This window comes from Amphibalanus amphitrite, unplaced genomic scaffold (assembly GCF_019059575.1).
Source record: "Amphibalanus amphitrite isolate SeventyFive unplaced genomic scaffold, NRLGWU_Aamphi_draft 000742F_arrow, whole genome shotgun sequence".
NCBI lineage: Eukaryota > Metazoa > Arthropoda > Thecostraca > Balanomorpha > Balanidae > Amphibalanus > Amphibalanus amphitrite.
Window position 1 is genome coordinate 199595 of NW_024882236.1, and position 144179 is coordinate 343773.

The following is a 144179-nucleotide window of genomic DNA, read 5'->3' on the forward strand; positions in this document are numbered from 1 at the left end:
CCATTTCTCGCGCTGGCTCCAGTCGACTGTCGTGGGGCGGACGTTAAGATGCGGCACCGTGAACGCCTCCGCCACCGTCACGATCTCAGTCTCGCCGCCTGGGGACAGTGGAGACAACTGCAGACTCACCTTCAAGGACGGTTTGCTCGGACCTGAACTTTCAACATTGCTGAGTCGCAGCCGTTCGGCCGAGCCGGTAATGGACAGATCCCGGACTACTTGTTCCGTGCAGAGGGACGTGTCTGCGCCAGGATCTAACAAGGCGTGGGTGTCACGGTACGATCCTCCATCTCCATGAATTCTCACAGGAACAACTTGCAGGAGTGTTGCATTCGTTCTGGTAGGCAACTGACCAGCCGCGGTGGATAGCACGCGCCTCGGATTGTCTGCCTCCGCGCCAGTTGATGGTCTCACACATATCTGAGTCGGTGCCGTGATGTGAAGCAGGTGATGGTGCTTGCCCTTACATCCATTTTGCCCACACACTGTCTTTCTAGGACACTTCCTAGCCCAGTGAGCATCACTGAGGCAGCGGAAACACCGCCGGCAGTCCCGTACCAGCCGGAGGCGCTCCTCAGGCGGCGCTGCTAGCAGAGTCGGACAGGCACTCAGCTCGTGCCACTCCGCCTTGCACACACTGCACTGCTCGGTCCCGGTCGCTGTAGCCAACGTAGTGCGCCACGACCCAGCCGGTGGCTTCTGACGCTGCTGCACCCGGGATGGTGACGACCTTCTGTTGCCTCTTGACTGCGTTACCGGAGCTGTTCCAGTCTCATGTTGGACCAGACCTGGCAGGGCGCGGCGACCAGCCAACACAATTCCCTTCAGCCACTGGTCTAGGTCGGCCAGCGTCGGAAAACGCGGCAACAGCTCTACCTCTCTCTGACCCCACTGCCAAGCGAGAGAGGCTGGTAGTTTTGAAACAACTTGTCTGAGGTTCGTCGTGGCGGTCAGATCACCCTGGAAGTGAAGTGAAGAGAGGACGCTCACGGCAGCGTGTAACGCTCGTGATAAGCTTGTCAGAGCGCTCAAGTCATTTTGTTTCACAGCTGGGTGCTGAAGAACACTCGACAGGGTGCTGCCGACTACGCTGGAAGGGTCTCCAAATTGTAGTTCCAGCTCGTTCATGGCCTCTTGGTAGAGGCTGCCGTCACATAGCAGCCCTCGCACTGCTTCACGAGCATCGCCAGTCAAACACGACTGCAAATGAACCATTCGCTCGGTGTCCGTCAGCGACCGGCTCTCGTGCACGAGTGTTCGGAACATAGCGCTCCATCTTGGCCATTCTAATGGCGCCCCGCTGAATTTCTCCAGCGTCACCTTCGGTAGCGCCGAGCACTCTCGTGTAATGCCACTGCCGGCGCCGTCGGACGGTAAGTTTTGAACCCATCCTCTCGTCCGTCTCTGAGGGTCTTCTTCGCCTGTATTCAGCTCTGGCTGCCCACACTGGTGCCTCACCGCATGTCTGGCCTCCGCTCCAAGTCGGGATTCGCGCCTGCTCGCTATACTGCCAGCTCGGTCTTCAATTTCCTCATCTTCTTCAAGTAGTTTTAGCTCGAGTGCGTCCACCTCGGCCTGGTCGGCTGCTCGCTGAGCTTCTTCTCTGGCCTCTTCCATTTGGGCCTCAGCATTCCTCTGGGCCCGCTTTATCGCCGCGTCTGCAGCCTTTTGGGCCTGCTCAGCCCGCAGCTTCGAGAGCTGAGCTCGTCTCCAGGCTCCACTTCTCTTGGAGGAGGTTGTTTTCTCTGACGATGCCTCGCTCCTTGTTTTGAGCGATTCGGCTCCATCAGGCCCACGCATAGTCCCACTTAAATCAATTGCAATTCATAAAACAATCGTTTACAACGACCGCTACAATAATTAAAGCTTTTACGGATAATCCCGTTACAAGTATCCGGCCCGGAGGACCATTAAATGTTGATGTCAATCAACACTTCTACTGTTTTGCCGGCCTTAACGAGAAAATCAAGCTTTACACATTAAAAGGTCGTTGTATTTCGTGATAATAAATTATAGGCCAAAATTAAAACAAAGTTAGTTTTAGAATTCCCTCAGATCAATCACACATTCAGTAAAAACAAAAATCGATTCTCGCGCATTTCTTAACGCGCTGACAGCCAGGCAACACTTCTGATGTGCCAAGCAAATACATCATGGACGCCTCATCCATAAATATTCAATTTGTTGTTTTGGAAACAACAGTATGTATGATAAGTAATCAGAGTTTTCATGTTCAAGGAGTATGCAGATGTGGAAGTATGTGCATAAGTGGTGATTTTTGTCACCCCAATAAGTTTTGTAGAATGCGCCTACATTGCAGTATAAGAACTCAGGCGGGCAGCGACGTCCGTACACTAAGTCAGCCGTGATTCGCCTGCCTATGCGTGCTCCTTCTTTTCAACGTTGTTTACAGCGTGCCGACTCTGAAAATCGCACCACTTTACTCATTTAACGCAAGTCTGAATCCGTAAACCTTCCACCTCTCGGCATCACAATTTTTACGGCCCTTCTCAGCTTTCAATCAGTTTTTTAATCCACCCACTTTGCATTTCATCTTACGGTAAACGCGCTCGCTGTCGGCTTTCACCCTTCTCAGCGCGTAAAAGGCGCGTAAAAACGACGTCCGCGGGGCGCGAATGCGAATTTGGCGCGCCGCGATCGTCGACAACACGACGCCGGAGCGTTTGTGTATGCTGGGAAACATAATAAAACTGACGTGCCCGGAGCTCGGCGGCGCGCCGGGGGCTGATTGCGACGCCGGCACGCGTCAGGCCGTGATGATTGCCACCGCCGCGCTGCACCGTGTCAGGGGTAAAATTAAAGAAGCGCGTGCCGGGATTAGGTGATGACGAGCCGCCGGCAGCAGCCCGGCCGGCGGCGTCACGGTGAGCTGACGACACTGAAACCGTGAGTGATGGTGTCTCTCTGTGAGATGGAGTGAGGAGATCGGTTAAATTCTAGAATCAGCAGGGGAGTCATCTTTTTTAGCCGAAATAATATCGGGTGACTTCGGTTAGACTGGTTGTCGAACACTCAGAAGTTGGTACCTACTTAGGTAATAAATGTTGAGCGCTTAACAAAAACATTGAAAATGTTTCAAATAAATGTTCAACAAAGTCAATATACCAATGAAAAACTAGTGCTGTACATATGTGTGTGCTCCGATATGAAGTCTTCTAAGCCTTTCAGCATTGTTCACCATCTCAAATATCCCTTCCGAATCCCCGGCGCGACTCAGCCGGGACCAAACCAGATGACCATGCCATCCGGCAAAAACATCGGCAGCTCCTAATGGCAGCCGCTCGTGACAGGGTAAATTGAATCAAACGAGATGAGGTCACACCGCTGACCCCGGCGCACCCGGGGCCTTTCCGGCGCACTAGCCGCGCCACTTTGGCCGCTAATCAGCGCCGCGCCGCATGTGACCCATAAACATACTGTGGCATTGCGAGACCCGGTGGGGATTGAAGGGGGAGGGATGGGTGACCTGGGTTCATGCGGTGATCATTTGAAGGGGCACCTGGCTGAATTTGGACAGAAGGGAATCACAAAATGGACCTTAGATAAATGTCATGAACCGTTGGTCCCAGCATATTGCTACCACTGTGAAGAGAAGTATATCCTTTCAATCAATAATTGAATTTCCTTAAAGGAATAAATAGATAATTTTACTCTGAGAAACTTCAGCTTCCATACACATCATTTATGAACCATGTTATTCGATTACACATTGTCAGTCGCTTTTGTTTTCTATGTGTTTCAGTAGATGAAACGCTGATCTCTGTTTAATGGCTGGTTGGCGTGTCAGCATACGTGGGAGCCGACTCTTGCTCGTGAGTAATTCTACAGTTAGGCTAGATATCAAGGGATGCTTCAGTCAGAAACTTATCTGTGCTATGTGCGGCGGTCCTTTGTATACGTCAGAGCGCCATCTAGGAAGATAGCAAGTAAGCCTGTGTTATTTCAGTACATCGTTCTTCCTACGCTTATTGTTTGCATGCCTATATCATTTTTTGCATGCATGGTATGTACATAATTTTATTTGCATTTACATGCATCGTATTTATATCAAAACTTGTTAGAAACTGTCGGAACTGAGCATCTGAAAGAAAAGAAGAGAGGTGAAAAATTAAACTCTGATGACAATGACTCAAGAAATTAACGACCAATAAGGTGCGATATTTTCACTTAAAACACATCTGAGCAACATTCATATTTCATAAGAACAACATTAACGAAAAAAGTGGGTAAGAAGCGCCACGCGGCGCCGGGGACCCCAGCGGACAAGAGTCCAAGCCGAGCGGCGTCTGTCCGGGCGGCGTCCGGCGGTGTCTGTTCTGATTACCGGTCCGCAGCCCTCGGCCGTACAATTTGCCAAACAACCGGACAAATTGTGGACGACCGAGCCTGGACACTGTCACAGACGGGCTAATATTCAATTTGCGTGGGAGCCGGGCCGCCGCCGGGGCTGGGCGGTGTCTGCTCCGGTCCAGCGGGCCGCAGAGCCTGCCCCCAGGCGCTGCGGGTCAGCAGAGGTCAGCGATAGAGGGCAGCACGGCATGGGGTGATTTTCCGATCACTACCGGCTGATAGTCGCGCACGATGAGCATCACTGTTTTTAGTCGAGCTTCTAGGAATTCGCACACAAATAGGTCTGAGGAAATGAGCCACTGGAATTTATTGTAACAAAGTCTATCTTGGAATATGTTATTTGATGAGACAATTTTTGATAGAATGAAGCGAACGACTATACCTATATATTGTTTTATTCTCATTGTTATTTGAAATAATTCAACATGGAAACGGAATATTGATAGTGACCGCGGACCTGTCATCCAATTTTGCTAAGCGATTGACAACGAGTATCTAAGTGTGCCTAGCCGTCAGGGCACTGATAGTTTGTCGAGAAAAGTGGCGGAAGGAAGTGCAGAGAAAATTCACCAGCCACAGGACATTTCAGGTCGCGCAAGTGCCAGAGAATGTCAACTGAGACCATCTAAATGTGTAGTGGGCAGCAAACGTAGTAACTTTGCCGGGGGCACTCAAACAATAAAGGTAAGTGTTGGGACCGGTGGACTTTGTGGAGGCTGGCGTTTCTAGTTTTGGTCCTTTGAGAGTGCAATTCTCTGACCACCGAGCTTACTACCGAGGCCCGAGGATCAATACGCTACGGTGGAGCACGTAGTCGCATTTGTACACATACTGGTATTTGTTTTGTGCTGTTGGTAGCATAAGGCATGTTGCATCGTGATCAGCATCTTGCAAGTTGCAACTCACTCCTTTTGCTTCTCATATGCTCATTACTCATCAATCATCATCCTATTTTTCACATGCGATGTGAAAGACCAATAGTGTTCTAGTTTTTCTTGTCGTTACCTTGTGTCTTTGTCTTCCAGTCTACCTTTCTCTTCCTTCAACCGTTTTTCATATATTCTTGTCTCTCTCAACCTATCTCTCTGCCTGTCTGCCTGTCTGCCTGTCTGCCTGTCTGTCTGCCTGTCTGCCTGCCTGTCTGCCTGTCTGCCTGTCTGCCTGTCTGCCTGCCTGACTGCCTGCCTCTGTCTCTGTCTCTGTCTCTGTCTCTCTCTCTCCCTTCTCTTGCTCCCTCCCCTCTCTCCCTCTCGCTCATGACCCCGCAGCACCCACCGCGCCCGCTCCGCCCCATCCTCACACGCAGTCGAGCTGCTCGTTCATTAGCGTCACGTTATAGAGATACGACCATGCATCAGAGCGCTGGGGCGCGGCGCCAGAGATGCCCTCCTGATAGTGGCCATAAAGAAAGGAAGTTTATTGTAAACCGGCATCGATTTATTTCCAGCCGGCCGGATGTTCGTGAGCTCGGTGGACTGTCGGACCGTGTGACGATCTGTGGATGGAGGTGCCGGCCGTGAATTGAGGTAAACATGGGTGGACATGGGTGGACAAGGGGAACAGTGGAATGCATGTATGGACAGTGAGGATAAGTGAATGGTGTTGAACATGGACGATGGAGGTCGGTGATGAGCATGGATAGTAAAGATAGACAATGGTATTTGACGTCGAATTGGCAACAGCGGGCTACTGCATCATGCATCCTTTCTGACCCACTAAATGTCAAGAACCCACAATGTCCATTACTGACGAACCCATAATGACTCACGCACCATGAGCCCACGCAACTCACGGCACCGCCCAATAGTTGGGTACCGTGAGTCGATGGTAGTTAGACCCCGCCGGCCGATGGCGCAGATAGCTTTGTCTATGGACGAGCGTCGGTGCGTCGGCCACAGCGCCGCACCGGGTCGTTGTCGGTTTTTTACCGGTGATTTATTGTTGAAGGGTCATTGTGCGTCGTTCATTAGTCGGTTGTGGCCGAGTCGAACATCACAACGCGGCAGTCGCGACGAGGGAAACAAAGGGTAGGTACAAAAAACTGGCTATTTTAGCAACATCAGAACGTTTGGAACTGTTATATTTTAACCCTATTCCTGGCGGGCTCCGCCGGGACAAGAAACTGGCGGGGGGGCCGATTCGGCCCCCCCTTCAGATTTCAAAAACTACACATCGCAGCGACAAACGGTAAACGGCATCGGATACGCACGGTCAAGATCTACAATTTTTACTAAGGTCATTTTCAGGTCAGGTCAAGGATGACGTCACAGGGGTCGAAAAAGTCAAAATGGCGGCGCTAGATATGGAGAGTTTTTCTCGAATAACTTTCGAATTAGTCAAGATAGGAACAAACTAAGGGCATCATCGTGATCCTCTCGTCAATCAGCATCGAATGATATATATGTTGACCTCGAAAGGTCAAGGTCAAAGGTTGACCTCAGGTCACGTGACCTCGAGGTCATCATGTATATCATTCGATGCGTCTTGACGAGCTGAACACAATGAGACCATCCACGCCTCTGTATCTTGTTCCTGTACGGAGTTATTGGCCAAAAACCTTTGGTGACCTTTGATGACGTCACATGACCTCACAGCTGCCCAACAGCAAAACAGACCTCAAGGTAGTGAAGGTTGATCGTATATGAAGTCATGTATGGTATATGGGGCCATTCCGACCCGTTTTAGTGGTAAAAACAGGGAGTTGATTTTTCCCCCATTGACTTATAATGGGGAGGTCGCGAAACTGCAGAGGTCGAAAAAACAGTTAGACTTTCTCCAACCGACCTAAAATTTGCTCCACAAGAAAAATGATTTGTTGCACAGCCTAAAGCACGGGTCAAGAACTTGAATCCCTCTCGCGTTTCCATGGACACTGAGCACCAATACAGTTAGCGTCAGACAGCTTCAATGCGCTGAAACAAAGGCGTGCACGGTGCAAGAGTTTATGCCGTGCCCGTGCTTCTAAGTTCTTACTGTTCGGCGCGTAGATGTCGCTGGATATCGCGGCCTGACCGCAGCGACATCTATTCCACGGACTGCACGCTCTAAAAAACTGCCACCTTCTACAACTGCTGTAAGAGCGAAATTCCGTTCGCGATAACAGGAAAAGCAGCCTTTTTGACACCGACTTGCTTCAGGAAGATGGAAGCAACTGGGAGCAAGTCAGCCAGGCCGTGGGTCGGTTAGAAGGTACTCACAGTGGATCATTGGCTGAAGCTTGAAATTGCACATGGATGCAAGGAATGGCCATGCAGGTTAAATATTCTGTGTTTTATCATTGGTGATCGATCATTTTCCGTTTGCATTGATATTCGGTCAATTATTTGCTCCAACACCGGTTGGAGGGATGGGCAGTTTTTCGACCTCTGCGAAACTGACCTGACCTTAGGTCACCGATATCAAAATTCCGAGATATAAAAATTGCACATACTGGTACCCTAACTAACGCCTGAAGAGAAGAAATTGATCGGTCAAAAACTCTAGCTCTGGCGTGATTGCAAACTTTTCTGAGGTAGGGTCACCAAACCGCCTCTGGTGACCTGACCTGAGGTCAGATCAACTCAAAATGTTCAGACATGTTGCGTAGAAGCCTTTTAGGAAAAGTCAGAAAATTTGAGCTTCCTAGCTCAACGCATTTGGGAGTAATAACCAAAAAACCTCAGGGGGGGGGGGCTCCTGAGGCCCCCCCCCCCCGCCAGGAATAGGGTTAAAGGTAACATCAACACATCGAGAACCTAATGTTCGTACAAAGCAACAGAAGTCTCAGCACTAAATTGCGATTCGTGAAGTAGCCGGCTTTGCAGGTTGCGGTTCCCTCACAACGCTGATTACCTGAAAAGCAGACTCAGTATCAAAGCATTCTAGCAAACTCTGACACACTTCTGCATTTTCAGAAACCATTCCCAGAAACTCCTGTTAGTCCGTTTCGAATCGAATCTACACACTCTCTGAATGTGGAAACCTCCATTTGGCTCGATTCATCCATCCATATGGGTGATTTCTGGACAGACCATTTTGACGGGTCTATGAATACCAACCTCATGAGGATCGGACCAGATCTGAGCACATTTTCAGTCTGCTGTCGACATTGGGACCGACGGAGCTCAGCGTTACTCGGGGTGCCGGGGCTATTCACGAGGCTGTGAGCATCGAGTGAGAACACTGTGAGAGCCGAGAGGTTCGTGGCACGTAAGGAGAGGCGGAGAGAGAGAGAGAGAGAGAGAGAGAGAGAGAGAGAGAGAGAGAGAGAGAGAGAGAGAGAGAGAGAGAGAGAGAGAGAGAGAGAGAGAGAGAGAGAGAGAGAGAGAGAGAGAGAGAGAGAGAGAGAGAGAGAGAGAGAGAGGAACGGAAGAAATACTGCTGCACCTTCCTTGGAAGCCTACTAAAAATAAAATGTTAAGTGATTTTTTGAAGGGCACATGATCCCTGCAGAAGGAAAACAGGCTTCTCATCGCTGATATTTTACATAAATCTGATTATTTACCACATAATTCTGGCCACCAGCTTCAGACTTATCGTCAAGTGAAACAGTGTCGACACGGCAAGCTGCCAGCTCCATATGATATTCCGATGAGCGATCATATGCTCAATGCTATAGTCACCTGGCCAAACATTCATTCAGTTCTGCATTCATTCACTGGGTGGGGCAACAGGGACTCACATCCCACATACCAACCGTGAGAACCTGGGCGTGCCGCACGAGTGAAAAATGCCACACCGTACAAAACGTGTCTTATCCCGCTGTCTTGTCTTGTTTATCATTTCGAGTGAAAACAGTGCAATCTGACTTGCTAATTTAATTTGAGCGCCTGATATTGGCAGCCGGTTGACATATGTTAATTTGCCGACGCAACTCCTGGCAGCGACGTGGCGGCGGCACATCGATTTTCTGTTGGGTCTGGTTAGGGTGCGTGTCGGTCTGACGTCTCGACATTGCTTGTTATCTCTAGAGGCGTCAACTGCCGGGGCGGGGGGCGGCGGGGGTCTGCCGGAGCGACTCTGGGACAGACAGCAGCGCCTGTGGTGGGGACGCGTCACCCAGACTGGGGCGCCCGGCGCCGCCCCGACAGCTCCGCATTGTTGGTGCGTCTGTCGGTGGGCCCTCGGGACGGCGCTAAAAAGAGCAGTAATGGAGATCGGTGTTTGCAGACTATCGATGCCTCGGGGAGGGCTGGCTGTCGCTCAGGGGTGCTGTCGGCGGCACGGCAGAGGCCAATTACCGCTGCAGAGGGTGCGCCGGCTCACTGTCTACCGCCCAGATCTCAGCACGCGCCGGCGCACCCCTGAAGTGCTTTCTGGAACCCCCTCAGACGCAGATTACCGGCCATGCGACCCAGATGAGTGATAGGTCTGACTAATAAAGGCATGCTGATTAGCACGAGCTGTCAAAAGCACCATTGATCACATAACCATCTGTTCGACTCATCACATCACTAAAAAGGCTGGCCATATTTGTGCCGGGTATGTGAAACTGGATCATCATTTAGCTGAAAGGGCTTTGTCATTTGCTCCCACCCATCCCGCCAGCAGAGGAGACAAAGGCCGTTTTAAATTTACCGACAATAACCCCGACGCAGTCTGTGCACCGTCGAATATAGCCCACACCTGGCTCCTAAGATATCACCTTAATCGGGCTCGACCCGAGCCATCACTCTTGGCCGCCTCAAAGGCACCTCGGAGTCACCGGGCCCGACGCGGCGTACCTTTGTAACCCAACTGTAAACACCACACAGACCCGGCGCCTCCCCATGCCGCGCCGGCGCTACTCTCGCCGGCTATTTGCATTATTCTGTCATATCAATAATCCGTGCTGTGTTTATCAGCCGCCCCACCTGGCGGCAGAGGGGAGGATTACGCCGCGGGGGGCGGCACCTCCCGGGCCGCGCGCTGCCGTTCACCGCCGCCCGATGAATACACTGGTGACATCTGTGAGCCGACTGAATAACTAGCGCCGGGGCCGCCCGCTGTGTAGCGCCGACCGTGTCGCGCTGAGGTTCAACATACCGTCACACCGTGTGCCGGTGCCGTATTGACAAATGACACCAGCTCTATGGCGATGTTGAATGCGTCTCGCCGGATAGTCGCACCTCAATGGACGGCGAGCTGGTGAAAGAGCGCTGCCGGGCTGTAAAAAGGTCTACGTTCACAATTAGCCACCCAGAAGGCGAGTCTGGCCGGGGCGGACGGCAGAGGCAGAGGCAGAGATAGTGGAAGAGACAGCGGGTGGCGGTGGAGGCGCCGTGGTGGGCAGGTGAACGATGTGACATCCTCCGTCATCCTGGCAGCCACAGCGAGACTGTTCCGCTTCTCGCCTCCCGCATGAATGGAGTTCAGTCCAGTGATGGCTCACTCAGACCAGGCCCTGGTCTAAGCCCCTGTAAGGGCTCGAAAAGAAGCGCCCTGAGATTCAAAACCCACAGAGGAGTCTTGAAGTCGTAAAACAACACAAAGCGTCGCCAGCAGGATGAATAGTTCGTGCATCTATTCAGATCGATCGTGCGACTTTCTTTAACAAAAGATTAGCGGACTCAGTCAGTTGGTGGAGGTCTCACGCCTTAGACTTCATTATACGCCATCGAACTATACCTATATTTATACCAATCTCAAATGTTTAAAGCCTCTCTCTCTCTACAAAAAAAAAAAAAAAACAGGGAGCGTAACGAACGTCGAGACACCACAGTCTAAGGCTAAGCATTAAGCCAATGGGTTTAAATTTCATTTTTCAATCTACTTGACACCAATCTTGAGGTCGCATGATTTATGCATCTGTGCAGGTCTTCGTGTTCATGTTGCATATCCATATTTCCAAGCACATAGCCAGGATTTTGCTCAGGGAGGGGCCACAGGTCGCGGCCTAGTGTCGTACCACGTCAAAAAGGAAAACTCCTCTGATTTGGCCCACTATTTTTGGGGGTGAGGTGTAGCTGTTTTTATTCATTTATATTTACATTTTATTTCATTCTATTTTTCGCCTTCAGGGGGCATGGCCCCAATGACCCCCCCCCCCCTTGGTTACGTCCCTGCATATTTCACTGACATTGCATATAGCATAGGTATAGCTAGCATACGGCGCGAAGTGGCCGAACATTCAACGCCATGCACTTTACCACCTCCTAGATGCTGCAGGCAGCAGTCCTACCACAGAATTACACCGTCTAGCCCTCATACCCTCGCTGGATTGGATCGGCGAACCACCCCATAGCAGAACCCACTGCACCAGCCACTGACTCCCACGCTCCTCACGAACGTCGTGGGCGGCGGCTGTGGCGCTGTTGACGCGTCACAATCGGCGCCGCGGCTCCGCCCGTGCGCCACATTCGTCTTGTCACGCGCGGCGCCGTGCTGGACGGCCGGTTCGCGCGGCTCAGCCACTGGCGATGACCGATCGGCGCGCGCCCAGACATGCGGCGAATGTGGCGCGCCACCGGGCGTGGTGACATATCGCGACGCACTCTGCGCCGCATTGACCGGCGCCGCGCCGCCATTCGCCGCCGCCGCTGGTCATCGCTCGTGTGCCGTGTCGACATGGTCGATCACGCCGTGCATCGCGGCCGCATTCTCGTCTCTATTACCACCCGCGGCCCATTCAGCACGGGATTTGGCGGATAAGCATATGAAAAATCGTCAATCATTCTCGCGATCGCCGCTACAAAGGGGATTTTCTCTCCAAACACTCGAGCGCTGGCGTGGTCCATATTTTCAGAGACCAGCCGGGAACAGAATGGATACTGGAGCATTTCTCTAGAGCGCGCGCTGTGGTGCCACAAAGGAAGTTCGTCTCTGTTCACTAAACCGGGATTAAATTCGGTGGGCACGTCTGCAGCGTTACTGTGATAAACTGGGAACGAAGAGCTGTGGACCGGTCACCACTCACTGTCGCAGCTCTTAGCTCCGGGACGATTGTCACCTGCATGTCACCTGCATTGTCACGGTATTTGGTTCAGTTTTCTGACCCAGTGTGTGTAAAGAGAAATGACGATCTACTTGAAATCGACACAGTAAAGAATCATAAAAGGCTGGGCCGTAGAGTAGTTGTGTTATTCCAATTATTCCTTTTCTTCACATAGAGATACGTTTGATTGCACCATTGTCGGCAGTGTTTGCCTAAAATTTCATGATCGTAGAATCTCGATTCGCAATGGAAGCGAGAATGTGTTGGCGTGGAGGAGATTTGGTGACTAATGTAGGGGAGAGTGGGGCAAAGCGGCCACCCGGGGCAAAGCGGCCACCCATCGTTTTAGCCCTTCGTAGCTGGCGTCAGTTCCAATTTATGGTTTCCAATTATACTTCTCTTCACGGTCGTTCAAATGAGCTAGACCGGGGTTTCAGGCCCATCACCATTGTTCTGTGAAACACGGAAAAGCATTTCTTGCCATGTTACCAACTATGTTTACAATTTTCAAATGTTATGTTATTCCATAACCGTTTGGAATTTTTCATAAGCGTTCTTGTCCATGTATTGCATTATTATCGTACATGCATTCTACCAATTTTAATGTTTTTTACCCCACTAAAAGCTAAGCTGGAATATTTTTGTCTCGGACGGTATGCGCGGGGCAAAGTGGCCGGGGCAAAGTGGCCAAATTGGCCATAAGTTGTTTCCATCTGGATAAAAAACATTATTTATATTCAAATGTGTCGTCATGCATTCATCTTGGCCACTTTTCAGTTGCATGAGTTACCAAATAATGCAATTAAATGTTTTTTCATGAAAATCCTTTCTTTGTTTACCTACAGGTGGAAGATAATAACGTAAACATCCATCCTCGCTTAAACCTTGTCACCATCAAATACCCTAGTCGTACATGAGGCAACTATGTTGTTTCTCATATCGGGACTTGAGAAGATGCCGGTGGCCGCTTTGCCCCAGGGTATGGGGCAAAGTGGCCAATATGCATAGGTTTAAAGTTTTGTCGATATCTTTTATATGTGAACGCCTTTGGAAATAAAACGCAGTTGAAATGAAAGGCAACTTAATAGGGATCACATTGGTTCTATGAGAAAAACACTTTTAAATGGCCTCCTTACAATGAAATACCGAAAGATGAAATAATGAAATAATTATTGATGATTTCGACCACAGGTCATTATCAAAATAAGCCAGACAGAACTTTTGTCAGACACAACGGGAAGCTCACAATATCGGCAGAAAAATTCACATTTTCAAACATTTCACGTGTTCACGTGAAATGTTTGAAAATGTGAATTTTTCTGCCGATATTGTGAGCTTCCCGTTGTGTCTGACAAAAGTTCTGTCTGGCTTATTTTGATAATGACCTGTGGTCGAAATCATCAATAATTATTTCATTATTTCATCTTTCGGTATTTCATTGTAAGGAGGCCATTTAAAAGTGTTTTTCTCATAGAACTTATACCTATGCCTTACATACAGGGTGGGGCAGCATAATCGGGAATAAATATCAAACGGGATTATTTGGTCATGAATTTAAAAATACAGCTCCAAGCACTATTTTAGCAACATCCCATCAATTGGTCACCTTTTACCTATCTCTCATCCTATGTGACCGCCCTCGGCGTCGATGACCTTCTCAAGGCGGGTCCAAAAGCACGCGCATGCACGTGCAACCTCCTGCTTGTCCATGATCGCCCATCAGCATCGTACCTTGCACTGAAGACCGTCTTTACTGATGATAAGTTGTTCATTAACCTTCTACCAAAAAACGCTCCATGTTAAGAATTTGGTCGGATTTAAATCGGCGGAGTTGAAGGACCAGAAGTTTTTGGTTCATCTCAGGTGGAGGTGCCCTACACAATAACATGTCGTCCTCACTGCAGTACCAGCACAGACAGAGTCCTCGTAAGACGTGATCTGGACCGTCAGTGATCCTCTGTTCCGACGGCTCCACATATGAGTCTGCCACAGTGCGGATGTATTTACCAGAGGTGCTCATTTTATCTGGGCTCGATGAAGTAGGGTGCACCACGTGCACCTCCCTTGAAGACCACCCATAGGTCCATCACCCCAACAGGATGTTTACTTTGCATGACCGCTGGAATATTCTCGATACAATCCCCTATATGGCTTGCCATTCTTTTTTGTCGTATTCCAGTCGGTGGTGAGATTTTTGGTCGCTGAAGTTTTGAGCATTGTTTCTTTTTAATATGCTCAATAGCGTCTTCCTTATATTCAAGTGAGTCATCTGTATGTCCTCTGCTAAGAGTTATTTTACGACGATTACGTTAACCTTTTGTCCTAAGTATTCCCACACAATCCTTATTGTCCGTGATAACACGTTGACCTGTCCAGCAACCTTTACGTGGAATTGCAGGGGTTTCAACAAAATGTTCTTGTTTTACTCGTTTAACATTAGTGTCTATGGGCGCGCGCAAAGCACTTGGAGCACCGTCGAACTATTTTGCTGCTCTTTTCCAGGAGGTTGCATGCTCATGGATGTAGTCATGTTAGATGATGCACAACTTTTGGGCGTTTCATTGCCATGCTATAATTTATCAAAATAATGTCATGCCTACTCATGATTAGAGCCCAAAAAGCATTCCCGATTATGCTGCCCCACCCTGTACAGCAAGTGGTTCAACAAGGGATCACATTGGTATAGAAAGAATCTTTCCAAGCTTAAAAATCAAGCGTTGGCATCGTGAGAAGCGTTAGGGTGGCCGCTTTGCCCCACTCTCCCCTAGGTATTATCCCTTCCCTTCATCCTCAAGTATCCTCAAAATAGCGATGAAGTATGCTCTGTTGGGCGCAAAATGACCTCGCAGTCGGCGCGCTCCTAACCCCCAACAAACAAACAAGAAGTATGTTCTGTAGAAAGCAGTTTTAACGCATTGTTTTACTTTCTTTTTCCTCCATCCAGCATCCATCACATACCATTTCTATAAACGAAGTTAAAACTGGAGCTAAAATGTTCGATAAAACCTAGCATGTTTCGCAACATACGCAACTGCATTCCCCGTTTGAGCACGCCACCCACGTGAAACTGTTGTGACATTCGCCAGCTCATCGTCAATTTATCCAACATTGACATGATAGACACCCGAAAGGGCACACTCTTGGGTGGCATGACACGCTCAACCACAGGCGACAGGCCAGTATTTTCGCTGACAGTTGGCAGCATCGATTCAGCCTTGCACCCACTTAAGAGCTGACAGGCAATGATCTTAAAGAGTGGCTGTGGTATCAAATAGATCGTCAGATGAAACCGTAAATCTGTCGCCACGTTGCGTATAGACATGGACGACTTTAGTTTGTAGGACTACATGGTGTAAGAATTCGTTATTTGGGGGAACATGTTGTGCTTTATTTAGTGCATCTTGTTGTTTGTTATGTGCATATTCGCTATCGATTGAGCTTTGAGCGGCTGTATGAGTGAATCTCGACCTTATATACCGATATACCACAGTATAAATAGTATTTTTGGAACGGTAATGCTGCGACAGTGCAACAATTACGACAATCGATACTGTACGGATTGCCAAAGCATATTTTCGGCAGTAGCATTGTGGTTATAAAGGCCCAGCATGTGTCTTTTCCTTCCCCCGTTGCCGCTAAGGTATTGCGGTACAGCCTACATTCAGGCGTTTCATACTAACGCCATCTAGGGACGAAAATATCGCAGACCCAGCAATCCACTATTCCTGACCTTCAAGTAGCAGCCAAGCAGGCATTAGGGGATCAAAATGAGTGCGCTACTAGCCGCAGCAGTCCAGTGGCATTGTTATAACCTACATTGAAGTGCGTTCAACGTCAGCAAATAAGTAGGCACTCAAAGATATCGGCCGGCTTCATCTTACCATTGAAAATGTGTGTTTATTCACAGTCGCTGTCAGAAGAAATCCGTTCACATTTTCACATCCCTCCTTCGACTACCGTAATCCACTCCAACCATTAGTTTACCTCTCGGAGCACATCTATCTCCCTGTAGCGCTATTTCCAGCCGCATTATTATTTAACACATTCCGGCAGTCAAATATCAATCAACAATGGGCCCGCCGCCGATCACCGCCAGCGCCAGCGGCTCCCGGCTGAGCTCCATTGAAATCCCGCGGGTGTCGACGCTCGTGACCGCCGCTCGTTTCCTGCGCCGCCCAGACCATCAACAGGGCCGCCCCCGCCCCCGCCGCCGCCGCCGTCCGGCCGCCCCTCCCGCCGCGCTCACCATTCCTCTAAATATAAATTCCTGGGATGCTTGGCTGCCCGTTATACCGACTTAATCTTCAATATTTCTCAATCGTCGCTGAAATACGACGGCGTGAGGCCCCGAGCGGCTCGGCAAAAAGTGCCCGAGAGCCGGCCGACGGCGGCGCGCGCACGAGCTGCCCAGTTGGGACGGAGCACAGCTGCTGTGGCGAGAGCTGTCAGCGGCCCGGGTCGGCTGGACGGCACACCCCGCGCACGCAGCTCTGTTTGGGTGGGGTGCGGTCTGCACGGCGGCCCGCTGAGGGTGATGATGGGTGACCGCAGCTCAGACGAGACGACGGAGGTTTGTGTCAAATAAATTAGCTGTTTGAGAGAAAGTGTCAATATGGATGGTGGTAAACCGGAGGTTTGATTAAGGTATCATTTACCGTCGTCCAATTTGGCACATTGCGGCAGGTCTGGCGCGTCGCCAGCTGACGGCGCGACAGTCGTGGCGCATTCACTGCGGCGATCTCTGCGCTTCCCGCGGGGCGTCTGTGCCACAAAGGCTCGCCATCATATCTGTCGCTTGTATCAACAGATCATCCAATAGAGCGCGCTCATCTGGCTGGCTGTTTTCATCCGATCGGCGGGAAATATGAGGCGGGCACGGCGGGTGTCGGCCCCATTTATCTGGCGCGCTTTGAGCGGCGCGCTGCGAGCGCCGCCAGGCCGCCGGTGGTCCCCGAATCACACACACTCGCTCATTTTGTTTACACACGTCTAATCAATTCTGACGAGATCTCGTTCATTCACATGCAAATCTGGCGCATTGAGCCGCCGGCCGCGCTGGGAGCGAGCACTGCTCCCGGGAGCGGCGCCACCGCGCAGCCGCCGCGCCAAATCCCGAAACAATAGCCGGAGGCGATGCGCGATGACCTCGTCCTCTCTGTCCGCCGTCGCGGCCGATACTAAGACCGATGGCCGGTGGGTAATACGAATTTACGGCCCAAACCGAGGAGGGTCCAATGAGACAATGTCGGAGCGAGAACGGATTAGGCTATGTATGGCACGGCGGTGGCGGTGACAAACGACTTTCGGCCGGCGGCCACCCGCGTGGCGCGAGCGCGCCACAATGGCCACAGAGCGCCGGAAAAGGCGCGAGACAGTGCGGCCGTCGGGGCCGTCGGGCGTCCCCTGCGCGTCCGCGGCCCGTTACGTGGCTTTGGGGTGCCGGGCGAGTGTCCAACTTTATTACCGGGGCGTCGGCGCGGCCGTAGCCGGCGCGCGCCCGGTGATCTCCCGATTTATGGCGCGAACTCTCTTATCGCCGGGGATTTATTGAAAAGGACGCTTTGTGGGGGATCGCGATATTAGTAGACGAGGGCAAACAGCTGACTGGCGCGAACGGCGCCGGATTCCCGGGTTCAAAGTCGTTGGCTCCGGCGGGGAGCGCGTCGCGGGCTGGTATGTATGGTGATCCAGCGTTTTTGTGCGCGGATTATGATTCAAAATGAGCAAGAATGTTGACTTAGCGGGTATATTTTAGTAATATAGTGAATGTGATGATACAACCGACGTGCAAGCCGCATGGTGAACGGTGATACAGCGGACGAATATGATAACTATGGTCTGGCGGGGTCAATGGTCCTTGTCCTCTAGTCGAAGTAATTGCCGTCTGTGACACCACACAGCCCCAGGGTAACAGCGCGTTCTGTGGTTATTCGGGGTGAACCAGGAGACGACTCCCAGTTGTCCATCAGCGGCGCGTGCCTGCTCGTCTCTAGGCTGTCAGCAATGTAACCCTATCCGACTGGTACGACCCTCCCGCCGCCGCCACCCCTGCCCCTGCCCCCGGCCTGATGACCGCGGTATTTGGGGTCGGTGGTGAGAAGGGTGGAACGACAGGATGGCGGTACTGTGCTTAGTTAGCCGTATCGGCTTACTGAAATATCGCTCTGGAATGCCACTGAATGACAAGTTGGACAAGCGCAGAATCCAGGCTGGTGAACTTGATGATAATTACAGCCAACGAGTTCAATGCTACCTTTTCAGATCTCGTATACGATTTCCTAATCCATTGCATGAGCTTGGCTTAACCCGCGCACCGACGGGGGGGCGGATATCCGCCCCCCCCCCCTGAGGTTTTTCGCAAATAGCGGGAAAACCGCGGCGCGTAGCGCCGCGAAATTTGGTATGACTATTCCCTTATCAATTTTACACATGGTGTGCAAGTTTGAACCTCCTACCTTTCAAGGTCAGGTCACCAGGTCACTTTGAATGACCCAACCTCAAGTCACTTTTTTGCAACTTTGTCACCGTGCCAGAGCTACAGTAGATGTCGGAGGCCTTTGAAAGTCGCAGGATGTTATTAGGTCATTAGTAACTACAATTTGTATATCTCGGAATTTTGATATCGGTGACCTAAGGTCAGGTCAATTTCGCGACCTCCCCATTATAAGTCAATGGGGGAAAAATCAACTCCCTGTTTTTACCACTAAAACGGGTCGGAATGGCCCCATATACCATACATGACTTCATATACGATCAACCTTCACTACCTTGAGGTCTGTTTTGCTGTTGGGCAGCTGTGAGGTCATGTGACGTCATCAAAGGTCACCAAAGGTTTTTGGCCAATAACTCCGTACAGGAACAAGATACAGACGCGTGGATGGTCTCATTGTGTTCAGCTCGTCAAGACGCATCGAATGATATACATGATGACCTCGAGGTCACGTGACCTGAGGTCAACCTTTGACCTTGACCTTTCGAGGTCAACATATATATCATTCGATGCGGATTGACGAGAGGATCACGATGATGCCCTTAGTTTGTTCCTATCTTGACTAATTCGAAAGTTATTCGAGAAAAACTCTCTCCATATTCAGCGCCGCCATTTTGACTTTTTCGACCCCTGTGACGTCATCTTTGACCTGACCTGAAAATGACCTTAGTAAAAATTGTAGATCTTGACCGTGCGTATCCGATGCCGTTTACCGCTTGTCGCTATCTTGCTTCGTTCTCGAGATCTCAGGGGGGGCGGTCATCCGCCCCCCCCCCGTCGGTACTAAGTTGGCGCAGACCCCCGTCGGTGCGCGGGTTAAGTTATGCTCTTGCATACGCATAGCTTGTTACATTTTGAAGGCAGAATTTAACGTTTTTATGTTTATGTTAGTGCGGGATCTTTGGTAGATCTTTGGTGCGGAAGTAGCAGAGTAGCCGGTAGGAAATAAAACGTGCTTTCCAGCCAAACAGAAACCAAACTGTTTTTTTTTTTCCTAGCTTCATCAATCCAGCCACCCCTTCAACCATCCACCCACCCAGCCCGCGGCCTTTTGGGTGGTCCCTGGGCTGGATTGTCTGTCGGGCTGTCTATTGCTCGTTGGACTGAGTGTCCAATGAGCTCTGGCTCAGACTGTCCAATGTCCAACAAGGTTTGATTGTCCTCTTGCTGTCCGTCTGGCAGTCCTTGGCTGGTCAGTGTCCGTCTGACAATCTGCTATATTGTCCCCGGGACAGTCTTTGGTTGTACGAGGGACATTCTTTAGGCTATCGCCTGTCCAGTGTGCACTTGTCCACTACTTTGTCCTCGGGGTAGATCTTTGGTTGTCCATTTGGCTGTCCAGTTGTCCAGTATGTTGTCCTCGGGGCAGCCCTTTGGCTCTCTGTCACTGCCGACGTCGCCTCTCTCCGATCTCTGGCTGTCGTCCATCTGCCCATCTCTGCCGCTGCCGCAGTCCAGAGACATCTGTCCATCGGGTCCGGCCGGCCGGCCGGCCCGACCAATCAGTCGACGGGGCCGCCGCCGCCGCCGCACCCCTTTCATCTCCAATCGGGCGTAAAATGCTTTTTTGATTTTGTTGCCGACGCCGGTGAGCGGGCGCGGGTAAAAAGACAACACGGCGCCGGCCCGGCGCACCGGTACGCGGACGGAATGTGGACACAGACCCAGCGGAGGGCCATCGGAGGGTCAGTCAGAGACACCGTCAGAGGAGACGGGAGGAGACAGAAAATGAGAGGAAGCATGACGGAGAAGAGAAACGAGGAGAAAATACTAGCAGGAAGGATATACCTACATATGTGAGCCATGTATGTGAGACATGTATCCAATGTATGTCGAGACATGGGAATAGGCAGGAGACACGATGAACAAGACGACATGATAGACATGAGGGACAAGAGGAGACATCGGAGATGGGAGGCAGTGTGGCAGACATGATAAACCAGAGGAGACCGGGAGGATGCCACCGATGTCACGATGCCACGGTACCACGCCATGCCAGATAGGAAGGCGGTGTGATCTTTATGGAATGCATGAGAAAAGAATGGGGATTACATAAAAGACGACAGGAGACATGAGTGGCGTACGAAGACATTTAAGACATGAAAACGGCCGTGGACTAATGAAAAACGTTCGAGGAGACCTGCGGAATAAAAAGAAACTTGTAAAAAAAAGAAGACAAAAAGACGACAGTTGGGGGCGGAGGAATGGTATGCTGAATTAGAAAACTGTAACTATGACCCATATCGTTGAGAAAAAATTAGCGCTTGCTGAGCAAGTAATGCTCCCTTTGTGGTTGAATTCAGGGTATGGCAGTCTTCATCTGTCAGCTGCGACACATTTAAAATCAGATGATTGTTTAAAAAAAACTTAGCATTTGTCAAGCGGGTTGCTTTCTGTATTGTTGCATGAAGGATATGGCGGTCTTTATAGGTCAGTTGCACACAACTGGCAGGAAATGTGAACCATGCATGTTCACAGATGTAAGCAGAGTAGTGAATAGATGCGTGATATTTCCCCAGACGTGAAAAAAATATTTCGAGTTATTGGATTTGCTTTCAAAACCACAGCGTCCAGTAAATAAAGCTTGACGTCCCGTCTCCATCTCTCCCCCAGCATTCCATCAGAGGTTCAGTGTTTCTCCACGAGTCCCGCCGCCTCCTGTCAGGGCCTGAGCCGCGCCGCAGACTCGACATGGCTGACATCGCCTGACAGCCGCCAGGCCTTGTCCGGGCACAGGAACTTCACTTCACCCACACGGCACCGGCACCGACGCCTGTGAAATCGCTCAGAAACGTCATGTTTCAGATTTCCACTCTGTGGCGTCGGCCAGGCCATCACGGCTACAATGCAGCCGCACCGACCCGAAAAGGTGCACTCACCGGGAAAATAAAGTCAGCTGAGCATATCTAATTGCGATTATGTTATGTCAGTGATCCAGGCATGTGTCGCTGCTAATCGGACACAAAACGGCGTGGCCGAACAAGCGACGCATAGGCGGCGGACATAACATGCCTCTGTGTTGGAAGTCATGGGTGCCGTGACGGGTCAGCACGACCGAGTAATTGTGAGTGATGGGGGAGGATGCCGGACTCGCTACCTCTCCTGCCGCTGCCCGACGTCCCGCAGAATTCCGTCCGATCGGCTCACAATGCTGTTTTTTTATGATTCCCTGACAGACCGCCTTTACCGGTCCGATATGAAAAAATCGATTGTGCGTGTGTCGCTCGCATTGCGACGGACGAAGACGGGTTCGGTCGAATGGTGTTCTGTGGTAGAATCAAGTAAGCCGACTGAAAGAAAACGGTCAGGTCAGGCAAACACCCCTCTCTGTACCCAGCATAATACCGCTGACTCGCCGCAGCACACTGCTCGATCCCGGCGCGGCGGCGACAGAACCGGCGCTACTGGCGCACCGGTTACAAACGCGGCGCAGCGGATACACCCCCGGTGCGCCAGATACAGGAACAGCGCAGTGAAGACAAACGCAGCGCGGTAGGACTTCACATCGCCAGTGACCGCCACCAAAGCGGACCGAAGCGTGGTCCAAACACAGCAGTGTCGAGCGAGCTTCTCAGTAGCGCCCAACAGGTGGCGGCCCAGCTGCGGGCGGTCAGCACCCAGGTCACTGTCTGGGAGGTACAGCGCCACAAAAACGGCCAAAACGGGCCACCCCGGGTCAAGGGGCAGCCGCAGAGGCCACAAACAGGCTTATTTTGACGGCCCACCGTCGGCCGGCTGCCCGCGGGCGTCGAGTACCGGAGACGAACAAACAAGAAATGTTTTCAAATGGGTTTTTGTATTGTTGGATGCATGACTTTTGTAAACATAAGAGGTTGGCTTTGTTGATGTGAGGAAGTGCATGACTGGTGATAACAGAAGTGTGACACAGACAGCTATAAATATGTGATACAAAACTCGCTAAGAAAATAGATAAAATAAGCGCATGCAGATGAAAAAGGCATCGCAAGCAAAAAGCAATTATGTTCTATGTGAATCAGTTCAATTGGTGTTGTTGGTAGTTACTGCGATCATTCAGGATTCACGAAATAATTTCAAATTTATACACCAATTTTAAGAAGGAACTCACATAAAATAATCACTACAACTCATAACCGCCGGCCGGCTAGCTTTGAAAAATCGCCACCAACCACACAACTCATGTCACCAACACCACCGAAAGGTAAGACATCATCGGCCACCTCCAATGACGTCAGCATATGACGTCACTGGTGAGGCTCCCCGTCGAACTTCGTGATCGAGCGCCGACCCGAATCAATTGATGGGGTCGAGGTGATTTGTGTCAACACGATGGTCATCACTCGTCCAACGAGGGCAGCTTCGGTAAACCGATGCCGCTCCGACCACTTGCCGGTCACAGTGAGATACGAACTATTCATCTTGCTAATAAACTACCCCACTTTCAAGGAAATCAACATCTTGATAACCTTTGACTCGATAAACAGGTCTTTACGACCCGGCGCTCCCAAGCTAATCTGGCGTGACGTGAAAGCTATTCATCAAGCGCCCGGTCGGCGTTCGTGCTTTCTGTTTGTTTCCCTGCGTTACGCCGCTATTTTTCTTTCTCTTTTTCTGAATTGGGGATTAAAAGGCATTAGGACTCATATTGGCTCTCAGGAGCGGGGCGCGTCAGCTGCATAGGCGGATAATTCTCCTTTATTGATCACATGCTTGGGTGCAATAAACGAGAAAATACAGCAGCGAGAGACGGCAAGTGCGAACGAAATATTGGATTGTTTTTAAACAGGCCCTCATCATCTCCATTTCGATGTCCCTGTTTCGACTGGTGTCCAACTTTGTATAACAGTGTACAGCTGTCTTCGGAATGTATCGGCTTCCTGGAGATAAGCGGCCCTCAATTAATTGAATTTCGACACGAAACTGTTTAATTGTGGCAGAGAATGTTCGGAATTTTTACTACAGCCTAACCGCGCCCCGAACAACGCCAGGTCATAAATTAGGGAACGAATCCTCTTTGGGGCGACCACAAACAGTGGCACATAAATAGAACGGTCGTCAGAGCAGCAGTTGTGCATCATTTGTGGTTGCCATGGGTCTTGTTACTTTTGCCACAATGCTGGGGCCGGCATGCTCTGTGCAATTAAAGGGGACAGGAAAATGTGCACATGCTGCAACATTGAACAGAAGCCGTTTATTGCTATGTTTGATTGTGTCTGGTTGTTAGACGTTGTCTGAAATCCAAGAATCGTGATTTACCAATGCATTCTTCAGCAGGACTACCGACAAAACAAAACAAATGCTGAATGATGTCATACTGGCAGGCATTCAATGTCAGTATCATTATCATCGTAAAAAATCGCAAAATACGATTCCAACCATCACGAAACGAAATAATCACGGAACCTGAGCCACTTTCAATCACTGATGAACGTTCGTTTGAGCGAACAGAATTGGTAAACCCTTGCACTGATACGCGTTATACGCATTTCGCAAGATTAGAAAACTAGCCCAAAATGGCGTCTTCAATGGTGCCTCAAACGCGGCTGACCACTCGGATCTTTGCGCAACAAGTACATGATCCATTATCGGCTGATCGTGATCGGACTACAGTGTGTCCACTCTGATCATACGGACCGCTGGACATCGCTGTGACAAGTTTATCCGTTGGAACCCATAACGTGGCCTTCCGTACCAGTCTGACATAATTCTAACGCTGCCAGCAATGTGGCGACAACTTTTTATCGACATGCCTCTGACATTGGTAGACTAATCGCACCCGCGACATCAATAACGTAGTCTAAATGCCGGTTTCGTGGGTGAACTTTACCCTTTGTCGCCATGCTAAGAGCATGGATAGGAAAAAAACTGGTAGGAGACCGAAGACTGCAGGCAAGCATCAAAAAGTCCCTCATCGACCACAAAAAGCCGATTGCGACTTCTTGCCGGTCAAATTCAATTTGGTGGTGTGTTCTCAAATGGCGTGCGACGATCCTGGGCACAACTCATCCAGAAATGTCTCCTTTACTGACGACATCTGTGGCGCAACTGCCTTTGTGGCACTGGAGACAGCCATTTCATTTTAGGGCAAGGTCGCAGGGAAAATGGTTGAAGCAGTGGCACACTAGCTCGAAGATTGTTTATTCAAATGAAGCAAGCACCGACGCCGAGTTTCTAAGAAACTCTGAGCCGGAATCGGGCGGTGAAAGTGCACTGTACTTATTCTACGACATCGTGAAAGCTGGTGTGCAGTTCATGTTTTGTGGTCGGAGGAGGACTTCAGAGGGGCACCCGAACATTGCGATACGACCCTGGATCACAGACTACCCCCTGGGGGCTGTTTGTAACCCGTGTACATACCGCCGAGCTGTGTCGAATGTCCTCCGATGTCTGCTCCGATCTGACTCCGCTGACGGATGAGCAGCCACGCGCACCACCACCACCTGAAAACAACGGGCCACTAATTAAACGCAAACAAATTATCTTAATTACAAACGACCGCGGTAGATTCGATATCACAGGTTCAGCATTCTTCACTAGGGACCCTTCGTACGCCCGATTCGTCGACAGGATGGTTTCAATTAGCTACCTCTTATCAATATTAATACAGTGTGTGCGTGGCCCCGGAAGGCTCCATAATGGTTTCTGATGGCAGGCTTTTGGGTTTGAGTGGAAATACCGCCGCCAGCTAGGGACATCTCTCTGACGTCCCATTAACAATAGGAGACAAATTTGGAGCATACTAGAGCCACTAATGGCTCGATGGAATCCATCGGTAAACAAGCCGAGGCAGCCGACAGGAGCGAGCGAGGCGAATATTTGGGCTGCAGCTCGGGAATGTCCAAAACAGGTTCATCGTAGACATCGATGATTCCAATTTTGTGGAGGAATTCTAATATGGTCGGTCCATCTCAAGTTAAGCATTTGTAAGCCAGTTTTTCGTGTACGACGTATAGCGGTAGGCTAGCGACAGCTCAATACATTTAATTATTAGTCGTAGGTGACGTAGGAAACTATGGAAAATTGACCAGTTTTCCGTAGCATATTGCGTTGGATATTCGGCCCGTTCTCTATGGCTTATCGTGAATCTCGGTATTGTCACAGCATACAACTCGTTCACTGCAGTGCCCAGCAGTGCATTTCCAGCTTCCTGCAGAAGCCCTCTCGTCTCCCCGACCCTCTGACCCGGTCAGGTCACCAGGGGACACCCCCGTCCCTGGAGACACCGGTCCGACCCGGTCACGACTCGGTCACGACTCGGGGCGCCCATCTGCCGGGCCCCAGGCGTTTATCAGCGGTGCTGTACCATAAAGCTGCGGCCCAATATCCGTACATCAGGCGCCTCCGAGGCTGTCACAGCTAGCGGCGGACCGGCGGCGACGGAGGTCAACGGCGACGACGGCGACGCGTCGAAAGCGACGGCGTTGGGGCCGGTGAAGGCGCGGCGGACATGCCGTCTGTGATTGTGGAGGTGTGCTGGATTGAAACTGGGTGCTTAGAATTGCAGGGTGTGACATAACGGATGCAATGTCTGTGTCTAAAACATCAAGTCGTACCTATATCACTTGATATAACAAACCAACCATAACCAGCATCGCCATTAGTATTGACACTTTAATTGAACATTTTCTTACGCTTGCAAATTTTGGAGGCGATTAGGTATAAGATCTACATCCGTGAAATCCAACTCGGACTATTCAACGGAACTGATTTTATTGTCCAATGTTCATGGTTGTGCTTATAAATTATTTTTTCTTTTAAGTAACTTACATGCAGCGAAGTACGATAAAGATTACCAATGAAACTAAGAAGCCCACACCACTGTGGAGAAATGGTCTTATGTCGAAAACTAGCTGTCAGTGTTGTCATTAACTCGTTGATCAGCCTGGTGCCAAATCGATCCAATCTCACCTCAACTAGATGTCGAACCAACCCAGCCCCCTCCCGACCCCTCCTGCGATCCCCGAGAACACAAATAAACACATAGATAACCCGTTCGAAGACACGTTAGGCGGCACGGGTGGACATCGATAGCAGCGCCTCTATCGGTCACTAGGGAAAGCTGGGCTGTAGGCGACGAAATACCGGCTGAGTTGTCACACGTTGAATAGGTTTATAGACATCCGTCTTGTGAAAAAGTTGAACTTTGGCCTTCAATATTTCTACAGGCAATTTTAGAAGTGATCTTCACATCTTGCAAGGCCGTTTAGATTATTGTATTCACTTCAAGCCTTCCTTATTGTTCTTGACGATGGTGCTGGAACTATTTATAATTAGTGTTTCTTGCTTAGTAAAAGCATATATTGTGCAAACGATGGAAAAACATAAAAGGAAGATTTTAAATGCAATTTTATATAATAGTTAATGGTAGATTCTTTACACATAAAGGAAAAGTTGCATGCTAACTGATAATTTAAAGCTCTTGGGGCCAGATGTTTTCTTCTTTTCTTACGTCGCCCCAATGGCCGCGAATACACTTGTGATAACGCCTATCGAGGGCGTCGACGATTCGTCAGCTACACAAACCAACTACTCGTCATCACCTTCCCCCGTCATCACTGCAGGGCAGGTCAATAGACCACGTGACCCGCTGAACGATCACGTGACACCCATCAGCGGTAGCAGAAAGGCCCAACTATCCATTTCGATGACCGTAACCGTCGTTTTCCTGAGCCCCCTTGCAATTGGAGCTTCGGTGAGATCTGAGGCGGGCAGTGGAGGTCGGGCAGTGGAGTATCAGAAGACGAGTTTGGCAACCAATGACTTCCGGTTGAAGACCGATATGACTGGTATTGGCAGCGGATTGAAGGTTTAAAAACAGGTGTAGAAATACCCTTCAAAGGACATATATGGACCAATATGAGACCAAAGTGTGTCACATTCAACATTTTGCAGGCCCCTCAAAACAAGTGGACATGACCTCTGGAGCAATGCTTAGTAATTGATGCTTGCAATGAACAGCTGGTAACCATCAACAATCACAAGTATGATGATGTAACTCAAACTGGAAACTAGCAAATTTTTGTGTTGGTTTGCTTGTATTACGCGGAACTGTACCTACATTTATCCTTATCTTTTGACTTTGGTATGCCTATCTATAATTGCCTTTATTTTTATAATATCTCACACCGCACCAAACCATTAGTTGCAAGGAAACATTGAAACACACTCATGCAAAGCATGGTACACTTATACACATGATAAATTTAGCAGCTAGAAATCCATCTCAGTAACTGAGTGACATTAATTCCGTAGCCCGGAGCCCCGAACTGCCACCCAATGCGACACTATCAGTGTTAAATCGAACCTTCCGACGGCGTCGGGCGGCCGGCTCCATTTTTAACCCGATGCTGGATATGATTTTATTGGCTCGCTCCACTGCCGCCGAAGATTGCCATCGTAAATTGGTGCTCGCCGGTCGGCGGCGCTATGAGATCCCGATCGGGAGCGTCTTCAGACAGCCACCCCGCCACCGTCAGCTAACGAGAATGACTGAGCCGTTCTGACGGCTATCGAGCGGAATGGTGCTTGACGCGACCCGCTGTGTGATTAGAGCTGAGCTCGTTCGGTCAATGTGGTCTGGTATAGGCGGAAATGCCTCAGGCTGGTAAATGACATGGATTTAAGGGATTCTGAGGCTAAGTAGTGCAGTCAATAGAAGACTATTGTGGTTTATATAAATACTGGATTCCATACCAGGATACACAAACGACAGATACTCTGATCGCACTTGTGCGAACCAGCTTTCAACACCTTCAAAACGAGCAGTGTTTTCTGGCACTCGGTAACGAGCAAAACGTTTAAGTTGATACATTCGATGACCAACAAATATGGTTTCTCTTCAGCACATCCGGTACGTTTTCGTTTGGTTTTATTAAGTTTTTACTGTTAGTATTGTATTTTGTAGTGTCTTTATTTTTACGTGATTGTATCTGTGTTGTGTTGCGTTTTCCAAGCTTGATTATTTAAAAAGACAGCACGCAAACAAGCAGAGCGTGTGCACCAGACAGTCGGGCCTTGTGATCGTGACCGGCCCGTCCCCACCTAATGACACCTCCCCTCTCCATCACTCTCCCGGCCCCGTGTAGGTATCTCTGTCGGCACTGCTGCCTTCAAAGGAGTCGTGGCTGGCAATCGCGCTCACTCTCCGAATTACGATAAATTAGATATTTACAGCTGGCATCCCGGCCCGGCGTCGTGTGATCCTCCGGCGCCGACGCTGATTGGTCCGTTGCCGGGGTCACGGGCCGCGCGCGCGGTCGGTCACGTGACTGGGGTAGGGAGTGATCTGATGGGTTGGAGCGGAGGCGCCGCGCGAGGACTGGTATCGCAGAGATCGGCGGGGAGGAGAGATTACCGACACGGAGAGGGTTGGACAATGGTAAGTGAGAAATGAGGTGGGACGGGAGTGTCCTGTTGACTGTGGCCAAAGCACCTGCAGAACGGGGGCTACGAAATGCTGAAACATTTGAATGCATTGGCATTTGGCATATCATCATTATCTGGGTGACATTTATTTCGTATGGTCGGCGATATGCCATGAGTTACAGAGTTTTGTCTATGTAGAAAGTAATTGGTTTACACCTGAAGCAAATAAAATTTGATCGACGATGATGATATTTTTCGGCATGTACATATGCATATGTTATCACAAGGCGGTGAACACATCTCCCACGTGGTACTCATGTCTTGTCTGTCACCATTACCACCTCATCCACCCGTCAGCGGCAGCTGTTTAACCCACTCACTGTCCAACAACCACCGAGCACCCGTTCCTCTTCTTCTTCTTCTTCGTGGATTAGGGCGCGTAGCCGTCAGGCTCAAGCGTCCAACACCCGTTCCTCGTCCCCCACAGTTCAGTTGTCATCACCTCCACGGAGACACTGATCCACACACCGTGCCCTCTCTGTGTCAGACACCTCCCCCTCGTAACCACCGCGTGCCTGCTTCTCATGTGTCCATGGCACCCCTCGCCCGCGCCCTCCCCCGCCCCGTCGACACTCGCGCCTCGTCAGCGGACCTTCTGGGTTGCGTCGAGACCGACAGCAGAAGCGGCTCAGACGGTGGCTCCGTCGTGGTCGACGGACCGACGCGTGACGCCAGAAGCCGCTACAGGGTATCATGTGGAGGATGTGTTACATGTCTTTTGTCTGTGTAGTGTAACGTTTTCTCCTCTCATGCAGTGGAACAAGGGCTTATGCGCATCGTTGTCGCCGAAAGAGATAGGAAGGTGCTTGGTAGATGTCGAGCAGCAGGAAAGTTTATCAGCACAGGTAACGATATCGCTTTCTTTTGTCAAGCAGCCAAGTTGTGTATTCTCAAAAGTTTAATGTGAGCAAATGTCGTGAAATAACAGAGGCCGAATGATCGAACCGATGAGACAATACTGTGATCCTATTTTGATGACTCACTAATTTAGTACTTACCTAACTACCAGTAACTTTCCAGTAGCTAACGAAAGCTCAGCTTAAAATACCAGCGTTCCCTGAGAGTCAGATAAGACCGCGAGTAGCATAACCCGACGGGATCTTATCAACCAATTCCAATTTCGTGAAATGTCACACCTTGTAAAATGACCTCGGGCTGGTGTCCGAGGTGAAAGGAACAAGTTAAGACAGTGTTTCTAATAACGCTTACCAGCTAAATCCAATAGATCAATGACATCGACACCCCAATTAGGCTAGAAACCATTGGACTTCTGAAAAGGACAGGGTTGACCCCAAGAAAGGCTTATAATGCCAGGAATTTCGGCTATAGGCAATCAGATTATTATTAATAATTCATTAGAGTTGGAACATGAAACGTAATGCATTTAAAGTATGTACGCTGTAGACTAATGAGTTTGATAAAAGAAAAATGAATAAGTTCATGCGATTCACATGGCAAGCCGGAACGTTGCAATGAACACAAGAACATAGATATGTAAATGTCCCCTACCTAGCAGACAATTTGAGCACCTCCGTCCACACAAAATTTGTCAAAACAAACTGATGGATCATGAATGCTTGCTTTAAAAATACTGAAGAACTACATACATTTTTTAAATGAAGTAGGCAAGACCTACGAAAGGACACAAATAATTACGTTCCCCTGGCACAATACCCAAACCAGCAAAACAGCTTACGAGGCTGTCGGCCCGGCGCAGTAACCCTCTACAGTACCACGGCGTCCGACATTTAGTGGTGCCGACGGCTCGTTAACTCTCTGGAAAAGCGATCACCCAAAGTGTCCACACGACCCCTTCGAGGCGGTGTCGGCTTACCCCTACCCTGCCCGGCCGCGTGCCACCAGTCAGCTGGCTCTTGTCAAGGTCACGCCTGACTGCCTTGGGGTCAGACAGAGGTCAGCAGGTTCAGAGGAGACGAGACAAGACGAGGGGAGGGTTGGAACAGTTATGAAGATGGAAAAAGGCACGGTGACTATGAAAAAGAATGCCATGTGTATCCCAAATTGCCTTTGAACATATAGCCTACATAAGCCTGAATTCACCGAGTCCCTTGTAATTCTTTAAAAACACTTGCGATAACTGCTGAAACAGAAATAGCCTCAGGAGCCATTTTATGATCAGTTGGCCGTGCAGGCAATCAAATGCCTGAATACCCACTCGATAGACATTTCCGTAAATCTGCACCCATATGCCGGCTGATCTACCACCTAACGATCTGCATATAGCTGAAGTAACAGTCCGGAAAACGAACTCTATTCCTGGCATCAATTGCTCCTTTATGCAAACTCATTCTTCCTCTTGTCTGGACTCGAACAGTAATTTCCGCGTTCCCCGGCGCCTTAGCTCAGGCTCAATCCTATCTCGGTTGCATATGTCAACTTGCCAGCTACTCCAATTTCTTCTGCACTTTTGTATTCTTGGCGTCAATTGGACAGTAAAATAACGCTTCTCACACCTCAACAAAAGAATCCAATAACCAGCCTTTATGTTCCAACAGAAACGGCTGAATTGCCACTTTTCCAAATAAACGAGGTAATTTGACAGTGTTAAATTGATTCCGATTATCGGGCCTTTGTTTTATCGGTCTATTAACTTAATTCCTGAAGGGTTAAATGGATGTGTGATCGTCACGATAGGCTGGCCGGCCGGGGTTTCTGGAGGGGTTTGCCCACTTGATGGGAGGGGAGGGGAGGGTCGAGGGAGAGGCGTGGATTGGAGGTCATCTTGGGGTGAAACAAGACCGGGTGAGGGAGTGGAGCAAGAAAGTGAGAAAGAATGTGATATCTGGGGAAATATTTATGTCAAAACAAATATGTATCTTAAATAATTAAGATACTAAACAGCTGGTTCAGTTTACTCAAAACTCAAACGAAAGATAATAGTCCTGCTCACTCGCTGTCCAGCCCAGTCCCAATCTCAACCACTAGTAAAAGCCCCTGCCCATCCCATCCCATCTTCGACCACCAGTTTCCAAACTCTCCGACAGGGAATCCTTCATGGCGTGAAACCCGTAAAACTTCGGCGTCTGGAGAAATAGCCCTCTTTATTCCGGCCGAACTTTGGTGGCACGCTATCTTTCTAGCAGTGACCTCGGCGGCCATTTAGTTGTATCGCGCCGCTCTGGCCTGTCGGCAGCCTCTACACTGACTAATGCGCCGGTGTTAGCAGTGCTGCACGATCCAGATAGGACCCGTATCTCCCGCTGGCATTCGTCCCAACGACACCCCAATGCAAATACTCGCTGAAAGCCCGTTTCCGGAACGATAGAACTAAGGAGGCGCTCTTTAAAACACCGCTGTCACGACGCCGGCATTCAATTGAAAGAATTAACGAGATTCAATTTCAATAGAATGTTTACATAGAGCGCATTACAGGCCATTGGCGGGCCGGCGCTGGGGATGACTGTGTGGAAACTGGGGAGCGAAGTTGTATGGGGAGAGATGCAGGATGTCACGAGAGGATCCTCCCGGCGAGCAGGGGAAAGAAGCAAAGGAGAGAGAGAGAGAGAGAGCGAGAGAGAGAGAGAGCGAGAGAGAGAGAGAGACAGAGAGAGAGAGAGAAGAGAGAGAGAGAAGAGAGAGAGAGAGAGAAGAGAGAGAGAAGAGAGAGAGAGAGAGAGAGAGAGAGAGAGAGAGAGAGAGAGAGGAGAGAGAGAGTGAGAAGGTGAATCAGTCAAAAGGGTATGAAAACCCTTTAATACGGGGTCCCATTCTTATTCATTATGGGCATAACTCAAAATGATGAGAAGAAAGATAAAAGACTCGACTGCGAATTGCGATAAAGATGAAACAAAAGAAAAGATCTTAAATTGATCGCCAGTTCACTCAACAGTCACATCACCCCGAATACACAATGATCCAACCGCAGACTATCCAACGTATCTGATTTATTACAAATGAACACTTCACACCTGAATATCTCTCCTTGTACTTTGGTAATTTATCTCTAACAAATGACTGTGTGTTGCACTGAGCTCTCTGCTTTTACAGTTGGCTGACAGCGAAAAACAAACGTTGCCAGTCGGCGGGACAGCTCCGGTCCGGTGACCCTGATTAGAGTGTCATTAATTCGGTAGCGATGAGGTGCTACCAAAACAAACGCCCGCCTGATGAGCTGATGGTTTATCAGCCGCACCAAAGAACGACCGCGTGAAAAATAACGCCGCCGAAACTAATTCCGGAGCACTGTCTCACCTACAAAAATGATGGTATTTTTAATTTACACTTCGCAACACGGATAAACAGTTCTTTGAAAAGTTAGTGTTGACATCTCTCGCCCGAAGAGTGTCACCAGCTGACTTTATTACCATAAAAACACTCCAAAGGTATCAACATCGGGAAGCTCCAACGCTGAAAAACAAAGCGGTTAAAGGATATGAAATTTATCTACATGGCTGTTTGGGTTCCAGGGTGTGTAATAATGGAAAACGTAGGTGTAGACTTATGTGTTTATTCAGGTTTAAAGTAAGGTGTCAGTTTTTTATCAGCCACTGGTGCTACATTTTTAGGAGTTCACATTTGTTGTCAGTGTCGTCAAGACATTCCACTCGACGAATAACGGAGTTGCATTGCTAAATATGATATTGATTCATTACTGAAGTTAACGTTTAGTATAACAAAATAGGTCACTGGCTACAACACTCTCCACGAGTCCCAGCATCGTCAACAAAGCCCGTACAGAGCCGGCCTCTGCCCGCCCTCAGTCCCCTATGGACGTCCAGAGTAGCACCACCGCCGCCGCGCTGCCGCCGCTGCCGCCGCCACCGCCGCGACCGCCCACCAGCACAGATACCAACTGCATGTCTCATAAATAACGTATGCTCCCAATAAAGTCTTGTCCAAACAGGCGCAGTGCTGCCGTGCGCTAAACCAACAGAGCCCGCGCCGCCGCGCACTGTGGGGTTTTTATCGATCCTAGCACGAATTTATTTATATCGCATCCTCCGCTACCTTAACTAATTTTATTTCACCTTCAAATGGTTAGGCTTAGGGTGTATGATCCCTGACAACATGGTTGGCTCTCCTGCTTGACCCTATCCCTCCCCCGCCCCCTCCCCACGGACTTAGCACTGAAGTGTTTTCGGCTAGCAATGCATCGTGGGCGTGGAAGCGTTAAAAAAGTAGAACGAAACTACAATCGTTTTAGAAGTAGATATTTGTTCATGTCTAGCCCTATCACCAAAAGGCATTTCGGGCTTAACCTTTGCACTTTGTTAGTCCTTGCACTTAAAGGGGGAGGGGGTCGCACAGACTTCTGTCCTCGACTTTTCGCATACTAACTCAAGCAAAACGTGGCGGATCACGACGAAACTTTCTATACCTTCGATTCGATCAATGTTGCTCACACACTTAAAATTTCATGACCTTGACCTTAATAAAAATTTGACCTGTGACCTGTTTCACCAGACCATGTCAGGCTGGTATCGATTTGGCGCTTATCAGCGCACATTATCGGCGCGTTTTCAGTCTTGTTGTGGTTGTTAACTCTCCAAGGTATGAAATGCTGTTTGTTCTTTGCATTTTAAGGTCACGTTAAGGTCAAATCAAGGTCATTTACCTTAGTTGACCTTAGTTGACTTTTTCAAGATATACGATTTTTCTAGATAAGTGCTTGGAGCTTATTTCGAACTTAACACCCATTTGAAGATTTAAGTAGTTTTGGTGCCTAACGGAACATGCTACGAAGCCGTCAAAGGTAATCGACGCCTACCTTCTATGGATAGCCGGCAAGACACCTACTGGTCGGGCCTGACCTGACCCGGCCTAGCATGAAAACATCATCCTTGATCAAAACTAGCTTGAAATTCGTGATTAGCACCCCAAAAACCTCCAACCTCACTTCACAAAGTTACAGCATTTTTCGATTTACCTATATCAAAGCTCTGTACTGAAGTTCAATAAGGTGAACATTGGCGGCGATAGCCAATAAAATGGACGCAGCGTTGCAAGGGTGTTGTTGTTTTGTTCAAAAAGAACATTTGGCGATAGAAAAATAATGTCAACATGGTATCACCCCCTTCCTCCCTCCTCCCAACTCCTATACTGACCGGAAACCCCCAGGCGGTGTGCTGCGGTCGGGTAACCCGCCGCGGCGCGGCCCGGCGGGGCGTAAGAAACCACGCGGCACCGTCTGCTTTGACGTCTCATAGTGACTGGTTTAGGCAAATTTCGGCAAAAAATGAGAGCTGCCCCCGATGCAGAAATTATTGGAGAACATCTTGATATACATTTCCACGCGTAACACCGCGTATCAAACTTTGTAAGGCAATAGTTTGCTTGTCAACTCTCTGAATCAAGAAGCATTTTAACATTTTTAGCATTTCGGTCAAAAATTATACATTTGGATGCATTTTGGAAATTTTCGTGCATACCATCATCTTCCTTATAAGTCAAAGATAATGAAAACAAGTCGCAACTATAACCTGCTGTTCAGGGAAACGAGTGAGAGGGCGTTTTATTATAGTGTGCTTTTTCGCTGTATGCAGGTAGCACGACGCTGGTCAGGACGAAGCTACACTTTGAGAGTTTTTTTGAGGCATAAACAATCATTTTACAGACGACTTAAGGTGTGATTCGGATGCGCTGGACAATTCTACGTGGAATGAATAACAAAAAAGTGGAAATCGAAATACTTTAACTTGCCACTTAATGCGTGCTAGGATGGCATAAGTCCCCACGGTGCGCCGGCCGGCGGCTGACCGGCGGCGCGCTTTGCCCGACGCGCGGTCGGTTTGTCAACACCATCCGGCCACCGGCCAGCCTTAATAAGCTCCATGTTTAACGAGAGAGCGAAAATTAACCGGCACTGTTTGTCCAGCTCTCGAGCGTGTTTCATTTGTCGTTGATATTGGCCGGTGAAGAGGCGCCACGCGCGCGACGAGTGGTGGCTACAAGCCGGCGGCGCGCCGACCGACAGCCCGACGGCACCGACGGACGTCGAGGTCGACGAGCCGTCTGTCGGCGCCGATGGCGTCCGCGAGAGCCGAGTGGAAGCGGGGCTGTTCAGGCTGAATCGGCGATACGACCCGTGCTGACGCAGCGCGCGGAACGATGTTTTGACTACGCTAAGAAAAACCATGATTTGATATTGATTAAAATTATTGGAAAACAAGCCATCACATTCATACCGTTGCATTATTGTTGATTGATGACAGATAGGTGTACAAACTGACAGATAACAGAATGCCCTAAGGAAAATATTGACTTTTTGTCCAAATAGGTAGGCTGATATTTCACTCGAACAGATTTCTAGTCAAGCTACAGGTTAAAAAAAGATAACAGAGTCCCGTAAGAGAATCAGATGTTGAGAATCACGTTTTGTACAACTTTGATCGACGCTACATGCAAGACAATATTCACGTGTATAGTCAGACACCCGGAAAGAGCAAGGACGGAAACAGACACCGAGTTTGTTCGTTTCAGGAACGCATGAAATTGGTTATGCCACCGTAATAATTTACCACCCTCGTCTCAACACGTCCAGTAGCCGTGGGCCTCCACCCCGTCTCCCCAGCGTGCCACGCCCAGCCCACTGCACCCCACCCGCACGGTGCACGGAGGGACGCCTCTGCAGGCACGCGCAAAAAGCACCATTCTCGCGCCGTTCTCGCGCGACGGTCGTTCGCTCTCACGTCTCAATTATGCGTCGACAAGGCCTCAATATACGAGAGCCGCGTGAAGCGCCGGTGCGACCTGTCCCCGCCCGCGATGTGCTCGACGATAGAGGCGCAAACAAGGCCCCAACTCATTTCTGAACGGCGCGGAGACGGCGCGCGGTGGACGTTTACATTCAAATGAGCGGCGGTGCGACGGTGTGCGTCTAGGGGGAAGGGGATGAGATACGGCACTGTGAGAGGCAGGCGGGGGGGGGGGGAGGTACTATCGAGTAGTGTAAAATGGTGACGTTTTTGAGCGATCCAGACACAGTCGGCAATAGTGATTTGAATAAATATGTAAATTGCAATTGAGCGTCGTCTTGGAAGTAAAACGGTTAAAATATGTGCTTATGGATTATTAACCCCTCAAAATTTTACCTTCTTACATGAATGTCCATTGCTCATTGATCAATGATCATGGTAAATCCGTGTTTGTCCTGCCCACATACATTCTAGTCAGCAGAATATCGCATTTCGCCGCTCCAGATCTGTCCTCGCTGATAGCGTATCACCCCAAACGGGGCCCGTGTCTCGGCCTGACACGACCCGGGTCACGACGTCTCGCTGTGCTCTGTCAGTCCTCCGTCTCCGAGCTGTCAATTTGGTTCGGGATATCCCAAGGAGATTCTGACTGCTTGTCAAACCTCGGTGACAACGGTGTCAGAGCTGAAATATGCGGCTCGAGAGGAGGGCGTCACTTATTCAGACAAGCTGAGCTCTGTTGGCAGGTGTCATGAAACATTCCTGGCATAGTTGTGTCAAACGGCGCTTGATGTCGAAGCCACACAGATAAGGTTTTTTATCGTCACGCCTCTAAAAATTCAGCTGAATGTTTAATTAGGGTCTCAAATGTGGGCCCTATCAAATGGACTGATATGCTATCATTACGTTGGATTGATGAGCTGTCGCTGATTTTCATCCCATATTTTCAAGTTCATCGCATTTTCACTCATGTGCAAAACGGATAAAAATACTTAAATGCGGGAAAAACGCATGCATCTGCCAGATATGTATCAGAAAGTATTCGTGCAAAACACATACTCATCCTCGCAACGCAAAACTCATTAGCAAAAGTGCCTCGGAATTCAAACTGGAAACTGGGTCTGAAACCCAAACAAACTGACACATTTTTCTTCACCCCCCGTGCCGTGACCTCACTCTAATTAGCGCGCCGTCGGGACAGACCGCAGCGGCGTCATTGCGACACGAGACAGTTCAATCATCTCGGTCACAGCTGCCGCCCGGCGCGCGCTAACCGGCCGCGCGCGCGCGCCAGCTGCCCGCGCTCTCGGGGCTCGCGCGCGCGCGCGCCGACTCCCGCGGGGCGCCGGCGGGGGTAAACACGGCCAACCGATGACAGACACACCACGTGACCGGCTGTCAGGTGCCAGTGGACAGCTGTCACCCGGGGCTGGCCAGGGGTCGGCGGCAGACGGCGACTTTTATGGAAAAACAGCACCGGCTGATGGACGGCGCGGCGGCTGCGGGTGGCCGGTCCGTGGGAGGTCCCCTGATGAGGATGTGTCACGTGGGTGTCACGTGGATGTCAGGGCGTGATGACGTCACTGGGAAGTGGTGACAGCAGAGTCCCCGGGGCGGCAGATCGACCCAGCAGCAGGACAGGGGGAGACGATGAAAGTAGGGCGACAAAAAAGGAGGGATCAGTGTGGGACGGTGAAGGTCCATTTGTGACGGCTTTGTAATCAATGACCTTTGTTCATCGATGGCTTTTGTCCATTCTGCTTCCACTCATGAAAAATGAGCTAGAATAAGTCCATAGTGCAACACAGTGGCTTGCTGGTGAACTGCTAAATATCCCATGCATTGGCCATTGACAAAATTTGGAAGTTTAGATTCACCCATCGGCCATTACCTTCAGTATTATCCGTGGTTTTATCTACCGCAGTGCCACTTCCTCCTCCTGTCAGTGTCAGTTTCGTTCCCCTCCTGACGTTTCTGCCCCTCCTCCTATACCCCCCCCCTGACCTGTTTGTCGGCGCCGGCGTTGGTCACACCAACATGGCCGACGCCGCGTCCGACAGCTGTCGACACGGCCCCGTCGAGCGACCTGTCGGCGGCGTGTTGACAGCTCGCCCGTCGGTCTGTGACCTGTCGGCTACCGACGCGACGGTGGGCAGCCGGTGACCTGACGTGCCCTCAGGCAGTGGTCTGGGGAGTGCTCACTGCTCGCTGTTGGATTTGGGCTTTCAGAGACTGTGACTGGTCACTAGTGTGCGATCATTCCAATCAGGAATCAATGGCTGGGCTGTTAACTGTATTCTTCTATTCTAGAAATCCAGCCGCCAGTTCATCATCACTTTCCGTCCAAATCCGTTGAATTTATCAATATGTGTGATAACATCGCCTGTCTCTTCCAGCCTCGACTTCTCCCAGCTCAGGTGTTAACATATGATCTGATATCATCTCCCTATACTGAGGCGTCAGAGTACAGTACTCACTGAACCAGTCTGATCGGCTTCAGAACCTGGGAGGGTTTAGAGAGTCACACTGATCAGTGATCACTGGGTGAGACCAGATCTCATTCCAGGTGTCAGCTGGACCGTCAAGAATGTGATCCAGATGGCAATGTAGATGTGGGGCGCTGGAAATTCATTGGTCATATTCTCAGTGCAGGTGAGATATGTTGTAGATCGGCATGTGATAATTTTGGATCATGTCACAGTGACAGCGAACTACTGTGCACTCCGCACTCGTTGATTATGATTACATGAAGGCAATGTCACAGCACCATATGATCGTTTATCGATCCACTAGCGATATAAGCTGGTCAAGGCTTCATTTTTCCTGCTAGTTAAGTCAGTCGACGCTAGAAATTCGTAGTTCAGGCTTAATCAATCACACATTGATTACAACCTATATAGAAATCAAGCGCATCAAGCCAAAATTAAACGACATCAACGACTTCATAAGTTGCGCTAACTGGCCCATTTCCGACGCACAATGCCCATCCACATTCCCACTTCCTCTGAGCGAGCTTCACAGCGAGCTTGTCCGACCATTTCGCTGCACTGCCTCGCTCCCCTTCCTGCAGCGTGGCGGTCGTTTGTGTCCGGGCCTCATCAGACGACGGAAGGGCACAACCGCCGCGCTCTAAAAGTTAATGCCATTAAATTCATCTGGTTAGACAAATGTTCGCCACTTTATCTTCATGGTCCCGCCCTGATGTTCGGACCCTAACCGGGCGGCTGCAGTGGTTGGAAGAAAGAGAGTGGTAAATTGCTCGGCAATTCTGCGGCGGACGCTGCGGCAAATCAGTGGGGGTTGGGGTTAACGCCTGTGTGGAATGATTTTTGCTGAATGTCCTGGGTTAAAGGCGAGTCATTCAAGAGGTTATGATAACAAGGTTGCGTAGTATGCTGCTCCAATATGATATCCAACAATTTACAGCGGACTTTCAAGCAGTGCCAGCGCATCAACCCACTGCAGCAGGGGTTTGAGGGCGTCGTCTTCGCGACGCGTCGTCGAGCACCGGGAAACGGCGGCCGGGTCGGTGGCCGGCAGACGATCGGCGCGTCGTTCTCCGTGATGACGTCGTCAGCAGCGATCGTCGATCAGCGACGGCCGTCGACGCCGATGTTTGCCGAGATGGCCGACCGGGTCGTCAGCGCGTGCCGAAAAGAATGGGACAAAAAAGAGTGGGGAGGGGTCGAGGGTGGAACCTTAACTTGGGCCTATAGTATGCACAGATGCATGTATTGAAGATTGAATTGAATGAATTGAATTGAATAAAAGTCTTATTGATAATCTGACGAAATATATCGTCAAAAGGTGCAAGCCTTCACTTCTTGTCTTTTTATTCAGCGACCTTCCCCTTTTAATTCCTCTACAAGCTTTCCAGTATCCCTCCATCCTATCACCCTGTTCATCAGCATGTTTTGCATCAGTACCAATGCACGTCTGCTCGCTCGCGCCACTCCCTCTGCACTAGCGCACCTGTTTCGAACACGGGCTTCATGACTGCTGACGCACGGTGGCTGTAACCTCTGCAGCCGTCTGTTCATTTTCATGTAAATCGCGGCGCAGGTAATGTTTGGCGTGTACAACTGACATGTAGCGTGTCAAGAGCGGCTGGGATAATGCATCCTGCACATGCCCAAAGCTGATCGGTATCTAGATATGCAAAGCTGGCCATGTCTCGGACTATGTATGACTTGTGCAGGGGGCGGAGTCGACCTCCCACCGAGATGCAACTTAGAGCGCCGCCATTCGTCGCTCCTGCGGCGGTTATCGGCGCGGCGCTGCGCGGGGCGAGACAGCGAGTCCAGCTGCCTGCTCTGATCAGTTGATTTATCTCAATTGGGGTGGTAGCATCGTTCGTCGTGTGACCCACAGCCAAACGGTGTCGCCGAGCGCGACGACAGTCAAGGAATGAACGTGATAGAGAGAGAGGTAGAGAGAGAGAGAGAGAGAGAGAGAGAGAGAGAGAGAGAGAGAGAGAGAGAGAGAGAGAGAGAGAGAGAGAGAGAGAGAGAGAGAGAGAGAGACCGACGAGACGAGACGATAGACGGGATGAGAGACGAGAAGAATTGAACTACCGGCGGCCAGAGGCGGGATATAAAAACGGTGACCGAGCTAGCGTTGATATACGATGTTCATGTCAGATGCAATCTGGGATTAAGTGATATGACCTACGATGACCCAGGATGATTTGAGTCGAACGAGGGCAAACTAACATGACCTGCGAGTTGAGACCTATGAAAACAAAATTAAATCTGAAATGACTGAAGCTTGTCTGTTCTTTTTTCACTCACCATTGCTATTCAGTATTCACTTACATATTTCCTTATCAAATTCATCTCTGAGCACAAAACGATCATGCCGAAGCACCGCCAAGCTCTGACAATGGCTTTGCCACTTCTGGCATACCCTCCTCTCCTGCACGTCCGCCGGGACACACGCACTAAAATCCCGTCTCCCCCTCTGCTGCGGAAACTCCGGTGGTCCCTGCTTTACTTTATCCACCCACCGGTCCATCTATCTCCGGTCAGCGCCTACCCTGGGGTCCCTGAGCTCCTGACAGTCTCTGTCCTATGGGTGCCCTATACTCTGACCAGCGACTGTCCTGGGGATCCCTCCACTCTGGACGGTGCCTGTCGCCGAAACCCCCGGACACAGCGCGACCCGGCCGACCTCTCCGTGTCGTTTGTCACGAGGTCATTGTCGTTTGTCACGGTGTCACGGCGCGTGGAAGGTGGGTGTCGCGGAGAGCAGCTGGTCCTCTGTGTGCAGGCACTGTAGGGTCGCTCCCATTAGGTCAGCGGCCTCCATAAATGTCACGAGATGGCACCGGTGGGCATACGTTACAGTTAGCTCCACAAAAAGGAACGGTGCTTTATCAGATTTTTTTTCCAACAAGCTATTGAATAATGCCTAGGAATAAACGCGTGCTGAGCTTAGTTGTGTGACTTTTTCATCAACTAATCGTTATTTTTGCTATTAAATTGCACATCATTCTACACAATGTGATGCGCTGGTTTACGGTTATCCCACCACCCTTTCTCATCCTCTTAGCAGCACCATTCTCCAATCATGGCAGGATTAAGAAATTCTCCAATCAGCAGCACAATTATCCACAACTCATCACCATTCCCCACTGCACTGCCCCTCCCCACCCCTCCCCCCGTGTCCCAGCTGCGCCACACCACGCCCCAGCCGCGCCATAGCACGCCGTGCGACGTCCTCCAGCCACGGCACCACCCGGGTTCAGCGTTCTCGCCGCCCCCGAAATAATTAAATTGGAGAGCTCTCCATTTGAATCCAACCCCTTGTCTCCCGTGTTTAACATTCATAAACAACTAGGATAAGCTTAGTTAATTAAGCTGGCGGTTCGCTGGCCGCCGCGGGAGCTCAGAGCCGTCGGCGTCGACGACTCTGCGTCGGTGGCGACGAGCAGCCCGCGGAGCTGTCCGCATTGCCACTGCCACATATGACGACAAAGACTAACGTCCGTCACATTCTCTATGCTGTCATGGATGATGTGAAAAAGAGACAGGCACGCGAGACGTTCATCTATCAATCTTTTCCTCCTATCTTTTAATTACTACTCCCAAAATATTGCGTTTTTCTCCCGTCGAATGATAAGTTAAAAATTCATGTAATTTTGACCACCACAGGTCGCAGATGAAGACATCAACAGGCGAACCAAAGTGTGGGAGAGCTTCCAATTTGGACATTGCTTGTTAAGTGTTTGTGGTATTCATTCGTAGCAACACACGGCAAGCGACAAGCAAAGCATTTTAGAAACCATGACCTCATTTTGGAAGCCGGACAGCGATGCGATTTTCGCTCTATTCCGGGAAAGTTTCGCAGAAGTGTTTCGTGGATGTGTCAGACACAGCGCTCTTGTCGGACGAGACGAAGTTTCCCAGAACCGGCGGACAAGTTGGACGCCGTGGAGGACCAGGCGTGTCATGTTCGTCGGCAATATTTGATGTCGGCTGACACTGCGTTTGATGAATTCCCGGAGCTGCTCGCCAGAGTAAGCTGCACTCCCCCCGGGAATTGCTTTCGGGAAGAGACTTTATCAGTTCCGGCATATTTATTAAAATGGCGTCGCAGAGCAGTTGCTGCAAACTCGACCGGATATACACAGACGCTACGAAATGATATTCAATCCAGTGTGACAAAATAGGGCGCTTATTTTCAACAATACATAAAACAGTAACGGATTGGTGGCGAAATGTGTAGCAATGGATGTAGTCTGTAGCTTTGAGTACAGCCTCCTCAGGAAATGCACCCCTTCGAGACACAAAACATCATCGTGACAATTTGTATGATGTGCATTGCAGCATCTTTTGACACCCTTTACAATCGCGTGCTGTGAGGTCTGGTCTGCTCTCTTCGTCTGACACTGCCCTGACCCGAACATCACAGGCCTGTCTTCCTCTAACTCTCCCCCTGCTCCGTGGAATGTCGGGCGCAATACTCATTACCCACTACGGCCGAAATCGGACACCATTCGCCACGCGCGGCCCGTCGCCCGCCTGTCAAACCATCAGCGGGCCGCCGCCGCCGCGGGGCGCTGCTGTATTGCGGCACAACATACCCCCTCAGGCGGCGCCGGCCGCGACCGGACAACGCCCGAGGCGTGGCGGCGCGGCGGTAGCATAAATAAGGCGCGGTGTTGTGACGCCCCTGACGTATGCTATCATTGCCGCTTCAGTCAGCGGTGAGGAGTAATGGCTGCGGTCTGTGGGGTGTGTGGGGCCCCGGGTGAGGCTGAAATAAGGTGGCTCGGCAGTAAATCGGTAACCATCTTGATTCCCAGGGGTGACGAGCGACAGGTGAGGGGATTTAATAATGGTGTTTTAAGCGGATCAGATTTCAAAGGTGTAAATTAAACCCTTTGCGTGCTAGGCTTCTGCAAGCAAGTAGGTAAATTGTAGCAAACACCTTACGAAAGGATGATGATTGTTGAATGTAATTAAAACTTCATTAAGGGTAAGGTGATACTTCGTAGCTGCTTTGTTCACAATATCTCAGCGCCATCTTTCATGCATTCGAAGTAAACAGAAAGATCGCCGCCTGGCACAATAGCCGCACTGTACACCGCATGAGCCCAACTCACTACTGGTGCTGTTGCGTGACATTATCCCAACCCTATTTCGTCGTCCGATAATATTGACACAGGCCCGCATCCGGTGGCGGCTTGTTGACAGCCGGTCAGCCGCTGTGTCATTATCTCACGTGCCGCGCTAGTTAACCTAAGCCCCATCTCCCTTAGCTACCCGACCCGTCCCCTCCCCTCCCCTGCGCTTCTCACCCGACCGGCCCGCGGCACCCGTTTGACTTTGTGAACAGAAGTTAATTAGATAGGTGAAGTCGGCGGGGCACTTAGACACGCGCGCGCCCTGCCTGCTGCTCCTGGGGGACAGCCGGAGGAGGGGCACCAATCATGGCCGCCCATCTATCAGGCGCCGGTGATAGGCGTTTGTTTTGAAGTGGCTTTCAGCGGGCAGCAACTGGGCCGATAAGAACTGGCCGCCGTAATGACGCCGCTGCTGCCGCCGGTTGCACCCGAGAGCTGTTTGTTTGGCCGCCGCGCGGGCGGTGACGCGCCGCCCCCGCCCCCGCCCCCGCCGCTCCCGCCGCCGCTGTGAGGCGTCACGTCTGCCTGTCCCAGGGGACGGGAGACGGCGTCTGTTTTTCCGAGCCGGGCGCATGATCGGCCTGATTAACACTCGGACCGACTTGATTAGCGCTAATGAGCGCGCTGATAATTTAAGGGTATTTACTTAGGTTAAACGCCTTGTCACCGACACCAGGTAAAAACCGTGTTTGTTCTAAGGCGGCGACCCAAGAGGCGGCAGAAGGGCAGGCGAGTGCTGACAGCAGCGGCCCGACCTGACACCTAATAGAAACATAATCCAGTTCTTGCAGCCCGCTGTCGGCTCCACCGCGAGCAGGAGATGAACTGAATCGGACGGGTGCCAGTTGCCACTGTGCAGAAGCAGAGGTAGAGAAGGGGCGTCAGCAGGAGAGAGGGTGAGGAAGTAGCGGTAGGAATAAATAGAGCACGGAGAGCAGGAGAAGCAAGAAGAGCATGAGGGAAAGAATTGAGAGAAGATGGCTTGCCGGTGGGCAGGAGGATAACAGAACAGAGAGGCGTGAAACTTAATGACGAATTACCTTGTTATTTACTTGACATTTCAATGGACCAAATACCATTTTGCTATTTGAAAACGGAATTCAATTTCAAGGTAGGTCACATATCATGAACGAGCGACTGCGAATAACGGTAAGTTACTAAAGATTCATGCCTAGATGCCTTCTGTTCTGCCTCGGATATGTGAATCCAGTTTGAGTCACTTCCTTCTTTCCATCCTCCCCTCCCTTCCTCCCTCCGTCTCCCTCCCTGCCGTCAGATGGGCGCCGGAGTATCTGGCGCGCGGCGCGCGAGCAGCGAGGAGCGCCGCCCCCCGGGAGCCGCCGTCAGCCGCGAGGAACGAGCGCACACCGCCAGAAGTGGCGGCAGTTTGTCTTGCCGATGCCGCTGACAAGTTCATTAAATTATTTCGGCAGCCCTGCGGCGGCGGCGGCAGAGGCGAGGCTCGAACACGTGCTGCACGCTGTCGCCGAGGTGTCGCTGGTGTGTCGCCAGGGTGTCGCTGGTGTGTTGCCCTGTGTCGCCACAGTGTCGGAGTGTCGGGCGTTTGTGTCTCTGCGGTGCACACTGGTGTTCCAGCTGTCGCTCCTTTGCTCAAAGGGGTTGTCGCCGAGCGGAAGACATGGAAAGCGTTCAGAACCGCTGTCTCTGCTTGTCTTCTGTCATGGGGCAAAACGAGACTGCCTGTAACCAAAGAGAAGCACTGCTAACGGCTTACGTGGTTTGTTTTCCTTTTCTTTCTAATTTGAATATTTTACCGCAGATGAATGGTGTTCTCTTTTGCAAATGTTTGAGTTTGCAGTCGGCGAAGACTATCAGCTTTACACACTGAGTGATTCATCAGGGCATTAGGGCTCGGAGAAAGAGCAACGGTTCCTAATCGGCACTCGAAATGCGGACGTGAAGAGGACGCAACGAAGAGAGAGAGAGAGAGAGAGAGAGAGAGAGAGAGAGAGAGAGAGAGAGAGAGAGAGAGAGAGAGTCTGTGAGGAGGCGGCAGCTGCAGCTCCGATAATCTCCGGCGTGTCTGCCCACTCAGCAGTCTGTATACCCACGGCCGGCCGGCAGCGCACCATTCAGAGCGTCCCATCCATCACCAACACTCAACAGACGCCGGCCCTCGCCGTCCCTGAAGGCTCTCCGGCTGGCCCACAGACGCCCCAGAAGGCCCCGGCTCCCGGCGGGAGCCAGCAGGAGCCAGCGGGAGCCAGCGGGAGCTCCCAGCACCGACCGGGCAGCTCCCACCTGGCGCGTATTGAAATAAAACGACCGCCTGCCAACTAACTCAATATTAATGCCACTGTTGATGCTGCTGAAGAAATACGACTCCTTGTGCTGCCGGCAACGAGCACGGCTCGCGTTAACAATGAATGGCCACCAGAAGTGCTTGCGTTAACAATGAGCTCCAAGCTTGGAGCTTTGTTGGCGATCGAGATGCGTACTGTGTCGCCTCGTGGTGTGGCGGTGGCTGTCGTCACCGGCGCGCCACCTGTTGTCACCACTGCGCCGCCTGTCGCCTCACTGCGTTGCCACTCGTCTCGAGGCGTCACTACTCGTCTTGTGGTGATTGGGAGGCGTTAGAGTGTGACAGTGACGTAAGCTGAGCTGTAATCACCATGTGTCAGCCTTGTGTGTAATCTTGGACCAGGACTGGTACTGCTCAATCATTGACCTTTATAATAAAAATGATTTAAATATAGGTACCATTAGTTTATCAGCCTGAGTAAAAGTATATAAGATGACTTTAAAGTCCCACTTAATAGAAATAATGTCACAACATGTGCCAAATATTAAATAATTTTCGGCTTTTTAAATCATCAGTTCGTTAGCATTCATAGCTGAAAAAAATTCAAACAATAACGACGACTTCTATCAAATGTCGGGGGGAGAGGATACTTAGAAGTGATTTTATCAACGTTCAGTGCCTAAAGACTCATAAGCAAACTTTTTAAGTAAGCAATTTCTGCGTGCCTAGCCACATGCGATGGTATAGCGGAACAAATCAGACCAATAGGAAATCAAAAGCAGCAAACCATACAAATACAAATGTAATAGCTGGAAATAGTATAAGAAACTAACACACTATGGTTTGGCGGACCAGCATGTAACGAATAACCATCTTATCATCCGGGTGAGAAATTACATAACTTTGCTGCGATCATCGCTACTTTATGACGTCATTAAAGCTTTTCGCCTACCATGACGTCATGTCAAAACTCTGCCGCCGCTGGAGGGTCTGCGTCCCATCGCGACACAACCCACACCTTGTCTTTGCTGTGTAAGACGGCGGTAGACTGCAAACTTGAGGTCAAAGCGAGACTTGTTCAGCAAGATCGCAGCCCACATGCGTCGTTCGTTTGACCGTGCCGCTAAGCAGTGGGTCATTTGCCGCCAGCGAGGTTTGGAACTCATAAACACTCATTTAATAACCTAAAGCAGTCGCATATGTCAGTGAATCATTTCATGTGACGGCAGTCCCAGTCTTCCTCGTTGAATGGGCCGTCATTTGACACATACAACCGTCTAGATATACTGAAAGCCATGGAAACATCACTCATAGCAATAACATGATCTCATGTCGGTGGCATGTCCTTAACAAGCCTCCTTACCGCAAATGATATCATCACTTTCAACGAGTGTCCGAATGTTGAAAGTGGACCACCTATCGGTAATTATTTAATTAACTAATAAGGAAATACGTAACAATCCACTGTAAGCAATGCATGCAAGCTCTCCGGATACTGATGCTAAGGGCACGGATCTGCGAAAGTAAAACCTTGTTTTGATTATAGCATTTCAGAGAGTATTGTTCGTATATTATTCGTTGCATGCTAGTCATAGGCAAAACGCTACATGTACCAACGGACTATACTATCCCACTCGATACACTTGTTAATGTGTGAGTCATCACACTAAATATGAATAGCCATGCATGAATCCGGTCATGCGATCGGCGATGGCTAAAAGCTGCGGAAACCACATATAGAAAATGAAAATACGTGAGGCGGATCTTATACGTACAGTCGTGTACAGGTTGATGGTCCTCTACTCTTTATCCACCGGGTTCCTATGGCTCAGCATTGGCAGCAGCCGCCTGGTACCGGTAGGCTGTGCCGCATGACCCGAGAGTGAAGCGGCACAGTCTACCCACGCCGTTTGACATCGGCTCGGGTCGCCGGGTGGAGCGCTTTGTAGACCAGCTGTTGCGTCAGACCAGCGCGGGGGGAGGGGCTCGTCTCGGTGGTTGGCGTGGGCTGGCGAGTGGTGTGGGGCGTGTTGGTGGACCATGGGAGCTGGGCGGGTGTGTGTGGTCACTTGCTGCATTGCACATTTTGCGTCGCTTAACAATTGCATTCCTGTTTTTGCTAAGCACAATGCACGGAAGACCCAGTGAATATAATTGACTTTACTTGTGCATTGTGCAAAACGTGATTTGGCACGGTACCGAGGAAACCGAGGTCTTGTGCCACATATATGCATGATATTTAGGCAATACGTTTATGAAAATGGTAGATTGATCCTGGATGTCAATTCGTATGCTAAATGTCGACATGTATTAAATGAACGAATGAATGAATCAATCAATCAATCGACAATCGACATGTAGGTATAAAACCGTATAAATGGCTCGCAACCACTAAAATCAAACCAGATCCTAACCCGGAAAAGTAACCCGGAGCCCCGATGAGGCTCGAACCGGGACTCCACGTTGGAAGTTTTGCCAATGATCCATTATCATTCCACCAATCTAGAGCGACCGGCACCCAAAACCACAAAAACATTCATTGAATTTGCTACCGACCGCCCGGCCCCGCCGCCCGCCCGGCCGGACTTTGCCCCGGCCCAATCCGCTATCAGGTGTAGCTCAGCGTAGGAGTGCTAGACTGTCAAACTGACCGGTAGTGAGAGGCCCGGTTCGAGACGCTTCGAGTGCTGGATGTTTATTGCTGTGTGGGAGTCTTTGCGGTTAGTCCACTTTTCAGAAAGATTATTTGGTGACTGACCTGTTTTCTTTCTTTGCTGCAATTCATGAGGAGACCATATGGACCCTTACCTGTCCTTCCGCACCCCACTTGGGAGATGGGTGTTTGAACCCCCTGGGTTTTGTGAATATCTCTAAAGCGAATTTTTGGAGGGTGGATTACGATCGGTTCTATGCGACAAGTGACCACACACACCCAGCCCCAGGTCCGCTCACTCCCTCCCCACATCACCCCCGCCCCACACCACACTCCAGCCCGCCTCATCCACTGAGCCGAGCCAAATCGACAGGCCTGACCCTTACCCCCACCCCCACCCCCTCCCCCCAGCCGGTGTAACGCAGCGTCCGGTCAAATCGCTCTACCAGGCGACCCGAGCCGGTGTCATACAGTGTGGGTAGGCTGTGCCGCTTCACTCTCGGGTCATGCGGCACAGCCTACCGGTACCAGGCGGCTGCTGCCAATGCTGAGCCATAGGAACCCGGTGGATAAAGAGTAGAGGATCATCAACCTGTACACGACTGTACGCCGACCACCATAAGCATAGTGAAGTATGAAGTCAGCAATCGCAAAAATAATGAGCTGGGAACGGTTAGCACATTAGTCTTCTGGCCTACCTCATGGCACGTCTATTCAACCTGGTTTTGTGTCAGCTGCGAGTATGCACAGCTCGTGATTTCCGTTTGCCTTTCACGACCACAAATCGCGGCTGTCTTTGACGTGTAACACAATCGGGCCACTTCTTTCAAACCACCAGTCATCAACCAAAACGTTTTCAGCATTCCACCGCCGCCTCTGCCACCGCGCTTCTGTTATCGCCCCAATCCTCCCCCTCCCGCCGCCCCCGCGCTGCTGCCTTCACTGCTTCAACGCGTTCAGCGCTCAATAGAAGCCGCAGCGGTCTCCCCACCAGTCCAACTCCTGTGTCATCGCGCTCAGTGCCGCGTCATGCATACACTGCTCACTGTGAGAGCATGAGCAGCGGCGGTCCGGCTTTGATTGGAGGCGTTTGTCATGCAGCGCAGAGCCACTCTCTATGCGACAGACGGGAAGCCGGACACGGTTTTTCTCCTTGCCGGGATGTCGAACCTGTTGCAGACGGCTTCTGGAATTGCCGTTCGCTGAGGCCCGAGGAGATGAGAGAAAACTGCAGGAGGGAAACGTGCTGAGAGGAAACCGGAATGAAAGGAACCGAAGTGAAGAGAGCACTAGAGGTAACGGAACCAGCGCTGGGAGAAAACTAGTGGGAACGAAAACAAGCTGTGAGAAAACTATAGAGAATGCAATGAAGAACAATGTACAACGCAATGTAGAGCGAATGCAATAAATCAAAGGATTCGGTGGAGTCATGTTAGCCTACCAACTTTATACATGAACTTCTGTGAAGCTTATGGCGCTCATTCACCTTATATCAGCATCACATAACTAGTTTTATTTCCCTACGACCGTTGACGAATGTTTATGTCGTTAGCTCCAACCCAAATGAGGATTACTTAGTTAGAATTAGTACTTAGGACGGAATATCGTCATAGTGGTAAGCAGAATCAGCAGTGTCTGATTGGCGGTTAAACGGAATATGAAGCCTTTTCGCGCCCCTTTCACTCTCTCACCAGATAGAGCGTCATCCAGCATTTAGTGGGCCGAAGTTTGGAACGTAAACTGGTTGACGGGCGCTGAGGTTAGTTGTAAATGTACTTTTATATGCCACACCAGCGACAACTTTCCGCTACAAAATTTTATGTCGCGATTTCACGGCTTCCACGGATTTATATGTGGCATTCAAGGCATGATTGCCTCATCTACGCATAGTTGAAGTACCCATTACTCTGAGATGTTTAAGCATATGTATGAAAGTATGAAGTTATATTGACCATCATCTTTTAGGGAACAGGGAGGTAGGTGGCTAGAAAACTATTTTTACGAAACGCCTTGGTTTAGAAACTGACGTCTTTCTCACAAGAAATTAATACGCATATAACCTGATGTCTAAGCAGACGTTTTTGTAAAGAAAAATGTGCTCAGAAATCAGATTTAGACATCACGACTCATGGCCTCACAGCATCAACTGACATTCTGGAAGAAATGAATAGTTTGAAGCCTAAGTGAGACTTGCGGGCTCACCGTCAACTAGCACTACGGTTGTGGTCATGGTCCCAGCGCGGAATGCTCGCACTGGACACATCAGCCACCACTACTAGGCGTGGGCATGTTACCAAGAGCTCCAATAGCCTAACCTGTCAGCCACCACCACCACCACCGCCCCAGGGCATGTTATCTGACCACTTGACTGAGCCTTTGTGTGGCTCCCAGCGCTCCTTGACTGTTATGTGGTTGAAGCCAACTGCGAGATTGAGCTCTACGTAGTTTCCACCATTCCATCGTCAGCCACCACCGCCCCTGGTCATATTATTAGCTGACTGCTGCGCTGAGCTTTGTGTACGTCCTAGCCTCGTCAGCCACCACCATCCCTGTCCTATACTATCTTGATCTGACTACCGGGGTGAGCTCTACACAGCTCCCACCGTCCCACCATCAACCACCACCGCCCCAGGCCATGTTATCTCCCCGTAGCCAGGCTGAGCTTTGTGTTACAGTAAGCCCCCCAATCTGTGTACACAGTGCTATGACGGCTCTCCCCGTCCCTCCCCCTATCCCCACCGCGACAGACAATATCCCTCCCAGTGGCCCCCTCGGCTCCCCACCCTCCACAGAGCACATGTCAGGGATTTTTGTCTTTTAGCTTCCTTTTCCCCTGTTACCGGGTGCATTTTGAATCAGAGTTCAGCGGTCAGGGGTCACCGGTCGCCGGTCACCCGCCCCGGGGGTGGCAGGTCAACCGACCGAGGCCACATCCGCTCTGTCCGACCGTGTCGTCCATGTTTTCCGCCCATCAGCCACCGGCCAACAAATGGGACCGGCCCGGTCCGGGTGGCACGCACCCGGCGCGCGGCGCGCTCGATACTGGGGCGGGGCCTCGGCTGCGCCAATCAGCGGCCGGGTGGGCGGAGCGACGGCCGAGCGCGCGTTGGCCCCGCCCCCGGTCGGCGGCGGGTCGCCAGAGTCGACAGAGAGCACAGCGACGACCAGGACCGGCGGCGCTCGGCGGCACGCGGCAGGAAGGGAGTGTTCGGCGCGGTCTGCAGTGTTCACAAGCGGTGTCGTGGTGTGGGGACGGCAAAGTGGACAAACAGTGACGCACAGTGGACCGGGAGGACACCTGTGAGGATCCAGAGGACACAGAGGACAGTTGTGAGGACACGGAGGAGCGTGACCTGTGGCCGGACCGTGAAATCCCGCGAGATTTTCCGCTCCGTGGATCCATCTGTGGACACAGGAGCTGGTGTGGTCCCAGGGAGTGCTGATATTGCTGGGTGGCCATTCATCACTCATCACTCCGTCACCCGTCACGAGCGGACCGTCACGCGGCGTAGCGCCCCTGCGGACCGCGCGGGCCAAGCGGACGCATCATGTCCGTGTACCCGGGGCTCGGTTCAGCACCACAGGTGTGTAGATATGGACGGCTTCGGCTTCTACCGTCAGCATTTGTTGATTCTATCCCACACAAATGATTTATGGCATCAGAGCAACAGAACCTGATTGATGTCTCATATCAATCTAACCCTATTAAGCGCAATATGTAAGCTAGCTAAATCTTTCTTAATGTGTTTCAATTTCTACACATACTGGAGATGAAAAACCTATCCTTACACTGTCCTTATTCATTCAACCAGCTGATATTGCCGGAGATCCGGGTGCTCTCAGAGTAGACCTCCTAACCCTGTCCTCACCAGTCCGTCGTTAACCGCCGCTCCTTCACCTCTACCCAATCCCCACCGCCGCCGCCGCCGCTCGCGAACTCGTTGATCACACCCCCCTCGCCGCTCGCGGATCGTCCGTCTTCTAGCACTCTCTCCATCGTCCCCGTTAGCGCCGGCTCGCCCCATCAATTCCCTCGCCCTCGCCCTCGCCCTCGCCGGCTCGCTGCTGAGCGCGTGCCACCCGACCGACCGTCCGCCGCTGGCGCCGGCCGTATTACCCGCTGTCCCGCTGTGTCACTATGCCGCTGTACCGCTGTTGCCGCTGTCCCGCTGAGCTGCGGTGCTGTGGTTTCCGCTTACCGCTGAAAGTCATGGCGAAGATTGCTCTTTGCTAGTTCTATGCCTAAAGTCATGGTATTGCTTGATCTAAGTTAGGTAATGCAGAGCGCTAAGCAGCGCATTCCGCTGATATATAGCACTGCGAGTCCCTAAATAATGAACTGGGTGAAAAGCGGCACAAGAGGGACCTCGCAGCTCGCTGCTGCATTGATTTAGATCACCCTGTCTGGCTTTCGGGCTACATTGCACACTGTCTGTACAGGTCTGATGTTTGCATCATCCGTACCTACAGCACATATACGCCTGGGTGCGTCTGTGCAATGTTTAGTAGACCAGCTTCCGCTATCAGAAACACAAAGCATCTCATGTTTTGAACACTGCAAAATGCTTGGTGTGCGCAGTACATTACCAGATACATATCGGTGCCATGGGCCAACATACCTGCTGAGTGCCCGCTGCAACATGGGTGTTCGCTGTATGCTCTACATCGTACGATGTTCGTTGTGTTCTGTGAGCTGTGCGTGAAAGGTTTAGAATAATTCTGAACTGTATGGACTGTGTGGACATGAAACACGAAAAGACTTTGACAATATTTATTTTGAGATAAGTAAACTGAATGTTTTGTCCCAAATCTAATGTTAATTTCATAATGCACATATGTTGAACGATTTGAGTCGTTTCCGTGTCTCCTGCTCCATACTCAGGAGCTTGTTATTGAAGTCCTGCTTTGAGCCATTGGTTGTCGGGATGAGTCCAGCTCATAAATGCAAGTCTTCAGCCCTCAGGCAATTTTAGGTGTCAATGCATTTACAAGCATTATAGCTCAAAGTATTGGATATCTTTTCCAACATCTGTAAATCCACTATCCAGCGATCAAATACTCATAAAATGATTATAATTTTTGCTATCGACATAAACTCAACAGTTCAATATTCTAATGAAAATCTCAGTCGGCTTCCCCACTCGTCTGGTTTTGTGGCCTTTGAACAGGGGATGAGTCAGGGGCCACTCCAGCGAAGCCGACTGTATTCGCGGGCTTACCCGCTAAGCCAGCCTGAGGGGAGAGGGTGACCCGACCGGAGGACCGAGAGATACCGAGGGACACCATGGGGAGAGAGGGCAGGAGCCAGGGGCTCCGCCACAGGGGGGTACGCGGGGGTCCGGACCCCCTCAATAATTTACCTGGGGGGTACAGTACCCCCCAATATTCTGAATACCTATAAGCGTGTTTTCGCGTAAGAATGACTCAATCATTCACAGAATGTGTTGAATAATTCAGAATGTGCAGTGTTGACAGTCGCAAAGCTAAGGAATTTAAGATATAGAAATGTAGAGATCCCTAAAAATGTGACACACGAAGCGCTCAACTTTCGCCGACCTATATGTAGGTATGAGAGTGTCATTATTCTGCCATTTTGTTATTAAAATGAATGCGTTTAAGGTTGCTATAGGATTAGCCCAGCATGCTAGAATTCGGCTATAATTTCGTGAGAGAGGTCCAGCTTGCAGGACACCTAGACACAATACCCGCCCCAAAAGAGCTTCAAAGCGATCTGATAATCCTTTTTCCATGTGAGGTCAACCGATAGTGTTGGGGGAAGGGGGTTAAGCCGGTCTTTCAAGCACCGTACTAGTCTAAGCAGCCTCACACCGTTCTGAGGTAATCTGCAATAATCTGCACAGGACTCTGAATGCCGGTCGGTAGAGATACGTCGGTCTACAAATCATAACTCTTACAGGATTCCCTGCATAACCTGACCTTTGATTCAATTGCAGCATTTTGATATCCATTTTCAGGTCGAGGTAGGTCACTCTTTGATCACAGAGACTGAATGTCAGTCTCTAAGGACTCCATACTGCTATATGTATGAGGGCAGGGCTTTCAAATCCCTTCAACGACTCCTAAAGCCCTGCGCTTTCCTTCAACTACGGCCTTGGAGGACCCGGCACTGGCCTAAGAGCCTAACATAGATATCTGAGCGCCTATGAAGGTCCCTGAGTTCCCAAGCGCATGCCAGTCACTGAGAGCCTAATGCGCTGTCTGATGGCTAACACCGCCCTTGGAGCGCGCAACAGCGGCCTCCATTGCTCAAAAACGTTGATTTGAGAGGCCGCCATGTCGGTGTCAATGGGCTCCTCTTCTCGGTTTTCGATTTCTTGTGCAAACTGAGCCTTAGTTTTTCGGCTCAAACCAAAATTATCCCGATAGAATTATTAAGTTTTCTTTGAGCTCTAGAAAAAGCGGCAATTTTTCATCATCTTCGGGAGCTGCAGGGGAGGGGGGTGAATTCGCCCAAAATGCCCACCCCGGATCCGCCAGCGAGGTTTTGTGTTTTCGGTCGGACCCCCCCAATCCCAAAACCGTGGCGGAGCCCCTGGCAGGAGCCGGTTCGTGTCACTAGGGAGCATGGGAGCCAGCGGGACTCGAATGGTAGCTGCAGGGGCTGCATCATGTATGGACGATGTTTTAGAAGTTTTATGGAGTGGACTATGCAATGATGCTCCAATACATTGTTCAGTTGTAGTGCTCACAACTCACAAGTCAGCTAACATGCATTAAAATAGGTCCCATTTTAAAGAAAAACTAATATCTTCGTTACTACTGTTATACGACGCGTCGCTGGTGTCTCACTATTCTGCAAATGTTGCGGTTTCATGCTGATCTCTTTCGAATATCTGGTGCAAAGTCGTTTGAATAGTTAAAGAGCACAATGTTCGGTGCAGGTTGTCTTCCATGCAGCTCGAACAGTCACCTGATGCTGGGAGATTCAATATTAATCTGTATTTCGTTCCATGTAAGGTCCTGTTAACATAGGTCATGGAAAAGTTCATCATTTGTACCTTTTGACAAAGGAGCATCAAATATAACATATTACCACGAAACTAGTGATGTCAATTACGGAAAATCGGAATACCGATACCAAACCAAATACCAACCAAAACCGTGGGGAAATACCGAAACCAAACCAATTTGGAATCATGATGAAAATACCAACTTTTTACCATTTTTTTAGCCTTTTATACATTAGTGAGGGCTCATGATACCAACAGAATACCGATTACACTAGGATTGAAATACCAAATACCAATTTGGTATCGGTTTGGTATCGGTATACCAAAAAGTTGGTATCCGATTGACATATCTACACGAAACATTCAGCATCCTTGTTTGAAAACATTACATCTTTGTTTTACTCTGTTTACAAATTAACAGCATGCATCACGATAATTTGGTAAATAACCCAAGCTACCGCACTATATGGTTCCCTGTTTATAGTCCCTCTTCAGCACACGCATTTCTGCGTGAGGATTTTGTCCCTTGTTGTCTCCCCTCTCTTTCCCAGCTCAGAATGAGAAATGGTAGTCATTAATTCGCTGAATGAGCCCCGGCAGCTCCCCGCCCTCAGCACGTGGAGATAAGTCACATTTATTGAAGTTAATAGGCTACCAAGGCTCGCTGCTGGCGACACGAAAACCTACATCCAACGGCTCGATCTACGCTGGTGATACACATAAGAAGTAGAGCGAAAATGGTGTTATCGATAACTAAGCCGAAATGTTAATGCAAGTGTATGCGAAAGTGTATTATCATGATAGCATGATATCATGATTGTTATGGATTTTTGCGAGATTTAGATTTATGATTTTAAAATTTTGCACCTTTTAACCCGCGCCCAGATGGGGTCTGCCGAGCAACGCGGTCTGATGGGGGGGGGGGCCATTTTGGCCCCCCCCCCCTCAGATCTCGAGAACCACGCAACATAGCGACAAGCGGTAAACGGTGTTGGATAGCCCCAACAAGGAACTACCTTGTGACCCAATTTCATTGACCTCGGTCAAACCGATGACGTCACAGGTCAGGTCAAAGGTCGAATTTTCACCGTTTACAGGCATTTCAAGAAATGCGTTGTAAAATCGTGTAAAATGCATTTCATTGAAAATCATCGATGGGGAAATGTTCTTCAAACACATATTTTGCTATTTGAGGTCACTGATACCAGGTCAGGTCACAGAGGTCAGGTCACTGGGGGGTCACAATATGAAAGTGTCGTGTGATACATGTTTTATGGTCCATTTTACATGACAAATGCGATTATGTGGGTCAGACAGACTTTAGGGCCAGCTTAGGTCACGTTTTGGTCAAGGTCAGGTCAAGGTCAGGTCAAGGTCAGGTCAAATTAGGTCAAATTTCAAAGTTGATATTTTTGCATAAAATGGGTATCGATTCGATGCAGCTCGTCACGGGGAGTTCAATGGTGGTCACCGTTTTGCGCTACGAGGTCTAGAATTGCTAAAAATTGAGTTCAAAAATTTGACGTCATCAATTTTTAACAGTCTTTTCGCTATAACTTGGCCAAAAAAAGAGGTATCGATCTAAAATTTGGTATGTATATCGAAGAGCGCAGGGACTATCACATATATTCCGGTTTTTTCGAAATTCGAAAAAATTTTGGAAATTTTTTGAGTTTTTCTAAAAAAATCAATTTTTTTGATTTTTGGGGGTCAAAATCCAAAAATTTCAAAAATCCGAGATAGCAGTTTTGTAGCGCCGTCTTTTCTCTACACAACCACATAAAGAACTTTAAAATTGCTTGTGAACTGTAGAATTGGTGAGCGTTTCAAGATGTCATGTTTTTTGCTCATTTTTACTCGAACATGACCTCAGTTTGACCTCAATAACTCCTGACCTGAGGTGACCTGTGACTTGAAATTTTGTGTGAAGGTGTCAAATTGATGTCCGGTAAGGTACTCAAAATTTGGCGGCGCTGCGCGCCGCCGTTTTCTCGCTATTTAAGAAAAACCACAGGGGGGGCCAAAATGGCCCCCCCCCATCAGGGCGCGGGTTAACGTTTACACTTTACACTTCTGCTGCCACAAATTTGAGGTTGATGACGACAAAAATACACTCCTTGTCTAATGTCTATACAGCAATATTCGATATTTCTTTTTTTATCAGTGCAGTTGCCTCTGTGTACTGTGCAGGTCAAAACTGTCATACAGAATGCAGGTGATCCATTACATTTGATAACTTCACTGATGAATTTGGATGCAGCTACGAGTGACCATTGGCAGCAGAACTCTCAGCAGTCGTAGCTATCCAAGGTAGCGTTATCACCATATAGACCATTTTTCCTCATCGTGGCCACTGGCCAGCACCAAGAATCTGTCGGAATGATATCAGACATTGTCCTTTTTCCTGTCGTATCCGGTATGCATGTCCGCAAAGGTGATTAGCACCAACATCATTACTCTTTATTAACACGCGCAGTGGAAGGGTTGCGAGTACTACGCCCAGTGGAAGGGGGGGGGGCGGATGTCGCCCCCCCCCCTAAGATCTCAGCTCCCACTGGAGCTAGAAAGACGAAATTTGGAGGGTAGGTGGGGGCCATGGGGAACTCTGCTGTGTGTGAATTTCATGACCCTAGGTCAATATCTTCAAGGTCAAATGAGGTCAAATGTGGTCAAATCTGCCATATTAGCGACTTTTTTGCGTTTACACGCCGATAACTCAAAAAATTACCGGCCGATTTTCTTTTTTCTTTCACTATACGAAAGAACAAACAATTGTGAGTATGTATGGTGAATTTCTAGATAATCCAACAATAAATATGGCAGTTAGAAGCCTGCTAAGTGTAAGATGTCGCCGGCTGAAGCGGGATCGGCCGACGCGGGAAACGCGGAAATCACAATTTTGTGTTTACACACTCATAACTCAAATTATTACCGGCCGATTTTCAAAATTCTTTGACCATATGATTGCCTGTACATTTCTCAGTCTTCTCACCGAATTTGACGCGAATCTAATGTAATCAGCGGTAAGGAGCGCGATGTAAAGAAGGAACCGTCCCGCCCCGGCACAGTCTACAATTCAGGCGGCGCGTAACGGCTAGCGCCGGCCGCCGCGCCGCCGCGCCGCCGCGGCGGCAGGATGTTTGACTTTAGACCGCTATTACTAGAAAAGTTGTGAACCGATTTTCTTATTTCTTGCACGAGAAGATCCGCAATTCAATTCTGGGCAGGTAGCCGAAATTTCACATTAATATTATGTTTGCGACGCGAGTTATTGGCGAAAAACAGGAGGGGTGGGCGAAATCCGCCCCCCCCCTTCCACTGCGCGTGTTAAAATATCAACGTTTTTTAACACATTTCAATAAAGATCAATGACGGAAGGTAAAAGATAGCGTTATAAAACAGTTAAGATGTTTAATTAGCTTAGATATCAAATCATTGCACTACATGCTGCTATGAAACACACCCACAAAAATACATCTCCAACCAGTCTTGGAACAATATGTACCACACTACGTTCAAAGAGTCCAAACTGTTATAAATAGGCAAAGATGCTCACGGAAACTCGTTCAAGCCATCGAAACGATTTCAGTTAATTGTTCAAACCTAGGAAACATGACAGGAAAACAAGAGCTTACCTGTTTCCTGGAGTGCAAGACGCTTACGTGATTGTACAAGGTTACAATGGTGTCATGGCACGCATTAGCACCGGTTTTTACATGCGATAGGTACAATTACCATTAATCACTGATTATACTAAATTTTGATTTCCATTAGCCAATTGCTGCAGCTTCAACTGAGGTTCTGATCATAAAAGAAGTCAGGTAATTCAATTGTTTGTAAGATCGCAAGCTAGCGATTTTACTTGACTGATAATATACCTGCACCTACATATATACCTGTATTAGCTCGTGTAAAACATGTCGCATCATCACTGAGCTTTGTCATCAGGTAACAAGATATCCTAAGTGGAATTCGTATAGCTTTTCCTAGCTTATCAATCCTTATGATGACCTGACCTTTGTGCTGCTTTCAGGCCGTGACTTGACCTCTTTGATTTCCGGCTTAACCTTTATGTTGTGATGATCGGATCATAAACTGATTTATATGATATGATCGGATCATGACGTGATATATGTGACCTCAAACTTGACCTCTGTGCTGTGACCGGACCATGGCCTGACCTCTGTGCTGTGATCAGGTCATGACCCGCCCCCAGTGTTGTGATCAGATAGTGATCTGACCTCTGCATGCTGTGACCTTTATTCTGTGATGATCGGATCATAACCTGACCTCTGTGAGCTGTGACCTCTGACCTGACCTCTGTGCCCTCAGGCGCTGTCGGCGACTCCCCCCACGACCAGCAGTTCGCCGAGCTCTCCATGCTGCAGTACGGGCCGGCCGATCCTGGCTGACCCCATATCGGGTCACACTGTGTGCTCGTGTCAGCTGGACCCGGCTAGGATGCTCAGCTACCCCCGTCTCAGCACCGCCGGCTACCCGTTCTCCGACCAGGGCTACGTGGGCCTGCCGGACCCGGCCGCCGCGACGGCCGCGCTCTACGCTAACCTGGTGAGGAGCGCGGGAGACTTGGGGGGGGGGGGATCAGGAGAATTTGGAGTTCGATGGGAAGCATGTGGTGATCAAGAAGACGGGGAGAAGGCTAGGAGGGCGAGGAAGGTAGTGCAGTAATAAGGGAACGGTGTGCACGTAAGGTGACAATGAGACGCCCATAAGCTGGTCAAATCAGGTGCTCAAAAGGATAGGTTTTAGGTAAGCAAGGATGTGCTTTTGTCAAGTGACGGTGAGAAAATCAGGAGACAGTTGAACGTTTAGGATACATTTAGAGACGATATACATTTAGAGACGATAGCGTGATCAGGACTTAAGATATTGCATTTGAGACATTGAAGAGTGGAGCTGGAAAGTACGCTCCGCAGACCGAGTTTAGGACGCCTCGGTAGCCGACCTGTTTGATTTGTGGGTTCTAGTGCATCAGCAGACTCACTTGATGCTCACACATGTGCATATTTGCACGGATTTGGGCAACAGTTCATGTTTGTGTAATGGTGAATCTTGCATTTGGTGGATACGGTCATGTTCTCGTGTCATGGCTCATGAATAATAGGCGAGCATGTAGATGCATTTTTAAAACGTGTTCGCGTTCATGGTAACGTGTAACCACGGACAATCGTGTACGATCTATTGACGGTTTTAATATTTATCCACTGGTTGCTCATTTGTTACAGAGCTTATTATGAAAATTCCACCAGCACTTCACTAAAGTATTAATGGCTAACGTCTGGAAAAGGTCCTGTGCCACAGTTGGTGTGTATTCAGTGCACCTAAGCCAGAAATCACACGTGCAATCAACCTCTAAAATGTCTTATCATTTGTCACCTTGCAATGATAACGAGGGAAAATTAATAACACCTTCTAAATCCAGCATGCATATTAGCTATAGTGTATGCGTTACTACTTAGACAGCTAATGCCTCTGTAAACCTGAAGTCATTTTGTAATCTCTGGAAATATGGTGTTGCTCGGTAAAGCTTTTGTCACGTCACACTGAGGTAACGTGACCCCACGCAAAGTGTTGCACCTCCAAGGTGACAAGCAATATGCCTTGTTTATCCAACATTCATCCTTCCGGATTTCATAGACACATGAATGAAAAGGCTCACTCACAGGACACTATAAGGATTCTATTGTGTTCATCGGATCCTTGTCATTTGGCAGGCCAGTTCACACCACATTTATCGATTCTGTGAAGTTCAGACGTCCGAAAAAAGAAATCCAACCACCAATGTCGGTTCCCTTCCAGTCGTCGTCCCAAACTTCCCCAAACCCTACTACGCACAGCCCTCACCGCTCTTTCTATTCCTCTCTTCCTCACCCAGCAACCTCTCTCTCCGTCTCTCAGCACTTTCGCAGCTGCAGCAGCTCGCGCGTGCAGCTGTTCCGCTCCGCAGAGTCCATCTCACACTGCTGTGTGACAAACTGACCTCGGAAACACACAGAGAGGCAGGCCTCTGAGCTCAGGCTCTGACCCGGGCGATGGACAACACTCGCCTGCAGGGCATGAGGGTAGTGGACGGGGATGGTGGATGGTGGACGGTGGACAGTTGGTAGACGATAGACGGTGGACGGTGGACGTTGGACAGTGGATAGTGGAAGGTGGACGGTGGACAGTAGACAGTGGAAGGTGGACGGTGGACAGTAGACAGTAGTCAATTGACGGAGGATATTGGACATTAAATAAGTAGACATTGGTCACTGACCAATGTCTATGACCAATGGTCAGGCCAGGATAGGCGGGTCGAGACCACCAGAGTCCTGCAGGACCACCCACGGCGTCCCCCACCCCCCCCCCCCCTTCCCTCCACCAGTGGCTGCAGGTCGCCAGGCCGGTGGCGGGGGGGGGGGCGGAGTTGCGTGACCACTGCATGACGGCTTGCACTGGGACTTGGTCCGTCAGTCCAGTGGCCGATGGCCGAGCCATCGGAGGGTTCCTGGTCCCGTGTCACTGCTGTCAGTTCTTGTGTCAGTTCCGTGTCAATCCTGTGTCAGTCTGCAAACTGGAAATACAGCCAACCGAACGACGAACAATACTGGCTGCTTTGTTGGATTATTTCCAACGAACGTTCTGAATATGGTTGGGCAGTCCAGTGCTCCAAGCACCAAATAGTCGATCTATGTTACCCTGACTCCTGTCTTCGTGTGCAGTGTGCACCCAGTCAGTCTGCCTTCCCAATGACCGCACATGTCCACCCCTTCCCTCTCCTCTCCAACCAAATCAGGAAGTCCATGGGTTACGGGTCACACCTGCACTCCCCCCCCCCCGCTTCCCCCCACCCCCCGCTACGGGCACCACCGTCAGCGTAGCGCAGTACGTCCTTGTGACGTCAAGCCAGGTGAGGATGAAATCGGCTTCTAGGTCGCTTAGTCCTACTCTCGCCCGTACTGTCCAACCAGCCCTCAACCTCGCTCGCTGACCAGTTAGCCGACTCTCGACCTTCCCAGTCAGCCAGCTCTACCCTCGCCGGCCAGCCAGCTCTGCCCTGACCACTCGCTCAGCCGGGTCCCATCCCGGCGTCGCTATCTCGTCGTGTGAGACAACTGCGGCGCATGTCGCGCCGTGTTAGATAGCGCTCCGCCGAGCTGGGACCGTGTCCGAAAATGGCGTCCGAGCTGCGCTGTCCGGCCCTGTCGGACACGACGGCCGCGGGCGGAACCTGGACACGCTATCGGCCGCTCCCCGGTCCCGAACAGCGACTGGGTCATTATCATGGATGTTCCGTACGTCTCACCGATGTTCCCTAGACGACCGAAGAGATGCTGAGATTTGGAGAGCCGAGACGGTAGATTTGATGTTAGTGAACATCGGTCTCTAGGAGTTATCGTTGGTTGATGTGTAGCATTGATTAACATCAGTCTTTATAAGCTCGAACGTTGATTGGTGGCTTGGGGAATGTCTTATGATCTATATCAAATTTAAGCTAGATGGCCTCGTTCATCGACGAAGCCAACAAGATTAGCGGCCATCTTTGCTGGAGATAGCAGTCCCCTTGTCAGACATATTTCCACAGGGAATCTGGTATGCTTATATTCGCTCAGTAGCGATCATTTATTCTCTGAGCCAAACTAGCATATTTTCGCGCATGCAGTTTAACACGGTTCGTCGGTTCACGCCGGCCACCCATGATCTCTGATCGTGCGATCTCACTGCAAGCGAGACACGGACACACCCGCATTATGTCTTGTAGCGACGCTGATGACTTCATCCAGCGTTGCCCAGCGTGGCGAGACATTCTAATGATTCACTGCTCATGAGCCCACCCCCACCCAGGCCCCCCACCCCACCCCAGTGTCCCGTTCCAGCACGGCTCTGCAGGCAGGGGAGGGGCGGGGATGTCGCGCGGTGGGTGGGCCGTCCCAGCGCGTGGCACGGGAGTCAGCAGGGTGTTAACTGGTTGATGATCAGTAGTGACTGGTGGGTGACACATCCGGTGACGAATCTGTGTCATCAGACAGATGTCAAGGAAGTCCTGATTACCTACAAAGGGTGAATAGGGAGTGGGTACATGGTGTTGCACGGATGGCTGGTGCAGTGGACGTCCAACGGTTAAATGTCCTAAGCACTCAGCAGAATACATGGTGTGGAAATGGCCATTCAGTTGACACATCATATGCAGATATACAGTGTGGATGCCGACTTCCACATGGCAATCAGAAGGCGCAATGCAGTCTGTGCATGAATCAGGTGAAAAAGATCTAACAGAACAGGCAACAGCACCGACAGTTAGGAGAGAGGATCAATAGAACGGCTCTGTCAGAGGTTCAGAGCGTCCCCACGGGGTGATCCCGAAAACTCGACTCAGACTCACTCGATCTCTCGAGATCGCCTCAATCGTCTCGGTCGCTTCGTTCATCTCGCCCATCTCACTCAGTAACGAGGCCGATGCTACCAACAATCACCCTCATCAGACACTGACTCATGGTGCTTCTGATGGGCCACTCAGAGGACCACCGCTAACCGCTGTTTACAGCCTGGGTGTGGCGCTAGTTGTGGATCAGTTACCAGAGTCGCCAGCACAAGTAACAAATGGGAAGAGTCGATCAGACTTGACTCATTTGTTCAGCGGAGCCTAGCGCACTTACTGCTTGCAAATATTTCTAAATTATGTTATTTCAATTATCTCTGCATCATGCGATAATTTATGGCCGTTATGCGAGCGCGGGAAGTGTCCTAAGACGTGGCCAATGAGCTGTGGGCAGAGCAGCTACGGCATGCCTGCAGTCGCTGCCGTCGTGTCTGACAACGTCCGACGTCCGAAAACGTCCACCGACGTCCTACATCCGACGTCTGACGCCCAATGTTGACAGCCTCAACATCCACTGCGGCAGCGGTGGCGGTGGTGGTGGTTACGACACCAATCTGGCTGATTGGTGCAGCAGCAGGCGGATGTTGGGCGATGTTGGTGTCACGAGTCGACTGGTGTCGAGACACCATGGTCGAGTTTGACCTTCTGCCCAGAGTCGACCATCAATCAGCCTATCCAGCACACGAGGAAGATAGGACAGGGCCAGAGATACATGAACTGTTGTAAGAAGTGCAAGTGAAGAAGTGCTTTCTTGCGCTTCTTCGTGAAGTGCAAGAAACTGAGCGGCAAGCACGAACACTATTCCCATAAGAAGAAAATTTCATTTCGCTGAACTGACTGCAGTTGAAATGTGGAGGCTGCATAATATCTCAACATATCAGCTTTTCCGGAGATGAAATTCCTCACTCGGGTCGGGTCGTTTGTTCTGAACATCCAGTGACGATATGAGGCGGTAGCGCCACCAGGCCAGCTTCTGTGCTGGCGTCTCGGCTGTCTCTCGGCCCCATTAGCTGGTGGTCGCCATCAATCAGCTATTCAAATCAGGGCTCTGCCTGCCGGGAGTCCTTCATTCACCTGTCTGGCCCAGTTCTGCTGTTGTTTTTCTTCCAACAGTCCATCGCGAGATTTGTCAATTATCCCGAAGGCAAAACAGATCTTACGGCACTGCGGGGCGACTCTGATTCGCACTACGAAGTGTCAGTCTGTCTCGATAGCCGTCAACATTAGCAGGAAGTTGTTGATGCGCCATATCCGCCGCAGATGTGTCCGTGTCGTTAAAGTGGCGCAGGTGCAACATTCGGTCGCACCTCTCCGTCGAGTCCGGCCGCAGTGACACATGTAATTATTGGGGCGTACATTTCTCGCCGTCGGGCCTGATTTGAATTTGAGATCGCCGCGCGTGCGCCGACATTCGTCTCTCGGGCGCGGGCGGCGATTGATGGCGCGCCGATTTCGCTGTCGGCTGTGAGACGAATTCCGGCGCGGGCCGTTGTCAAATGAAGGTGATTGGTGTTGGTGCGACCATCGATCAGCCTGTGGCACCGGCCTCTGACGGCGCGCCCGGACCGTGTTCCGCAAACGGTGGAGCGGGGCCGGTGACTTGGGGACGGAGGTGGGGGCTTCCGACAAACCGAGCGCAAAGTGCGAAATCACTTTTACCTACATTGTTTCCTTCGACAGAACACAATGTATAAAAGCAATAGTCAACGTTTTATAATTAACTTCAGTTCCAGTAAATCAAAATATTTTATGAGACAAGAAAATCGCCTCAGGCAAGGATAAGCTCTATGCAAGAATCTGTTCTAGGTAACATTGCTAAAATTGTACACATTTCATGCAAGTCTACCACTGTTAATGCTTCTAGAAATGCATGCCACAAGCAATAAGAAAGGCTTTCCATTCGTGACATTGTACTTACCATTATCCATACGCTAGCTCGCAGAGTAATAACGCAATGATGTTTGACTCTCTTGACTGCTAATCAGTGAGATTTTGAGCCGATATAATAGCCTGATCGGGCACTACTGTGCGCACCGCTTCACTACACACAATCCTGCTTCGCTGGCCGATGATCGTCCAAGCAATGCCTCCTATGCGAGTACTAATGCATCGTCCACCCACACGGAATAAATATTCTGCGGCGAAGTTGTATCCGCACTGCGTGTATGTACAAAACACCACTCAGCAAGGAATGTCGAGTGAAGTTCTCTTACCGACTGAGCCGCGCTGCAACGCTATATGTAGCTCTGCGCTGCATATACAGCTACTCGGATCGTACGATTGTGTGTGCATTTACAGTCAAGACATTTACAAACGGAATATATCGAGCGGCCGTTGCTCGCATGCATTTGTCGGCAGATGTATGTGTTTGGTGGCTGTGGTATTTGTTTCCGTCAGTGATAGAGCTGTGTGGGTTTTGTCCCTGGCCCGGAGTCCGCGCTCACTGGGCCGCTGTTTCACATCAGCCGCTGAGCCCAGCGGGGACCCCATTCATCCTCCGAGCTGGGTCCTTTCAGGGCCACCCCTCCCTCGCCTCTCGGCGGCCGCTCCCCATCCCCTCCGCTCGGCACCAGGATTAATAAGATGTGAATTTCATGCCGCAGTGCTACCCTCGCCGACATTAAACCAACACAGCGGCACTGGGCGGCGGCGGCCGGCTTCCATTTTTTTCCACTGGATTTGTGCGTCAAAACTGATTTTCATTTGATTCAGTCTGCGCGCGGCGGCCCAGCCGTTCGGAAAATTGCCAGGGGCGTCGGCGGACCGGCGTTATCTAGCGATCGGTCGCCGGAGCGCCGGCGGGGCCATCAGGTCGCCCATCCGAGCGGGGTTAACTTTTATAAGCGCACGTTATTGGTTCGTTCGAGGCGATGGAGCTAGAAATGGCGCGCCGCTGCGTATTCACAGACGGATGGATGAAGTGTTACCGGAATGGTATTGATGGAGATGGTATTAGGCGGTGAATGGTGGAAAGAGTGAACTCGACGGTGTGTGCTAACAATATAAATAGAACTGTAATGAGTTGTTAAGTTTCGCAAAAAAGAAGACGATTCCTTATTATTCATAGAAGTAGTCATATAACACGTTCTAAAGGCAGCCAATTGCGATCAGATTTCGTGAGCCTAGTAACTAGTTGTCGGTGACTTTTGCTCTTAAAATTGCGACAAATTTCGGTCAATTTGATGTTGAACTGTAAGACATAATTAGAGATCATTGCTAAATCAATTGCGCAGCATAATATTGTAACTTCAACGGCTCAGCAAACGGTAGCACCATTTCTACTCCCAAGTACCTACCCAATCAAGCTCAACAACTCTGCCGCAACCTGTTATTTTTAAATGTCGCACGAGAAAACGACCTTATCAGCTACCGGGCTTCACTTTCGCCCGTGTTGGGGCTGTGTGAGACGGGGTAGCAAACCTGACAAACGACTCAATTATCTACTGGAACAGTAGCAAGGCCAGATATTGTACATCATCTGACATTAGAAATGACATTGTTGAGATACGAACATGGTCGTCAGCTAGGCTTTGTCTTGCGTAACCACAGTAGCAGAAAAGGTGTACGAGTTTTTAGAAATTGTGCAGCAGTCTTGATAAGGGTTATATTCTGCACATTCATTTTAATGTCGTTTGAAGAAACGAGCAGCTTTGACACAGTTATATAGGTCTATCTATATCTGGAACATATCTTGTTATGATATCCAGTATCCACCAAAAATTAATGACAAGATGTAGGACCGTTTTTACCTTGTTTTGAAAATGCAGGCAGGGTATCTATTCTGCAGGCGACTTTGGTCAAGCTGTCCTAAATATAAATATTCAAACCCACGCTCTTGACTGCTCAGCTTTGACTTCGTCGATGAAACCTTTCCCACCAAAAAATAAAAAACGGGTTACATACAAGGCATCCATTTCAAGCATCAGCCTTTCAGCGGAAAATTTTGACCGAGGAGCTGACCGCGCGGCCGGACCCTCCGTTGGGCGGACCAGTCGCGTGCCCCGACTGGCCGGCGCCGTCGACGGTCGACAATTATTGCGCTCCAGTTGACTGCTGGGCGGCGCACCGATCGGTCGACCCGCCCAGCTATGTCCGGCATGATGGGTCAGACGCCGGGCGTGGCGAGGGAGGGCAGGGATGGACGGAGGGAGTCGGGAGGACGGGAGACGGGTACTGTGGGATCACATGAATATAGATTGGGGAGGAGGGAGGTGTGGACCGTGTGAAACAGCGCCGAAGCAGTGGTGATTTCGCCTTTTTTGTGTCGATTTGTTGATCTGATGCGTGAGTGCCTTGCTACAATATTCATAATGGACCTTACGGTGCCGAATCATTTTAGTGATCTGAAGTTTGATTGTGTGAAAATAATCAAAGCTGCCGGGAATATTATGCTTTCAGCCAGCTGAAGTTCACCCAAGAAGAGAGTTGCAATATGTATCGAGGTAGCTATGTTTGATTTGGAAAACATAATCTGAGCCCGGATTTCTGTCATCCGGTCACCCATGTTGGTACTTTTGTGTCATAGATGACACCAAATTAGACGGTGTCAATCAAACTTTCCCTTTGGCAATTTTCCCATGAACCTCTGGTCGCCTAATTGTTTTCTCAGGCTCCGGGTGCAGGTAGTGACTTCATCACCTAATCCTTTCAGTTACGATAGCGGCCATTAAAATAGAAGCCTCGGATAATGGCCTATCTAGTTCAAAATAGGTTGTATTTCTTGTACATTGCAAAATTACACCAGTCATGCACGTTTCAAAAAGCATTGTTTGGCAGCCAAAAAGGATATTGAGAGAAACATATAGGCGATAATTTACCACATAACACCGTCTCTAGTTAGCTATTCTAACCCATATTGCTGTTGGTACTACACCGTTTCGAGCAGTTAGGCAGTACTTAAAGAGATCATATCGAAATGCCTGCAACCCAATTTAGTTAGCATGATATCTCAAGGATGTATATTGTCACTCTCATTTGTAAATGTCATAAGCCTGACAAGGCATGAAAATTACGACCAGCTTAGGTGTTGCAAAGAAGCTGAGAGATTTTGGAGAGCGGGCGTGTCAGAACCGAGTCTGGGGCTTGTCAGGCAACGCCACAGTGTGTCAGCCGGCGGCCGTGTCAGTTGGACCAGACGTGTCGCATCGACAGTTTCGGGACAGGTGTGCCGAAATATCAGTATATCTAGCCGGCTTCTTCAGCGAATGGGAAAGTAGATTTCAGCAGGCCAGGTGAATTAACGCTGCGGAATAGCATGCATGCATCAGTCACATACATACTCCCTACATCTTCGGAACCACGTCTAGAGATTCTGACATCGATGACTCAGCAATCGTCAGAACTCAGAAATCAGAAATCAGTTCAGTTTGAATCCAACTACATTTTGAGTCAGACGACCTTTGCTCTGCCAGGAACACGAACGCATTCCGAGAAATTCGGTACTCGTTGAGGGCAGCCCCTTCTCCTAAGCAATTAACTTCTTCTTACAGGCTAAACGATATCTTTCCTGGGTCCTCGACTCAACAGTCCCCATGCTCATGTTCATCACCATCGTCTCCCTCGCCTAACCCCTGCCCCATCTTTCCAGGTACTTCTCCCCTGACTGACCTCCCTTGGCCCCCTGGCCCGCCGTCCCTCCTGACCCGTCTCCTTAGCACATCTCCCCCGGCCTGTCCCCCAAACTCATCTCCTCTGACCTGTCTCTTGATCTGTCTCCTTTTGCCCACCTCCCTTTGCCCATCTTTCCTGACCCATCTTTCCTGGCCCATCTTCCCTGGCCCCTGGCCCTCCGTCTCTCTTGACCCGTCTCCCCTGACCCATTTCCCTTGGCCCCTGGCTCGCAGTCTCCTTTGCAGATCTTCCCTGGCCCCTGGCCCGCCGTTTTCCCCTAGCCCGTCGCCGACTCCCTGGCCCAACTCCTTGGCCCGTCTCTCCGGGCCCGTCGCCGACTCCCTGACCCATCTCCCCTGGCCTCTGGCCCGCCGTCTCTCCGACCCGTCTCCGACTCCGAGTCGCCATGTCGGCCGTCACCGGTCCGTGTGGTCGGCCCGCTCGGCAGCCGTGCCGACACACCGCTGATAGGCGTACAAAGGCCTGACGAGTCGCGCCTTCGACCGTCACCTGCATAATGCCAGGCACGAACAAATTGGCGACATTAGGATATCAGCCCATTGTCTGCGCGGCCCCGCGGCGGCTGCTGCAGCGCCGGCTGAGGACAGCCGCGGACAGCGGGGACAGCGCGGACATCACGGACAGACTACTGACGGCGCGGACACGTCAGGCGACATCACTGATGTTGGATAATGTGGTGTGAAGCGATGAAGACTAGCGTCCACGATAATTGATTGAATGTCTGCAACATCTGACGTGATTGGCCGATATGTTCTGCTATTGTCACCTGCTGATGAAGAACTCAGTCAGACGTAGATGGACACAGAACGGCGACTGGTGTCTTCAGGGTGACATTGCCCGACATCATCGGTAAGAAATGAGCCATTGTCTTTTGTGACGTAAGCTGACATCAAGTGGCAGCACGAGACATGATCAAGTGCACGTGAAGCCAGAGTCCAAACTCGTGCAAGCTGACCGCAAGCCCGACTATTTTGGATCTACCGGAAATCGGGCACTCTACGAAATGCTGCACGAGCTCGACCTGCTACTCCGCCTGTCTATCCAGCCCAGGACGAAGCACACTGCTACATCCTGCAACATATGACGTCACGCACGGGCCGAGAGTGACGTCACCAGGGGTGCACGGCAGCCGGCCGTCCGCGCAGCCCGGCAGCGGAGCGGGCGCTGTCAGCGCGACGAAAACAGCGATCAGCCGATTGCACCAAGTGGCGCCGATGCGATTTTTCAGTGTCAGAATGCCGTGCGTTGCCTGTCAATCGGACGCTATCAGGTGTTGGCGGCGATAAGTTCCATGTTCGGCGCTGTCGCCGTTTCCTGCACGCCACTGCAGGCGAATGACGTCATCAGAGGAATGTGGTGTGAACAAGTCCCGACCTCCGCGGGGTCGGACCGCTCGTACACCGTGAGGCGTGCGAAGGTGTGGACATGAAAGAATATCGGCGCGCTGGCACATTACGACTCGTTTTTAACGAGCGCCAGCTGTTTTTGTTTTGACCGGCAATAAATCATGTCGGTGCCATTAGGGCCTTATTAAGGCCGGTGCTGGTTTATTTTCTCGTTACGGAGACACTAACCGGAGCCGACGCCAGCCGAGGTGGCAGCACGATATCACCTCCATCGCGGCCAATGCTGAGTTCCGTGTGTAGATGTCCGACGATAGAGGTGGCTGACACGTCGGCCAGGAATAGTTATCATCCGGCTGATGTGAACAAAGGCGTAACATGAATAGATAAACGGCCGACAAGGGCGCGGTTGGCCGGTCGACGGCGGCCGTGCGGTGGCCTCTCCGGCAGCTGGGGCGCCGGGGGAGGAGGCGGGTCGTGTCCTATCGGTGTCATCCCCCTGTCCGTCACACCTGACACCCCGGCTGACACCTCGCCTGACACCCCAGCCGTCGGCAGCTGGCGTTCCAGCCTCGTTTTTAACGGCAGGTGCCCACCCCTAATTGGCAGGTGCAGCGGGAAATCGGCTCACATTTCGGTAACGAGTCCAAATGTTACCGATAAGAGCGCTTACATTTCATGATGTTTGTGGATACGTCAAAGCATTTAGGGAGATATGGCAAAAAAGGTTACATGGTGTATCTGTGTGACTGAGGATGGGGAACAGGGTTATGACCGACATGATTGATAACAACATAATGACAGTAATAAATAGCCTGATATGAGACATACCTCACATAGTTTCCATTGATAATGTCCATATGGACGTCTATTCCGGTTATTCCTTTGTGATGGAGCATTGCTCGGGTGGCAATGCTCTTCAGCAAGGTTATGTTCACAACTCAGCAACGAACAGGAAGTGGACATAGGTGAATTCGGACCTGCCGATCTCATGCTACGCCTACAATTATTCATTTAGCATTACCATGAATAAAAACATTACCAAGTAATTAATCTTATCAAAGAATGAGCACATTGCTTCGGTGAGGTATGTCCCCGACACTATTGTCACTGTTCACGGACGCTCACCATGTTCTCTCTTCTCCTCCAGGGCGGCGCGTACGACATGAAGGACGCCCCCGGCCCTCTCCCCGGCTTGGGAGCACCGTCACCGTACTACAGTCCCTACGACCCAGCGGCCGCCGCCATGTACCCCTACACAAACGGGTGAGTGTACTGACAATTATTTTTAGTAATGCACCAAATAGAGCTGTGCTATCGTCTCAACTCTCATCTCTAGGTATGTAGGAAAACTAATCTTACCAGTCCTCTGAGCCCAAAAGCACGTCTGCAATTTCTTATGACGAAACAAATAAATGTCGGTGTTCTAAAAGCAATAGTGCGACGGGCAGCATCCAATATATAGGGATTCATTTCCGTTCGAGTATGCACTATGGATTCACTAACGTCGACATCGAACTCGAACCAGTCAGACCTAGCTGGCTTTACTGTTTCATATATTTTCCAAGACGCAACCGACTCAAAGCGCATCTGTCATCCGCGCCAGTAATCTATGAGGCAATGAAGGCCTGTTTCTTCGATCTATTTATGCGGCCAGATCAGCGCTCCATTTCTCAAGAACAGTTCGATCTGTCGAACGCCTTCCGGGCAGTTTTCAAATAATGGAGGAACCCGCCTCAGCTGGCCATCCGCTGGCTCTCTGAGCGGCGGCTGGGTGCTGCACCTCACCTCAGCCCGGTGAGGGGCACTGTATGGTGTACTGCTGTTGAAAGTGCCTTTAGGCGAAATAAGCGTGCCATTTTAGGTCAAGCAAAATCGATTATGCATGTCGCTCAGGGCAAGATTACTACCAGGGCATATTGAATTAGGATTACTACAACATAGTAATCTTGGTCACTCAGGGGAGTCGTCATCGTGGAGCAAGTGGATTGTGTCTGGATCATAATCAGTTGTGTGTACTGCTGTTGTCTTAACCCTCGCACGACCAGGCCATTTCTCATAACACGAACGACCAGGGGGGGGGGTGTTACGACCCCCCCCCCTGGCGTTTCGAAACGGAAGGTCATAGAGCTTAGCGGAAAAAAACCAACGGATTGCTCTCAACGAGATCTCGCGATTGGTGGTATATTTTTTGGTTCTAGGTCAACATTTGACCTACTTATGACCGGTCAAAGGTCAAATTTTCGGAAAAATCTAACTTTTTCAGATTTCCGCGCCGATTGCGGCAAAACGGTAAGAGATATCGACTTGAAACCTTCACTAACGTGATCCTTGATCAATTCTCTATCGTTTGGTGTGTATTTCGATGTCATAACTTTAAAAATGATGCGTTGGGAGCATCGGAAGTCTGCAAGGTCATTTGTCCATTGGGTCACGTCAGGCGTGTGACGTCACTGACCTGACCCTGACCCAAAATGAACTACAAGAAACAACCGACGATGCCTGAAATGGATAGCAAATTCGAATTCAGGGCATCAAAATACCCCGAAATGACATACAACTGCAAGAAGTCATTACAGGTCAACCGAGGTCAATGACCTTACCTTGACCTTTAGTGACCTTCAAAATGTCAACGGACATTGTGCCAATGTCAAATCAGCCAGTTGTGATTCTATAAAACAATCCATCAGTGCGTCAGGTCAGTCGGCATTTATACCAATGTGAAGCAATCTCCAATTTAGCGTAAATCTGGCCGGAGGTTGTTCCCTTTATGACGTCATAACTCCGTGACCTGACATGACCTTGACAAAAAAAATACCAAAAGTTGCGCAAAGGATGCACCAAAGGATACTGAAAATTTGAGCAGGCTATCTGAAACGGTTCGGCGTGTAGCTAAGAAAAACCTCGGGGGGGGGGGTTGATACAACCCCCCCCCCCCTAGGCGTTCTAGGGTTAAAACTGTAGCTTAGGATCTGCAAACAGGCAGCACCCGGCCGGGGACCACAGCTCGGACCCGTCGGCCCGCTCCAGTCCACACCGATCCATCAGAGCAGCGCCCGTCCGACGATCGTCGTCTGACAAATGGCCCGCGCCCGTCGACGCCCAAATAGCATTCCGACCACGACACCGAGCCGCCGGGCCGCTTCATTTCACGAATATCGGCCGCGGGCCGAGGGCGGCGCGCTTGTCACCAATTTGTCGGCGGTGGTGCGTCATTACTGCCGCCAACAGGTTCTGATGCGATCGAGGCGCGGACGAGGCCAGGCGCAGCGCAGAGGGTAACCGGACAAAAAGTCAAAAGGAATAAAGTCAAAAGACAAATAGTCAAAAGACAAAAAGTCAAATGCAAAAAGTCAAACGGGATAAAAGTCAAAAAGATAAAAGTCAAAACGGATAAAAGTCAAAAGACAAAAAGTCAAAAGCAAAAAGTCAAAATGTGCAAAAGTCAAAAACGCAAAAAGTCAAATGACAAAAAGTCAAAAATGCAAAAAGTCAAAAGCAAAAAGTCAAAACGTGTAAAAGTCAAAAGACAAAAAGTCAAAAATGCAAAAAGTCAAAAGGATAAAAGTCAAAACGGAAAAAAGTCAAAAGACAAAAAGTCAAAACGAGTAAAAGTCAAAAGACAAAAAAGTCAAATGGAAAAAAGTCAAAAGACAAAAAGTCAAAAGCAAAAAGTCAAAACGGGTAAAAGTCAAAAGACAAAAAGTCAAAAAATGAAAAAAAGTATAAAATAGAAAAGTCGAAGTCAAAGTCTGAAATAAAAAGTCAAAAGGATAAAAGTCGAAGCATCGATCTTTTCATCTTTTGAAAAAAAAAATATTATACAGCGCAACGTACCCTACCCACTGAAGTTTTGAGGAACATGTGAGTACGCGAGGGATTCTGACAGGTACCGGGGTCCGCAGCAGCGGGGCAGGAACGCAGGCTGCGGTGGTGGGGCCCACGCTCACATAATACGCGTTGAGCGCTTCCGGCGTGCACGCTGGCGCAGCAGCAGTGGCACTCTTCCCCGCCCCGATCACCGGCCGCAGCACTGTCCACATCCTCGCCGGTCCTGCCGCACGCAGCTGGTCAGCATAGTATGCCGCGTGGTCACGTCTGATGGCCGCTCAACACTGCCGGTTCACCACGCGCGCCGCCGCGCCAGCAGCGCTCGCGTGGCGTCCGTGGTGCGCGGAGCACCGGGCGGCGGCAGCCCCTCCCCCATGGGAGAGGGTGAAAAGCAGTGCCTCCTCTAAGCAGTTTTGACTGGGGGGCCCGATCACCGGCAATGACTAAGGTAACCCCTACCAAAAACGTCTAAGACTAAAAAATGACTAAGGTACCCCTCAGTGACCAGTTTGGAGGATGACTGCGGGGGCTGCAGCTCCCGCAGTTAACATGTTAGAGGAGGCATGAGTGTCGTTTTGTATAGGCATGGTAGGGCCCGAGCCCTACCAATAATTTTGGAAATTTAACATTATGCCTATGGCGTTGCGTGGAAAGAATTGCTTTGAATTGGCAAAAATTTACATTAGAGCCCTACCAATAATTTTCGGAAAGTGTCGCCCCTGAGAGGAGGCCCTGGTGAAAAGCCAAAACCTCAAAATAAAAAAATATCATGTGATTAACGCTTAAATGACGTCAATGGACTTAAATTAAAAAATACAAAAGACGAGATAATTTCAAAATTTTGAGTTGCAATTTTTGTCCCCTTAACTTTCAACCTACCCCATCAACTTTTCAAACGTTCCCGGGTCACCACTGCCCCATCGTGCAATTCCAGTATACTATGGCAAAGTTTCATCTGAAAGTTAAACGTGCCCGATAGACTGGACGCGGTCCACTCCCCTCCGTCCACTCACGCTCTCTGGTCTCTGTACGGTCATCGCTGACTGGTCCAGCATCCAACGCGCTGGGTTTATAGAAATTTGGTTAAAAGAAATGAACATATTTTAATGAACGAATCCATTAAGTAATAAAATGAAAATGATTCACAGGTTATCATTACATGTGGGAGCACTGGCGCTGGAACTTTCCCAATGTTGGAGGGGCTCGAGGCAGTTTGAACTCATTTCTTTCCATGCAACGCCATAGGGTTAATTACGAGCGAGCGGTGTCTTATGTTTTTTTTTAGATATGACTTTTTGCTTTTGACTTTTTCTTATTTGACTTTTTCCATTTGATTTTTATCATTTTGACTTTTTTGCCGTTTTTCACTTTTTGTCTTTTGACTTTTCGCGTTTTTTGACTTTTTGCCATTTGACTTTTTGCTTTTGACTTTTTGCGTTTTTGACTTTTCGCCATTTTGACTTTTTGCCATTTGACTTTTTGCTTTTGACTTTTTTCGTTTTTGACTTTTCGCCATTTTGACTTTTTGCCATTTGACTTTTTGCTTTTGACTTTTTGCGTTTTTGACTTTTCGCCATTTTGACTTTTTGCCATTTGACTTTTTGCATTTTTGACTTTTGGACGTTTTGACTTTTTGCCATTTGACTTTTTGTCTTTTGACTTTTATCCGTTTTTACTTTTATCCATTTGACTTTTTTCCATTTGACTTTTATCCATTTTGACTTTTTGCATTTGACTTTTTGTCTTTTGACATTTTGTCTTTTGACTTTTTGTCCTGGAATCGTATCAGCCACCGTGCCCTGAGCCAACGCCACCCCCCACGATTCCTCGCTGTCGCCGCCCCTGCGCGACGCGCCCCTCCCAGCGGTGCACACTGCCGGTGCACAGCGTGCACGACCTTGCAGCGCACGGTGCACGGCCAGCCTCCACCGTAGAACGCACGCGTCACCAGAGCTGGCTCGCGAATAATGCACCCCAGCCGCTAATGAGGATGTATCGGCGTACCTTGGCCACTTCGAGGGTGGCGAAGGAGGGGGAGGGGCAGGGGGAGTGCTGACGCTAATTTCGTCGACGACACCGACTTGGCTGGAAGATGGAGTGTGCCGTCTGGGCCGCCGGCTGATTGGGTGGGTCAGACGGGCGGCACGTGAGAGGGGGGAGGGCGTTACAGCAGCGCGCTGCTGGGTGGCGTCATGGATTGCAAATGCACAAATGTACCACCGTGTTAAACATAGTACTGAATAGATAGCGCAGGGACGTAGCCAACGGGCGCCACGGGGCCATGCCCCCCCCCCCTAACGGCGAAAAATAAAACAAAGTTAAATAAAAAATAAAAATAAAGAACAGCAGCTGCACGACACCTCCAAAAATAGTGGGCCAAATCCGAGGAGTTTTCCTTTTTTGGAGGGGGTACGACCCTAGGCCACGACCTAAGGCCCCTCCCTGAGCAAAATCCTGGCTACGTGCCTGAGATAGCGTCATGTCTTGTGTGCACTTAATACATGCTCCTCTTAGGTGGTAGAAATAAAATTAATTTCACACAAATTCATCAGTCTACTTTGGTTTTAATTCAAAAGAAAGTTTGCTAGTTTCGAGTCCATCTGGCCGGTCCGCTCGAAACTCTGCCTAGTCGGAAGCTCCTCGGCCAGCCTGTGACTCGGTCCGTTGTTATTATGCCATGCTGTGACACCTCAATGGTCCGGTGAGAGCCAGTGACCACCCCGACTCCTGACGGCTACATCGTAAAAAGGTCGGCCGGACCGACACACGGTGATGCTGCCCGATAGCACAGCCGGCCTCGAGGAGAGGGGAGAGACGGCAGCGGCAAGGACTCCTGGCTCAGAAGCGCCGTCAGGAGCGTGTAGAGAGAGAGAGCTACGTGGGAATGGGCTTGGTTTCAGTGAGACTGGTTTGAGGCACGGATAGCGAAATTGGTTTCAGAAGACGTTCAGGAGAATGCTTCGTTTCTCGTTGATTTTAAGTAGTTTTTTTTTTTCATTCTGTGTTTCTGTGCCATTTTGTCAATAGTCAGCTTTGGGGGTGTCATTAGGCGCTTTTTACAGCTAACAAAAATCATTTAACGGTATCTCAGCTACCAGTTTGCAGCTAATATTTCAGCAACTTTTGATCGGTCACTGCCCCTGATCTATAAATATACCCAAACACAAACAAACGCACAAAACACAGATACAGAGACACACTCACGCACGCACCGGTGAACGCCCTGCGGTGGCTGGAGGTTACTGCCCCTCGTCACAGTGGGACCCACGCTGGGTACCGGCGCCCACACCCGACCCCCGACTGAGACCCTCAGAGCAACTGTCTCCAGGTCAACGGTGGGTCCTTTCAACATGGCCGCCTCTCCAGTCGTCTCACAGGCTGTCCGAACCAGGGGCGGATCCAGAAAATCTCCAAGGGAGGGGCCATTAGAAACCAGGAGGCCCCCCCCCCATAATCCCACCTGTTGGAGGCCCCATCTTCCCACTTGTTGGGCCCCCCCCCCAAAAAAAAACTGCGTCTATTGAGCTTATCTAGCTGTTCAGGCAACATCTCAACATCTGTGCAGGCTTGGAGGCCCTCTGTGCAGGTTAGGAGGCCCTGTAAAAGTGGTCATCTCTGTGAGTATAAGAGACCTCCAAGTTATGAAAAGCTTTACCAATCTTCTAGCAAAGAAGTCTTCTCAGCTAGTCTTCTAAGAAATAACTAAGTGGGTAGGTTAAAAAAAAACTCATCGGATTTCGGCCACTTTCTTTTCAGGAGGCCCCCTTTTCAGCTTTTTAGCTTTTTAACTTTTTATTTTATTTTTGAAAAAAATCGGCCAAGGGGGGGGGCTATGGTCCCCATGCCCCCCCCCCCTTGTATCCGCGCCTGGTCCGAACTGCAATAAAGATGTCTTTATCAAGACTGCAGGCCTCTGTATCACCACCTGTCGTGCTGTTCTCTTCATAATTATGACTTGTATCTAACAGCCATACAGCTGCAGGGCTTGCAGGCTGTTCAAGAGTGGACGCATATGTTGCCAGTCAGCAGACAAGGCGCTCCAACATGGCCGCCTTTTGTCTTGGAGTCTGACCGCCGGTCGGAGAGACAGAAACATATGTACAGAGACAGAAGTGGCTCTTTCTAACATGACCGACACTGTTCTCGCTGTGATTGAACAATGCAATAAAGAATATGCCAGCAACAGATTGTCATACTCAGGAAAAAAAAAACAGAAGACTCGTTGCTAGCTCTGGAAACGTTGAGACTGGCTTATTATTTGCTCATTTCATCTGCATCAGCGGCTAAACAGCATCTGTGGAATCCGTAAGATTTATCATTCGGTCTACACAACAGGACGATGTTTTTGTTTTTATAGAAAAGCCTCAAGCCAGTGTCTTACCGTTCCGCAGAATTCTTTTCACCGGCAGTCTGTTTTTCCTCCCCTTTGCCCTCTGAATTCAGCAGCGTTTGACCTCTGCCTGCCAGCACAGCTGGCGCAGACGAGCTCCCACTCGGGCCGTCGACAGTCGACGCCATCGCGTCTGCCAGCGTCGTTTGCGACGCATCGTTGTCGACTCTGGTCGGACATACGACGGCCTAATCTCGCGCGTCGGGCCCGTCGGCGCCCCTCGCCGCCGAGCGCATCTGCAAGTCTATGAGCAATCTCTGTGTGCGGCAGAAATCCGGAGAGGACAGCGCAGAGAAAAACTCACCGGCCGCCACACCAGGGAGGCGGGGCCCCGGCCGCGGTCGGGAACAAAGACACACGGGGGTGGGCAGAAAAGAGCTGCGGGGATCAATCCGCCAAAAGTCATTTGTTTGCACAAGTAGAGGGAGAAGGCAAGTGATAAGGGGAGAAGCATAAGCTGTATGGTGGTGTTACTATGAGTTATTCATGCAAAATATTTTCATTGTAGCTGCTTCCTAAAAGAACCTTCCTTATTGGTGGCGAAGATATTTAATTAAGACTGGCAATTACCGTGCTTCGTGAGCATATTTGGAACCCTTAAGTGCCATTATTATATTTATTTTTCAACAATAGACTAGTCGCATGGTAGCTTTTGCAGGGTACATATGTTGACTTTCAACAACATGGTGCATTTACTGCAGTTATCTTTGAATGATGAAATTTTATGTCGAATGCCTATTGATTTCGGCATTCGATAGGTGGAGGGAAATTGTGCACTGTTATTGATAGTTCAAAGGTGCACTGCCGTGGGAATACTGAATAAACTACATGCAGCCAAAGATCTGCTTCAGAGCATCTTACATAGCCTTGAGCACCTGCATTTGATTGGCGACCAGTGGCGACTTTCACCAGAATGGCCATGCCACAATACAGATTTTGTCACAGCTGAATTGATGGCTACACGAATTCGTACAGATCATTATAGTGTTCGAAGCCTCACGGACATTGTTACCGCAAGAATTTTCCAAACCCTAACTAGTAAAATCCATCAAAATCACAAAAATACAAACAGATACCATTTGTCACCTATGCAGTCACGCTCGGCGTCAGAAAAACTTCCGTCGCTATGTGTCGAGGATAGATCATAGTCTGTTTACCAGTCGCCTGCCGGACAGGTCGTGTCAATCACGGCTCAGGAAAAACCCTATCAGGGGGCGCCATCACCGATCGCATTGGTCACGAGCGGGCCACCTCGCTGCCAGCCGATCGTGTCACCCGGTACCTCCTCTGAGCAGATTGTGGGATACGCTCAGGCTCACACCGCGGCTGGGTGATACAATTGGAACGCACAGGGCGCGCCGCCACTGCCGCCGCGCTGTTTCTCACCGACGACCGAAACTGCCGTTGGGTGACATTGGCGTCGGCTATAAAGTAGTCGCCATAATTTATTGGTGCGATAGTGGTCACCCCGGCGGCGACGGCCAATCACCTGGTCGGTCCCCCGGCTCTCCCCACGCAGAGGGTGACCTCCCCCTCTTCTCCCCCTCCCCGTCGTCCGGTGACCCCCGCCGCGCCGCCAGCAGCCGGCCATTTGCCCCCGGGGGATGCCGGCGGCGACCCCGCGACTGCCGAGAGAAGGCGTTCAACGCCATCGAAAACATCCGGCCAGCTGATAGTGTCAGAGGAAAAAGGCGCAAAAATACACTGAAGTGGGTTAAAGTTCGGGGCTAGCCTCGAACGCTTGTATCTATTGATACATTAACCCATTTATGCCCAGGAGTATTGACCATCATGAAAATCGATGAAATCAAGATATGTTACGCTTCTACCAGGGCCTTGCATGGAATCGAAAATAATTTTTGCCGGCAGCAAAAGTTTTTCGAGAAAAACGTAAAAAACGTGCGTTGCGAAATCGCAACGAAGGGCACACCGGGCGCCATCAGCGTTGCGAAAACGCAACGATGGGCACATCAGACGGACATAAAGTACACTAAACCGCCGTATATGCTAGTTTGTTTTAACATATAATTCACCAACTGTTGACAAATATTGCTGGAGAATGCGGAACCTACATCCCTCATGCTTTATTACCCGCCTAAGAGCCTGAATGAGGGAGCATAACCTAAGGGTTCGCGAACGGGGAGATGGCAACAAACGGTCATTATCAACAACAATTGCCCATTTAAAGTACCTAGTGGTTGGCACGTACCCTGGGCGGTGCTTTCTTTTTGGAAGCTAGACAGAGCCATTAGCCCATTACCCTCTCATATGAGAACCCCAAACAGAAAACAATTAACCGAGGATTGGGAGTAAACCTGTGCCTCGCCTAAGCGCCTATCCGCAATACCATTGTTAACCCGCGCCCAGATGGGGTCTGCCGAGCAACGCGGTCTGATGGGGGGGGGGGCCATTTTGGCCCCCCCTCAGATCTCGAGAACCACGCAACATAGCGACAAGCGGTAAACGGTGTTGGATAGCCCCAGCGGGGAACTACCTTGTGACCCAATTTCATTGACCTCGGTCAAACCGATGACGTCACAGGTCAGGTCAAAGGTCGAATTTTCACCGTTTACAGGCATTTCAAGAAATGCGTTGTAAAATCGAGTAAAATGCATTTCATTGAAAATCATCGATGGAGAAATGTTCTTCAAACACATATTTTGCTATTTGAGGTAACTGATACCAGGTCAGGTCACAGAGGTCAGGTCACTGGGGGGTCACAATATGAAAGTGTCGTGTGATACATGTTTTATGGTCCATTTTACATGACAAATGCGATTATGTGGGTCAGACAGACTTTAGGGCCGGCTTAGGTCACGTTTTGGTCAAGGTCAGGTCAAGGTCAGGTCAAATTAGGTCAAATTTCAAAGTTGATATTTTTGCATAAAATGGGTATTGATTCGATGCAGCTCGTCACGGGGAGTTCAATGGTGGTCTCCGTTTTGCGCTACGAGGTCTAGAATTGCTAAAAATTGAGTTCAAAAATTTGACGTCATCAATTTTTAACAGTTTTTTCGCTATAACTTGGCCAAAAAAAGAGGTATCGATCTAAAATTTGGTATGTATATCGAAGAGCGCAGGGACTATCACATATATTCCGGTTTTTTCGAAATTCGAAAAAATTTTGAAATTTTTTTGAGTTTTTCTAAAAAAATCAATTTTTTTTTATTTTTGGGGGTCAAAATCCCAAAATTTCGAAAATCCGAGATAGCAGTTTTGTAGCGCCGTCTTTTCTCTACACAACCACATAAAGAACTTTAAAATTGCTTGTTAGCTGTAGAATTGGTGAGCGTTTCAAGATGTCATGTTTTTTGCTCATTTTTGCTCGAACATGACCTCAGTTTGACCTCAATAACTCCTGACCTGAGGTGACCTGTGACTTGAAATTTTGTGTGAAGGTGTCAAATTGATGCCTGGTAAGGTACCCAAAATTTGGCGGCGCTGCGCGCCGCCGTTTTCTCGCTATTTAAGAAAAACCACAGGGGGGGGCCAAAATGGCCCCCCCCATCAGGGCGCGGGTTAACCACCCTCCTAGGAGTAAAGTTAAATTCAAATGCAGGGTAGTCATGCCTACTCTTAGCAAAAAAATGAACCTATCCGGCTTTCACAAATTACCCGCGTAAGGCGTAGCGCGTCATAACAACTCGGCCTAAAGTGTCTCCCAGGACCCATTTTATCACTTTTACACCTAATACAAAATTATCATTGTCCCACTCTCAGCGACCTTCACTTGTAACCTGTCTCTCGAGACAATGCCAGGGCAGACCAGTGATTCGACGCAGTTCACACTTTCCAACTGTTCCGTTCATCCGTCCTTTCCATCTTCAGGATAGTAGAATCCTTCTCCTCCATGCCTCAATCCCTGTTTCGAGCTGGACGGGCAACTATATCGCATTCGAGCAGCTCCCATAGCACAGGTCTGTAGCCGGATGCAGTAAGTGCTTGGGAAGGGGGGTGGGGCTGGTTCATGGGTGGCCTGGATGGATGGGCTCAGCCTAGACGATTCACCATGCCCGCTCAGACCAATGTTTTCCCTAATTCCAATAATGCTTCTAGCTCTAAAATGGTCTGATTAGACAGGCCTACTCTCAGTAAACAAACAAGCAATGCTTCACATCAACCACCTTATCAATCCGTGCAAATCATGAATTCTAAAAATAAACTATTATTTTCCCAGACGCCCTCATCACCCCTGCCGAAGGGGTCAGTTGCCCCCCCCCCCTCCCCCGAGGGGGCATATCCCACATTTGCCGACTCTGGGAGTTATCTTTTCTAACGTAAGGGTCAGCGGATTGTATCCAGAGAATGACAATGCCTCATGTCGTCTGATACCAGACTACGTCCCCATTAGTTAGTACATAGTAGATCCAATTTTCAAAGTACCTCGCTATCTCTCAGCTCCGTTAGCATCGCCGACCGTTTGATGCAGGTCCATTTCTTACCATACGATTTTCAGATGCTCGAAAACCCATTGCAGTTAGTGAACAGCCCGATAATCTGCGAGAGAAAAAGAAATGAGTGATAGCTGTTTAAGTGAGTTAATGTGAAACGTGTCGCAACATTCACGTGCAAATGCACCTTGCACTTTTTACATACCTACACGTCCCTCACGACTACAAAACGAGAGAGAGAGAGAGAGAGAGAGAGAGAGAGAGAGAGAGAGAGAGAGAGAGAGAGAGGGGGAGGGAGGGGGAGGGAGGGAGGGAGAGAGGGAGGGAAGGAGAGAGAGTTGGGGAAGCGTGGAAGAGAGGGAGGAAGATTGGGGAGAGAAGGAAAGAACCCACAACGTATCTCAAGTGAAGTCTATTTGATGTTCCTATACTTCCGCTGCACTGCCAATTTGCCCCTCGTTGCGTTTTCGCAACACCCCTGTCTTTCCGATGTGCCCAACGTTGCGTTACCGCAACACGACTGTAGTCATATTTGAAAATAGTCACAAACCCTATTTGCAGCATAATTTGTTAATAAAATGCATATTCTAGCTATTGTAGGGACTCTGCAGAATATGTTCACACATTATTCATTACGATATAATTAATCACTTTATCTACTTATTTTGGTTTTCGTGACGTCATCACTGACGGGACCTTCGACTTCCCTCTGGGAGCTCTGGACGGTAAGTTACCGGCCGCACAGACTTGTAACTGCGTAGCATCATGCGCACAACCATGCTAAACGCGCTGAAACTTGTCTCATCGGTGAGACGCCATTACACACTTCTCAAGATTTGATCACGTCGACGCTTGCTTGTGTTGCGAAAACGCAACGAAGGGCGTAAATGGGTTAAATGCCTTGCGAAATTGGTGCAATGATTTCGTAGATGTTAAACAATAAACATTCAAAAGTATCGGTGAGCCCTTTTATCACGTGTGAAGATGCAGTTTGTTATATGAAAACGTCATCAACGAAAAGTAGCGTCTTTGAAATTGCATCTACAAGAATATATTTTAGTTTCCAGCACTTCAAGAGCGAGCCCAAAGCATATCGATGATTCAAATGTCAGACATTCCTACTCACACATCGTACCACCGAAAGTCGTCTCCTTCAGACAGTTCTCCCCAAGACCTAACGGGAGCAGCCCAGAACAGACCGGAGCAGCTAGCAGACCGGAGCAGCCGGAGCAGGCTGTAGCAGGCCGGACCACAAACAGAGGCAGGGTGTCATCAGCGATGGCGGCCGAAGATACCGGTTGGACATGCTCCGGTCCGGGACGCCTGCTGCTACGGAGACCGGTATCGGTACGGCCATCTGACACACTGGGTGTACCGGCCGGCGGGACGGCTCCATGAGCCAGCAGAACGACAGTGATCGCTTCAGAGAGGGTTCATGATCCAGCCGAGGTCTGGTGGTTGGTCGCGTCGTTTTTGAAACCATCAGCAGCGTTCGGAAGCTGACGATTTCATTGTTCTCCAATCCGTAGACAAACCATCTCCTGTAGAACTTAGCCGCGTCACGAAAGAACCGTCTAGTAGTGCCTCCATCCTGAGTCGCCGCTGTCGACCTCAGATGCTCTACTTTTCTCTCAAAAGCTGCTGCTCCCAATGTTTCCGTCGCTCTCTGCCGCCCTCCGCGCCTCTTGCCCCCTAAATCACCCTCAGTCTCCCTCTACCACCCTCAGCCACCCTCAGACGCCTTCGGTCGGTCTCTCTGCCGCGGTCGTAGCCTTGGATATCACGATAACACGTAGCACGGGCGTCGCGACACCAGCCGAAAGGCCGACTGAAAAGAGAGACGTGCACCGCAAAAACGCGCCAACAAGCGCAGACAAACGACCTCAAACGGGGACACGGCCACCGAAACGGGTGCCCACGCCGCCGCCGCGCCGGTCCCAGCTCAGGTGCCAGGATGTGTCGGTGCCAGCGGCAGGTTTTCCCAAGGGATGGCGGCAGGAAGACGGCGAGAAGATGGGGAGAGGGAAAGAGAGAAAAAAGAGGGGGTACGACCGGAAGCCAGGGAGAGAAGCACGCAACTGCATCCATTGATGTTATACCAAAAGATTGGCCACAATCACCTATCGGCTATCAGGTTCTCCAGGCCTCGGAGACGTGGAGTGGCCGGCCGCGGGGTGGAACGCCAGGTGTGCACGAGAGCGTGTCCTGACGTACATATACCGGGTGTGACAGGCACTGTCGGCGCCGCCCGCCCCTCGCCGCGGGGTCAGCCGTTTCATCCTCCGCCTCGTGCGGTCAGGCGAGGCTCCCCCGCCTCCAGGAACGAATTCGTCGTCTGCGCGCGCCACTTCGATCGCCAGCACCCAGCTACCTCGCTAAGCACTGTTGAAGATCACTTGAGAGTTGTAGCGATACTTCGTGACAGTCGACGCAGGCGGTGGCGACGGGCGACGGCTTCAGGCGACGACGGGAAACGGGCGGTGGGCGACGGGCGGCGGCGGGCGGTGGGCAGACGGACCAGGACGGAGGGCGGCTGGCCGGATGGTATCGGCCAGCCTGTTTTTGTTTCGAGGCGGCACTATCTGATGCGGGCGCATCCCGCGCGCGGCCAGCCCCACTGAGAATGTCGGTCGGGCATCGCGGCATCGCTGTGGAGCCGACCGAGACGAACTGAGACAAAGTGAGGCGGAGAGCAGTCACAGTGACCGCCAAATTATAATGTGCTGTGATACTCGTCCGATACTCGATAGAGATGTTAAGCGCTGCAAGCAATGATTTCTGCGGTGTTTGTGTATACACAAACACCGCAGCAATGCAATTATAATTGCATTGCTAGCATTGTTCAGCGAGGCTACATTAGCTGCAAAAAAAAAGATAGACGAATGTAAATTTTCGCTATCCAGCGCGGGTAATGCTTATCATAAAGATCGGAATCGATTGAATGTCACAGGAAGTTTTCAAATGATCGTAATTAAAGTTCCATAATATGTCAACACTCCATAATTCGTTACTGGGTTATTTGTGAGCATGCGTAACCAATCCGCGGCTTCATCGCTGAAGTCCTCCCGAGAGGACCATCTCATGACCGGGGCCAGGGCATCCCTCAGTGTCATACTGACCACAGGTGCCGGGCCCAGGGGTGATGGCAGGACCCGTGGGTGGCAGGATGACGAATGAGCTGGTTCATATCGCGACTTTTTGTACACTCTACAGGTTCCCCGCGACCTCTACCAGCATAGATAGGTAGCGGACTGAGATGCTTTTGTCGTCGAGCATTACGTCGACCGGAAGACTCGTTATTCATGTTCTTTTTTAGTTGTCATCCGCCAAGGTGACATACCTCAAAGATATTGTCCTACGACTGAAACGACGTCACATCGTGTATAAACAGTTGACAACACTCAAAGACAATGGATACTTATATGCCGTCATAAACGTCAATAGAGTGAGATGTTGTCTGTCGTGTTGACTGCAGTTATTATCGTTTTAATGAGATGTGCGACGTCTTTCTGACGGCCGTTCCGTTTCAGGTACTGCGGCTTCGACTTCAACAGCGCCGCGCACAGAAAGAACGCCACACGGGAGGCCACAAACACCCTGAAGGCGTGGCTCAAGGAGCACAAAAAGAACCCCTACCCCACCAAGGGCGAGAAAATCATGCTGGCCATCATCACCAAGATGACGCTGACCCAGGTGTCGACGTGGTTCGCCAACGCCCGCCGGCGACTGAAGAAGGAGAACAAGATGACCTGGGAGCCGCGCAACCGGACCGATGACGATGACGACAACGATGAAAATGGGAACGAGAAGAAGGAAGACTGTGATGAAGCCAAAGATGAAGGTAAGAAATATGTTAGAGTCCTAGTCTATTTATATGTCTTTATCTTACGCCAGGGATGAATCATTCCAAGGTTTTTTTCAGTGTTGTATATCCGTGTCTTCTCTCCATCTCCCTTATTTTCTTTTCCTGAACGTGACCCATTATCTTCCAGTGCCGCATTCCACCGCATACCATACGAGTATCCAACAAACTAACGCCCGACTTCCAAGCTGCTCACGGCTGTTCACCTAAGCAGTAGTAACTCATCTCTGCGGAGTAGCCTCTCACCACGCGGCACGCGCCGCCCAACCCTCCCGCAGTGTGCCACCCGCGGTGCGCCGCGCGCCGCGCCGCATCGCCTCCGCGCCGTAATTGCCTCTTTCTTTTATCACGCCGATTCCGGCACGCCATTATTCACCCATTATCGGCGCGGGGCGCGCGGGCAGAATCAATATGGCTGTGGTGGTCAGTCGGCTCTCCGGCCGTCGACAGTTATCAGGAGGAATGGACGAGCGGCCGGCTGCCGACGGTCCGCCTCCGGTGGGGGCGGCCGGACGCTCAGATATAAATGGAGGCGACGATCTGTCCGGAAGGGAGCCCGATTGGCCGCTCGGCTCCGGATTAGGTGAATCAGACGCCGCGGAGTGTGGCCAGATGGACGCGACTGAAGCCAGACGCTCCTCCGGTGGATGGTCTGGTGCACGCTCCACTAGACGCTCTAATGATTGCCTCTGTGAGCTACCCTTTGAACAGCCTTGTGGGCGATCTGGAGCGCAGTTAGGTGACCGCTCTGGTGGACAGCCTTGTGGGCAGTCCGGCGGTCCGGAGGACACGCAGGGACCGGGCCGGGGAGGCCGGTCGGCCCGCCAAACGACGTCGTCCATTTGCCCGAGATGGCAGGTGGACAAGCGGTCCGGTCCGAGCTCGAGCCCCGATATCGTGGCGCCGCGTCGCGAGTTGTCTGTCGGCGCTCCGGAAATTGGCCACTAGCAGACCAAATGTTTGAACAACGGCCATCCCGAGATGGGATGAGACAGGGTTAGGTTTAGCCCTAGCGGCAGATCAATATTCATGTCAGAAATATCGAAGCACTTTTCCATTTCACAGTCCAACCTCCACACCGACACCACTCTTTCCATGAAAGTTCAACAGCCTGGATCGAATGGCGTGATAATGAGTGGGGCTGCCCGTATATTAACCCCCAGACACGTGGCCTTATCTCCCTTATCGTCTAAATTAAAGCCGCAGACGGCTGCGAAAATCCACCTACCGCCGTACTGTGACACCACTACTATCCTGTATGGCACGCTCAAACTGACTCACTTCACCGTCAGCACACACTGCGGCATAACCTCCGCACAGTGCGGCATACCCGGCGCGCACGGCGGCGAACGGTGGCGCGCGGTGCGCGGCAGCTGTGTACGTATTCGGTGGGTAATCAGGCGTCCGATGCACGCGCGCTCGCGCCTGTAAACAGTCGCTACCGGTCTGCGCGCCTGTCGGCCGGACTGGCGAACGGCTCGGGTATCTGATGAGACGGAGGTTAGCCGGAGCTCACTGACAGCGGTAAAGGAGCGTGGGAGGAGAGATCTGAGCACAAAAAGAGGTGTTTGTATTCTTGAATAAACTTGTACTGCCTCGTTTGGAGGGGGAAGCGTTAGATTGTAGTTTTGCTAGTCGCCACCCCAGCCGGGTCCGGTTTTAGGATCTTGATTCCAGAGACTTGGTTTGGTGTTCTGAACTCGATCATTTCTGGACTTTTAGCTAATGAGCCGGTCTTCTGTCCTGCCGTTTTCTTCTGTCGTTGTGTTCTAAACGCGTCACAGTTCTACCGCGTTGTCCCGTTGGCTGCTCTCCGCTCCGGTTACCCTGTCCTGTTACCCTGGCCCGCTGTTCTGTCCTGTACCCTGTTCTATAATCCCGCTCCGCCCTGCTGTCCTGTTCCCTTCCACCCTGGCAAACCGCTCTACCTCTGTCATCTGTCGCGTCGCGACTGTCCACTGTCCTTTGGACGCCCGCCACGCCCGGCCGGGCGTCCGCCGAAAGTGGACACGAAGCAGACGGCTCGATTTTCCGGCTAATTGCTGGCCGGCCCCGTTCGGCTAAACGGTAAACCATGTCGCCGGCACGTCGGCCCGAGAGTGGCCACAGGAAATTGCCGGGGATGTGCGGCAACGAGACTGAATGCGGAAACAATGGGGGCCGCAGCCGTCACCGGAGACTGCTGGCCACTGTTATTGGATTGCCGGATCGAACCCTTTCGCCCCGTCAGCACAGAGAGGGAGACGGCGGTGACGGCTGCCCGAGATGGGCTTCTAAATCGGCGGCACTGGTGCCGCACTAGAGGTCCTTGATGCGGTGAGATTTATTTGACTGAGTGCTAGCTGCGAAGGTTTTATCTCTGTAACTACTGAATGAAGATTTACTCGCGGTCTGCGATATATTTTAGCGGCGTGCACATCTCGGAAACATTTTTGGTTGTAAACCTTCACTGCAGACTCACGCGCCGCGGTGTCGCATAAAGTGACGCAGGCGCTCGTTTGAGTCAAGTTAACTAAGCGTCAGCCGATATTTTACGACGTCGTACACTGAGAGCCACCGTTTGCGGCGCTCTAAATTGCAGCCTAACGGCCCATTGATTCGGCCCGGGCACGTCGAAGTGCTAATGCTGTTCACTATGCCACTGGCAGCCGCGCGACTCGCCGGTTGATGGCGGCTTCCGTCAGGACCGGTGTCGGCGTTGGATTGGAGTAATGTGACGACGTGACAGGCCGTGTCGGTGACGACAGACGACGCGTCGGTGTGTCAGAGATCATAGGAGGGGCACTACGACATGAGAGTGGACCAGCTGGGGTCTCGGTCTATATGAACCAGTCAGAGATTAGTTCAAGCGGTCCGTGAACTGAACCAGTCAGTCGTCGTTGTCCTAGGGTTAACCCGCGACCTGGTGGGGGGGGGCTATTTTTTGCCCCCCCCCCCTCCAGACTTTTCAATATATCTCCAGAACCGCTGCGCCGATCGTCACCAAACTTTCAAAACCCTCCCGGACATCAATTTTACACATTGTGACCAAAAAATTTTCCAAAAGCTATGATAGGTTGGCCGGAAATGACGTCAGAGTGACGTCATGTTCTGCCGTTTTCGACCCAAAAAAGGGTTTCGCGGGAAGAGCTGTCAGGCCTATAGCTTTGCAAATACAGAAAAATGTTTAGGACATAAAAGCTGTAGAATTGACAGGGCTACAAAACTGCTATCTCGGATTTTTGAATTTTTTTATTTTGACCCCCAAAAATCAAAAAATAGATTTTTGGGATATAACAGTCAAAAAATCCAAAAAGTTTTTTGAATTTCGCAAAAACCGGAATATATGTGATAGTCCTTACCGCCTTCCATCCACATACCAAATTTTAGATTGATACCTCTTTTTTTGGCGAAGTTATAGCGAAAAAACTGTTCAAAATTGATGACGTCAAATTTTCAAACTCAATTTTTAGCAATTCTAGACCTCGTAGTGCAAAACAAAGACCACCATTAGACTCCCCGTGACGAGCTGCATCGAATCAATACCCATTTTATGCAAAAATATCAACTTTGAAATTTGACCTTTTTTGACATGACCTTGACCTGACCTCCACCAGAAAGTGACCTAAACCGTACCTGATGGTCTTATAACCAACACCATTGGGTTGGAAATGAAAAACTGTCCATAAAACATGCATCGCACAACCTTAGTAAAGTTGGGTTCATGTGGTGACCCTTGGTGACCTTTGGTGACCTGACCTGTGACCTGACCTGGTATGACCATTGACCAGTGACCTCGAATAGGAACATATGTACTAGACAACTGACGTCTTATCGCTGATTTTCGACAAAATGCGTTTTACTCGGTGTTATAGCGCTTTCCCTAGAAGCCCCGTGAACGGTGAAACATTTTATCTTTGACCTGACCTGTGACGTCATCGGTGACCCCGAGGTCAATGAAATTTGGTTTCCCTCGACAAATTTGACAGGGTGTCGAACGCCGTTTGAATTTTGCGGATCCGTCCAGTAGTTTCGGAGATACGAGGGGGGGGGCAAAAAATAGCCCCCCCCCCCCCACCAGGTCGCGTTATAAACAGACCCCACCAGGGCGCGGGTTAAATGAACTCATCTGCCTCTTTAGGATAATGATCAGTAGACTTAGTCGAACTGTACAATGCTACGGAAGATAAAACTATGTCTAAATCTGGCACACCCCATTCAGGAAAAGCCGTAAGTTTGTTCGCGCCACAGAACATGGGTTTCGTTGGAGCAGCGACTCCGCCCACTTTTCTAAGGCTTCCTTCGAGCCTGGAAGACCGCAAAACGTGTTGTGAAACAAGGCCGAGCGCAGGATTAGCACCATCCTTTCTGACTTCTGTGCGCCTCGGGCTGGTTCATTAGTGCTGAGTGGATTTCCGAAGCCAACTAATTACTGTGACGGTCGTATTTTCTGCAGTAGTTGTGCTAGGTTTACAGAAAAGAATTTCGTCAGGACGGAAACGCAGAAACAGACATCTGTTTTGACATAGTTGTCCGTTACGCAGTTATACATCTGTTATACAGTATCAGTGACACAACTTCAGTCAAAAGCAACCTTATGTGATATTATTTGCGCAATACCGCCCACAGCTAAGTTATTGCAGGCCATTGTTAGAACAGCTCAAATGTGTCTCTCTTCAACGCCTCCAGACCGGTAATACCGGATGTCTTGCTTGATTTTCATTTGTCAGAACGCTGTGCCATTGTGCTACTGCATAATCCTCGAAGACAAATGGCTATCTCTTTTAGCGATAATGCCTTGATATCAACACTTAACACCCTCCTATTCGATGTCAAATTCAGCATTTTTGTTGTCATTCCCAGTGATGCTTATCATACGTAATGCGTTTTTATTCTAAAGCTTTAAGCCAATTAAGGACACATTTAGAAAGAAATACTGCCCATAAACACTTCGACTTCGGTGTAAAACACAGCAAAAACAACGTCGGAATGTGACAACCTGCACGAAGTGTCACAGTTGCGGCTCTTTAGCAAGAGTCGCTAGTTCCTGTTCCTTGACACTGCAGCGCACAGGCACAGCTGGTGGCTGAGGTTTGGGTCCGTGCTCGATGGCTCTCTACCTCATCAGTCACGGTGGCACCTTACATCATTTCGTGTCATCTAGTGAGACCTGTAGTGTCGCTTGAACAGTTGGCTCCACCTCGATGTGGGTCAGCAATATCAATGCCTGTCAACAGAAACAGGATTTCAGTCCACCAAATGTCAGAGGCGCGTCTTGTATCAAAATGCACACGATAATTATATCAAAATACTACCGTCGCTCTCAGCTCACTTCTTCAATCAGCCACCATCACGGAAACTCATCTGGTTACCTGAAGCATATCAAGTCACCAAATGACAGCCAACACACACCATTCCATCTCACACACCTCGCCCCTCGCCATCCCGGAATGCTGCGGCATCCCCCCCCCCCCCGCCCCCGTCCTATCTGTTATTGTGACCGCTCCCGCCCTAGCCCGGGGGGCGTGAGCCCCCTGCACGTGACCCTGTTTGCCCGGCGAGCGCCCCCGGCAATCGGTCGGGCGGGCCCGACTGACAGGCCACGTGCCAATGATCCGGACCGATAGCGCTTATGAAATGGAGACCACGTGGGCGATGCCAGCCACGCTCAGCAGCTGTTGCCTGCTGACTGCTGGTATTGGTGCTGTCATTACCGGTTATACCAAATATTACGACTTAGTTATGGGAAATAGCGGCGTTGCTGAACTATCATCATTGTTTTTTCTAAAACTAAATCGCTTGGACGTTTGATTCCGGCAATGTATGGCAACAGCTGGCATATCAAAATATTGGAGACGCTCACCCAGCACTGTTACTCCCCGGGTTTTCCAAGATGCCTAAAGATACATCGACACCCGGCTTTTCGTGTCTGTCAATGTAATAATTTCCGGCGACGTTCGGCCTCTCTCGGAGCGCGAGGAGCCTCTCTGGACCGCATTTGTTCATATTGTTTCATATTGGTCCGTCTTGGGCCGTCCTGGGATGTTTTGGGCCGTATCAGTTCGTATTGGCCGAGGTCAGTCAGTATTTGGTCTTGTTAGGTCGTGTTGGGCCCATTGGACGACGTTTGATTCATGTTGGTCGTATTGACAGTGCTGGGCGTCTTTGGTCAGTCCCTAACCACTTGTCCAGGCTGGTTAATATTCGGTCACATTGAGTCACAATGGGCCATGTTGTGCTTAACGTGTTTGTCCGTGATTGGCGGTAGGCATTTGACACATTGGCGGTGCTATATAGTCTGCATCGGTTTGCACCGGTTCATATTGGTCCGCCTTGGTCCGCACTGGCCTGCACTGAGCGGCCGGTCACCGTCGCGTTGGCCGGCGGCCGGCGCGGCCGCTCGTCGTGATCGATGAGTCGCTGATGACGCGGACCACCGCATCCGCCGCCACCGACGATCGACGAAATATGGCCGCCGTCGGCGACGCTGGCCGCCCGCGACGCCCGAGGGGTGGCCGTGTCCAGCATCGGGGCTTAGATAGGGGAGAGGTGGCGAGCTCTGTTCAGTGGATCCCGATATCGATAGGCATAAAGATGCACAGCAACGGATTATCATTCGAGTTTTTAGGTTTACTTTATACATATGTCTACATTATTAGACTAGATCCATGCAAAAAAAAACGGAAATCCTGCTAAATGGATGTTTTTAAACTGGAAAATATTCATCTCACACATTTATCTGCTTCACTGACGTGGGATCCGGTAGCCCACAGTGATAACCTACGTCTGGAGTGCACTACTAAACAGAATCAGAGGTGGATTAGCGAGCCAGCAAGAGGAAGGGATGGTTAAGTCACGAGAATAAAGCGGAGCGATAACGACATAAGAGCAAGAGATGAAGATAATTTGAAAAGGGGTAAACAGAAATGAAGTGAGGTTGAGAAGGAGTATGGTGTTTGCACAGCAATATAGCTCCATACATTTTAGTCCGTGGAAGAGAAGGGAGAGAGAGAGAGAGAGAGAGAGAGAGAGAGAGAGAGAGAGAGAGAGAGAGAGAGAGAGAGAGAGAGAGAGAGAGAGAGAGAGAGAGAGAGAGAGAGAGAGAGAGAGAGAGAGAGAGAGAGAGACGGGTTTCTGCACGAGCTCTGCACGAGCCATTGTCGAAACATCACCATTTTGATACAACGGCCTATCTGATTCGCCAGTGCGCCCATTTTTTAGGTGGCCGACACGTTTGTGCAATTACCGGGTATTCAGGAGGCGCGTGTACCGCTGCGTGTAGTCAGTGTTCGACAAGACTGTATCAGTGTGCTTCTGGCGGAAATCGCGGTGGATTGGGAGAAACTAGGAGCCACGGGGCTGGATCAGTGATCAATGATCACCAGCCGGCGCTCTCACTCTGATCACTGTGCTCTCACTCTCTGGCCTCACCCGGCTCTCACTCCGTCCCAGGTGCACAGCCAACCGTTGTAGGATGGTTGGCTCGGGCTGGCCGGCTGACAGACCCTGCAGGCCCGGTGGGCCCGGTGCTGTGTTACGCCCCTTCCCAGCGGGGGGCCCGTTGGCGTGAACCAATCAGGACAGGAGCCGCTATTTCCATCATAAAACACCTTATCGGCTACACGTGTAGCAGCTCTGTTCGCCGGGCGCCGACAATACGGGCCATTCGGCGCCGACATGCGCTGCGAATCTCGCCCTAATTGTGGGCGTCACCTCTGACTGACAGCCGGCCAGGCGGGCCGATTCGTTCCGCCCCGCCACTTACACGCGAGTATCGACGCCGCCGGCCGTTTTGTGATGCTAATAGGGTCGGTAACTGGATCCTGTGGGCGCTGCCTGAGCGCCGCCGCCATGGCGGACGGGCGCAGAAAAACCGATCGCCGCTTTCAGAGCGGATTTCGATCCGCCATGTTCGTTCGGCTCTCATTAAGCCGGTTTTTGCCGGCGATCGGCGGCCGTTCGCGGTTTATTCGGGAGACTGCGACGCCCGAGTCGGCCGCTAGCACTGAGATGTGCTGCGGCACAGTATCACTCCAGGCGTGCGGCCGACAGATGCTCGACAGATCGACAGTCTTTCGCTCTCAGTTTATGATTCTTGCCGTTTTGTACATAGAAACTAAGCACTGATTTCGAAAGATAAGACTTAGTTATAATTTTATCAACCGTTCAATCTTGTATGAGACTCAGTTGTTTCCAAGCAACAACAAAAATATCGTGCAGGCAAGTGTTCATCACTCACAACACAATGAACATTGAACAACACTGCTATGTTTGAAAAAGACCATCTGGTCACACCTGAGACAATTAAACGTACCAGTCCTGATGGAGATTAATCAAATAAACTTAAACCCTCTGTCATGAAAAGTTGCTCTGCACGACTGCTGTCGCGGGGTTACGATGCTATCAACGTATAGAAAGCAGGGATGCGGAGCCGGAGCCGGAGTCGGAGCCGGAGCCGCCGGAGCCGGCATATTTTGCCCGGAGCCGGAGCCGGAGCCGGAGCCGTGAAACAATATAGCCCGGAGCCGGAGCCGGAGCCGGAGCCGCCAAAAAAGGGGGCGACTCCGGCTCCTTTTTATTTTTTGAAGAGGAAAAAAATAATTGACCTAGTTCGGTTTGACAGTACAAAGCAGTAAAACATACAGTACTATTGGTCTCAAGATAAGGGCCCAGGCGACCTGTAGTTTTGATGCGGTGAATACCCTCACCCTAGCCACAACTCGAGTGGGGGTGGCGCTGGCTGGAAGGAGGGGTGCACTCGGCCCGAGTTGTGGCGAGGGCAATAGTATTCACCGCATCAAAACTACAGGTCGCCTGGGCCCTTATCTTGAGACCAGTAGTACGTCATGGGCCATCAAGTGAATGAAAAAAGCCGAATATCCCCAGTATCCCACAGTACGCAATCAACTTCCTGTCTGCTCCTCCCCCCCCCCCACGTCTACTGCATCCCCAGAACATGAGGACCGGTCATCAGGTGACGGCCATTGTTTTGAAGCCAGTGCAGTGGACTGCGACTCCCAGCACCGTCTCTTCCCACCCCCACCCCCACCCCCCAATGCAGCCGAGACGGGTGTCAGCTTACGATGGTTCAGTGAACTCCGATTCGCGGCGACTGCGTTTCCAATGCCATCGCTTCCTAGTCCTTTGTTCCTAGTCCTGTTGAGAAAAATAGCCTTAGTGGTTAGTTGTTATGCAAATACAGAAGCAACGTGTACCAATCTAATTTTTCTTCCACCCGTATTTAATTCATGATTGCATAGGGGATGTACTGAGTCGGAGCCGGAGCCGCCGGAGCCGGAGCCGCCGGAGCCGGACCATTTTACTCGGAGCCGGAGCCGGAGCCGGAGCCGCCATAACATTTCACCCGGAGCCGGAGCCGGAGCCGGAGCCGATTTTTTCTCCGGAGCCGGAGCCGGAGCCGGAGCCGTCTGAAATTTCCACGGCTCCGCATCCCTGAGAAAGGCTTTTCACTGACAGACACGAGTTACTATCAATTGCATAGACATTGTCTGTCGTCCTGTGGCATTATATCGACAGAAAAAGGAGGATTATAGGGCATCTTTTATTACAGAATGGTGATCGATGAAGTAATTTGCTCCAGGGAACAGTTGTTGAGTAGCGAAATGGCGACCGAGACCGACCGAAGATAAAACATGTTCTGTGGTCGACCGCCGAAACGTCTCTGCATGTCTCCAGCATTGTACAGACTTCTTGCCACATCATGTTGCTGCGCCGCATGCTGCACTGGAATTGTTTTCTGGGAGCCCCAAATTAGGAGAAGCTTTGTTGGACGAGTCTGTGTTCACCCACAATGGTAACAACCAGCTGTTTTCGCTGCTGACAATCACCGGAAGCTTTAAATAGTCCACCGACATTGCCATCGCGTATCGCGCCATCTCTCGGAGTAAAAAGCTCAGCCCGGTTGTGGGAGAGAGAGTGAGCCGCACTCCCAGTGCACCGCGCAGCGGCCGTCCATATTGTTTTAGCTAATCCTTGGGTCGTTTGGCGTCCGTACAACGGCTCCCGGTGGACCAAGGCGCGACTTTTTTGTAAGACGAATGGCTATTTTCGACTGAGGAATGGCTGTTTACTTTGGTGGGATTTTCTCTGGGTGGCGAGTGAGGGGAGACGATTCGTCACTCACTGCTCACAGGCAGATGGTTCTCGCCACACAGGGGCGACGACAGGGGTTCTACCGGTGGGGTCAGAGGCGGCGGCAGGGGTCTACTGGTGGGTAATGTAGTGACAGGGGTCTACCTGCAGTGGAGTCAGAAATGACAACAAGCCAGCCAAACATAGAAAATAAGAAATGGCGTTTTAAATCGTATCAGCCTGTCTCATCACGCTCACGTTTACCAATAATGCTTTATCTGTTGGAAAGGTTGTCCTTCACAGCAGCAGCCCTTAGAACGAGGTCACAAATTCATTTAATTGGGCAGATTTATGGGTAAAGCCGTCCAAGCCCGACCAGACCAAATGTGACATTGGATTCCGGCTGGACTTCAGTTCGAATGTCGCTTCGGATGTAGAATGATTTCCAGTCAGAACCTGAGTCGTTCAGCCGAATTCACGTTTCAGACGAATTTTAGCCCAAATTTTGGGATGAACTTTGGTGCGGACATCCGTCCGAATTCCTTTTTTACTCTCAATCCGACTTTCAGCTCACCTTTCGATACGATCTCGGCTAAACTCTCGCCCACACTAGTGGAATTGGTGAATGTATCGATGCGACAGTCGGTCCGATCCCGGCCCATCTCACTTGGACAGACATTTTATCAGTCGAGTCACACGGTGTCCAAACGAGTCCATGGCCACCGACTGTCCCATATAGCAGCCGACCCGGCTTTGTCCGCCGAGTTTCCGGTGTGCATTGTGCTAGCTGGGACGCTGCTCCGACCGTCCTCTGATTTAGAACGAATGACGCTGGTGGCGCGAGCGTGGCCGGCGAATAGAAGTCGACTGGTGTGGAACATTCAGCAGGTGTGAAAGTGAGCCCGGACTCCGGAGACCGGACTGTCAGATGCGAATGGTGTGTAAATCAGTGTGTTCTGTGCCGTTGTGGCTATATTTGTTCGCGTGGTGTTTATCATTTGGTGCGACAGTGTGTGAAAATGTGACGTACTCTGTGTGTGTTGTGGTAGGCGGGATACACACGCCCATTCTGGGGACCTTCGGGTCCAATTGGGTCGCGTTTTTGCAGCATTTGGCTCACGTCGCCGAGCCATTAAATTTAATTTTCCCCGCGCGGCCGCCGACCGTTTACTGAGTGTCGCCGGCGCTGCGGCTCCCCACGCGCGCGCCGCGGCGGCCCCTCTCACGCCCTCCCTTCCTCTCCCCTGGCTCCCCGCTCTCTCGCGCTCGGCGCCGCATTCGCCCCATTCTTCTCTCAAATTCATATGACAGCCGGCTTTTTATTATTCCCTGCGTATCAGCGGCGTTATTTACGGCATCCCTCATTGAAAGTGAGCCTAATGGAGGCCAATCATCCGCCCGACCGTTCGGATGAAGTTGTTGCCTCAGTTATGGCTGCGGCCAAAGTTATCGTCGTCATTAATAGGGGGTACCCAGTGTGACATTATGCGGTGCTGGAGGACATATTTTTCAGTGTCGTTAGGGCGCCCGCGCTGTGGCAGGGCTCGTGGTGCAGTGGCGAGCAGAGACCGTGTCGAGCTGCTGGGTACGGCCGAGCGGCGTCCGCGGCGGGCAGAGCGCGGCACGGTACCGGCAGAGCGCGGCACGGGCACGGCAGAGCGCGGCACGGGCACGACAGAGCGCGGCACGGGCACGGCAGAGCGCGGGCACGGTACCGGCAGAGCGCGGCACGGGCACGGCAGAGCGCGGCACGGGCCCGGAATGAGGATGTGCACCGCTCAAAGGCCGTGGTCCATTGTCGAGCCGCCCCAATTAAGAAATGGCTACAACACCGCCGGCGTCTTTGTGAAGCCGTCTGTGGTAACCAGGTGTGAACAGCCAACAACAAACGAGACCTGTTTTTGTTCCGAGCCCTACAACTTGTTATGGGCCGCAGGACGAGCTCAGCGACAGGAAAGAATGATGTCCGTTTGCATTCATTCGGCCTGGTCAATATTTCCTTCGCGACAGCTCGTGACAATGCTCGTGAAAGAAGTCGAGTAGTTTTACACTTCGAGTTACGGTAATGGGCATTGTTGCTATCAGTTTGACGCAGATCGACACGATTTCCTTCGCAAACTTTCGCCAAATATGGCCCTGGGATCGACGGGACCGCTCGAAACGTCAACCAGGAACAATCCATGTGTAACGCTCAAGAAAGGAAACCCGTGTTTAGCTACTCGGTCATTGTGCAAATGTCCGTCGCTTCCGATTCGTTGCATGTTCAGCTGTCCGTCGTCTTAATCATGTTGTCATTCCGGCATTTGCGCCTTTGCCTATTGGCATTAGCTTAAGCCTCAGTGCACCACTTTGCGTCTTGTTTTACTAAGCTCTGCTAAGCACTGCTCAAACACACGTGGATGACTGTCCAGAGCTGAGCTCGACTCGCAGTGGCGTCTCCAGGGACCAGGGCGGGGAGGCAGCGACACACCGAAGCTATCATCCCTCGAGCTCATGTGACCGACGCGACAAGGGGTTGGCGGCGCCCGCCCCTCGCGTCCCTCCCTGCCCGGCCGGAGGGCAGCTGTGAGCTGGGCCTGCGTCCGTCGCGCGGTCCGGAGTCACGCTATAACTGTTATCGCCATATCTGGCCACAGTGGCGGCGCCAGATGGCTAGCTCCCACACTGGAGAGAGAGAGAGAGAGAGAGAGAGAGAGAGAGAGAGAGAGAGAGAGAGAGAGAGAGAGAGAGAGAGAGAGAGAGAGAGAGAGAGAGGGAGAGAGAGCCGTCAGCGCTGTGACCAGTGGGGGGTGCCGGCTGCTGCCCACGGCCGCTCCTAATAGCCTTTTGAGAGCCCTCGGTCCCGACTGTGAGCTCATGTGTGACAGACTCAAAAGCTGGGACGTTCAGACACCTACAGACGTTTTTGGTAGGTGATAGGAATGCACAGCTTCATTTTAATCGATAAATAATTGAGGCTCGAGTTGAGTTCGAGCTTCTGATTCTTCAAGAGGTCATAACTCAGAAGACAGGACGATTGTCACAGGAGGTCTGACCCTGATGGTGCATGATGACAGTCCTGAAAAACGTCATATCTGACAGTTCCTAGGAAAGCCAAGGAACGACCGACTGAAGGTCAGTATCTGACGGGTCCCAGGACCGGTGGTCAGTTCTATCGACTCCTAAGACGGGCTTTCAGTCCTGACGGCTCCCAGGACTGGAGGTCAGTTTTGACGGCTCCCAGGGCCCGTGGTCAGTCCTTACGGCTCTGAGATGCAACCAGAGGTCCCTTCTGACGGCTGCCAGGACCAGCGGTCAGTTTGAGCGCTCCCAGGGCCGTTGGTCAGTCTCCGATGGCGGCCCGGGCCGGCAGCGCGACCGCCTGGCGCCACCGTCTGACAGTTGCGCTGTTTTTGTCGCCAGTCTGCGTCGTTTTTGTCGCCGGCCATGTCCGTTGTTTAACCGCGTGCACGGCTAGTAGTGCATGAATATCGGAATAATTAGCCACTCTCGGGACAGCCGGCTGTGTCGGGCCCTTAGTAGCGCTGGTTCAGATAAAAGAAGAACAAGGATCTTGGGACGTGACTTGTTAATTTACTGCTGCTGTTACATGCTATTAAATGGTGACTCCGTATAAAGAATACTTGTTAGAGTTTTCTAAGGAGTTCTTTTGTTACGTTACATTCCAAAAGTGGCTCATACCTATGGCATGGATTTGACTCAGGGTGCTGTTTAGCGTTCTTTTTGTGTTGCATTATAGCTTGTAACTGCTTTTCCATCGGGTATAAATACAATGGAGACACAGAGAGCCATACAATGGAGACACAGAGAGCCAGGGTGATCAGCGCGCATACAAATGCCGTTCGGGCGAACCATTTTACGTCCGGGGATAGAGCGGCCGGCTTACGGACATTAGGCGATTCCGCTCACGAATAACGGTCCATTAGCTGATGAAAAAAGGCGGAGGAAAGGGGAAACTGCGGACAAGAAGCGGCTATTAGGTCGCAGGAAAGGCCGCAAGAGTGTCACCTCCGTTCAGTTTAGCAGTATGCTTTGCTCTTTTCTCTCTGCATTCATGATCTGGTGGCAGTTGTCAGGTCAAACATCGATTGCAAGGGATTGGCGATCAAACGGTTTTCTTGTTAGTATTATTTGGTTCCGGTTGATTTTTAAATGTTAACCCGCGCGGGGCTGGGGTCTCCAGCCAAACGCGCGGGGCTGGGGGTGTAAATTTTACCCCCCCCCCCCTGTTATCTCCCGAACTAATGGTCCGATTTGGAAAATTCAAACGCCAATCGAAAGATCTCATCACGAACGACTAAACACATGTACTTAATTTATAGTTTGAGGTCAAGGTCAAGGTCAGGTCAAGGGTACAAATTGCAAGTTCCTACAGTATCGGCCTTGCACCGTAGTTGCCGAAGAATGGAGTCATGGACTGAGACTGATTGCCCAAAACGTGTTCTTAGGCTACCAAGACAATATTCGTTGCATACAATATCATTCAGAGGTCAAGGTCAAGGTCAGGTCAGGTCAGGTCAGGTCACCAAAAACAAAATATAGAAAAGGGCATGTGCGACACATGTTTTATGGGTGATTTTACTCATAGAATTCAATAGGCACACTCAATAAGTGATATGGACCACCTCTGGATGAATTTCAGGTCAAGGTCAGGTCAAGGTCAGGTCAAGTGAGGTCAAATTTAAAGTTGGTTGTTAAGGCCTAAAAAGGTGTCTATCAGATGCAGTTTTTCACGGCAAATCGAATGGTGCTATTTTTGTTTCCGTACGAGGTCTACCAAAAAAAATCATTTTTAAATTTTTTTGTATGTCGTGACGTCATAAAATGTTTAATAACTCCCACATTTTTGAACCGGTTCTTCTAAAAATTGGTATGTAGGTGCACATAGAGCACTTCTCTGACATATATTCCGGTTTTTCCGATACACTCAAAATTTTGGATTTTATAATTATTTTCCCAAAAAAGTATGTTTTTTGAAAATTTTTGGCCAAAATTCAAAATTTTCAAAAAACCGAGATAGCCATTTGATAGACAAAGTAGAATTACGTATAACCTTTTTTGTTACGTCTTGATTCCTTTAAAAATGAAGATGTTAGCGGCGTTTGAAATTTTGCCGTTTTTGAGGCGAACATGGCGAACATGACGTCACTAAAACGTCAATTTCTCAAAAAAAATCCGATGTATTTCGCTCAAATTTTCAGGGAACGTGTCAAATTGATGTAAGAAAAGGTACTAAAAGTTTGGTTTTTGAGATCTTGCAAAAATTCGCGAGGGGGGTAAAATTTACCCCCCAGCCCCGCGCGGGTTAAGAAACGTATCATCCTTATTAACATTTATGAATCAGAACACTAAGATAAGCTTCTATGGCGATTTTACTCATGTTGATGGCATTAATTTGGCATTAGCAACAAGGAAAAGTGTTACTAAGCGGCTAAGCTATCGCTGTGTCGTAAGTCATTAGATATTGTCTAACAAGGAACTCCTGTGCGCTCTGTCCGCTCTCACGACTTCTATCAAACTTCTATATTTAAGCCCACCAAACCACAACTATGCATTGCCTAAATTGGCAGTATCCTTCAGATAACATTCGTCAATCAGCCTTAGAAACAGCAAAACTTTACTCCAGTCAATAAAACAACCAAACCTAACGCACCTACATATAGCATAAAGCATTGCAATGACTTCCAGTAATGGATCATTCAGTTTATCAGTAACTCAAAACGATCGCAAAGCTGCATGTTCACTCAACTGTCCTACAATAAGTTTTCATCAGAAATGGTTCCTGTCTTTGCTCGGTATTTTTGCATGGTAGCCACCATTTATTCAATGTTCACAAGCCACATGTCATTGGCTGGGAATGGGTGAGATAACAAAATCATTTCATCGGCAATATTTTATACCACATTTAGATCATCAATACATATATGTATGGAAGAAATATGGATGCGTATATTTTGCTAAAGAACCGGAATAGCAACGCATGTCAGGTAATCTGGATGTAATGCAACGTTAAATTGCTCACATTTGCTCCGTGGATTAGACACGGCTTCCGGACACGATACCACTCAACCCTCACGTGACAGATACCAGCCCTCAGGACATTCGTGACCTGCACATGACATTCCGTGACATATCCCGTTACATTCCGTGACACATTCGTGACTCTCTGTGACGTATCCGTCACGTTCTGATGACGCCTTTTGCTGACACACGCATGTCGCATGTCTGAGCCACGTCGGGTGTGTGTGGTTCATGCGTCAGAGGAGTGACCGGCAAAGTGCGTGCGCGGATCGATCGCCCTGGGACTAGGACTGAGATGAGCGGTCGATTGTGGTCGCGCTGCCTTCAGACAATGCTGGGAAGTCGCTATCGGTGTGGGTGTTGACACAGCAGTCATTTGATGGATGGCGACAACACTCAGCTTCCGGCAATGGAGCTGCTTGCTATGGGATGTGGCATGAGGCAATGCCTCTCTGTAGAGCAGTATGTCCCTTGTTTTTCGTCTTGGACGATATGAAAGTTACACAACTAACACTTGTGTTAACGATGGAAGTGTATTTGCTATGAGGTTAAATTCTCCCACACATGATTGCTGGACTTGATCTCTTTTCCGAACATCATCATCCCACTTCATCACTCGTATCTATGTTGTATCACCGTACGCCGTCTCACTCCTGCATTCATCACATTCAACTAACTCATCCCGTCTTTTGTTCCAGAAGCTGCGGAGGACTCTGTTCGAATCAGCGACCGGGAGAGCTCGAACGGCAGCATCTCGCCGGGCGTGTCCGAGGTGGGAGAGCCGAGCACGCCCTCCAAGCCACCCCCTCCTCCCAGCCCCCCGCCCGCCTCCGCCTCCTCCAAGACCGAGGACACGCCCAAGCCGCGCATCTGGTCCCTGGCTCACACGGCCATGTCCGGTAGTGAGCGGCCCAGCCTGCTGCCTCCTGGGTTCCCGCCGCTACCTAAGATCACCTCCAGCCATGCGTCGCCGTTGTACCCCTACTCGTCGGCGTTCAGCCCCCTGAAGCCGTGGCTGGGCCGCCCATACCCAGTCAGCTCTCTGGCGGCGCTCGGTGTCGGCGCGCTGGGCCCGCTGACCGCCGCTGGCAGGGGCCTGGCGCAGGTCAGCACGGTCAGCAGCTCAGCGCTGACCGAGGCGGCGTCAGCGGCGGCGGCGGCGGCGGCTTCGGCAGCAGCCGGGCCGCCACCGCCCGCGCCGCGCTCCCCGGCACTGGCTCCAGCGTCTCCGGGAGCGGCTCCGCGCGCGGCCCTCTCCCCCAGAGAGCGATTCTCCGTGTCCGAGCTCTGCAGGAAAGAGGATGAAGGCGAGAGGAGGTTGCGGTTCTGATGGGGTGTTGTCTGATGTGTGGATGTGCAGAGCGGTGCTGGCACGCGACAGCGAGAGGACGGGACGTTCGTGAGCGGAGTTGTGCCACCTCAGCTTCCGGGAGAACTCCGGGGCACTCCTAGGGCGTTCCGGGGGCGCTTCCGGGGAGTTTCGTGGGCGTTCTGGGCGCGGCCAAGCGGCGGTTGTGCCCGAAATTTGGTGGTGAAATGTTAGCCAATCGCGCGAAGTCGCGAGCGCCAGTGCGAAGGTGGCACGTCTCGCTGAAACGCCCAGGGCAGATCCGCGCGGCGATCCGCGAGCCTGACCTGACCTGACCTTATGTGGCCGCGCGCGTTGGCGGCGCTCCTGCCGCTCCAGTATTGGACAATAGTCGGGCGAGTGGTGGGCAGAGTGTGTTTGTATGACCCGGTTACCAGCCGAACCCTCATTGATATTAGCTTATGCTTGTTGTGGTATGACCCGTGCGTGCACATTTACTGGCCTCGTTTGCAGTTCGGTTTTGTTTTGTTCTTGTTTCTGTAGATAACACATACGGATCAACACGTCGGTGTATCTATTTACTGTTTTGTAATGCTGTATATGGAAATAAATATACTATATTGTCTTTTGGAGTTCATTGGTTTCAGGCCGACTGATTTGTATTCAAAGTATGTAACCTATTTTAGGGGTTATAAGACAAAAATGTTACTTCCCAACAACTGGGTCCTGTGACCCGATTGTAAAACTATTTTCACTGGTTGCTGTGAATGTGATCTTAGTGTTGTTTAAAGCATAAAGTACATGTGTTGCCATTTGCCACTAAGCCGAGGAAGTTTCTTCAATTCCAAAACGTAAAGTTTACAAGGACAGTTTTACAGCCATAACTTCTTTCCAATAAACGCCATCATGTATGATTGGCTTTACAACATGCGCGTAAGCTTCCTCCGAACAGGAACTTCAACAATTAACCGTTGCTGGCTATCGGCTGTACCTAATCTGTATGACGCTATTCACGACAAAGGTGTGCAATGTTTTCCTTTACATTTTACCTCGTGCCACTAAAGAATATCAAGTTTAATCAGTGTCGACCTGACGTGCTTACATACCTACCACTGACCACCAGAGCTCCTTCAGTTTTGAGGAAACGAGAGATGCAGCAAGCTAGATAAGATTCGTGTGATATGTGTAAAGAATTCAATCACATCTTCTCTAGTCAACATGAATGCCAGTAAACAGCATCATGTAACTAATAACCCGTTCCTCGGTCAAAATACTGACGGTCGTTTTATCTGCCTTGCAATGTTCATGTGCTGGAAATGGCAAACACCACATGAGCAATGTGACGAAATAAGTAAGATTGTAAGGTAACATTTGAAGTGGCAGACATGCTAGGCCTAATAAATCACATAATGAATAACAAGGGATTTGGGTGAAAACTTGTAGACAGTTCCTCATGAGTCACGAAGCGGAAAATGTGCGAGTTTTCTTGTTTGCAAATCCCCTGTTCCGTGTTGCGGCTCAGAAGTTGCGCCTTTTCATTAACTGCCGACTCACGGACACATCAATTTAACAAGCTAACAAAGTTGCACATAATAAGTGCAGTTAACCTGTCACATCAAGGCGCAAGCAAATGGAAACGGTGACGCAAAACAGTGGAAATAAGCACTGATAAAAATTCCATAAAATGCAATGTGCGGCCGTAATGGCACCGACAACTTAATAAAAAATGGACTTTCTTGCCTTAACGATATCTGTTGGTCAGGACGGCTAGTTAAAAACAGGCCATCGGTGAGGAATGAGGATGGTAGGCACTCAGATAAGTTCCAGCTATCACTCTTACCAGCACGGCGTCGTATCAGCGCTTGGGTCGGATGTTTCATGCTGTCAGAATCTACGTCAAAACCTGTGTCAGACACTATGTCAAACTCTGTGTCAGAAGAACTTGTGTCAGAACCTATGATTGAGTCAGCGCCTGAGTTAGTCCCTGTGTCACCTCTATGTCAGCCCCTGTGTCACTCTCGATGTCAGTATCGGCGTTCACGTGCCGCCGGCGTGACCTCTGACCTTTTCCAACTCGCCCCGCCTCGGACAGCTCTGATTGGAGAACACGTGTCGAACATGGCCGACCGTGTATCTCAGCCGGCCTAACCAATGCGCATTAGCGTGCTAACAGCTCATCCGCGGCCCTGCCGCAGCTCCGCTCAAGACAATGGGCGGTGTCGGCTAGCCGTAAAACGCCGCGTTTTAGAGCACCAATTGATGGCGTCACACCAGCACGGAGTCCGCGAGGGCTCGACTGATCAGGAATGTGTGGGTCGAAAGACGAGTCTCGGCGCGCAGATTACGGCTGGGAGGAGATCTCTCCGGCACAGAGAACGATGGAATTCGATCTCGGGGGCGTGCCTGAATCGGCTGGGCAGAGGGCGGTGTGCCATTCGGTACGACAGGCGATGCTGAAATGGCCCGCGCCCGCTCGCCCGGCCGATTGAGCAGTGGAACACGAGACGGGGCGTCGGTCCATTGAAGAGTGGAAAAATCTTTCCGGGAGAGCCTATCGTTGAGTCGCGAGCAAGGAAAGAGGAATGGCGAACCTCGTAAAAGAGTACCTACGTTTTAAATTCTGATTCATCTTCCTTTTGTTCATACCTCACTTTCCAAAACAGAATCATAAAAATTATTATGTGTCAAAAATATGTCATCGCTTTCCTCACGTAACTTAACATCTCGGGCTTGTGACACATCTAACCAAGGCACAATAAAGAAAACATGGAAACAATGAAGTAGATGCCCGGTTTAGGTCGTATTTTATCGGTAGATGTAGGAACTGCTCCCGTGCTCACCACCTTTTCAATTTACTTCCTTGATTGCGGCCATAAACAACGGTTCATTTGTATGCATTCGTCGAAAGGATACAGCTGCCGGGTAGCACTATCAATTTACAATCAAATAGCGTTAAATGGCTTGCAGGAGATAAAATACAGCGAGAATGAAAGCCAGCTTGATTCGAAATTAGTCGTAAATACAGCTGTGAGGGCGGCGAACGGTTGAAGGGAGTCGGATTATCTGGCTTTCTTTTGAATCACCGACATCAATATCAGCAGAATATCCCAACCGAGAAAAGCAGTCAAATCATGAGGATGCGAGTGAATTATGGATCCGGTTATTTGGTTTATCTGAACGGTTAAAACAGAGAGCCCCAACCGTGAAGCATCTTGAAAGAACGCTGCAGTAATGGGGTTTAAAACAAGTCAACAAAACATCTGTGACCTTAAACAGCATCGATCGTGATGTTTTCGCTAACCCTCGACGTGTTGCCTACTAAAATAAGGATAAAGACGCTCCCAATTTCGAATCGAAACTTACTTGATTGCCGGAGTGCACTAACTATATAGTGGGCACGAGAGAATCTCCGAGAAGAGCAAAACCCCCAGGGGGAGAGAGAGAGAGAGAGAGAGAGAGAGAGAGAGAGAGAGAGAGAGAGAGAGAGAGAGAGAGAGAGAGAGAGAGAGAGACAGAGACAGAGAGACAGAGAGACAGAGACAGAGAGACAGAGAGACAGAGAGACAGAGACAGAGAGACAGAAGAGACAGAAGAGACAGAAGAGACAGAGAGACAGAGAGACAGAGAGAGAGAGACAGAGAGAAAGAGAGAGAGAGAGAGAGAGAGAGAGAGAGAGAGAGAGAGAGAGAGAGAGAGAGAGAGCAGAGAGCAGAGAGCAACCCGGGCGCCCCTCACGCCCCCATATGACACGGTCCTGTGTCGGTGACACGCCAGGCTTTGTGTCATTGTCCCGGCGACAGTTGCGCCGCGACTGGCTCAATAACGGCGCAGGGCTGACAGGTGGCGCAGCGGCGCAGGGGCAGACGCGGCGCCGAGGTGACGTGGCGAGGCGCAGAGGGCAGCGCAGCTTTTTAATATGTTCCCCTCGCAACACAAAGTAACACATGTCTGTGAGAGGCGTGTCGTGAATGACGTCAAAATGACGTCATTGAGCCTTGAGGTACGGGAGAGGAAAGGCTATCGCTGAATTGTGATCGCTGATGAGGACATTCGATAGGCCACTCTTTGCCGTAGTTTAAAGGTCACCGCATTGAGCTCAAACACCTCTGCTCACTGCACAGAGTGCGTTGGCATACCTACATCAATTGTTTGCTCGAGGATGAATATCTTATACCCAACGCACGTGGATGGCAGTGTCCGAATCCGCCCGTATTGCAACATACATCGACTGATCGTCGTCCCACTGAAAGCTGATCCATTGTCGATCGGCTCCTGTCTCGATCAGCGCATTGTTCTGTCAGGCACTGACATTGCGCGACACCTACAATTGCTCGCGGTGACACTGCAGCTGTCACAGATCTGTCAAAGCGACATCACACGAAATCTGGACACAAGAGAAGGAAGTGGAATTTGTGCACGCACGTAAAAATGAATAAATGTACTATAAATGTAGATGTTACAGTTTTCAAAACTGTGCCACAGCTCTATTGTTTTTCGTTTTACCGTGGATCGATCTGTTGATAAATTGGTGTTGGGTTATTACAGTTAAATAAGTAAATAAAAATGTTTCACTTTTGAATTGTGGCACTGAATAGCTCACCACTTGCAGAAATGCTAAAAAAATGTGTGCATTCCACTTATGACAAAGTCTGCATGATTTGACGTCCGCATTGCAGCTGACCAGATAGACGTCGTTAAACTAATCCCTGCATTTTCCTGCGCTGTATAAAAATCCATTCTGAATCGATCGATGTGTGAGCTAGGGTGGTCGTTTACATCGTGGGACAATTTGGTCGCTCGGCTGACGGCAGCTCACACCTCGGCACCGGGTGCTCGGCAGCTGCAAAGAATGGTGTCAGACGTTTTGCTAACATACAGAGCCTGTGGCGATTGATGGTGCAGTCTACGCCATCGATCAGTCCTGCCGAGCCAGTCGGCGGCGGCGCGCAAAATCGGGCCTCGCCAGTCAAGGACGGAGGAGCGCCTAACAAAATAATGGTGCGTCACTGGATCATACTTACCTTTAATTTCCTGGAAAATACTCTCTCTTATATCTTCACTGGACAAGTTTTGTTGCACTGAAGTCGCACGATCGAACTCGTTAGCTCTCCGTCACCAGACTCCACTCACTTCTACATACGTCACTTTCCATGTCCTTTCTCTGTAAGTCATCAGAACACACTTGTTCTACCTAAACGTCATTAGAATGATGGCTCACAATTACTTCTGGGAACCTCGTGAAAGCTTCTCAACGGTGTTTGCATCATTGCACTCGCTCCGCCGTAAATCCGGCGAAGGCTTCGAGCAAATACAAGATCCTATGCGGAAGAACGAAAGATGGATCTTTTCAATGTTGACAGAGAATACAAGCCTTCAGCAAATGCACCTGTACTTATTTTCGAAACTTTCGAATTTGCAGAACATTGACTATACTCGTCAGCATTTTAACTACCTCCCTGACATTAGTTCCGGTTGCTTACAGTTCTCACGACATGGTCTGCAATGTTCAGTACGCCACCGGGCCGTGGGAGCTCTCCCGAGAATCCCCCTGTGTGTTCTCTGCCAATAGTGTCGGTCCGTCGACCTGACCCGACCGGTGTAACACGGCTTACAAACGGGCGTCGAGCCACATCACAGTCGCCGGCATGACGAGGCAGCCGACGTTGCAGGTGATCCGGCGCGGCGGTCAGTATCTGCAGGTCAGCTAACGGCTGCGGGTCACGGGGGACGACTGACGATGGTGGCGATGGGAAGGAGCTGAGAGACAACTGGGACACGTGGCTTGTGGTCGCTCTGCATGTGGAATGTTAGTGAGCAGTGGCAACAATCTCTCAGAACTAGAAACTGGATCTTGCAGTTGTCGTTTGCATCTCTCGCTCAAAACACAGTAGCTCGGAACTCTTGATCAAAACTGTCACTAGGAAAATTTGATTTGAAATGTCGTAAAAATTGCCGATCGGACTTGTCCATCTCAACCGTCCTGCTCATCACACCCCCGCCGAAGTCTCACCCAAAAGTCACTCAGTTGTCTGTGGCCAAGGACTGTTGGTCGCTGTCACTTGCCATTGAGTCGGCCGCCCTCGCCGTGAATTTTATCGGACCGTTGTCCAAACAGTTGCTGTTGGCTGACGCTCGTATAGCGGTTGATTAAGACGTTCCGCGACAGGATGCGCCATTAATTGCCCCGGTGTTTTTGTCGTGCCATCCGGCGGCGGACAGTACGCTGGGAATGTCACTGGGGTGCCACTTTTTGTCGACATGCAATGTGACGGCAGCGGCCCACTGACGCCACTGCCAGAAATGGCATACATTTTGAAGACTTTGATGACTGACATCTTCTAACACCTCGAAATAAAGCGATGTCTCTTGACACCTTCCTAGCAGACGATATACGACCAGACGATAGCAGACGATATACTCGTACATATAAGCGGGGGCAAAGCACAACTCATTCGTCGCATAATATAGACGAATTAATAGCAGATTAATGCGAATTTCAAATGATCTATTGGCATTCAATCGTACTTCCTAATCAGCTTGCTCTCATTTCTAGGTTTTCCTTCTCTGTTCTTATCATCTCCTCATATCACATTATCACCTCATCTACACCATATTCCAACTTTCCCAGGGCGTCCTGTGCGCCACCCACCAAGTCCAGCATGCTCGCCCCTCGAATGCACGGTGGCCGGCTCCGGCTCCGCACCGGCGTGCCTCACTAATGAATGATGGCTGCGAACGGCCAATCCACAGCACGACAAAAATCCGCCCGATATGACGGCGATACACGGCTGCAGGCGTCAACATTGCAAACGCCTGTACTCAGTGCTGATTGCCATCGCCGGGTTTCTGCAGCCGAGCGGGGGCCCGTCAGGCGGCTATACAGCAGCGCAGGGAGCCAGTCTAACAGCAATACAGCAGAGGAGGGACTTGCAGTCAGACGGCAATACCAAAGGCAGCGAGGCCAAAGTATGAAGACAGCGAGTAACAGCTGCCGAGGGACCCAGACAGACGGACAACCAGATGTATCGAAATTCGAAGCCAAGCAAGACAGCAAGACACAGATGTGGCAAATTCCGTCAGACATCAACTCAGCCATGGTGGGACCATTCAGGGTTCAGAGTGTCCGAAACAGTTCTGGCGGGTGACAAACAGCAAAAGTCAGCAATGCCAGACCGCCAGACAGCCAGGCATAGTCATACTAGGTTTTTAGACGGTCAGCCATAGCTATGTCACGCCGTCAGACACACCTGACGGGCTGCAGACAGCCGACCACACGCAACTCTACTGTTTCCGCTAGTATGACGTCACCACATGACGCCTCTGATGACGTCAGATGATCACTCGATCGAGCCGGTACATACATACATCTTATGTCTCAATCCACGTGGCAGTGCGGATCCCTGGAGACATATCCGTCACTTTATATTCCGCTCCCGCCCGGCGTCATATTTTTTATCGCTAATTGCTTTTTCTTGTCGCGAGCTTTTTACCGGGGGAGGGTGCGGCGTCGCGCGATGCCGGTGGGGCCACTGCTGCCGCGGCCCGGTGGCGCGTGGAGAGCGGACCGATGTGATCCAGTCGCATCGTATCGGTAGGAGGGATTGGAATGGAGAGCTAACTACCGTGGGACAGGAGTGGAAGGATGCGGTTTAGTTGGGAAATGGGTGGGCTCACAAGGTTGCTGGTGGTCGCAGTAGCCACCGGAACTCTCAGTTGACGTACATATGTATGTTTGTACATGCACAAACGTTTCACTCAAAAGGTGCGCGCGTTGTCTCTCTAGACACACTTTGACGTGGAACTTCCTGTGAAGCTCTTCCTACATTACATCACCAGCGTGAACCATTCATCACTAACGTGAACTACTGGGGAGTTTTCCTCTGAGTTTTCCTCATTTATCGCTGATTGATTTCACTCTGTCAATTTATCAAACATTAAAATGACATGTAAAATTATTGGTTTCACCTATCCGTCAAAATTCCTGGATTTAGATCACATCTGAGACTCATTTGCTAACAGAGCCCAGTACTAACTACCTTCCAGAGTCTTGTAGCCGCTGATCAGCTGAATCCTATCCCAAAATTTAGGGTAACAAGGCAACCCAGCACCATGCACAATGCCAAACTCATCCCTGTATCTGGTATCAACTATGTACTACCAACCAACCATGCCCCCTAGTAAAAAAAATCGTTGGTCAGCAACACATCTTACACCTGTTCTGGCTATGCCACAGCCCAGTTCTGAGCACCATCGTACCCAGTGCAGCTGAGCCTATTCAGATGCGACTCGGGCCCTATCCTCTCACAGCGTCCGCCCCTTCTCAGGGGAGCCGGAATGGTAATAGAAAAATAAAGTGCTGCCGAGTGGTAAGCAAGATTGATTGGGGTCTGGACGCGGTGATTTATTCGGTGAGAAGGAGAGGTGCGGTGATAGAGGTGATTAGGGAGCGGCGATCGCTGTTCGACTGCAGCCGGATCAATGACGTCCTGACGTGATGACGCGGTGACGTGATGACGTGATGACGTGATGACGCTAGGACGTAGGGATCGGGAATAAGCCAAAGGTGTTGGCAATAGTGCTTTAATTGAGGAATCAATCTGAGACAGAGTGGCAAATCCTGTCGCTACGTTTTTGTGTTCTATAAGTCGTAACGGCGCTATATAGCCTTTTTTTATTCCATACCGCTTTTTGGCGCGAGAACAAATGTTATGCATGGATACTAGATAGTAGATACTCCAGTGATGTATAATTTACATTTGCCATCTCGCGTTGGAACTTTGGTTCTGACCGAGGAAGCCGGAAAGAAGACTCGACGGTCCAGGCCGATCTGATATTACAAAATGCTTAGTTGGTCACGCATGTCCGATGACAGTGGCACGCAACATTCGTAGAACCGCGGGACACTCGCGTCGAGTTTTCAAGGAAAGCACATGATAGGTTCACACCACTTGAGCTGATTGCTTTATTGACATGAGCAGTGGTTAGACTGCATGAATTTGGTAATGTCGTGTTTCTGGACACCCTGAACAATGACATTGCCCAGCAGGAAGTTTGCTATTCTGGATTGAGTGATGTCACGGGTTTGGCCAAAGCTTGTTGCTAGTCGAGAAGGTTCACGGTAAAGGGTGCATCTGAAGGAATTACAGAGTATATTTCGTCCCAATCTCATGAAACAAAACTGCTTTGAAGTTCTCTATCAGATAGTGTTGGCCTGATAATATGACGGCTAATTTTTACTTGTTGAAGATGAATCGGGTTCGACCGGGCTTCATAATAACCACTTCCGGGTAGATGAAAGGTGATGAGGTAAAGTATGCTGACCACCTTTGAATGTGTTTGGGTAGCGTCGATCAGAAATAATGGCATTAGCGTACTGCCAAACCGAACAGTCCAACAGGTATTTGAGCAGCTGTTACGTATGTATGTTGGTGAGTTGCCATTTCACTTACCCTTACCCCGCCAGGCAGCGGTGAGTGAATCATTGCTGTAAGCTAGAGCAGGGTGGCATTATCCCAATTTCACCGCCACATAGCTGTCACTCAGCGTATCCGTACAGTATCGACGTACAAGAGCCGTCTGCTCTGCTAATGCCAGATGGAAAGATGGCAGTGCCACGTCTTTTTCACTTATCACTGACCATTTTTCTGAGAAGGTGCAAATACCGGTAACATGCCGCTCGGCTAGTTAATTAATCGCCGGTTGTTAGCGACCGGGTGACAGTGATAAACTGAGTGGCCGGCCAGATTTCATCACGGCTCGGCAGGCTCAATTACATCAGATTACTCTGAATTTATTTCGCGCGAGGTCTCGAGCACCGGGCTGGTGCTGGAGGTGGTGCATTGGTGCAGGGTCCCAGCTGTCGGTCCGGCGTGGGGTGGTCGCACTGTTGAGAGGTGGAACGAAGTATCGGGTGGAGGGGATGGGAGATCCGCTAGTTTACATTGGTGTCGACCTGTAACTACGAGGGAGGGCCATGGGGTGACTGATGGAGCTCACAGGAAGTCCTGCCAAAATCTGTCCGCAGCACGGCGATCCAAAGTAAACTCGTGTCGGTCGGGGCATTTATCTCACGGCAGACCCGTGCGGAGCGCAGCACTATTAGGAGCGGAGTGATTAGCTACCGGACACCAAAACGAATGGCGCGTGGGTACAACTAAATAGCTTATTTCGACTCAATAAAAGCAGTAAACGCATGTTCGGCACTCGGCAGGTAATGAATTTCCTCTTCCCTTAGGCATAATGTTTCATGTTGTGTTCGTAAGTCACATCCAATCCAATGTCACTCTTTTACCGTTTCAATCGTGCCCTCATTTTTCACGCCTTCATTGCCCAATTCCGCCATCTCATCATTTACCGTCTCATCCCATTCCATCCCTTACTCTCCTCTCCCCCTGTTGCCCTTTACATCCCATTCCATCCCATCCCATCCCATCCCATCCCATCTCATCCCGTCCTGTCCCTTCTCGTCCCATCCCATGCCTCTACTCCCATCCATCCCATCCTCTCCCTCTGTCGACCCTCCCTTCTCTCCCGTCCCGGTATCGGCGCGGTCCCACGGGCACCCAGCGACTTTTTCACAGCAGCTCCCTCCCGGGGGACACGCGCCCAGGACGACATATGCAACAGCTCACTCTCCTAATAGCGGCAGAAATCGCGGCGGCGGCGGCGGCGGCCCCTCCGCTCGGCGGACGCTATATGGGATCTACATTAAGTTAGCCGCCGGCGGTCGACTCCCCCGGGGCACCCTCCCGATGATGCATTAGCGGTGTTCTGAGCTGTTAAAGACGCGTCGATGACGAGGCTCTCAATAAGAGGGCCCCCTCGACGGCCCCCTTTGCTGCCCCCCCCCCTGGCAGCCCTTCCGCGGGCTGGAGAGCTGTTATTATTGGAGAAATTAGCAGCGACCGGTTCGGTGGCGTGTAATGGTCCGTTAGTGCGCCGGAATTGGATCGGAAGGGTTGGGCGAGAGCGTCGCGCCGGCACGGGCAGTGATTGGTGTCGACAGGAGCCATTTGGTGGCGCCGCCGCCGCCGACGCCGCTGGAGCGACGTTGGACGGTGGACGCGGGTCGAACTGGTGGGAAACTGCTCCGGTCCGACCTGGGAACGGTGAGACAGGGTGGATTGGGCAGATGGATACAGTGGAAATCACGGCATGGAAGTACGAAAATTATGTCAAGCTATAAAGGGCCAGCTTAATAATATATCGCGTCAAAACATCTTCATAGGTTGCTATAAATATCGTCGTTTTGAATCAAAGATGTGTTTACACAGTCTGCCTTTGAATATAACATTTTAAAAATGTAAAGGCTTATGCAGCTTCCAAATGCCTGGTGTGCAATTTTTCATCAATTTCAAAACCTGAAGTGTGATTATTACACGCGAACTCCATGTGTCTCCACGGGTGGCGAGGGAAGCAGTTTTGTGGGAAGGAAGTAAAAGCGGATCGGCGACTCGAGGATTCAGCTGCTGTCTATCTGGAATAATCAATACGATAGTCTGTTCTGTGTCGTACGATAGGTCGCCCCAGTTGCTACAACAATCAGTCCATGGTAGCAAAACAGTCTGTCCCGTAGTCTGTGTTCACACTTCACACCATCCGTAGTGTTACCACTGTCGGTGTCCGTAGTGTCAACGCAATCGGTCTGTAGTGTCAACGCAGTCCGTCTGTAGTGTCAACGCAGTCCGTCTGTAGTGTCACCACAGCCCGTGTCCGTAGTGTCTGTAGTGTCGCGCGTCAGTCAGCCGGCTCGCTCGAGCCGCCGCCGCCGCTGAGCCGGGGAGGGCTGGACAAAGGCCATCTATTCACACTCTCTGCCAGACATTATCGCGCGGCTATTTTCGCTGCCAGACACGTCGTGGCACCAAGTGGCGGGAAGCCGAGAGCGACTGTTTCCCCAGAGGGGGACGGAAGCCGGGCCAGCTATGAATCAGATTGAGTCGATACATTTACCGCACGCCGGCCCTCCGACCGGCCAGCCCAGGGACAATATGGTGAGGATGAAGATAAATATGGTGTGAAAATGACTGAAGCAAAAAGTGGTGGTGACGTGAGCATTTTCAGTAGCACTATAGTAGCATAGTTATTGGGCACAGGTTACAAATTAAGTTACTTTCGAATAGGTACGTATATTGCATTGACTGACTCACTCAGCTCAGTCTAACCATAGAATATAAGGTTGACTTGCTCACTCAAGCTAGCGTTGTGCCTTAACCCTCGCCGGCCGAGGGGGGGGGGGGGGGGGCGGGTGCCGCCCCCCCCCATAGGGTTTTTTCGCGATAGCTCCGAACACGCTGGCGATAGAGAGCTGAAACTTGGCATACCTGACCTTTGATCCAAGCCGGATCTTTTGACACCAACCGCATTTTTGGGTCAGGTCAGGTCACTGACCTATGACGTCATAAGTGAACCTCTGCACGGTCTTCAGATGTCGCAACTTCGCAACGCCCTCACTGCCAGAGGAGATGTCACAGGGAAATGAAACTTGCAGGATCTAGTATTCATTATGAGTCCCACAACTTGCATATCTCGGATTTTTCCTAAAGGTCATATGAGGTCAGGTCATTTTCGTGACCTCACCATTATAAGTCAATGGGGAAAAATTCAAACTGCTATTCTGGCGCCGGGAACGATCTCCAACTATCTCAAGCACACAGAATCGTGATTTGATGCACTCCTTGCAAGGTTAGATGCGTCACTTTTGCAATGTTGACCTTGCGTGACGTCATTTATGACGTCATCAAGGTCATATTAGTTTTTCGTCAATAACTCTTGATCAAATTGAGCTAGCGAGTCGAGAAAGCCACCAATGGACTCAGGAAGACCTGCCGAATCGAATGATATGCGACATGACCCCTTTCGACCAACTTCGTGACCTGGGGGTGCTGACCTGACCTTGACCTGAGGTCAACACCCCCAAATTGACCTGACCCGGACAAAAAGTACATCATTCGACGCGCCTGAGCGAGACGAACACGATGCTGCCAAAATCGGCGCTCTGCGGCCGTTTTTTGCGAAGTTATTCACCAAAAACTGAACCGTACCTTGGGGCACTTGACCTGACCTCAGAGGTCACCGGTTGACCTAGGACCTTAAAATCGGGTACCAATCTCTGCGTCTCGTAACGGCGCACACGCTCGTTTTTTCCGCGACGCGCTAGCTCCACCAGGGGCGAAACGGCGAGGGGGGGTCGTACCCGCCCCCCCCCCCCCCTCGGCCGGCGCGTATGTAGAAAACCAATAGGTCCGGCGAGGGTTAAGGGTGCGTTTCACGCGACCTTTACACCACCTGGCGAGGATCTTGCCGACATAGAGATGCGTTTCTAGACCAGTAGATGGCCCTAGCGCTGAACGCCGATTTGTTGTCATAGGACAAGTATCACATTTCCCCTGTCCATCCATCTGTTAGCGCAGAGGGGTTCGACTGCCGGGCCGCCCCTCCCCATCCGCGCCCCGCGAGTTCGGGGAGGAGTGGCACGGGTCCGCCGCGCCGGTCAGGCCGGGCGGGAAGGACCAGATGTCAGGCACTCAGTCGAACCACATTGGGCCGAACCCGCGCTGACACACACGGATAGGGAACAACCGGAATAATGAAAGGGCTAACTAACAGAATGAGGTACAGGAAAGCAGCTTCAGTCACATTCATAGTGTCCTCATTAATCCTTCATTAATCCTCGCTTGGGGAAGTGGGGCGTTTTTTTTGCGGCCAAGCTTGCAAGTTTTTTTTTTTTTGCCCGTATAGGTAAGCGCCGCGAAACTTGGCATAGCTTATCATGCATTAATTTCTCATCGTGCACGGAGAGAAAAAATCACTCTATATAGAGTCAGTGACACCAAGTTTAGGAGTCATGATTCCTTTTTATAGTGTCACAAAACATTTCGACTCTGTAATTGACTCTATGTAGTGTCATCTAACGAAGAGTCATTTGACTCCCTTAAACTGACACCCTATTGGCGGATACAAACGACTCTCTACGGAGTCGTCTGCCCCATGTTTGGGAGTCATAACCCATTTTTTTAGTGTCACTTTTTATTTTGACTCTATGAATATTCAGAGGTGATTGACTCCTTACGGTGTCGCATTAAGAATCACTTAACTTCCATCAGATGACCCTATATTTTATTCGTATTTACAGTGTCACTCAAAAACTTTTGACGAAGAGTTAAAATATGGTATAGGTACTCAACTCATGGCAAGGCTGGTTGGCATAATGATGCATGCTTCGTTGTATAGAAGCGTTACGAAAAGAGAGGCTGCATGCGGTGGTTAGAACTTAACGTGGATTCTTCACACGGATAAAAATAATTAGTCCCCCCGAGAATCACGATCCATTGTTTGGGAATCAACTGACACCCATGTTGTAATCCGATTCTGAAAAACAGTGTCCATACACCGTTTTTTTAGTGTAAATTGATCTGGGTCAGAATCACATACCCAAGGGTCATTTGACTCCCAAAATTTTGGCTCCCATTTTAGGCATGTCGTGTCTAAAGTTTCTGCACGGTGTCAGTGTAAAATGACACATCTAAGCGTTTTTTGACGCCATCATGAGGAGTTTTTATATCCTATGGGTGTCATTTCACACAGTTGAGTGTTTTCGCAATCCGTGACTCCCTTATTAGGTGTAATTTGGTTCTCAGTGGTGTCATAATATTCCGTTCAAATGACTTATTGGGTGTAATTTGACCCTCAGAAGTGTCATAATATTCCGGTGTCATTTGAGCCCCATTGGGTTCAAATGACACTAGAATATTATGGCACCACTGAGGGTCAAATTACACCTAATAAGCGAGTCACGGGTTACGAAAACACTCAACTGAGTGAAATGACACCCATTGGGGTTAAAAACTCCACATGATAGCGTCAAAAGACGTTCAGATGTCTAATTAACGTGATTATAAACACGTGCTGATATCAATACTGTGTAGTAAGTGACCGTGAGTGTGAATGACACGGGGATATCATTGTTGATATTGACAATTTGCCACGATGTCAGACACATTCAAGAGTGTTCAGCAAAGGTACTACCGGGTGTAGGGAACATTCCAGTAAGAGTCATGAAATGTGTTAAAGTTTAAACCCTAAATCACAAGAGAGATTGTTTTGACGTCACTGGTGGTAGGAGTCAAGACCGCGAAATCAATGGATTTTCGGTGACTCAGACTTCGACTCCAGCTCCGGCTTCCAAAATCGACTCTGACTCTGACTCCAGCCAGAACTGTCGACTCCAACCGACTCTGACTTTGACTCCGTAACCCTAGTGGGACCCACAGCTCAGGTCCAGTGGTTTGAGTCAATGCCCAATCAGCAAGCTGCATTGTCGTGTGACGTCATTTGTGTGCTGGCCATGCCGGTCCGCCACGAAGATAAAATAGCTCGACCTTGCAGAAAAACCGTTAGAAAAGCCGTTGGCGCTTCAGTTGCCGGCGGTGTGGCCACGTGCGTGCGTGTGGTGTGAGCTAGGAGAGGAATTTATTTGAATTTACGCGCTTGTTATGTCGCTAAACGTTGTTTAAAGTGTTGTTTTATTTCAAGTGATAGTGCGTTAACGATAAACTTCAGTTTTTATTTGTAGTTTGCTCATCATGTGTATTCAAATGACGAGGCGCCCTGCACTCGGTGAAATTTTCAAGAGAGGAGAAGAAAGCAGCGCACCATGGAAACGGAAGCAAGTTTTATGTTATTCAATTGCAGAATAACGTCTGAGTAGCGATAATCGCCGGTTGATGGAACATTATTGAGATGTGAGTAATTCCTCATGCAGGCTCGGACCAAAGGGGCATGCCTGGCATTCGGACATTGCGTGTGTGAGATATAGAGCGCTGGTTTGCGCGATGGTTAGGCCCAGAGTCTGCCTTTTCGGGGTTACTTTCGAATGTTTTTGAAGTGTTTAATTGGCTGTGTGCATGGTAGGTTCTGCAGGGCAACCTGGCGACCGTGCTCCTTTAATATATTCCTACAAGTACCAGCTTGTTTTACTAGAAGAGTGGAACGATGCAGCCGCCACGCAGTTTGTGACGTTGACAATGTCCATTTAGTTTCGCTGTCGGGGAAAATCACGATATTGCTACATCATATCGCAATTTTACCCCCGCTACAGGAGTCAATATATGGGCGTTGTTAGTGCCAAACACGGTTTCATAGTACACGACGACCTAGTGTCGCTTGACTCGAGGCGCAGGTGTTGAGCGGGCGGAGTCAAATGACTAGCATGGGTGTCGTCATAAAACACACACTGAATCAAAGAGTCAAAATCCGATTCATTATAACGTGTCGCGTGACTCGTGGAAGAGTCGCATGACACCCTCTGGTGTTTTAAGACTCTCTTATACAGTGCAAATTTACTCTACATTCCAGTATCAAATGAGAAGTAATTTGACTCTAGGCGCGGGTACAAAAAAGGAACCGAGTCATTTTTGGTCTCCCTAGAGTCATTTTTTTTCTCAGTGTGTGTGAAATTGTGGAACCCCGGTCTCAGAAGTTTAGGTCACCCACTTCAGGTATATCCTATAGATGTTCGAAACTCGGGTTATTGCATGAGCTATCACAATGAGCTACACTGTATAGTGCCGGACTATCGCATCAGAAGGCACAGAAGATGCTTTATAAACCACTTTTTTGCAATTTTGTCACCTCTTCAGAGTATACATGGTAGATGCCTGAGTCCTTTGAAAGTTGCAGTGCACGCTGTAATAAGGCCATTGGTAGAGCTACAACTTGTATGTCTCGGAATCTTATAAGTTCATCCGGACTTAAATCCCCCAAGAAATTGTTCGGGTCGGAGCTATCGAATTTTATCACAAACAGTGGCGGTCGCAGGGGGGGGGGGGGGCATCAGGGCCATGGCCCCCCCCCCAAAGCCAAATCAGGGGGGCCATCATATCATTTGGCCCCCCCCAAACAACCGATGGGCCCCCATGGCCGTATGGGGCCCTTGCCCGTATTCGATTGTCACGAGGCTCGAGAAACCCACGCCAGCTATTAAAGGAAATAGTTCACTTTCACGAAATTATTTTTTTTTGCAACGATTTATTATTTTTTATGTTCAAAATAATCAGCAAAGAAAATAAAACCTTTTTATAACAAAAGATTTTTTTTCTATATTTTGATATAGGAAGAACTTTTCAGTTTCTGTAAGGCACACGCGATCCAGTATGAAAAGAGCATGGGTCCCGAAAATTCTTCAGAAACAGAGAAATTATCGCAGCCACCGGCATTTGGGCGATCTGCTCGATCTGATAATGTTCCCCTGAATGTCCTAATTGATCAGTACGAGAATTTCTCTAGAGTTCTCGTAGATAATTTCTCTAGTTTCTGAAGAATTTTCGGGACCCATGCTCTTTTCATACTGGATGGAAATATATGCAAGGCACACATCCTCAACGCAAGACACCTTTTTCGGGACGAGAAATAGAATATCTTTGCCTAGGGTGATCGTTGGGCTGTAAAAGCTCCTGATTTATGCTCGTCTCAGCCCAAGCTACGGAACTGCTATTCCAGTTCAAAACCCATGTTAAAAAGTGAACCATTTCCTTTAACAGCTCCCATACCAGTCTTTGAGGGTCCTACACTGACCTCTGAGGGCCCTTCAGTGGCGGTCAAGCGTCCACATTGACCGCTGAGGACCCACATTGACCTCTGAGGGCCCTCCACTGGCCTTTGAGGGCCCCTAAACCGGCCTCAAGGGCCCAACCGGCGTCTGAGAGCCTCACACCGGCCTCTGGTGGCCTCATTTCTGTCTGTCGAGTCCCAAGACTAGACTTTAAGTGTCTCTGAGGGCCCCGCACTGGATTCTGAAGACCCGATGCCGGCCTCCAAGAGCCCGCATCGGCCTCTAAGAGCCCGCATCGGCCTCTGGGGGCCCATCTTGGCCTTTGAGGGCCCTCCGCTGGTCTCTGGTGTCCAACGCCGGCCCATGCCGGCCTTTTAGGGCCCCACACTGACCTCTGAGGGCCCCATGCTGGCTGGCCTGTAAGGACCCACATTAGCCTCTGAGGGCCCCCGCACTGGATTCTGAAGACCCGATGCCGGCCTCTAAGAGCCCGCATCGGCCTCTGGGGGCCCATCTTGGCCTTTGAGGGCCCTCCGCCGCTGGTCTCTGGTGTCCAATGCCGGCCCATGCCGGCCTTTTAGGGCCCCACACTGACCTCTGAGGGCCCCATGCTGGCCTGTAAGGACCCACATTAGCCTTTGAGTGCCCAATTCGGTCTCTGATAGTCTCAAACTGCCCTTTGCAGGCCCTGTACTGGTCTCTGATGGCCCTAAACTGGCCCCTATGGGCCCAAACCAGCCTCTAAAGGTCCCACACCGGCCTTTGATGGCCCTATTATGTTCTCTGGGGGGGGGGGGGGGGCTGAAGCCTTACCTTTGGGCGTCACGCACTTGCCTCCGAAGGCCCACATCAGCGTCTGGGCCCTACCTGGGGCCTTTGAGGCCCATCGCTGACCCTTGGGTCCAACGCCGGCCTCTGAGGGGGTCTGACACCGTACTCTTAAGGGCCCCATTGCAGCCTCTAGGCGATAGGTATCGCCGAAGCGCTATCGATGGGCCCATAAGTGTAGGAACCATGGGTGCAGTGGGCGCAGTTGCACCAACAATAATTCTGCAGTGGGTGCAGACAATGTATTCTACATCCACAGTAATCTGGAACAAAACCCCCTTTTCTCAGCAACACTACTTTCCATGCAGCACGACAAATTTAGGATATTTGGCCCACTATCCATCTTCCGCAGTATTGGCTACTGTAATGGCCTTCAAAACTTACATTTGTGCTCAAGTAAAAAAAGAAGATGAAACGGAACACATGTGATTGAACAGTGAACAGATACCGATGACCCACTGTCAAAAGTTTTAGCACGATGATCTCAGAAAATGGCAAAGTTAGCCGCGCCGCCTTTACTTTTGCGGTAGTCCATTCACAGTTGCGTGAATTATTGACAACATCAATGTTTCAAAATGCACTTATCGGTGCCTTTTCGACATGGTACACTGAAAACTAAAATGATTCCGGGGGGGGGGTGATATTAGGAGAATGGTCTAAAACGAAACCCCAATTATTCCCGTAATATACTTCAAGTAGCACCTTTTTGGCCTTAGATACCCCCAATATCCCAACATTATTACCCTAATATGCCTGTTGGATGGCTAAGTGGAATCAAAATGATTATCTGGTTATGCCTCCATTATTCTTACGAAATGCCTAGTGTATTCCCCCTGATTCTCCTCTATGCCCCTTTGATGCCCCCTAGCATAGTTCGGATGCTCCGTCTAAACCCAATCTATGCTCCTTTGATGCTATCTATATACCCCATTGATGCTCCTTTGATGCTCTCTATATACCCCATTGATGCTCCTTTGATGCTCTCTACATACCCCATTGATGCTCTCTATATACCCCATTGGTGCTCCTTTAATGCTCTCTATATACCCCATATTGATGCTTCGTTCCGCAGTGGCGGATCAAGGGATGGGCTCGCGGGGTCATGCTATTCCTCGTGAGGTCCCCATGAGATACCTAGCGCACTGATTTCTTTACCCACACAAGGGTAAGAAACGCCATTTATGTAACCACCTTCGCCCTTCCTCTGAATTTCCTGGATCCGCCCATGCCATCGATGCTCAGCCACACCAACAGCAACCACGATACGCTTGTGTGTATAAGAAAAACGTACTGTATATTGATTGGAAAGACAACTGCCTCTGCATTCATTTCAAAATCACAGCTTCCTAGTTGCCAAGAGACATTCAATTTGTACTATCCATATTAAACATACGTCACGCACACGCCTCATATAACAAATGTCATATCACATGTTGAGATCCAGGCTGTAAAAAACAGATGACACACGAGAAGCGCCGCTGGCTCTTCTACGATGACCGTTCTCTCTTACGAAGGAGTCGCAAAACAACCGGTGCCCCTTCAAATGGCGTGGTTTTTCCCACCTTTGCTACACAACGAAAGTTGAGCGTGTGGCTCCTACGAGTTCCCCCTCCCTGACCTCAAGAAAGTCCGACAACGTAGCCCAGGGGCTGTCACAGGATGTCAACAGGCCCGCCCATGCCGCTTGTGACCCCTTTCCCTGTGGGGCGGGCCATCACGGCCGTCTCCATCATCTCCGTCCATCACTCCGTCTCCACTCCGCCCCTGGGCTTACCTCACTGCGCGGGCACACTATGCTGCCAGCACCGACAGATTTTTCATCGCGTCCGCCGTCGCTGTTGACTCTGCCGGCACGGGCAGCCCCATGATGTCGTGGACGATGAACCACATCGTGGAGCGCGATGCACGGGACACTTTCTGGTTGAAGACGTAGTGGGCGACCCCGAAGAGAAGGAGTGCCTCTTCAAGGCACTGGGCGCTGGCCACCACTGTTTCTTCGACCACGATGTCGAAACTCGTCTCCCGTCATATAGTTCATCGTCATATGAGCTCCTGCTAAGGATGGTACTCACCCTCAATAAGGCTCAATTCCAGCCTAAAAATGGCACCACTCGCAACCACACAGCACCCAACAGTCAACACCGCTCTTCACTGATCACCGGAAATGGCGGAGAAAATGGCGGACCTTTGGCGCGTTCCTGATGCTTCCAACGAAGAATCATTGAGGAATAATATGGTTCTACTCGGGTGATATCAAGAGTATTATGAAAGAATCAGGCAAAGGAAGCATAACAGAAGAATATGAAAGCATCTCAAGGGAATATGAGCCTCCCTGTGATTCCGGCAAGATACCCTCTGGGCAATGAAAGGGTATATTGCAAGAATAGATAGAGAATCATAAAGGCATAACTATCAGCGACTGGGGTATCAACAGCATCTTATACGCACGGAATCATGCAGAATCATTTGGGGTATCAATGGCATAATATGGTTCTCACAGGGTGATATCAAGAGCTTATTAAGAGAATCAATAATTCATGGAGGACGAGGGAATATCATGGGAATATGAAGCCAATTGCGATTCCATGAATATACCCCATAGGTATAATGAAGAGATCAAAAGGGAATAATTGGGGTATAGACTTCAATGATCAGGGCATCAGGAGATTCATTTTGGTTTTCAGTGTACCAGGTACACCCTCAAAGCTCGCATTTCGCAATGAGCCTCCTCTCGGGTGCCGCTCACTACCCCCACCCCCCCCCCCCCCGCTTCACCGGCCATGGCCTGGATTTCTGCACCCGTGCACTACGTCCGTGGGCCCCTTTAAGCTAGCACCGGGCCCCCCGGGTCAGCGCAGGGGCCCCTTTGACAAGTTGCCCCCCCCCGCAAACTCCAAGTCTGCGACCGCCCCTGATCACAAAACTTCGTCAGCGTATCGTAATCGGGTTCGGGGGTATCGGTCGCAAAATTGAGAACGTTTTGAGACCGATTGGATTCCCCGTGATGAGGTAGGTACATCGAAATAGGTACCCTTTTTATGCAAAAGCATCAACTTCGAAATTTGAACTTTTTTACCAGACCTTGGCCTAACCTCCACCAGAAAGTTTCCTAAATCGTCCCTCATGGTCGTCTAACCAAAACCATTGAGTTAGAAATGAAAAATTGGTCACAAAACACGAATCACACGGCCCTAATAAAGTTGGGTTCATGTGTTGACCCTTGGTGACCTGACCTCTGTGACCTGACCTGGTATCAGTGACGTCTTTTAGCAACATCTGTACTAGGCAACCGACGCTTTATCGATGATTTTCGATAAAATGCCTTTTAATCAATGTTATAACGCGTTTTCTAGAAGGCCCGTTAACGGTAAAACAGTTTAACTTTGACCTGACCTGTGACGTCATCAGTGACCCTGAGGTAAATGAAATTGATTTTCTCAATGCAACAGGGCTATCGAACGTCGTTTGAGTTTCGCGAATCCGTCCAATAGTTTCGGAGATACGGGGGGGGGGGGGCAAAAATTACCCCCGCCAGTGTGAGGCTTAAGGTTATGTGATCCGAGGTCAACCTTTGACCTCTTTCGAAGTCAACACATAGGTATATGCTACGAGGCGAAATTACGAGAGGACTACGATGCTGCTAATTGCTATTATACAGTTTTGCCTAGCTTTATTACTTCAAAAGTGATACGTGAAAATCTATCTCTAGAGACGCTATTTTGTGAAATGCAATCAATTATATATCACTTTGTTGCTAATTCGTTGAGAAACACGGTCAAGAAGGTTTCATGTCGCTATGATTCAGCAATATTGGCTAAGAAATTTGGATAATTGCAGCTTTCCCGAAATTTGACCTTTGAACTGCTGGGTCAAATATTAAATTAGGGTGAAAATATACCTCCAATCGCGAGCGCCGAGCAGGTACTCGTTGAGAGCAATCGACTGCTCTTTGTTGCGAAGCGATCTACGACGCTTAGTTCCGAAACGCCGGGGGAGGGGTATAAAAAAATACCCTGCTAGGGCGAGGGTTTTGACATAACAGTCGAACTGATATTTGGTCTCACGTCACTTGGGTCCATGTCTCCATGGAATTTGTAGGTATTGCTGGTTATTTTCATTATTTATGTTCAGTTGCGACTGCCCAGGTCAAGTCAAATACCTATTGTGAAAATATACCTGGTCGCTGTTCGTAATACCACTCACACAAACTTGTGACTTCTTTCAAAGTTGTCAGTTTCTCAGAAGCTCTTCCCGGCGTACTCCAGATCAAGAGTGAGAGGCGCGCGATAGGAGACGCCTGTTTGTTTGTTTGTTTTGTTGGGTTAGGCCCTTTCGGTCGACAAGACCATTGCAGAGCCGGAAGGATGATAGGAATTAGGGGGAGACATTGGTCTGGGCAGGCACCCTAGTGAGTCGCCGGGGCTGAGCCCGTCCAGAGGACAGGCCACCCAGCCCCAAGGCACTCACTGCACCCGGCTACGGGGTGCGCTCCCTCGGGAGCAGCGGTGCCGCTCCAAGGGAGCAGCCCGCATGAGATAAAGTTGCCTGTCCAGCCCGGAGGGGAGTTGCGGCGTGGAGGAGAAGGATTTCAGTATCCTGAGGATAGAAGCACGGATAGGTGAGAGACGCCTGGCTGGGCACCGCTCATGGATAGATCGTGGGATGAGTCTCCGTCCTCCGGCCCATCTGGTCACGGCGAAACTTAGCAGGGAGGGTTCAGAGTACCTCGACGGCGGCCGAACGCCAGCGGAGCGCCGTAACTAATGGGTGTGACACTGTGTCAACAAACGCCGCTGAGTGACGAGCCGAGGGGACCGCCGAAACGCGCGGGCCATACAGCCAGAGACATCTCTCGGCGATTTTATGAACTAGCTGTGCAATGACTTTCAAATGAATAGAACTGCATAGTGATGCATGCAATGATGATTCATACTACAGGATTGTGTAGAGAATCGATGTCTCTATGATTCCTAGCAGCCACATTTTTGAAATTGTTGTCATGGCTTTCACACATATTCCAAATTCCGGGATGGGTGGACTTTAGCGTATTTCGTCTTTCGGTGGACTTGAAAACTACGCATGCTGGGAGGATGACTTTTAGATGGCAGCACACGTCAGGTAGGTAGCAAGAAAATATCAACTGGCCGCTGTCCTATGCCGGTTAGTTTTGATGTGGTAGCCGGTCGAATTTGGGTGCAAAAAAGCGTTTCGGTGGACTGTACTTTTAGGTGGACATATTTTTTTTTGTCTTGAGATAACGGTATAAGTGGACATTTTTTTTTTGCTTTGAAATGTAGTGCATAGGTGGACGTACATTTTTGTTTTTAAATTGCACTTTAAGTTGACATATTTTTTACGTGCTTTATTACAAGCGAGCCAGCGGAGCGAGCGAAGCAAGCTTTCGTAGAATGGCGGAAAATTCTGAGTACCTATGAGCAACTTGGCAATGTATTTCAATGCGTCAACGACCAACGTTGAAGTGTACTACACGTGCGCACGTGGAGGGTGCCGCTTCCAGATCTCAGGAACGGCTGGACCGATTGTGCTCAGATTTGATACACCGATAGCGACCGGTTGGCAGGGTGCCGTGCAAAAGTCAGTTGGAAATACCCCCACTCAGTTTCGCACTTGCAGGGCTCATCCTTTTGCTCGCTCGCGTATCGCCCCGAAAGGCGTCTTACTGGTTCATTAACCCGCTCGGCGTTTTCACGCCCCCCCCCCCCCCAGGTTTTCGCTGACATCTCAAAAACGGTTTGGTACAGCTTATTATACGTCTTTTCCGTACAGGCTTTGAAAATTTTAGCTCCAGGTCATCAAAGGTCAGGTCACCAGGTCAAGTTAAGTGACCCAACCCCCGAAAATAAATTCAAACACGCGCCCTGACCATAAGATACACGGCCCCACGGCCCCAGAGTTGGGGGGGGGGCAAGCTGCCCCTACTGCCCCCTCCCCGGTTCCCGCGCCTATGTTTGAGGTCACATTATTCATCATTCGACGCGTCTTGATGAGAGAAATGCAATGGTGTTTGAAATGTAGACGGGTCCCGCCTCGCCAACCCGGCTCCGACACACAACCTTCACAGACGAGCTTGTATTCCACAACCGCCGCTCGCGCCGGCCAACCAGGACTCTCTGAACATGCGAGCGACAACAAACCGAAGAGACATCGGAAATTAAGGTACTAGGGCTGCAACTAAACAGAAAATAAAGGAACAGCGCCGTAAGTTATTATGACAATATAAAATAAATACTTAAGTGACGTGAATTAATCAGATATAAAATCGGACAAGTGACATCGCAGAAAACAATAAGAAACAGAAGAGAAGCCGGTACGAAATCAAACGGTGCGAATAAATCGACCGACTATACCCGACCCTCTTAACGAAAAGAAGCGAACATCGGCAACAAGCAACATTAAATTCGGAGATAGCACATATCAAAAGGCAGAAGGCGACGCAACACAACGGCGCGTGGCACTCCGTCCGAGCGCGGCACTCAGGCCACGGCAGTGAGCGGCACTCATGGCAGAGCGCAGCAATCACCACGCTGCGCGCGGCAGCCACCGTCCGAATACGGCACGCTCAACAGCGCGGCGCGCGGCACCCACCGCGTACGCAGCGCTCGGCAAAATCACTGCACAGTGCGCGGCGCCATCACTGCAGCGCACGGCATCGCGCAGGTCGCGGCACCCTCGCCGCGGCCACGATCACGGGACCACGGAGGGCCCAGCCACGGGAAGCACGGCCGCAGAGCACGACCGCAGAGCACGGCCGCAGAGCACGGCCGCTGGCAGCTCGGCCGCGGAGCTCAGCAGCGGGCAGCTTGGCCGCAGACGTCGCAACCGTGGAGCACGGCCGCGGACAGCACAGCCACGACAAAACTGTGAACAGAACGCATGAAAATAACCATGTCCTTTAGCACCGCTCAGCACTCCATTGAGACCACGCTGGACAGATTCGCCGATTTGAGGCGCTGGATGGCTGCATGCCATGTCGATCGGCGCGTTCCGTCAACAGAACAGCCAGACGGGCGTCCCCAACCAGCTTGCCACGACATTACTAAACAATTCGCCAGCAACGACCACAGCAAAATCGCAGTAAAAATTATCAGTTAGCAGCTGATCACGCGGCTCACATCACAAACGATGCACGATGAACACATATTTACAAAGACCTTAATTAGGGACAGAATCGGTTAGGCGGTCTCGACGCTCTCTCAGAGCACTGCAGGGCCGGCACCGGAGCTACTGACCTCTGTGCGTCGGTAGACACAGCAGCAGCTTGCCAGCCAGGAACCTCCCGGGCAGCGTCGACCACGCCAGACGGCGCAGGACTCGCCGGAGGAAACTCGTCGCCGGCGGGGTCGGCGGGAGCCGCGAATCGTTCGGCCCCCAATGGCGAGACCGCGACATGTACGAGTCGCCGCCCAGCGCCGCATACCGCGGCGGCGACGGAGACCGCGGACACGGCGGCTGTGCGCCATCGTCAGAGCCGGGCGACATCACTGCAGATCTGGGGACTGACGTGTCCGGGGCCGCGACTGGCGGCCCCGTCTGGGGTGCGCGTGGGCAACGACGGGCCGTATGGTTGCCCGTGTCAGTCATGAACACGTGACTCGGAGATAAGGTGAGGCGGGTATGGCGCTCAGCGCAGCCTTCGTCGGCTAAATGTGGACGCCATTCGACTACTGCGCCGCCATCGTCGGACTTACGCTGCGACACCCTGCTCGCCTGGGCCTACTTCCCTCCACTGGGACTGCTGGTGAAACAGCTAACCGGTGTTTAGTCAGTCAGTTCAGAGTCAGCCACTCGCCAAGGAGCTCTAACTCGCAACAACTACTCGCACTCCCATTACGAGAGGCGCAGTTCTGATTCGTGGTCGGTTCGTGGTCGTCAGGAATATCTACAAGCATCGTGCACGTGCGGCTCTTTTTCAGACGGCCAGTTCGTATATCGGAACTTAACGTTCAAAACAAGATATGTACTCCGTAACGGGAATGGTATATATGAACATCACAAATAGCACATAGCAATGCCAGTGACAAACATCTCTGGGCAAGCCGGTTTCGCGGAAACTCAAACCAGTGGCGGCATTCCGGTGACATCGCCGGACCTCGGTGCGGCAATGAACAATCAGTGACAATGGCCAACAATCAGTGACAATGGCCCGGCGCGGCCGTCCATTCGGCCAGCCACGCGGCTCCTCCCTACCTCCCTCAGATCGGCCGGCCTGGCCTGGTCCGGAGGGATGGGCGGGCGGCGCCCTCGGTCCACCTGTCCGTCACCGGAGCGTCAGGGCAGCGCGGCCAATTGAACGCTACGCCGGTGTCGCCGCGTTGGCCGAAAATCCATCACACTTGTGGCGTGTGCCAGTCGTCCGTAGCGGCGCGGCGGCCGACTCGCACGGCGGCGGCCGGGGCCGGCGGCGGCCCCGTCCGTTTAACGGAAAGTTACGCGAAACACTAATGCTAAAAACGGAGGAATCAGTGCAGAGCTTGCCATTCGCATTCTTGCACCACTGCTGGGTCAATGTGCATGCCTGTGAATCAAGAGATATAATATCAACGTTTGTTCCAGAACACATCTTTCCATTCATGTAGAACGGATCATAGAGGTCTTATATACATAGAGATGCCCTGACGCTTATTATCCTGCCGTTTCATTGGAGGAATTCAAGTTAGGGAATGTGAGCTGAAACATCGTGCGAGCTTGATTTCACGACTTTTAACTGACAAATTTAGCTTTACTTTGGATTTATTTCCCCGAAGGAGGTTTCCGAAAACGAAATAGGGTACGACTTTACTGAAATATTTTGACGACAGTGATGGTCGATGACCTTTGAACATCTCATTTTACTCGTTTTCTACCAAGGAGAATGCTGATACCATCGATCACGAGTGTAAAGCAGTCAGACGGCAGAAAATAAAGTGTTTCGACATTGGATGGGCATCTTCATGTAGATAAAATATCTATGGAACGAATGACTTAGAGATAATGCAGGCAATTACACCAGAACAAGAGACACAAAGTAAACAAGCTGATAATTATTCACTGGACCCACCAACGATAAATTCACAACCAGATTGACTAACCAGTCACACTAACGCCTTGACATACCTAGAATGTACTGTACATTGCAACCCGGGTCACATTTTGTTATACGATCTACAAGTTCCGATGATGAAGTTCGTTCAGCATGTGAATTCAACTACGCAATTTAACCCTCGCCCGCACATGCCACTTTCCCATCCTAGAACGCACATGGGGGGGGGGGGGGGGTTGCCACCCCCGCGCCATTTCGTTCCTGCTGGAGATAGAGCTTCGCGGTAAAGACTAAAAAGATTTTTTTGGGAAGAGACGAATCCAATGATACACAGTTTTACCTTCTCAGGTCAGTCAGTGACCTTCCAGGTCAGGTCAAACAAAAAATGTTGCTGTTTGGGGTCACCGTTGGATATCAAGTGCGCTGCTTATCATATACCGATGACGCTGACGTATTGTGGTGCCAAGCCAGCAAGAACCTCTTTGTTACACTATCCGACTAGGTTTTGGCTGGCTGAGGCCATTTCAGGTCAAGTTAGGTCAAGGTCACTGATATGTGTTTGTATGTCTGTGGGTTTGTGTGTCTGTACAACCTAGGTCATCTAAAAACATTGCGTTTTAGGCAAGCTGAATTTACTTTTCGTGAAGTTCTTTGACTGTATTTTTGGTAAATGTTCGAGAGAAAACGTACTGTGCCGTGGAGGAGACGGCAGCGATCGGCGGGCTCAGCCGAGCCTCGCCGCCCACGTGGTGTACTGGGGCCCGCGTGGTCATCTGGGGCACATGTGTGCGATGACCGGCCCGACGCGCCGGGCCGGCCGCCGCCGGCCGGCTCGGCAGTTCGCGACGCGACGACGACGGCGACGCGGCTCCGCCGGCGCAACGGCGACGGCGTCGTACGATACGATTAACGTGCATTGTGTGGTGAATATTCAAGAAATAGACATTCACCAAAGAACTCTTTTGGTCCTCCAGTTAATGAAACGATTCGATCAGATACGCAATTATTAGTGAACTCGACGATTACACGAACACTTTGGTCTGCCGTGCTGGATCAGAGTGAACGATCACGATTCACACGAACATTTTGGTCCTCCGGGCCGGATGTATGTGAACTAGTGAGTGAATGGACGTACAGTCCGGACGCGAGTGCAGTGAAGGAGTGATGTCAGACGCAAAATCCGACGCGAAATCGAACGCCAGGTCGGACGCAAGGGCGGTCGCACAGTGTGACGCGAAATCTACGCGCAGCTCGCGGACATGCCATACCCGCAGCGAGACCTTCGGCAGCGCAGCGTCGTCCACCATCAGCGCAGCCCGCCGCCGAGCCGCGCTGAGCAAACTCGCAGCGGAGCAGGGCCAGCGAGCGGCCGCAGCAAAGGTGGAGCTGGCACGGCAAGAGGCGGAGACGCAGGCGGAGCGGGCGCGTCGCGAGGCGGAGACGCAGGCGGAGCGGGCACGGCAGGAGGCGGAGACGCAGGCGGAGCGGGCGCGGTAAGAGGCGGAACTGGCACGACAGCGGGCAGCTCTCGAAGCTCAACAGCTCGCCGACGAAGCGGAACGCCGTCAGCTGGAGCTGGAGCTGCTCGAGGAGGAGGAGTATGATCACCAGCCATCTGCCGTCGACCGTCAGGCTCTAGCTCGGCCTGCTGCCGCAGCTCCAAGTGAGCCAGCCGCCCAGCTGCGTGAGCCGCTGCAGCCGGGTGACAGGTCCTCACGCACCCGGGACTGGGTGGAGCAGTCCTCCCAGTACGGACAACTGGTGAGCGCGCAGCCATACGACGACCGTCACCAGCAGGAAGCACGACGTCCGCTACAGCCCGTGAGACAGCAAACGACTCCACAGCTGCCTCGAGTGACCCTGGATAAGTTCAGCGGCTCCGCTCTGGAATGGCCGAGATGGATCGCGCTGTTCAGGGCTCTAGTGCACGATCGAGACGACCTGACTGACGTCGAGCGCCTGACCTATCTCCAGGCTCATCTCACCGGGCCGGCCAAGGAATCAGTGCGCGGTATGTTGTGCGACTCTTCTCTGTACGGTGAGGCTATGCGTGAGCTAGAGGAGGAGTTCGGTGACCCTGCACGGGTCATTCACGCGACGATGAAAAAACTGCTCGATTCGCGGCCGGTGAAAGATGGTGATATGTCGGCTGTGACAGAGCTGTCACGTGACCTTCGCACCGCGGTTCGTGTGCTACAGTGCCTTCACTACGACGCGGACATCTCGGCTGCCACCAATGTAACAGCCGTGATCTCCAAGCTTCCTGCTGCGCTGGCTTTGAAATGGGGCGAGCACTCTGTGCACAACGGACTCGTCCGCCCCACGCTCCCCGACCTGGACAGCTGGCTGCGCGGCTACGTGGCTGCTGGGCGTGCGTCCCTGACCCTGACGGGCCACCAGCAATCCAAGGCCGAGGTCAACAGTGGGGAGAGCCGGCAGCGGCGTGTTTACGCGACTGCGCTAGCGCCGGCCGCGCCCCGAGAGGTCGTAAAACAGAAAATTAGTGCAATAAAGGCAGCGCCGGTCGCGAGTGAGGACGCATGTGTATTCTGTCAGGGGACACACGTCGTAGAGCGCTGTGACAGGTTCCTACAGCTGACAGCGAGCGAGAGAGCAGAGGTTGCCGGTTGTAACGGACTCTGCTTCAATTGTCTCGCGCGAGGTCACATCAGCGCCGCGTGCCCGTCCGGTACAAACTGTGGACACGAGAACTGTGGAAAACGTCACCACACGCTTCTGCACAACGGAGGCCGTGTGTTTCCACGGCGCAGTGCTGCCGGCAGCGCGCCGTCACCAGTGAAACATGTCGGCACTGCGGTGGTCGAGCCACCCTGTAAGGTGCTGCTGCAGACACTGCCGATAACGGTGCATGGTCCTGCTGGGCGCTGCACGACCCACGCGCTTCTCGACCTCGGGAGCCAGGTAACGCTGGTGACCGAAGGCCTGAGCGACCGTCTCGGCATCTCTGGACCCATTGACAGTTCGGTCCTGAGTACCATAAACGGAAGTGAAACTCAGATCATGCCGTGTGTCCTTCGTGATCGAGCCTGTCAGCAGCGGTGGCACACGTCACGAAATACGGAACGCCCAAACGACGCCGACGCTGAGTGTGTCAAATCACGCCATGGACTGGTCACGGGAGAAGGGCAAATGGCCTCATCTCGCTGACCTGGATCTGCCGAGTGCGACTCGAGGTCCAGTAGAAGTACTTCTGGGCGCTGACGTCATAGAACTGATCGTGGCACGTGAGGTGATCGACGGACCACCGGGTGCGCCGTGCGCCGTGAGAACACTGCTCGGCTGGACGGTCACCGGCCGCGCGCCGTACCAGAACCTGCCAGTCAACAAGGACGTGCACCATATCCGTGTCAGCGAGGAAACCCAGGACGCTTCGGAAGTGACTCGATGGCAAAACGTGCCAGGGTCACTGAACTCATCGAACATAGGCAGCCGAGGCTGCTCGGTGGCTGAGGTGGCACCGGGCGAAGAGTGGGGCCAAGGTCGCGCCGTCCTGTCGCGCCGTCCTCAGGACCGGCCCGCCGCGCCGCCCCGCCCGACAGAGCGCCCGAGAGACGAGGAAACGGCCGAAATGAGAGCACCAGCCTGCGTCATCAGGGGAGCTGAGCCGGCCATAAACCCCAGCCGGTTCTCATCGTGGCTCAGGCTGCTGCGTGTGACAGCGTGGGTGCGCAGGTTCGCTTACAACAGCCGCAGCCGGGCAGCAGCTGATCGGCGGACGGGACCGCTGACTGCTGAAGAGCTGAGAGAAGCTGAGCGCGTCTGGCTGCTCAGCACACAGGCCGAGCATTTCGGCGATGATATCGCCGCTCTCCAGCACGGAAGGCGGCTTCCCCCGAACAGCCAGCTGCACCGGCTTAACCCCTTCCTGGACTCGAGCGGCCTTCTAAGAGTCGGGGGCCAGCTGCGCCACGCTCAGCTAGACTTCAAGGTCAAGCACCGGGTGATTCTACCTGCACGCGGAGACATCACTCGGCTGATAGTCACCGATCGACACAAGAAGCTCTCCCATTCTGGCGCAGAGCACGTTTTGACTCACCTGCGGCACCAATTCTGGGTCATCAGTGGCAGGGCCGCTGCGGAGCGGTACACACCTGCCTGCATGCCGTGCCGGAAACGGTCAGCCCAGCCAGCGCCGACGCCGACGAGTGACCTACAGCCTTCCAAGTGGGCAAGCCGGCCCCGGGCCGCACCTCCGGACGCTCACCACACGGGTGAAGTGACGCGCAGACCCGGCAGACGTGCAGCTCGACGAATTAGCGCTGGTGACAAAGGACAACCTGCCTCGCGGGCACTGGCTATTGGAGCGAGTGGTGACCGTGTTCCCTGGCGCCGACAGCCGAGTGCAGGTGGTCAAAGTGTTAGTGGCCACCGCCACTGGTCGGAAATTCGGAATAGGCGGTCGGTCTCTGGTCTCTGCCGTCTCGAGCGCGACGGTGACGGACAGTAAATGGACTCAGAGTGGTAATGTGCGCGTGTGAGACGACTGAGGTGAGTCGTTTACGACCCCTCTGTGCCGCCGGCGAGTAGTGTCGGAGTCTGGCCATCTATTAGTGTTTACTGCGTCCGCCATTCGCGGTGTTAACGTGTGCGTGTGCGAGAATGAGTCGTTCATTCTGTGCGCCGGTCATTTGTGTTTGGTGTTTAGCCATTAGCCAACAGCTGTGAGCCGTCCGACAGTCGCCAGCGTTCACACTGTCGCAGTGTCGCTCCTGGCTCATTTAGCCGGTTGGTCTTGTACGAGTTAGAAGTTTACAGCCTTAGAGTGTAGCAGCCTTAGATCGGGACCGACGCGCGGCGCAGCCGACGTAGTTTACAGTCTTAGCTTTAGTGGTCGTTTATTGCTGTACGATACAGACAGAGACACTGCCTGCGAGCAGCTGTTTGTTGTTTCGCTAATGTTTTCTCTCTTACGTTTAGAATTTCCGCGAGCGAGGCGAAAATTCGGGCCGGCCATGTTTGAGAGAAAACGTACTGTGCCGTGGAGGAGACGGCAGCGATCGGCGGGCTCAGCCGAGCCTCGCCGCCCACGTGGTGTACTGGGGCCCGCGTGGTCATCTGGGGCACATGTGTGCGATGACCGGCCCGACGCCGGCCGGCTCGGCAGTTCGCGACGCGACGACGACGGCGACGCGGCTCCGCCGGCGCAACGGCGCCGGCGTCGTACGATACGATTAACGTGCATTGTGTGGTGAATATTCAAGAAATAGACATTCACCAAAGAACTCTTTTGGTCCTCCGGTTAATGAAACGATTCGATCAGATACGCAATTATTAGTGAACTTGACGATTACACGAACACTTTGGTCTGCCGTGCTGGATCAGAGTGAACGATCACGATTCACACGAACAGTAAAAGTTTCTCATTTCATGATCTAATTTAATAGGGACACATAAACAATCAGTGCACTTATCAGTATAGTATTAACCTTAAGTATTTACCTTAAGTAAAGGTCACGAAGGTGAAAACAAACTATGACAAGCGTTATGAAGCATCAGATCAATAAGATCGTGTACCTGTGCCGAGCTGTGCCAGGTCCTGTGCGGTGGCGGTGAGCTGCTGGTCAAGTGCTCCTGCTGGCGTCAGGAACCGTAGCGCCTACTTGACGTCGGAGCCGGCTGCCTGTTGGCCGTGGCCGAGCAGGTGGGTCGCTGACACGGCCAGCCGTAGCGCCGACTGCATTTGACGCTCCTGGCGGCCACACAGACAAAACACTATGACCCAACACAGTGATAGGGCACACGAGGACCGCTGGTGGCAGTGTGACAGAGCAAACACAACCGAAAGTACACAACAGAAAGTACTAAGGATAAATATCTCGATACCTTACGAACTGCGGACAGTGTTACTGGGCCGCAACTATTGTATGTAAATCAGATGTGTTACAGTTACGGAGATAAGAACAGCTTCTGAATAAACAAGCCGCAGCACTTGATGCCTCGGGTCGAAAATCGTCGCGTCGAAAATGGGCCCTCACTTAAATTTCACTTTTCATTCCACGGGCTGCGCGGGTGTAGTGGACAAGGCCACGCATGCTGGTGTACATGCTAGGATTTGACATGCGGTGCACATCTGTTTTGAAGCACAGAACGACAATAATTAAAGCGGACATGTATGGGGCCGACCCGAAAAACACGGTGACATCCAGCTCAATTGTGCTTGCTTTAGCGTTTACAATTACATGTATTTCCTGAGAATGGTAAAATTAATAAATAAGAACAACCGGTAATTACCAACAAGCTATTTATGCGTTATTCAGACAAATTACGTATTCTGAATGGTAAATGGTACTGACCTTCAGCATCATCGTCGAGATTGGCTCCAAGCGTTTCTTCGGTAGACAGTAGAAGTTTCGCTATTTTCGCGAGTTCTACTGTGCTGTCCGGTAGGCGATAATATTTTCTGTGAACGGTTATATCGTGTCCGAGGTGTGAGGCAATCTGATCCATTTCATTTTCTGATAGGTTCATGATCTGGGCGATCGTGGCTAGATATTTGCGCATATTTGTTGAAGTGATGGCGTTTATGTCTCGGCAACCAGCATCTCTGCATTCTTTCTTCAGCTGATACCACCCGTTTACGAGTCTTCCTTCCGGAGCCTTTGAGAAGAGGAGCGCCTCTTCTGGTACACTATCACGCAGACCCACCGACTCACGGAGAGAAACCAGAAGATCGATCGCCCGTTTCTCCATCTGTGGTATGAGAACCGGCACAGTCCTTCCACGTTTGCCACGCGTTTTGATCAGGCACATCTTGTCCATGATCTGTTTCTCCAAGTCTGATAGCGAATTGACGACTGTCTCGTTTTGGGTGTACGCCGCTCTTGAAGTGTAATCACGGACACGAATCTTCATGGACTCTCCACCTCTACGTTTGTTGAACACCATGAGGCTGACGGCTGTTACGCACGCCAAGGTGTTGTATGACTTGACGCTAGGCTTTCTACTCACAGACTCCATCGTGGATGCCAGTTTGGTCTGAAGGTGGTTCTGTAGCCGTTTCATATCTTCGGTGGTTGGCAGCTGTTTCTCTGCGTTCTGTTTTCTCAAATTCAATGTTTCGAGTGAGGCGCGCCCCATTTTATCGCCCCATTCGTTTTCTAGCAGTCTCTTGAAGATGGAGATTCGGTTCTGCATCTCCGTGTTTCCTTCTCGCATACTGACGCCCAGTAGTACATGGCAAACCTTCCCCAACGCAGTTCCCACTGTTCTTGGCACAGTAGGCACTAGGAACGTTGGTGGGGTCAGCTTAGTGCCTTCCCTGTATCCCGCTGCTTGCTTTGTCACATGCACAATGTCGTCAAAGTATCGAGCGTCACAAAGCTCATCCATAGTGAGGTTTGGCTGACTCTTCCTGTCCGTACATCTAGGAGAACTTTGGCTAGTTTGGTCACTCTGGTTTTTATTGGCTTCAAGTGGTTTTCGTTTTTTCCTTTGCTTTCTACGGTGTAGTTGGCATATGCCACCAACGTTCTGTCGCCACAAACTACGTCCCTTATAGCTTTGTCTCGTATCTCCCTTACGAACTCAGGTACGTCTCCTGGATCAAACCTGCGCAGCAGGTTTTCCGCCTTGGTGGTGATCATTGCGTTGTCCAGACTGTCCATGTTGTCTGCAGGACAAACTGGATGATGCTGCTGCAGGTCCTCACGCAACATAAACGCCAGGCATCCAGGACATGGCAGGAACTTGGTGACTGGTATGTCGGGCTTCTTGGGTCTCCTCTTCAACATAAGTTCCCCTTTCCCAGCTTCCAGTACTTCCAAGTTGTGCTCAAAGTTACCCCGGCTGATAAGAAGGGAAAACTTTCTGTCCTGTTGATCAGCTGTCCCCGTCATGGCATGCGCCACTTGCTGTTTGTCTGAATGTTTTGTTTTCAAATGGCGGCGCATTTTCTGTTTGATTTTCTTTTTACAAAACAGGCATGAGTTTATTGTATCGTACGTTTTAGCAGTAGGCGACACTCTATAAAAGACACCATGACTGGGGGATCCTTCCAGGTGAGGTTCATCCTCGCGAGATGTACTCGCTGTCGGTACATTCACTGCAGGTTGGGTCGTCAAAGTATCTGCAGCGGGTGCGGGTGCGGCAGGTGCGGCAGAAGCGTCTGCAGCTGCGGGTGCGGGTGGCAAGAGGGCGTCCGCAGATGCTCCCGCGACAGGTGAGTAGGTGGCGTGTGACTGCAGTGATGGGTTCGAATCTGCGTGATCGGGTGAATTGGGAAGAATCTCACCTCTCACTTCAGGAAATATTTCACACACTTCGTCGAGGGACCACGTCCGGTCAAGCATGTCAGCAGACTCGTTGCTGGGAGGCATCCAGTCAGGATCAGAGTCTGTGTCTGACACCACGTCATCCAGTCTGTCATCATTGGAATCATTTTGTACACGTATCGTGGGGAGAACTTGCGCAACCTTGTTAAATGACGACATGTTTTCACGCGTGGCCACCATCCGATTTCTGTGCCGCTGTAGCGGAGGCGTTCGCATTTCAATCAAAGGTGCGTCCTCTGCAGGTTCATTTGCAGCGGGCGAGTGTGCTGGTCTGTCTGCAGCGGGTGCGTCTGCAGCTGATGCTCCCGCCACCGTTTTGTCCAGGTCCAGTTGTAGGTGAGCGCCAGCAGAGTCCGGTACAGGTGCGTCTGCAGCTGATGCTCCCGCCACCGTTTTGTCCAGGTCCAGTTGTAGGTGAGCGCCAGCAGAGTCCGGTACAGGTGCGTCTGCAGCTGATGCTCCCGCCACCGTTTTGTCCAGGTCCAGTTGTAGGTGAGCGCCAGCAGAGTCCGGTACAGGTTCGTCTGCAGCTGATGCTCCCGCCACCGTTTTGTCCAGGTCCAGTTGTAGGTGAGCGCCAGCAGAGTCCGGTACAGGTGCGTCTGCAGCTGATGCTCCCGCCACCGTTTTGTCCAGGTCCAGTTGTAGGTGAGCGCCAGCAGAGTCCGGTACAGGTGCGTCTGCAGCTGATGCTCCCGCCACCGTTTTGTCCAGGTCCAGTTGTAGGTGAGCGCCAGCAGAGTCCGGTACAGGAATGCCGAGGTTTTCTGGAAGACGCAAAACATTAACAATAAAAACAAAGGCCAATTTTAGTGTTACTGCACAAAGCCTTAAAAAAATGTATAATGAGTGGCATCCGAACCAGCCTTTCACCGTGGGGATACATATAAGCACAGTGTACCAAAATCATATTTTTGCTTGGGTGTCAGAGGGGAAAATTGCTGACCAAAAAAAGGATGAAAGTGAAAATTGTCGGTCAGGTAAGGCCCAAAAAGAGTGGGAAAATGATCAAAAACATTAATCTATCTACAACTGTGACAGATGTAAAACAACCATTCCCGCAATTGCTCCTTCTCGGTGGGATTGGGAGTGGAAAATTGGGCTTGAAAACTGGAGGTGAGAGTGGAAAATGATCTGCATTTCGATGTCGTTTCCCACCCACATCTACAAATTTTGGGACACTGTATAAGCAAATTCTGGTTTCGAAGTTATGACCCTGTAATATGACAGACTTCCTCTTTTTAGGATCTGACCAAAGCAGTTAACGTTCGCAGGACGCTTTTCTGCATTAAATCGTTCTACATTATATTGACATCATTCTTTCTGCATCATACTTGCATTGGTACAGTTACACCAGTCAGTCAGGAAGGTCGCCCACCAAAACGTAATAGACAGCTCCGGGACAGGTACCACTACCAGGCCTAAACTGCTGCGTTTCATAACTACTAAAACAGTTTACAAAGAGCCATCTATACCGTTCAGACTTAACCCGCGCCCGTAGGTCTATCGGCGGAACTTACCCACCCCCCTTAGATCTCGGAAAGTTACCGGCCGATTTTCAAAATTCAAACGGCTTTGGATAGCGCTAACAGGGAACTACCTTGTGACCTAATTTCATTGACCTCGGCCTAACCGATGACGTCACAGGTCAGGTCAAAGTTCGAATTTTCACCGTTTACAGGCATTTCAAGAAATGTGTTGTAAAAACGAGTAAAAAGGAGCACCATTGAAAATCATCGATTGGGCATTGTCCGTCAAACACATCTTTTGCTATTTGAGGTCACTGATACCAGGTCAGATCATAGAGGTCAGGTCACTGAGCATAGGCGGCGGAACGGGGAGGGCACCGGGGCACCGTGCCCCCCTTTGATTTTGGCATTTTAACATTAGCCCTATGGGCGTTGCATGGAAAGAATGGGACCAAAAGTCGGCAGTGCCCTCCCTTAATTGAAGGTGTTACGCCGCTACTGTCACTGAGGTTCACAATAAAAGTGTCGTGTGATACATGTTTTATGGTCCATTTTACATGACAAATGCGATTATGTGGGTTAGGCGACATTTGGGGCCAGTTTAGGTTACGTTCTGGTGAAGGCCAGGTCAAGGTCAGGTCAAATTAGGTGAAAGTTGATATTTTTTTAGTTTTTACATAAAATGGGTATCGATTCGATGCAGCTTGTCGCGGGGAGTCTAATGGTGGTCTTTGTTTTGCGAGACCAGTATCCCACCTTAACATTATATTTGAGAGATAGCGAAGTTAACCCAGCAGGCGGTGGGCCTCCAGGCCACCTTCCACGCGGTGGGGGGACTTTATTGCCCCCTTAACGTTTTCCCAAAAATCTTCTAAATGTCTGGGTGTATCAAAACAAAACTTTTGCACACAACAGGATGCAAAAGTTTGCACACAACAGGAAACTTTTGCACACCTAGGGTAATGTGTACACAATTTTGGAAGTATCAAATGTCAGGTTAGATCACGGCAATGTCAGAAGTCAGATTTAAGGATCGTGATTTACCATAAGTGTAATGGGTTGCCAGATAAAGCTTAGATGTTCCTTGGCATAAAAGTAGAGACAATTTGTACTAAAATACAGTTATGCAGAGATATATGCGTAATAATAAGTGTTGACTTGACCTGACCTGACCTGGCCTGCCCTCTACAGTAACTTTGTTAAATAGGTCGTCATGGGTATCGTTGGAACGAAGGAAAACTGAAGGGAAATACGATGATGGGCTTAGGGATTTTATGTCATTCAGACATCTTAGTCATAATAATGGTTGACTTGACCTGACCTTATCTGGCCTGAAAGGATACCATTTTGGTATTATACTTAAGTAGTACACCAGTCAAAACTAAAAAACTCTTATGAAAAAAAAAAAAAATTCAACTAGTAGGTTAGCGTCTAGGGTACACAATA

The 144179-nt window shown here is 50.5% G+C and overlaps 2 protein-coding genes across 3 annotated transcripts; one reads left to right on the forward strand and one right to left on the reverse strand.

Annotated features, from left to right (window-relative positions):
* Positions 1-52484: 52484 nt before the first annotated feature.
* Positions 52485-106186, forward strand: LOC122365475 (homeobox protein araucan-like). The gene is made up of 5 exons (XM_043336716.1): positions 52485-52938; positions 60658-60894; positions 72830-72945; positions 87822-88132; positions 104944-106186. The coding sequence occupies exons 1-5, from the start codon at positions 52903-52905 to the stop codon at positions 105573-105575; spliced, it is 1332 nt and encodes a 443-aa protein (XP_043192651.1). The 5' UTR covers positions 52485-52902; the 3' UTR covers positions 105576-106186.
* Positions 106187-130008: 23822 nt separating this feature from the next.
* Positions 130009-140345, reverse strand: LOC122365476. Of its 2 annotated transcripts, XR_006253760.1 has the most exons (4): positions 139288-140345; positions 138509-138683; positions 131184-132469; positions 130009-130812 (listed from the first exon to the last, which is right to left on the reverse strand). XR_006253760.1 is itself a non-coding variant. In XM_043336717.1 (3 exons), exons 1-2 carry the CDS (start codon positions 140321-140323, stop codon positions 138556-138558), a joined length of 1164 nt encoding a protein of 387 aa, XP_043192652.1. In that variant the 5' UTR covers positions 140324-140345; the 3' UTR covers positions 130009-132469; positions 138509-138555. The 2 variants fall into 2 exon arrangements, 1 of the variants encoding a protein (XP_043192652.1); XM_043336717.1 differs by having other exon boundaries at positions 130009-132469.
* Positions 140346-144179: the final 3834 nt, after the last annotated feature.

What these genes read in the sequence shown, in the direction of transcription:
- LOC122365475 (XM_043336716.1), top strand. Translation starts at nt 52,903, where the DNA reads ATGTCCGTGTACCCGGGGCTCGGTTCAGCACCACAG. An exon ending in GGCTCGGTTCAGCACCACAG is followed by an intron (nt 52,939 to 60,657) that starts GTGTGTAGATAT and finishes CTGTGCCCTCAG; the next exon opens with GCGCTGTCGGCGACTCCCCC. An exon ending in CCGCGCTCTACGCTAACCTG is followed by an intron (nt 60,895 to 72,829) that starts GTGAGGAGCGCG and finishes CTTCTCCTCCAG; the next exon opens with GGCGGCGCGTACGACATGAA.
- LOC122365476 (XM_043336717.1), bottom strand. Translation starts at nt 140,323, where the DNA reads ATGGATGAGCTTTGTGACGCTCGATACTTTGACGACATTGTGCATGTG. An exon ending in TCTCGACGATGATGCTGAAG is followed by an intron (nt 138,684 to 139,287) that starts GTCAGTACCATT and finishes TGTGGCCGCCAG; the next exon opens with GAGCGTCAAATGCAGTCGGC.